Below are 125601 nucleotides of genomic sequence, written 5' to 3'. Positions count from 1 at the left end.
AATTGCTTACTACCTGAACACAAGCAGAAGGAATTTGGTAACACTTGAACAGCGGGGATGTCACTGGATGACTATTCAGCTCTTGGTCTTCCTGATGGTGTCTAAGCTTTCAGTGCAGAACCCCAATAAAAAAGTTCTAATGCCTGACTCCCTGATGTTTGCCCATCCTTACAGCTACTTACGGGCAGCCTGCAGCTTGTGTGCTGCCCCATGCTGTGTCCTGAGTCAAGTCCTCACAGCTGATAGCACTGGAGACGCTGCTCTTAGAGAAGAGCCTCCTTATCTGCTCAGGGCTGGCTACTAGCCTTTCAGTTGTTCAGTTCAACAAGCTTTTGAGACATTTTGAACTTAATATAGGTACAAAAATTTTAGCTGGTCGTCAAAACTGGCCTATGGCTTCTAGGAATTGTAGATGAAATGGAATTGTAGATGAAACACAACCGTATTTCTGGAATGAGAGGCTGGGCCAGAGAAAGAAGAAGAGATGGGACAGGGGAGAAGTTCAGACTTTTAGTTTCTACTGCCTTTAGCAATGCTGGAGAGGTACAATCAATGACCACTGGTTTTGGGTGGCAGCCTTCCTTCTTCAAAAATAAGCAATATTCTTTCCTTGTCTTCACCTCTGCCTTGATGGCAGCAGTGGCCCTCGAGAAACCTGATGTGTATGGAAGAGGCAGTCATGCTACAACCAGTTTATTGTACCCAGAACTCTGCTCCTACAGGAGATGCACTCACTGTGTCTAAGCCAAGGTTATCCTGCTTACGAAGGAAGAGGTGAAGGCTTTGATCCAAGTGAAGGTCTGCCGCAGTTATACCCAGGCATGACCAAAGAGTTACTAGGCTGCATTTGTGCAAACCTACATATTTTTTTTCATTTTAGACAAGGAGGGATGCCATGATATCAAAGTATTACTTGAAGGAGAGAGTGGGATTTGAAGATGTTGGGGTTGTGGCTTGTATATCACCATGGTTTATCTGAATCCGTGGCTGGGGGCTCAAATCAGAGCAGTCGTACAGTTTGGCCAGTTATAGACCAGAAAGACTCCACATTAATCCTGTCCCATTTACAGGTTGTGTCTTGAAGGTCCAACAGCTGTAGAAACTTTTTTTTAATCACTAGTTTAAGGAGACACATCTCTGGATACATCCAGGGAGCAGATCTGTTGAGGAAGCAGGTGCCAGTTTTCCATAGCTACTTTTAAGAGCCAAATTGTGCTTTAGTGCTGATTTTTAGTTTTAAGGCAATATTAAGAATTTAAAAACCCTTCTTTTTTATTTTTTTTTATTTATTTTTTATTTGATCCAGCTGGAGCTTGTACTTCCTCTTTAACTTTTTTCTTTTATTATTTAAAATCCTTAATTATCCGAGACAAAATTGGTAAGGAAATCTGCAGAATCTAGGGATTCCACAGAGCTCTCTTTATAAACACTCAGGCTATTCACTGTTGCCAATAGACATGTGCCAACTTTGAAACACCCACCCACTCCCTCCTTCTGCTGCAGCAAACTTATAAACACATTGATTACATTCATTTAAAGAAAAACACTGCTCTTTTAATCTTTACATTCCGCATGCTTTAGATTTCTGATTATGAAAGATATCCTGTTTCTCACACATCATGTGGTGAAAAAGCTACTTGACACACCTCAACACATTAGATATTTTAAAAGAATATTTTATAGGGTACCAGCAAGTGGTAGTTGGAGATAATTATAATTTCCTGCAAGCTGTTGTTGTACTATTTGCAAGACGAACGAGAGGTCTCTTAAATGTGATTTTTGTAAAGGTCCTTTAAATGCCTTCTATCCCCAAACAAAAATGTTCACATGCAGTTTCTCTCTTCCTTCCCTCTCCTTTCCCCCCTCGCCCCTCGAAAATCTGGAAGAACTTTCTTATAATAATATGAGACAACCACATGATGCCTACTTCATTGCTCTATAGAAATCAGTCATTAAGAATGACAATTATATAGTTATATGTGTTTACGTGTATGCATATATACAAAAGCAAATACAAAATCATATGCATATGTTGTACATGACTGATAAAATATATAGTACATATTTAAGACAAACTTCAACCCCACTGCTTTAAAGAAATGAACAACTTTTTTGATTTGAAGACTGACAGGAATGTCCCAAGTTAGTTGTGAAAGCCTTTCTAAATGTCCCATGCAGGTATGTATGGTAGGTACGCAGACAAGCTTGCTTTCCTCCAGCAGACTGTTGTGGAAGGTGCCCACCAAACCCCATGGCCACGTAACAGGCCACCAGTGCTTCCTGGGTTCTGCTCCCAGCCAGGTCTCGCAGAGGTACCAGTGCAGGGAGGGGAGGCAGGAAGGTCCCTGGTGGGGCAGCTAGTGCTGGGTGCCTCCTCCAAGCAGCTCAGAAATGAGCAACAAACTCATACCAAGACTGTAGAAAACCTTGCCGCAAATCTTCCTCTGGGCTCATTTGAGTTTACTGCATTGATTTTGGATTCTGGCATTCAGCACGCCTGAGCTATAGTGATGTATTGGTCATGGCACTGCCTGTATCCCTAAAGACAACCAGCAATGCCATTTATGGTATCTGAAGCTGCTGAGGTTCCAAACCATGCAGAAAGCATTCTACAGCCTCTTGAAAAACACCTCAAATCTAGTATCTTGGACCACATTCTTGAGGCATTTACTGTTCGGTGAGTTCAGTTATGCAAGCATGACCTCTGTTTGGGATATAACTTTTCACTTGCCCTTGCTTAGGTCCAACCTCCCACTCATGCTCAGTTGGAGCAGTGCCCCCCTCCATCAGCAGTCCCACCAGTGCCTGAGTGAGACCATACAAAGTAAAGGAAAGCGACAGAAGCTGATTCTTACCGTATGCTCAGATTTGCTGCTGATGAATACGCAGCCTGTGTGCTTTACTTCCAAAAAGGAAGGCTAGTCTTAACCTTCCAGCCCAGCTCTCTTGGTGTCTTCCAAATGTACTATTGTCCCACTGCAATGGTAATACGATTATAGCAGCAACATTTAAAGCATCTGTTGGTAATGATTGCCATAATCTAATGCCAGTTTTTAACAGGAATTTCAGACAGAAGCTGGACGTTCTGAACAGAGAGTCCCTGTGGAAATTCAGCTCAATGCTCAAACTGATTCTCAGGAACAACATGTAGCACAGTCCGCATGACAAGTACAGAGAAACAGTATTCAGCTGTGGATTGAGTCCAGCCCTGTTCAATGTCTTTATCAATGACCTGGATGAAGGCATTGAGTGTACCCTTAGTATCTTTGCGGTTGACACTAAGCTGGGTCGAAGTGTGGATCGGCCTGAGGGTAGGGAGGCTCTGCAAAGGGATCTGAACAGGCTGGACCACTGGGCTGAGACCAATGGCATGAGGTTCAACAGGGCCAAATGCTGGGTCCTGCACTTGGGGCACAAAAACCCTGTGCAGTGCTACAGACTGGGGGAAGAGTGGCTGGAGAGCTGCACAGAGGAGAAGGACCTGGGGGTAATGGTTGACAGCCAACTGAACATGAGCCAGCAGTCTGCCCAGGTGGTCAAGAAGGCCAATGGCATCTTGGCTTGTATCAGAAACAGCGTTCCCAGCAGGTCCAGGAAGGTTATTCTGCTCCTGTACTCGGCACTGGTGAGACCACACCTTGAGTCTGTGTTCAGTTCTGGGCCCCTCACCACAAGAAGGATGTTGAGGCTCTGGAGTGTGTCCAGAGAAGAACAACAAAGCTGGTGAAGGGGCTGGAGAACAAGTCTTATGAGGAGGTGCTGAGAGAGCTGGGGTTGTTTAGCCTGGACAAGAAGGGGCTGAGGGGAGACCTTATTACTCTCTACAACTACCTGAAAGGAAGTTGTGGAGAGGAGGGAGCTGGGCTCTTCTCCCAAGTGACGGGGGACAGGACAAGGGGAAATGGCCTGAAGCTCTGCCAGGGGAGGTTCAGGCTGGACATTAGGAAAACAATTTTCACAGAAAGGGTCATTGGGCACTGGAACAGGCTGCCCAGGGTTGAGACTGTACAGCTTTGCTTTTCTCTTTTTCAGAAAGGAGAATATATTTGCAGATAGCAGATAAATCTATTGAGATCTGAGTTGTCTTTTCTACTGAACTTCAATATTTGAGATTCTGAACTTCATGCTATGTGCTGCAGTGATGGAGTACGGAGACTTGTGCATCTGTAAAACCAGTCACCATAACCCAAATAGCTTGTGTGCATGAGGCAATGTAGGTTCTTAAAACCCATTCTGCTCGTTCCTTGTCTGGAGTGCAACCTATAGGATAAAAGTTTTTGAAGTCAGGAGTCCTGTTTCCACACCATGCAACTGCTACCGCTGTGGTGGGATTGATATTTCCACAGATTCATATTGATCAGGCTAGTACCTACTCATAATTCTCAGTATAAGTGTGTATCCTCAGACAAGGATTAATTTTGCCAGCTACCTTTAATTGCAACCACTTATTGTTAGCCCAAAACATGAACGCTTCTAAAAAAATGTATCTTTTCCCCCTTTTGCTCTGCTGGCTTATGCGTTACTAATGTAGACTGAATCTTTTTGTTAAATCCAGCTAAAGATAGAAATGAGAAAAAAACTGTTTGGTTTTTTTTATTCCATATATGTGTAATCTCTATAGCTATTTTAGTAGACTTTTAAAGGCAGCATTTACTAAGAATTCTTCCTAATATTTTGACTGCTAACCAGTTTTTTTCCCCCTTAGAATAGCTTTTCTAATGGAACAATTCAGAAGAAGCACTATCATCATATCATAATGTACTGTGACAAGAAATGTTCTGCTTTACGTTTTGGCATTTAATGTATTCTCAGCTCTGCACTGTGACTTTAAGCAGATGAGGTAGTAGGAATGTAGTTTTTTTTTTTTTTATTGTAGTAAGAGATCCAGGACAAATGGTTACAAATCTTTTCTTGCTGGTTTTCAATTGTTTTAAACATGCGTGTGTTTCTGTCTGGCATCTTCCATCAGAATAAGAAACCAGCTGAAGGCTCCTATAATTCACCTCTGCAAAGTTACCATAGACTGTCCAAGGTTTAGTAGAGATCATCCCTGTCCTTGGAAAGAAGGGAGAAACGGGCTCACATAGAAACCCAAAATATACAGAAATCATAGCTCTCAGTAGGGGGATTTTGTTGGCAAAACCTACTTTGCCTCCTGAAACTACTTTGTTATGTGCTTGGATATATGTCACAAATAAGGAACTTGTAAATCTAAACAATACTCTGAATTTCCAAGTGCTGATGAGAAGCCCTCTATAAGGCTTAGCAGAAGTTGCAAAGCATTTCTCTGAGTCTAAAGGACTTGAAAACAATTGAAAATATAAATTTATGCTGGAGAAGCTTGTTCCTCTTGACATATTTTTTTGTTGCTGTTCCCGTGTAGACTTTCTGCAGTAGTGATCCTTACAGGGAAGATTCCCAGAAGGCCTGAAACCTTTCAGATCTTATTGCTTATACATTTTCTTTTCATGACAGAACTATATGAAATAGCTGACCTTGCCCAGAGCAATAACATTAAAGCTAAACAAGATGACACCTGTACTGTGTCTGGTGCTGTCTAAAGCACTTTCTGAGTTCTTGCAGAACAAGAAGAAAAATTTCAGTCACTTGAAATAAACGTGATGCTAACCAAATAAAGCGTGTTGTTTCAACGTGAATTTACGGCAAGATTAATATGCCTGTTTAAAATGAAGAAATGGAGTAGTTTACAGCTCAGCAGCTAATCTTGAAATATTTGTTTATCATACAGTAAATGAAATCGATACTTAGATATTGTAAAGAACCTTTCTTTGAGGATCTACTAACATGCTCTGGGCTAATATCTGTACTTGTCAGGTGACCAGTGAGGATCTGTCAGGATATTTTATCCTTCATATCAAATGTTGGACAATAGGCAGAGCCCCATTGACATTAGCTACTGCCAGCTGCACTTCAGTTAAGGTGAATGGGGAGCCAGAGAGGGTTAATGAAGGCCAGTGGGGAAGGGAAGTACACAGTAATTTTCTGGACTGAACACACAAAGACAAAAATGAATTTTTGACAGACAGTATCACAGAATCACAAGGTTGGAAAAGACCTCCAGGATCATAGAGTCCAACCATTCCTATCAACCACTAAACCATATCCCTGAGCACCTTTCCTACCCATCTTTTAAATACCTCGATGGACGGTGACTCCACCACCTCCCCGGGCAGCCTCTGCCAGTGCCCGATGACCCTTTCTGTGAAAAATTTTTTTCAGATGTCCAGCCTGAACCTCCCCTGGCAGAGCTTCAGGCCATTCCCCCTTGTCCTATCACCTGTCACTTGGGAGAAGAGGCCAGCTCCCTCCTCTCCACAACCTCCTTTCAGGTAGTTGTAGAGAACAATGAAGTCTCCCCTCAGCCTCCTCAAGAAATCTAGTCTTCCTTTTTCCTCTTTACTCGGGAAGGAACTGAGCATGTTGTACATGTAAATCCCATTCATTCAGCTTTACTTTCCACATGCTTAATTGGGGAAATATTTTAAATTCTTGTTCTTTTCATCCCCTTCTCCCCAGTGCTGCTGAGTCAATGCTCCGGGGGCTTATGATGGCACTGCTTCTGTTGACCGCTTGTGCCATCCAGCCACCTAGGCGGCTGGCCAGGGGGTTGGAACTGTTGGTTCAAGGCATGAGATGCTGCAACCTGTTCATGAAACCATGCAGACAGCACGGGTGATACCCTGCTTTGGGTATTTTTGCTTTTTTCCTTTCCTGCCCACTACCTCAGCGGAGCTCTTTTCCTTATATTTTCCTCCGTGGTGGCACAGGATGCGTAGCACTGGGGAGGCTGAATAACGCCATAAAAAGGATTATTCTCCTTTCTGGACCACCCTTTCCCATGATGTCGTGTATTTTTCCCTGTACACCAGAATCTTACTAGGCTGGAGTGCCATTCACAGCACACTTCCCGTCCTGGAGATTGTAGTCAACACAGATGGCTCTTTGTTGCTAAGTATGTGTAAGTGCTAAATTGAATGTCTGCTCTTGTCTAATATTTAACAAAGCACATTGAGTTAATGACGAATGTTTCATTATTGCAGGAAGCTTTTAGTACCAAAAGGTTAAGTGGTTTATTTGAATATTGCCCGAGTATCTTTGCCCTGTCAGGTGGTTTTTTTTTTCCTAAAGTTAATTTGCTATTGTTGTGATCAAGTCTGACAAGTGGTGGGTAAAAGCAAAGGCAGGTTATGGGGGTTTGTTTCCATGACTTAATTTTACTGGTATTTAGCAAGTTGGATTTTATTCTTCTGAGCTTCTAATTTGCATGGACCCTTATTCGGGGATGAAAAGCCAGTTTTGGGCATTGACCATCTTCTGCTGGCAATTATTTGCATCAGAGGTAAAGAACTTCGGGGGAAATGATAGAAAAGTGGGCAAAGTTAATGGAGCCAGAATTGGTTACCAGACCTACCAGAAGAGACTTGCTATGCATTCGCACAGGTAGGCTTATAAGTTATTGTTAAACATAAAATTACAGTGGCTGCGTACTAGTAAAGCACTGTGGAAACAAAGTTTCCGCTACGATGCTAATCATATAAACTGTGATGTGGTGATAAAAATGAAGAAAATAAAAGGAGAAAAAAATAAATCTAAGAAAAAAAGCCTCCATGTTACTTTGGTTATGCTGAACTCAGTTTTTGAATGACTTTTTTTCCATGAAAAGCAGATTTCTAGGAAACTAGTTCACATCTTTTTCTGTTTACTTAGTTGAGAAGGGCAACATGTATCAAATCTACTCAGACCGCTTTGTGGCTTTCCTGCACAGGAGCAATTTGTGAAATTGGCTTCTGAACCTCTCAGGAAAAACTTGGCTGTTGCAATTAATCATCCTTTTTTTCCCCATAGTTACTGTAGTGACTTTGCCACCCTTTAGCAGAGTGTAATGCTGAATGTTCAACTGTGGCTTTGTAACATCGGCATTTTCAGGGTAACTGCATCTCAGGTCTGTGTGCTCCAGTTGTCCTTTGAATAGATTTGGATACTTTTTCTTTGGAATCTCCAATTCAAAATTTTTTTTGAAGCTTCTTATCAGTGACAACTGCCTAAAGCTTCACCTCTCTGGAAAAGAGATTTATCTTTGTACACCAACGCAAATAACTAGAAAAGAGCAATCAGAGAGGCTTTGCTTTTGAGATAGGGTGTGTGTTTGGTTTTTTGTAAACTAGTCCGTTATTACAGTTTCTATATCAACTCTTTAAATTGGGCAAGGTTATTTTTTTCTAAATCATTTTTCTAAAGGCATGTAAAATTCTTGGCTGTTTAAGTAAGACTTGCTTGCAACTGAACCTGAAATGTTGATAAATTCAGGTACCTCCTGGTTGCATATTATTGTTTAACGTGTAAGATAGAAATGAAACATCTTTGCAGCTTTGAATTTCAACAACCTGATCCAACTTAAGTATTGGTAGGGAGAATATCCAGGAGTTTGGCTGAGAACAACTATGTCTGTGCATTAGCATGTGGGATCTGCATTAATCATCATCAATTAATTTGACACGCTTGCAGATTTCTTCGTCCTAGAACTCAAAAGTTTAACGTTCTTTTAAGGATGTTTTTGTGGCTCTTCAGGTAGTCTCTTAGGAGTTCTGGTGGTGGAGTGATGCTTCTGTACAGTAAAGTGTCTCTGCAGTGTTAGGGTTAGGTGAGAATTGCCAAACTCCTCCTTCCCCCAGAAGCAAACCTGGTTTTCTCTTTGTTTACTTTGCAGTCTAAAATGGTTATCAATGGCTCCGTATGTGTCTCTCAAGAACAATAACTAGTTTGAAAATCAGCTTCACATTTTTCATTTTTGAGAGTCCATAGAATTTTGAGGTAAGATACGTTTTATCTTGCATTGCTCAAAGCACTTGATGAGACTACTTTCTGCAGGAAAAAACCCTGACTGCTTTCCAAACACCTTCCCTTCCCAAGCCTAGATCTTTGCCTCCCTTAGGGCAAAATCTCTGTGACTGTTATCAAAGCACTGAAATATCATACTGCTTTTCTGTGTAAGAGCGTGCTTTGCTAAATCGGAGTTCTCTGTGCATCTCGGCATTGAGAGCCGATAAAGGAATCAGCCCTCTTTTATGAGTTTAGACCAAAAGTAGGCACGAGGAAGTATTTTTGTATATGTGCTCTAATTCATCCAAAGACATTATTCTCTAAGACCCAGCAAACAAGATCTTAGATGCTTGACCTGATCTCACTCCTTGTTCAGTATCATCCTTTTCTTTGGTTACATATTTATTCCTGCTTTATTATGTAAGTAGATCCCTTCTTCTGGTGGTATCTTGTCACTTCTGACATCAAAAAGGAAAACACACGATTTAGCAAACCTCAGAAGAGAGGCTACTATGGGTTAGGCTGCCAGGCAAAGCACATGAGCACAAACCAAACTGAGCCTCATGTCAAGTGCACGCCTTGAGCCAAGACACTTAGTGCTATTATAAATGACAAGCGAACAAAGGTTCCTTCACACCCTCAGGACTGCTTCAGGAGAAACACTAAGGAAGGGGTGACCAAAGGTACACCCACAGTGGAGTATACGCCTCTCTGCTTCAGAGCAATTTAAATTAAAATGGTTCATTTCAACAGAGACCTCCCACTTCAACCGACTGCCTCCATAGACAGATGACCCCTACAGTTTATCGCTCAGGGATGCAGCAATGCCCACACCAGGGCGGTAGCTGTTCCCAGATGCAGCCAGCAAAATGAGAGAGAGCTTCTCTTGTCATATCCAGTGGCCCCGGTGCCATGTGGGGCCAGGCGAAGCTGCACTGAAACCTGAAGCAGTGCTGGAATCTGTTTACTCTACAGATCTGAAAATGTTTTGCCCATTGGCAATTTTCTGTACAAGCTGACAGCGGACAAGCTGCTAAATTTGTGTCAAAAGCCGGCACCTTCATGCCTCCGTAGGTTGTCTTCTGTGAAAGTAGATTCCCTCCTTGCAATGAGGTGATCCACTCCCTTATGCTCACCGGGAACAGGTTACTTTGCAGTGCTAAGTAACTACGTATAGTTACTTACCATAAGGTATTTCCATAAGTGGAAAGGCTGGCTCTAACACTCCTTTGTCTACAGTTTTCACCATTGCAGTTGTGCTTGATTTTCCACAGGCATACGTTGAGCAGTAGCCTGCTGAGTTTTTTCTCTTACCATATGCTTCTCTCCTTTAATCATAGCATTTCCTATAGGAACCGTGCCTGGTGCTTATTTCTAATTGCTCCATTTCCGTGGTCTTTTCTGATAGCGAGCAATGGACTAAGCTGCTGTAGGCAAAGGTGCCACCCGTCGCCCCTGGGGAAGGGCTGGCTGCATTGGCTGCTGCTGGGTAGCACCTCCACTGCTCTGCAGCCAGGCGAGGATCCTGCTCACTCAGTCGCTTCAGCAGATGTGCATGATTAATGGATTATTTACCTTTTGCTGCCTGATTATTATTTTTTCTGCCTCTAACCTTTTCACTTTTACAAATTTATTTTGACTTTGAAATTCTGGGAATTCCACTTATAACCTTTATATTTATTGGTGAAGTAGCTATTATTAGACTGTTCCCCCCCCCCCCCCTTCCTAATCCTGGAGGTTAATTATATTTTTCCTTCTGCCTTTTGGTACAGGTGCAGTAATTAAATGGCATTAAGTCTCTTCCATGATCATTAAGTAGGTTCGTTATTGTCCTTTTTGTATGTAAAGGAAGTGGTAAATAAGTCAACTTTCTAATGAATCCACCTAGTAAAACTTTGACATATCACTGCGATAGTGCTGCTGTGGTTGTGTGAAGAAATTTCTTGAGTAAGGTGTAGTTCCTGGCCCTCTCCAGCAACCACCACAAAGAGATCAGAGTGAAAAGAGAGCAACTGCATTTGTGAGTGCAGTGTGTGACTTGCAGGCGAGATAAGCCAAGGTTAGAGCAGGAGGCAAGGAGGAGAGCAGTGGGACAGAAATTTCATTTGACTCTTGAGGGCAACATTTTTAAAGGCCCAGGGCACGTATGGGTCTCTAGACAGAAAGGTAGCCCTAAGAGGTAAGTGGGTGCTGGAGAATACTTGCATAACCTTATTTTTCCTCTGCTTTTCCTTTGTTTTTTTTTTTTCCTTTTTTATTCCCTTCTCCATTCTGCCAGTCCTCTCCAGCCTTATCTGTGGATTTTTCACATCATTTCTATAATCTATCTGCTAAGGCACACTGTGCTGCTTCCTTTCTCAGTTTTCCTTTGGAATGTTTCCCTCTGTCCCCCTCTTTCTGATTACTTGTGCACACTGACCAACCAAAGACGCTCCTAAGACCCTCGCTCTGTTGTAGCTGTTCTCTTGCGTTCTTTCTGTAAAAGCCAATCTAACTTGTGGTGCTGAATCTTAAATAATAAACATGAATACTTAAAACACTGAAAATACTCAGAGATGAGTGTTCTTAAACTCGGCCTTGGGAGCTCAGACCACTTGGATGTGGCCCCTGATATCAGGTGTAGGGTTTTTTTTCCAGTGTTTCTAAAGTACTATTAAGGGAAGAATGTAATGTGACCTTTTTCAAAACACTATTTAAGAGATGATAGATATCATATCAATATAGTGTGCATAATTTTAGAAAGGGTGAACTATCAGCTTTAAGTGATGGGTGTGGGGGCAGAGCTTGCATGAATACAGAACACACGCTTCAAAATACTGTAGTGTAGCTTCAAAATACAAAATTTCTATTGCAAACAATAGAAATGTCCCAAAGGTGAAGTAGGACAAGGAGCAGAGAAGAGAGGATTCTTGGTAGCGAAGCTCCACCATGTTAGTGCCTTTTCCAGCACTAGCTAGGGTTGGAAATTTACTTTCCATGCTTACAGTAGAGGAAAAAAATGTTCCCATCTTTTAGAAGGCTCATAACACAAGTTTTAAGACTTTCTTGTAAGAAATCATAGAGTGAAAAACATGGGCCTGAATAAATTTTGCTTTTGTGAGGCATGCACCTCTTCATTCTTGCAACAGATAAAACTGTCAGTCTTCTTTGGATTGTGTGGTTTTGTTCAGTGACCTTTACTAGTGCCATCAGAACAAGCAGAAATGTGTTGCTCCAGAGGCCAGGCTGGGTAATTCAATGGAACAAACGGGTACAAGTGCAAGGGCAGCTGTCAGGGGGCATCACCAAATCAAGCTTTTTTTTTTCCAGTACTATTGTTATTGTATCGGGTGTACGGAAATCTAAAGTTTGTATTGGTCTTTGGTGCATCTCTGTCATTGTGCTTTAAGAAGAGCAGTGCATTTGTTGTATGGATCTCCCCTTAGGTGCTCTGCCTCCCACCTGCTCTTGGACTTGGCTGAAAGAAAACCTGGTGGAAAAAGCTGAGTGAAGCACAGCCTTGTAAACAGCACATTTTACTGCACAGCTGAGGATGTGGCACAGTTGCCTCCAACTTACATGCCCATAGCAGTGCCGGAACTGGTTCTCTCTCTCCATAACAATGCTGATGTGCAGCAGGCAGTTATATTGGTGAGGACTTACATTTTTACTGATACCACCTACTTTTGTTACAGCATGGTCATGTTTCCTACTGGAAAGTATAGTCAACACAGTTTTAGCACTGCCACGATCACCTCCCTGGTAGAGTATGCCAGTGTTCAAGGAGAAACAAGGTCCTCTTCTACCTCAGTTACAGTTTGCTTCCCCTCAAATGTTACAAAGAATAGGAAAAAATCTCTTTGCACGCCCAGCATTCCCAGCACTTCACCAGCAGGAGGACAGTTGTGTAAAGCAATGGCAGGTAATGATGCATAAAATGAGTGCATAAAAGTTGCTGGGATTTTTTTATTATTTCCATTGCTGAGACTGCCTGAACAGGACATTTCCTAAGTTTTCTGTAATGGATCTTACCCAACACTGCAGGGAGCACATAACACTTAGGCACCAAGTTATACCAGATCTACAAGCAGAAATACACTCTGGAGAACTTTAGTTTGCATTTCCTCAACCAGCTGCCCAGCTAGAGGAGGAAAGGGAACGCAGAAAGCATAAAAAGAAAAGGCAGTTATGTCTTTGGCACAATAGAATTTCAGCTAGTTTTGCCTCTAGTCAATGGTTAGAAAATAGTCAATGGTTAGAAAATAGTCAATGTTAATCACCCAGATGGCAACTCCTTCCAAGACAAATAATCAATAGAATATTGCTGAGTTTTGGCAGAAATTAGCCCCAAAGGTCCAGTTCATTGCAACAACCATGGCTGCAGGACAGCATAGGGTCAAAGAGACCAGGCTTCCCAACACAAAGCTGATGGCTTGAACACACAGCAGGTTTTCAGTAGGTAACGAGCCTGATAATAATAGCGCCTAAAAATCCAATAGCAGTCATGAACAACATTACCACTGCCTATAATTGCCAACAACCCCCTGAAGATACTGCTTTGTCAGTGTGGTAGTTACATTGAGTTGGTCCTGACCACCACAATATGTGTGAAAATCCTATCAAAATGTAGGCTCTCTGGGTTCTCCAGAGACTGTTGTCTTAAGCCCAACTTCAAATGAGGTCAACCCGTCTCAGGTGTTGTGTTGGTTTAGACCAGTGCTGACAAGCTTGAAACCAGACTGGGAAGGGTCCTAATGTCTTTTGGTCAGCTCTTTGCCAGAGGAATGTATTGCTGAAGCATCTGCAAGATGCTGTGTGATTAAATGGCTAAAAGGTGCATCTGTCACGGAGGAATTGTTTGGGGGGATGGTGTCAGGTAGTACAGAAGGACTGAATAAAGAGGCAATTTCCAGAAAAAAACAAGCTACTGATGACAGCTTCAAGAGCAATCACTTGGTGCTTCTCTAACCTAGAGAAGTATATTCAAATAAAATTCACATTCTTTATGTCTGTTTGAAAGTCACAGACCGCATGCAAAGATTATTCAATCTCTTTAGTCCCTGTAATGTACAAATCTAGTCTGCAGGATCATGGCAGAAAACTGCCAGGGTTTGAAAGAAGTATGAGTTCTTCTACTTGAACCACAAGCAGTTGAAGATGGGGAGGGAGGAGCACAGGATGGATTTATATCTGCTTTTTTTAAAAAATATTGTGCACTGGAGATATATATTTGCAAAGAGGAGCAGAGGTTTTCATTTCTGCCCTTGTTTGATCCTCTTTAAGTTTTAACTTGTCCTATCTTATTTCAAAGCATCTCTGTGGCCTATTGCGGCACACTAATCTGTCAAGCATGAAGGTTTAGTGTTCCTCCTTCAAAAACCTTCCTGAAAGCTGCTCTTCTGGATAGCAGCTGCTCCGTATCTACCCCCTAGATGCCCCAGTCATCATTCCAGTATTTCTGACAGCAGCCACCCATTCTATAATGCTAAATGGCCACAGAGATGTGATGATCAAAAAACTACAGACTAAATAAATCTCAATCCCAAAGGAGGGATTACTGCTCTCAACTACCAGCCTATGTTCCCAGATCAACACTTGTCCCTGTTTCGAGGTCTTTCCCTCTAAACTTTTCAGTACTACTGTTCTGATTGCTCCAGGATATCCACACACTCGTTACTGATCAGACCCACTAGCTTTAATCATGAATGGAATCACTTCGGTACACATAGGCAGATCAGTATCTTCCATATCTGTAACGGCAGTAGCTGCTTTCACCCAAATCTGTAAAAAAACCCACATACAGTCAAAAAAAAAAATTTTCCCCAAGTAAACTAGTTTTTAAGAACACTTGTCTATCTTAATTCAACCTTTTTATCTGACCCACCTCTGTCAGCCATCCAAATGAATCCTCTATTTACCACTGAGGATTTACCATCTTTCTCCTTCACTGGGCCATTCATATCTCAGGGTTTATTTATCCAGGAATGAATGACTGAAACATAATTAAAAGAGGGTTTTTTTATTAAAAATGAACATGTTTATACATTTGTACATTCCACATACTGCTGTGTATGTTCAACAACATAATCGTTAATGCCTTCTGACTTAACAGTACAAATCTCCATCTGAACAAATTTACTCCAGGGGAACTTTGGTTTTGTAATCAATCAGACACTACAGAACATCATTAACTTCATTTCTTCTTTTCTCCTTAACAATAGCAGCATATTTAAGTATCAGCGTTCACAAGGCATAAACCTTGGAGTGTTTTACAGCAAGAGAAAAATTAATTAGTAAATATAGGCAACAGGAGCTCAACAATGAAAATGCATTAGTTGCTGCCTAATATAAACAGCAGGATGTTGATCAAACACTTAGGAGTTACGGTGAATAGAAACTGCAACAAATTGGGGAGAATAATAAAATAAAAAGTTACTTCTTAATACAACTGATTAAAATAAATTTTTTTTATGACACTCAGGATAGGAGTCCTGCGAAGAACAGATACAGTTATAAAGATTCAGCAGAGTCAGGATAATGCTTGTGTTTAAACATGTAATAAGGGTCTCGGAAAACATATCCGCACAACGTTCCTCCCACCACCTTTCCTCAGCTGACATTGTTAGAGATTCATGTGGTTGACATAATAAAGTGACATTTCATTGAACAAAGACAGATGGGCTCAGGACTCCGCCTGGAACTCTTAAGGCTTACGCTTATGTCAATTAAGTGCTAGAAGAATGACAATAATCAGGGAAGAAATGTTGGAAGTATTTTGGAGGTAGGGAGTAGGGGGACCAAACAGAGAAGTTCCTATTGTAACCCAGACTCCTGTGCGCATCTGACCCACCACAGCATGGGCTGCCTGAAGTCACAGGTACCTGTGTTATGCTCTATGTAACAAAACCCAACTACTTATTTTCTCCAGGCTTCGAGATCAGTATTCTTGTAATATTATCAAAGTAATAACTTATGCCTTTAAATCACAGAATTTCAGTTAGATTTTAATTTCTTTCTCATAAATATACAGCTATTACTCTTATTTTTAGAAGAGTGCCAGATTCTGGGCAATTTTTTTCCTCATTAGTGTTTCTCCTCTCTTTTTGACTTAGGGGAAAAATTGCATGTGATGACACGTAAAATTCATAGGTAAATTTTATGTGAGGAAGTGTGGAGATACGGAAAAGCAGGAAAAGGTTTAAGTGCTTTATGTATCAGCAATTGTAATGGAGGATGCTAAAAAAAGTCAGAGCTGCAATATTTCTGTAACCGGAAGCTACATGTTAAGTAAACGTGCCTCAATATCTGCAAAAGCATCTGTGTGAGAGACTAATCTCATTTTTTACGTCCTGAATCACAGACACACAGTCACATTTTTAAAAAATAAAACAAAAAAATTGCCCTACAGCTTCTGCCTCCACACAGACAAAGTTGGAGGAGACTCATTTGAAAAAGAAAAGTGAAACAAATTAATTACAAACTATTTAGCAAAATTAAGAGGAAATATCCTGACTGAACCTCTTCTCAACAAGGGCAGGTCTGAGACACCACATCACCTAAGCCAAAATAAAATGATTGCATCAAACGTATAGTCCCAGAACACATTTAATTTCCAAATGAGGACAGTCAAAGAAATACTTCTCTTTCCTGCCTCTCCTTCTTCATGTATCCCATCAGCAACTAATAACCAGATTACTATTCATTCCCTCCTTGCTGCTGCAGCCACACCAGAGGAACTTACCGCAGTAGCAAAGCTGTCCCAGGACTTCAGGTACATGAAATAAGAAGCAAACGCACAGTGCCACAACAAAAGGAGGAAGGAACTCGGGTTCTTCAATATGAACTTCTTACCCAAGGAGTGTTGTAATTGTCCCACCAAGTGGAATTTCAATGCAGGCAACTTCCATAAATTTCATAGCAATACAATACAGAATACCAAGCACCACTCTGACATAGGCTGTCATCAACTCCGGTTGAGCGCTACCCAACTGCACAAGCGCTGTATGCACACTTGAAGAGCATCCTCCACCTGCCACCTCTCTGCGAGCTCTTGGTCTACCTCAGCCTCAATTTCTTTTTTTTGCTTTTTCTTTTGGTAACTATAGGACTTCCATGTTAAATCATCCAAATAAGTTTTAGTATAAAATTAATCAAACAAACAGGTAACAAAGTATGAATCAAATGCCAACATTTTTCTAGTCCACATTTCTGGAGGCCTAAAAGAATTAGAACCCTCAACTTAAATATTAATCACTGTTTTGGTCATTATGATTGCAAATACGTTACCCTGCATTACTCCGATTTCCGTATGTACAATTATTACTGCTGCATTTTAGCACAGATCCAAAGTACAGATCTGAAAAAATATTGAATATTAATAAAGAATTGTTTAAATTTTTACAGCCACGCTTTTTCATGCAATATAAATTAAGAAATTTCTTATGGTTTGGAATAATACGATCTCTATTCCACTGCAACACTAGTTGAAAAGGCTGACGTTCATCACTACCTTGCAGCTAGAACTGATCTTAATCACGGACAGTGATTTTTGTTTAGGATCTCCTGATTAGATAGGAACAAAGAGCACACTGAGGATGATGCAGCGAAAGAAAGTATTTCTTATGACATGCATGCTACTACACGCAAAACGCTTATCAGATCTTTGTAAAAATCACTTCCTTTCTATCAACAACCGTTTTGAGGACAGGGAACTATAAATTTGCCTACGTCATCATTGCCAGCTGTATACACAATGTTTGCAAACCATGAATATATAATATACAGAACAACCTGCTCATGCCAGACTTGAGTCAAATGTTCATGTTTGTCTTATTTTTGAAGGTGTCTTTCACTAAATGTGGCTTGCATGTCTTAGCAGAAAGTGTTACAAAATTCCTTGCTTGGATTTTATTCGTTTTTTAAAACCCAAGATAACAGCTATACATTTTAAATTTCAAACTCGGGAAAGATCCAAAGGTCTTTTGCTTCAAAGTCAAAGAAATAGATTTTTTTTCTTTTTCCCCCTTCTGGATGTAGTCTGGTTACCCCATCCTGGAGGAAGCACTATGCCTACAAGGCTCTTTCATAAGTCAGTCTTTCCATACCAGGAGATCTCTGTCAAGACCGCATCTAAGAGATACCATGCAGACATCCCATTTTGCTGAAGGTTTCCGCTCTGACTTGGAACACCGAAACAGTGAGCAGCCATACTAACTCAATTCCATGCTGGTCAGTAAGCCTGGCATTTGTTAGAGCTTTACAGAATTAAAAGGAAATGCTTTAATTTTGAAATACTTAATTTTTATTTAAAAATCCTTCTTAAACCCTCTTGTAGGAAGCTGCTTCTTTTAAACAGATTACTTTAAAATGGTTAAATAGCGGTGTGAATACTTGTCAGGGCAGTTAAGTAAAGGGTTTTTCCTTTTTATTTGAAAAACTTAGCTTACAGAATGTTTTGTAGACAATAACAAATCCAGTACCTCTGTAGTGCACCTTTGTAGATTTCTTCCCAATTATACCTTCTTTCTATGATTTTGATTGAACAAAGTCATCTACGAGTACTAAATCCCATTCTAGTGCAGTTCCAATCTGTCTGTTACATTATAGCAAACATTTAGCACATAACCTGTACACTTACGTATCAGCTAAATCTTTATCCTCCAAGGAAACTTTAGAATTATATAAGATCAATTTATTCAACTGTATGTACAATATATTTGCATATTAATAAATAAATCAATATTAAAGTTAAGGTCTCTTCCCCCATATAAAAGTGACTACAGCCTGACCAGACAATCTGACTTTGTGTGTTTTTTTTCTTTCCAAGCACAGCTGTGACAGATGCTACCAGTTTCCACTCAGTTTATTAGAACCACTGTAGGAGTAGAAACGTAATGGTCCAGTGCTTACATTTAAATTCTGTACAGCAGAAGAGAGGGGGGAGAAAAGTACTAAAAAGTGCATCAAAAGCCCACAATTTGTAGAGCAAAAACTAAGTTCATAATGTGATCCTGCGGAAGAGAATGCAGCCCAAAAGAGGACATTCTGCAGCAAACATTGTAACCAATACACGTTTTCATCTTGATAGTAAGCTGCATGATGCCAGTCTGGTCACATAATGTTCCAAAAATTCCAACTCCAGTAGATGCCATCTCCACCTCTACAAATTTATCAACACCATATTCAGTGCAAAGTGACATTTCTTAACCGTTTGCCTTGTGTCCATAACATTCCATCTTTGCTCTGAAGAAAAGGCTCATTTTCTTTAACTGTTTATTACTATATACAGAAGATCCTATATTTGCACCTCTCCATTTCTGGTAGTGAATTCTTTTCTATCTACATTGATTAGAAATCAAAAAGATAAGTGGTGATATTTCATATTTACTGGAAGTCTTCCCATTAACCCAAAGAATAGCTGTTCTTCTTGATCTATACCTAAAGTAGCTGCACTTTGTTCTTTTTTCCAGCCCACATTCAACGGCGTATTAGTCATGTGAATCTGTGGGACCAGAACGTATTTCAAGTCTGATTGCTGGAGCTGGAAGAATGATGAGCCATGTTTGAATTCAAAGGTCTGTTTGCAGCACAGTGTTTGTGGACCATACCCCCATTTGGGTATCTTACAAATACAGGCTCGCGGAAAGGATTTTGGCACACCTGACAGACCTTTCTGTCCGAAAGAAGAATCGGGGTTCCTCTTTGTTTAACCTAAAGAGAGGGGGGAAAAAAAACCAAAGATGAATCTAGCAAAAAAGGAAAGGAAACAAGGCATATAATTTCAAATGTAACAAATGCACAAACCTGGTCAATGATAGAGGTAGTAGGAAAAAGACAGCTTGAACTATTTAACCTGAACTCACTTTCCACATTTTATTTAATGCAACTGAAGACTCAAGGTGGCTTCCTAAATGAGGTCACAGGACACCACCACAGCAAACAGAGCATTGATGCACTTTTATTCCAGACAGATTCTGCTGGATATACCATTGCCAGAACTAAACAGATTTAAGAATCTGCTGGAAACTTTAAGCAGCATAGCTCTAGTTAGGAACAGAAGAAAGCTTCATAAGTGAATTTACCACCACCGAAAGCTACTAACAAGCTTCAATTAATACTAAGTGCTGGGTAAACATTTTTGCAAATTCCGACAGGTCTCAATCCTAGTGGCAAAATGCTAACTCACATTTGTTAAAGTTTCTGCAGGAATCTGGTTAATCTGTAAATCCCAGATTCACTTTCTTTGAGTCCAGTTCACCAAAGTCATTCTTATTTTCAAGGCTGCCACCTTCCCTTTTGTTTCACAGAGAAAGCATAACATTTTGAATCTAGTAGTCACAGCAAAACCCCTAATAAATGCAGCAAGTAAAATTGCCAAGGACAGGAACACAACTTTGTCCTAATTTTTCGAACATCTTCTAATTATTACGTATCAAAAAGCTTAACTGTAAAGCTTCAAAGTGCCTCTATTTAAAAACAAACAAACAAACAAAAACCCAAACGAAACAACCCCACGTACCTTCTCGTATTTGTAGATTAAGTTTTCTGCTTGTGCTAAGCCAAGTGCGACCTGAGTCATTCTTTTTGTATGAATGCTCTGCCTCACTGCTCCAGACAGGAATGGGGAGAGAAGCTGCACTGACCAGCTGTCGGGCACCAGCTGCAAAACCAAAGCCGCATCAAATTCAGCAGCATGGTTATTCAAGAGATCCACAGCAGCCATGACTAGTTCACAATCCGAAGTGCCTGGATTTAGATACACTGTCAGCAGCATATGGAAAAGCCTCCGTCTGTACTGCACATCTTTGTTCTCAGAGTTCCATATACAGTATTCTTCAGCAGCATGGAAGTCCTTTAACTCATGCACAAGGATATGCAAAGCCTTCTCATGTTCTTCTAGTTTTCCATATAAAATTGCACTTTCCATATGGAGCTCTGTGCCCTGGATTTTGTCTGTTAAATGAGAAACAAGGCAATATTTGCTCAGTAGAGAACACTACTCCCTCTCCCAGAGTGGATGCAAACAAACCCATGGAATTCAACTCCTGCTATTTTTGCAGGGGTGCTGGCATCTCTAAACAAGAGCACCATAAAACGCAGGAAAAGGAAATCGCTAAATTAACAGGCACTAAAACCACTGTCGTTGACATCTTTTAAACTCCAGCATGTCAGTCTTGCACATTTATGCCCGCACTGCTCCCATGTATAATAAACGGTCAGATGCAGCTGCCGTATTTTTAACCTTTGCCTCTCCCAATATTAAATAAAAATCACAGAACAGTTTTAAGTCCATAAAAGACAATAAATGTCAAGTAGTGCTTCCCTTTAAGAAAACATTACAAACCCTTAATCCAGTCTGACAGTTTAAAGTGTCAGGGACAGGCAAGGAGTATGGCAGAGAGGAATGGCAAGTTCATTTGGCATTTCAAGATAAAGTAGAAAATCCCATAATTTAAATGTAAAGGTGACAAAGAACAGGCATACACTTCTGTAAAAGGTATGGAAAAATAATGTTTTCTTTTTCCCCAAAAAATATTTTGTTTATTATGGAGGCACTAGCAGGCAGTGATCTCTCCTTCGTATAAGATAAGAATTGTTGTGTAAGAAATTGTGTGTTCTGGAATACATGTATTTCAAGTGAATTAATCTTGTAACCCCTAAAAATTGGGTTAAAAATTCAGAGATAAAAAAGCAAGTTTCAATGTACAGATATAACATAGTCATTCTTTATCATATAACGTTTGGCTGACCAGAGAGGCAAGGGGGCATTAGATGGTAAATTATTTCAGTTGCTACGCAGCTGTTTTTATTTCCACATCCACTGGGTTTTCCCACTGAATTTCAGAAAAATATATCACACCTTTCAGTACAATAACAAGTCATTTCTCCTTTATTAATTTGAAGATACATTAAAAAATAGCCATCAAAAGCATCAGCCAAGGAAAAAAATTAACTCAACTGTTGCTTGCCTTTTACCAACACCCAGATGGATGTTGCACCTTTCATTCAAAAAGATGTGAACATTTTTGTTCAGCATGAACTCCAGCGTCTGGGGTGAGAGGGAGTTGCAGACAACAAACAAGTCCTTGATAACCAGACTCCTCAAAGCTTCAGTTCACTGAGGAACAGACTGTTTAACAAATAAACGTGTAACTTCCATGTGCAAAAGATGGTCACAAATTACATGCCCAACATGAAAAATAAACTGACTATAAATTAAGATAATTGTATGAAGATATGGTATGTATGATGATACCATAGATAGTTATGGTATTGTCTTTGGTGCAGTGGCAAACATACCATTCTAACTTGAGCTGGGGTTGTTCAGCCTGGAGAAGAGAAGGCTCTGGGGAGGTCTCATAGCAGCCTTTCAGTACCTGAAGGGGGCCTACAAGAAAGCTGCAGAGGGACTTTTCACAAGGGCATGGAGTGAAAGGACGAGGGGGAATGGCTTTAAATTGGAAGAGGGAAGATTTAGATTAGACATTGGGAAGAAATTCTTCACAATGTGCTTGTTGAGACATTGGAACGGGGAAGTTGTGGATGCCTCCTTCCCTGGTTCAAGGCCAGGTTAGATGGAATCATGAGCAGCCTGATCTAAACATCCTATGATTCTATGAGCTACAGATCAAAGACAACACTAACAGATATGCTTTCTAAATTGACTTGTGTCTTAGAAATACCTATTGATAGGTAGGCCTATCAATCAAATACACCTAGAAACCTCAGAACTTTTAGCTCTGTCCTCATGAAGACTTTGTTTCCTGCTGGAACTGACAGATAGCGTTTATAATAGACAATGTGCATCTTACCCAAAACAAAGTGAATTCTATAAAGATCAGATTTCTGAAGAAGACTGCGTAGTTTAAATAGCAGTTCAGTGGTTTCTGTACAGTTATCTGTGGTCACAGATTTCAGCTGAAGTATTGCCTCCAAATACAAGACAACTAGATGTGTATGGTACTTTTCTTTCTGCAAAAGAAAGAACAATGTTATCTCAATTTACAAAGACAACCCCTTCTCTCTACCAATAACAGTGATGAAGATTTACATATAGAAATGTGTTTTAATTAATGTATTTAATTTTAACAAATCTGTTCATGCAGACAACTTATGCAGACCAGCTCCATAAGATGTACTCTTTCCATAGTATGGGATTGTCTATTTCATTAATACAAATATTTTAAAAACATATATTTGAAATGCCCTATTCCTAAATCCTTCTTCATCTTCAATAAGCAAGCTCTATAAGTAGCTTTTCTTGCGCAAAAATTATTTTCTTTCAAAAGTTCATCTAATGACAGTCAATGTAGGAAAGCAGATCTCCTTTTGAGTACAAGTATGATCTCCACTGTGTCTTCTCCTTTTGCTTCCCTTGTAAAATAATTTTGATCTAATTAATTCTTCTTTATATTCAGGCCTGTTCTTTGACCTTTTCTGATTCTGCAATAAAATCTGAGAAAGCCACCAGAGGTAAACAAGCACTCTGTAGGCACAGTGCTTTTCACGTTATCCACTACTCGATATTCAGCAAAACAAGGTGATTATTTGACTGTCTGAAACATTCTCACTGAAGCACTCACAATAATCTAGTACTTTCTGAAGAGCGAATCAATTTATAACCCAGCTTTTACTAGCAGGTAGAGTAGATTTAATTATAATTTTTTTGTTAAAAATATTCCATGAGGCACTATGTTTAAGTCAAACTTTGCTTGAAAATATTCATGCCACCAGAAACCAGTACATTCATCCATCAAAGTGTCACATGCCATGTGCAACAGCAACAGAGGGAAATCACTGATCTAGCAAGTGTATCTGACAAACGTAAATTGGTGAAATGGCCATCGGATTCACTAAGTCGTTTCTTGCAGGTTAAAGTAACTCCTCCTCTGCTTAAATTATTTCATATCCAAGTACCATAATGACTGGCTGCTTCAGTATCGTGCTTAAAAACCCAAGGGTAGAACACATTCTACATTGTGAACATTTTTTGGGCATTCAACTTCTAAAGGCATTTGGAAATCTATAGCGAGAGGTGCAAGGTTTAGTTCTATCATTAATTGCTCATATCTCTCCAGAACAGAATAAAACATACCTAATTATAAAAAACTGAACTAGCAATTTTAGTATACTGCTGCCCATACTGCAATAGGATTAGCAGTCACTCAACCACTTTTCTGTGATCTTACCAGAAAGAGGTTTGATCCTCATTGGTGAGATGGAAAAGTAAGCAACAATCAGATGTAAAAAAAACCCATAACCAAACCCCAAACCTCTGAGGGCAGATAAACAACTCTCTCACCACTGCAAGACTTGAAAAGTCAAAACCAATGCAGTTATGCACTCCTTATCTTCTACTTCAATCTTAGAATAAGTCCTTGCCCACTATTAGTACATCTAAAAGCCTTCAAATTATGCTTATTTCTTCTAGACTTCACCTGTTTTCAGAATTGTTCACCATAGCCTACATTCTGCATCCTATGCCAATTTTTGGTATTCTTGTGGGACTCACCTCTATTTTTCTTTCCAATACAAGATGTTCTAGATATTTAACACGTCCTTTAGGGTATTTATTAAGGCAACGGATAACATCATCTGGATTAATGTTGGTTTTCTCCTGTTCTTCCAAAGGCCTTTTAGTGAAAATCTGCACACCAACCTAGAAAGAATTAATTGCATTTAGAAGCTAAATGGCAACCATTTTATTACCTTTTTATTTTAAATATTTAGTAGCACCATCAGATTAATTAGTACATTATTCAGGAAGTAAACACCACAAACCCCTGCTCAATAGCACCAAGATTAGACCATTGAGTGCATACTGTGTTATCATTCGCTCCTATCTCTGCCTCAGTTTGTAGCTTATCCATTGTTCTGCCTATAAACCTTGTGTTGGGCACAGCCTCCACCAGCCACAAAAAGTACTGAACAGATCTGCGTAAGAGCAGAACAAGGGCCTTGATCCCTTTGCAGCATGAAAGCTTAAGTTAGAGGCCAGAATGTTTACAGCTCATCACTCTTGAGCACATCATCATGTGTAAGAGACTTCTATAATGACCACAACAAAATTTTGGAAATCCGTCATTGTATGTAACAACTGAATTTTAAATCAACACAAGTGGTAAGTGGCAACAGCATTATCTGATATAGCATGAAGCATCCTGTTTAACAGCACACCATGCTAATGGATGTGACAAAAGTTTCTTTTTTTTTTTTTTTTATTTTGGATGATTAAGTTAAAAATTCATTGCTACAAGAATTGTCTTGAATAAAGGGTATTTACTCTACATCCTAGTGTACACAGATATCACCCATTTCTGGAATCTTTTTGAAGAGAAACAGCAGAAACAGTTTGTTTGGCAAAAATTTTTTAAGATCCAAAAATTATTTTTCTCAGTATGAAGAAAAAGAGAAGACATGCTGTATCTTCCACTGTACACAATGACCTAAACTTAATGTTTTTAGAAGAAAGAGGCAATTGTCACTAGCACTTGTTAACAAAGGGACTTAGAAGAATTGAGAAACCTGGAAGTTTTCTTCTGTTTATCACTATATAACTGGCATTAAATATTCTGCAAAAACACTCAAATTAGCTGTCAAGATGAAACAAGGTTAATGAATACAAACATCATTGCAGGGAAATACTTTATGATATTCTCTGAAAAGTACATCGACCACAAACCTCTTCGTTTTTTTGTAAAACCCACTCAGAGTATTTCCACACCAGATCTTGGTCTGAGCAGAATGTAAGGAAGTCTACTATATATTCATAGAGATCTGAACGCGTAGAATCTTGAATGTCTCCATCAACTATTTTCACCCATAACTGCAATAAAAACAGAGAAAAATTAAAGGGCTTCGAACATATGTCTTCCAACTCAAAATTTATGTGAGTTACTATAATACTGAGTTATTAGCCATCAGTACTTGGGACCTCACTAGTTGCTAAATTCATGCCTCTTCTTCATCACACACTTTTCTTGCACCTGTATATTCAACCACTTCAGACCACGTAACAGGTGGATTCTCAAATTCTTAAAGTGATTGGCCAAATACTTCAGAAGGAGGTACAATAATAAAGAAATATTTTGATAAAAGTCCTTTCCTCCAATGCATGGTATACTTTTCATGTTTTCTGCATGTGCAAGATTAAAAGCAAACTATACAAACAATTTAGAAAAAAAGTCTGCGTGCTCTCATTTAATTTCGACTGAAGAACTTTAAGCACTGTGCAAGAATGATTTTATATAAGTAACAACAGGAATTAAAAGGTGCACCACAGAATCATAGAATAATTAAGGTTGGAAGGGACCTTAAAGGTCATCTAGTTCCAACTCCCATGGGCAGGGACATCCCACTAGATCAGGCTACCCAAGGCCCCATCCAACCTGGCCTTGAACACCTCCAGGAATGTGGCAGCCACAACTTCCCTGGGCAACCTGTGCCAGTGCCTCACCACTCCCATGGTGATGAAATTCTTCCTAATGTCTAGTTTAAATCTGCCCCTCTCCAGTTTATACCCGTACACATCTACCAGACCAGTTCAGCAGTAAATTTTGTTCCTTGAAACAAAGAGAAATATTTTGCACCTGACAAAGGTACATACTGATTTTTTTGTCCTTACTGGTTTTCTTCCCAGGAAATTACTATTTACATAGCTGACTGGAATGCATTTGACAGTGTTACTGTGATTAACCTTTTCTGAAAGAGATACAGTAAGTCTACTTAAGGTACTGGATATGGTCTGAGACATACATGTTATTTTGTCTCAGTGAGGTCAGAACAAATCTTGGAGAAAGTGTTTACTTCCATCACTACATAAGGAAATAAACTCCCAGTTGCTGTCAGCATTTGACATGAGATTACAATACTGCTTTGCTGTGTGTACAAAGAGTAATCAGCACAGGATATGTTCCTGAAGTCCCTCAAACACCTCTAGTGTCAATTTTTTTAGTGCATTTGTGCATCTTCCAAGTGTATAAGCATATGTTCTGGTACGCACAGTTTTGCTTAAGAAATGACGTAAAAGCATCTAAATAGCTGTGATCGTCAGTAAGCTCTTCAGGTTTTTCATATTCATTTATTGAAGGAAGTCAGTGTAAATTTCTTATATATACATATCACTGCTTCTCAAACAGATTTCAATCTCAGAGGTAAACTGATATTTTGGAATTGTTTATAGATTACTCTAAAAGCTTTATTCTAACCTGAAGTGCTGCAGCATCCTGACCATTGTAGTGATACAGGAGACCAAGGGCAAAATACCTGAATAAAAAGAGAAAATAATATTAAAATTGCTAGATCTTTCCTACCAGTTTCATTATGATTTGATTAGCACATAATATAGCAAATAATTCCTTACTGTGAGTTTTAGGTGACATGCCTACACTCAAACAAATGTCTTTTTCAGAATTCAAGCAGAGAATTTCTGCCCTAGCAGTGTGTCCAAGCCTCTCCTGTCTCTAAGGCAGATTCTAGTTACTAACTTGAATTTGGAAAGTTATAAAGTATGTATCAAATTAGATATTCCAATGCTTTTCTTTGAATTTTACGTACAGACTTAACACATAGCTCCAAATAATAAATATTCCTCCAATAGTTTATCATGAGTCATTAAATCGATTTTTTATGGGGCTTTTATTTAAAACTCTTATTATCAGAAACATTTTTTTCTTTTCTGCAGCATTAAATCAATTCAAGCAAGGAAGATCTTTGTGCAGCGCCATACAGAGGTTTTTTGTGTAGTGTAATAAAAATAAGCTAAAGTTCTGTAATCGCTGTTCTTATCTTGGAACAATATTCTAGCATTCACATTTACAAAAGTTTGCGATATAAACCATACTTAGCAAGAGGATTTAACAAAATGCCTGAAATAAATGAAACTGTACTAGATCTAACCACATTTACAGACTCCTCTGCACCAGTTGCTACTACTGCACCACACAGTTTAAAGATTTAAGAAATTAAACCTGAGACAGAGGTACTACCTACAACCGGAATTTGTATTTTACACATCTACTATCTAGTGTTTCCTACTTAACGACTAATAGCCAACTCTCCACCTGCTGGCATTTCAAATTTGAAGTCATTCGCAGCCATCTTAAGCAGCCTCCTTTTGGTGAATCAGTGGGAATGCAGAAAGTATGCAATTCAAAAGTACGATTTCTTTCCTTGAATAAGCAACTACAATTTTAAAGCCATCAGCTGGGTAATAGCTTCTACCTAAGGTAGTACATGCTTTAAAGCATTTTCTCTTTCTACGCAACTCACTACTGTGTCCATTCAACTCTCATATTATCACAAGGGTAAACAAAACTCTCTGCCCAAATATGTACCCATCCCTTATTTTTCTGTTGGACACAGAAATGTTCAGGGAGAACTTCATTTACCAGAATGAGACAGAATGCATTTCCTTTACCTCAGACTAAGTTAATAGCTTTTCACTAACATTTCTAAACGCTGACTAGTCAGGCCGAGGTGTCTCTTGGTCCTGAAGTCAGAAAAACTAGGAGGATTTGAACACACTACTGTAGAAGTCAAATGCATTTAAAAGAAATATTTTCTCTCTGGTCTCAAAGGTGCAATGTTCAAAAAAGCACACTCACTTTTTGTGTTTTTCCAGCCAGGCAGCACTATCTGTTAAAAGGCAAAAGTTCTCTGAAACTAGTAGATCCAGCAGGCTTTCATGATTTGCCTCCGCATATAACTTGAGTAAAGCTGTGTCGATATCTTCTTTGTAACCATTTGCAACCTCTGTGCTGCGGACTTCATTCAAGTAACTCATGAGAAATCGTTTGCATTTTGTCATCTTCTCCTGGTCCCCTTGGGTCAGCTGATTTAGGTCCGCGTACTCATGTAGAGGGGGATGAGACCGTATAAACGAAGAGGAAGTAGGCAACAGGAAGGGGTAGAGAGAGATCAGCTCCCGGACATCAAGCTGGCCGCTTCTGCAATTACAGTGTCAAACTAGATGAAGCAAAAAGAAAGAAAAAGTATACATAGGCACAAAAAAAAACCATACTGGGAATGCGTGCACACATATGCTTAGAGTCAGGACACTAATATGTTGTCAGTTTCTGAAAATCATTGCCATCTATGCTGCAGAAAATATATGTAGAACAAATTCTGAAGTTTTTTTTTTCCCGCTATTTCTATCCAAACCTATAATTCTTTCTCCTGTTCTAGACATTGAGAGCTCCAAGAATTTGGAGACTGGCCAGTCTTTTGCTTTTGGCATCACACAGCTGTTCTGTGGCATCTACAAAATTCATCTGAATAGCCCTAGTACAGTTCCTAGGACTGTCCTAGTCTTCATCCATACATTACAGGAGCTAGTCATCCAATGGAAGCAATAAAAACAGAGAGTGAACCTGTTCAGGCAAGCCACAAAGACTACGCAAGGGCAATTAGGCAGAAAACAAGCTTCCTGTAGAAAACTAAAGCTTTTGAAACACTTGTTTAAACTATGAAAATGTTTTTCCTAAGCCTGAAATGCACCAGATTCTTCCTTCAGCTCACTTCTTAAGGCGGTTCTGAAAACGAACCATGGATACCGATTATGCATCTGTCTAACCAACTAGTAGTTTGTTGCATAGGCACAGGTCTCAGGCGCACATCAGTGTCAGATACTATGGGGTGGCTTTTCTACTTTGCATGTGAAGTGCATCTATACTTTATACAGGAACAACTTGTAACATAGCTCTGCTACATAAAACATTTTTCAGCCCAGACTGAAGAAATTCCTCAAGTATTTGGAGAGTGCATGTTGTGACAGAAGAATAAAACGAAATGTTTTTTCACACATGGCAAATATCTCCCTCATTTTTAAGCTATAATGACTCTTCCTCGCTGGCCTCGGCTTAGAAGAACAGCAAGAAATGAGGACTTATATTTTATTTCACTGTGAAATCCACTATTCAGAATTCATCTTTAAAGATGAGCATTCCTGAAATACAGAAGATATTGTTGCTGAAAAAAAAAAAAAAATCTAAGTGAACTGACAGTTTTGTAGAAGTTTTATCTATCAGGTGATCAGCAACCTCAAAAATACTTCACTTTACAACCTTGACTGGAAAGAATTCCAAAAGGAAACTAGTTATAATGACGGAAGTAGATGAAGCAGCAGATTTCTGCAGGCAATAATGTAGGAAGGATCCTCACAAACAGACTCTCCCTTCCCTACTACTATAAAGTAGCTAAAAGCACTGAGGTATGCCCCAACTTGTTCACTTCTTGCGAGAGACACAATTCCAAAACCATCCAGCAAATACAAACTAGTAGGAAGCATTGCCAAAGCAACACCTATTCAGAACTTCTAAAAAATTTATGACAGTAATTACTGAACTTTGGCTATAAAATCTGTATTAGAAGAACGAAATTCTGGGAGACAGCAGCAATAGTAAATTTAAAAGCAGCAAGTATCCTGTTCCAGGACCTAGTAACTGTGAAGTACGGGAACAGGAACAGAAACTAATAGAGGACCACAACAGAGAAAAATCTCACAGGAAGGTTTTTCAAGTTCAGAAGAGGTTTGAATAGCAAATTTTTCTGATTCATACGCAGAGCTCCTACTGCCTAAAAGCTCTACAGGTGAAAGGCCTAAAATCTCTACAGTAGAAAGGCTAGCCTCTAACCAAGAGCATTCATGTCTACTTTGCAGATTTCTGCAGCCGAAACTTCCTTTCAATCCCTCTTTTCACACTTAATATTTGATTTTGAGATTCCTAGACCTACATTATGATGCAACTCACAAGTAGATGAGGAGTTTTCTTTTAAGAGGCAGAATAACTAAGAAGTAGCAAGTCCTCAGTGGAATAGTCTGATGGTTCAAAGAGTGTTTGGGCTTTCAGTATGAACTAGTATAACTGCAGCTTGGGCTAGTCCCACTATTCATGAAAGTTTAAGACCTGAGAACCACCAGAGAAAATATTACATGAGATGTATTGCACTAGAAAATTAAGCCTATTTAAAGAAAGAAGAGATTCCTCCCCCAGCCACTCGCCACGGTTATTCACCGATCTGTTTTAGAACAAAAGCTCACCCATAACTCATATAACATTGACAGTCTACTCAAATTTAGTGCAGAAGCACTAATAGAATAAGTCTTGATAAATCCACAGAAATTCAAGTGTAAACAATGGTTCCCTTGCTGGCTAAGCTGTAAGGTATATCTAAGTATTTGGAGACAGCCTAAGCTCAGATGGAGACTATGACCATGAAGACAGATGAAGAAGTTAGAATTTAACATACCACTTTTTATAAGTTTTAAAATATTTCCCAACTTCCACAATAGCTTCTGCATCCTTTCATCTTACTATCCATTTTTTCCTGGATCAGGAGGTAGTCAGCTACTGTACCTCTAAACTTCATGGATTCTGGCCTTAATTACCATCTATTTCCAAAAGAAGAATCAACCCCAACTTCCAAGTCAGGCTGGCCCAAATCCTGGGCTGAGAACCAACAGTAGTTCTCCCAGCCTGCCTGACTCAACCTCACGTTGTACAGTTTTTCTTTCCCTACAGCAACAGTAATCAGCAACCAAGCAGCCTCCTTAAAAGCTTAGTATCTTCCACACCAAACTTCCTCAGAAAAATGTCAAATACTAAACAATGACCCCATCTGCATGAATGGTTAACATTCATCTCACGGCTTATGACTCCTGGGATCTGTGGCTGCCTTTTGGCTTTGTCTCTTTCTAACACATCTGGAGGAAACAGTTTAGAAGCATCGATATCAAAGAAGCCTACATGATTTTGCTGTTTTGCCTAGATCCCATTGGCTACAATAGAAGCTTATATTCTTGAGTCACATAAGATTCAAATCTCAGACTGAGTCCTACTTCTTATGTCTGCAGGTATAAATACCAGCAATTTTTTATCCTTTTCAGTGTAGGAGAGACTTCATCTCTGAGTCTCTCGATAGCCCTTCCCAGATGAGACAAGACTGTGAAAAGAGTTAACATTTTTATCTGTTAAAAAGAACAAAAAAGTTCAGTATCTGGCATGCCAGATTGTAAGCAACACCCAGCCAGTGAAAGGACACAATCTAACAGGATGGAAAGAAATGATTTCACTGTGATGGCTACCAATATCTCAGCACTTAGACACCTAGAATTCAGTGAACAGCCTGCTAAACATAGTTGCTTATTCTGCATGCAAGCCTTCAACGATACAAACAGCAAAAATAAGTCACAATCACAAGTATATCACACAATCACAATTCAGGATTTGTCAGAATCCCACTGTGACAGCTCACTCAGTTTAAGGTTAACAGATCTAGCTGAATAAAGTTCTCTTCCCTTGGTTGAACTATTTGAGTTTCAATAAAACTAGCACTTTCCTCCTTTCTGTCATTCCTTTCCAGTATTCAGAAGTATCAGCATAACCAAAAGGAACTTAGCAAGCAAGTATCTCTCAGCTTCAGTATTTAAGAACTATGAAGTTAAGTATCAGATAACTGTAGCTTGACAGGGTTGTCCAAGAAGGATTACTGATGCAAGAGAGAGATCTTTAGTACAATATAATAATTTCCCCTGCCAGCCTGTAACAGACATTTTCTGAGGAGTAGAGACAATCCCATTTCATATTCGGCCAAAACGAGCCCCATGACATATCAAGTTCTTGCAGGCACTGCTGCTACTCTATTTCACTGCTAAATCTTCCTTTTCTCAAGCTGGTACCAAATTTCCCTTTGGCATTTTAAGACCGAAGTTATTTCTAACACTAGCTTGACACTTGTAGTCTTAAAATATGGAGATGTGAGGAAGCGGTTGCATATACTGCCATTGTTTTTCCAATGAGTATCATTAAGTCTAAAATTAACAAGATTGAGTGCATTATTGGGGCATAACCAAACAGTACTCGAACTTTGAACCATCAAAATACTCCAAATAGCTTATACATGGCAGGCCAGAAGAAAAGCACAGAATAGTCTTTCTTTTCTCCTCCTCTCAGCAGATTTCAGCAGTTCATGAACAGTTGACCTGCTTTGGGGTTGCAGCTTTTAGAGGAAGGGAACACCCTGGGAGGCTGACTCAGCTCCAAAACTCACGCCTGGACAATTAGTTTTCTTGTGAAGCATGTTTCTTTCTATAGAGGAACTCCCACAATCCTGTTCATTACAGCTTATCTGTCAGATGGATGGAAGCTGCAAAACTGATCTTGGCTCCCTCCACAAGGTGCTGGAGCTCCCCACGGAAGACATTTCTCCCGTACCACTGTTCTTCAAAGATCCTCAGGCCACTATCAGCACTGGCGGGGTGGGGGAAGGGGAGCAGATTAGACCCCACAGAGAATTACGGCCAGGCAAGGTGTAATAAAGTGACAAGAAAAAACAGTTGAGGTTGAAGTGTCAGCCCTAGTCAAAGCAGCTGCAGAGCTACACAGTTCTGGCCACCTAAGCACACTGAGGTTATGAAGACGCTTTATAGCCAGTACAACTTCTGCAAACTATTGTACCAAAGCTGGCCACATCCAAAAAAACCTGAAAAAAGTCTATTGGAAACCCACACGGAAGGGCTTCATAGGAATTTCGTGAAGGATTCCTAACTATGTACAGCTTGTACTTCTAGTTCAGATACAGAACACAGCAGGGATTCAGCCTAGTGTGCTTGGAAGATCATAGGGAGGAGGAAGAAGACTGCAAGTTGCTCACTAATACTAAAAACAAGGTGATACAGAAAGCGGTTGTGGCCGAAACACTTTGCCTCTTAATGCCGTCCAGGTCTTTCCTGTCATTCCCTAATCTTTACTCAGTGTATGCTACCCACTCAAGTGCAGTGTCTCCTGTCATCTTGGTGAGCAGAGGGCAAAATGGTGAAGGCCCTCATCAGTAGTAACACTCTCCAAACCTTTATTTTCCTTGATTTCCATAAACTGAAGGACAAATATTTTTCCTGTGCTGCAGACACCTACATCATACAGTAAATTGCCAAACTTTAAACCTACTCCATAGGTTTTAACCTGATTTAAAGTGAGTTTCAGCAGATAACAAGGACAGTTATTTTATGCAGTCAGTATGGACGACACTAACTCTGGACCACAGAATGAGGCAGGGCTAGCAGAAATGCAATTATCCAGGTAAAATAAAGATAACGAGCAGATTTTTTTTGAATGGAAATGGAAGACTGAGGTCAAACAGTAAACAAGTGACTGCTGAAACAGCTAAATTGGGAAGGTTAGTACAGACTTCAAGAACTAATAATCCATACTCTAAGGAAGGTGGAACAGAAAAGTCTTTAAACAAATCAGGAATCAGCATCTTTAAAAATCTTAGTGCAATTGTGTCAATAACATTTAAATTGTAACTAATATTTAAATTGTACCCTTTTGTTAAAAGTTTTTATTGTTTTAAAAAAAAACCAAGAAACCTGACAACATTCATGCTGTAAATCACAGCACAAGCTCAATAATTAAAGCCTTGACCTTCACGGGCACAAGGTGAAAAAACTCTCTACACATACAACACTCAAATTAGTGTTAAGAATTATAGCCTTAATACTACTGTGTGTTAGCACACCAAAAAATCAGTTGCATTAACTCTTCAGTTAAAGTCATTTCAACGTTACTCTGTTTTTACCCCAACAAAACCATTCTAAAGTGAACTTAAATCTACATAAAAAAACAGTCAAGCAACTAAGTGTTTAAAACCAAGAAAATTAACTCCTTATTTAAACAAGATAAACTAATAAATTTCTTGTCACACAATTACCTGAAGAGTTCTTTTGCTTCAAGGAACTGAAGCTGTGCAAACTGTATAAAACCTGCTTGCTGCAGGATTCGTTTGTACATTACCTGTGAAAGAGAAGGGGGAGGAAAGGTTTATTATATTTGTAAGGAGTTATTTACATAGGGCTGGTCACTACTATAATTACTACCTGCCAAAACCACTGAGCACACAATCTTCAACCACACCTATCAAGTTACATGCAAAATAAAGCCTTGATCCTTGTATGTACCTGAATTTACTCAATCTGCTACCCAGACTCAGTTTCTTCAACAAATACGTTAACATAACACTGTTCATGAGTACTTACTAAAAGCAAAGTCAACAAATAGTAAGTTTAAGTTTTCTTATTCAAATGATGACTTATCTGACATCAATCTGACTTGCTTCAATTTTTTGCTCATGGTACTTGCAGACATAAAGGCCAGTGGTCACTTTGAAGTTCCCAGTAGTTCATCAGGTACAAAAAACGATTTAAACTTGAGGGTCTCTCCCTCCCACACACAGCCAACTTTCTCCCCATCTCACCTCACTTCTGCAGCAACCTTGCTGTCAAATTCTAATATTCTCATTCCCAGCTGATGACCACATTTCTAAGTTTCTGCCAGTGTTTTTTTATAAAAATAAAGCTACTCCCAGAGCAGTTAAATTTATACAGTATGCATTACATTACGTGATGTACATAAAAACATGGTTAAAAAGAGAAGCACAAGTAAACAATATTGAAAAGCTGTGTGTTACAATGTTTTACTGTTAAGATCATGCCTAGACAGACAAAGGTTCACAAGAGGTACACTAGAAGAACACAAAACTACTTTAAATGCTAGGCATTTAACGTGAATGGTCAATTAGTTACCACCATATTAAATGAATCCCTTGCACCCAGAGTGTTTCCCATAGCAAAAGAGAATTAGTCAAGCAAATAACTAAACTGTGCTCTGCAAAACATCCACTGTTTGTGACGACACTGGTATTTTGCAAACGCATCCAAGATACATCCATATGGCCTCAGTTTTTCCCTTCAACTTTCTCATGAACATACAGCTCACGTTTAACAGGATCCATGAACGCTGCTGCTAATAACAGACTCCTATTTTCAATGAAAATACCCAGAGAAACTCCCAATATATTCAGCAATGTATTTCCAAGCAGGAATTGCTAAGAGTGTGAGGCCTCGAGTAGAACATACTGATCATCTAATCAGTGATTTTTCACCTTGATTAAGGATTGTGGATTTACCAAGAGAAAAGCTTGCCTTAAGTCCATTTAGTCTGTGCATGCATGTGGATTATTTTAAGGCAAAACTTAAACTTGCCCATTAGCAAGCCATTAAAATCTATAGATTTGTAAGGCTGTGGGGCTTTCTTTGTCTTCCCAGTGTGGAGAAGGGAAAACAGAGGAAAGTGTTACCTGGCACACCTTTTCATAAACAACATAAAAATAAAAGAACAATACTTTACAACACCTATCACTTAGTTTTACTATGCTTTACATCCAAGTGCACTAATTCAAAATACAGTTAACTAAAGCTAAAAGGGAATTTAATTACTACAATAAAGTAAAACTACATCCGGTGATGAATTCACTGGATATCCAAAACATTTTGGATTTATGACTGTGTTTTTACATCAATAAATGCTAATCTGTGAACTGATGAATACCAATCTGGTTACATTCTTAAGGATGCTGGTAAAAGACTTCAATCTGCAACCATCTGCATCTTGTGGCACCAGAAAAATCTGACCTCAGACTTTCCAGGGAAGGTTGAAGCACAAGCATTTCTCACCCTGCTAGATAAACTACTATCAGAAGTATAGTGGTTTGTTTTTTTAGTCTGTTTTCATCTTTGCAATGGACTGACCACTAATAGTTACATATTTAGTGTTCTAGGATATTGGAATTAAGTTTGAATTTTCCAAAACACTGAAAACACTACTTTAATTGTACAACTTAGCCTGTACAACAAACTTTTTAACTAGAAGTTGAATAGAGCTCATTGATAGTGTAATTATATGTCCAAAGACTCAATCTTAAATTTGAGCTGATAAAGTGGTATTCACTTTCATTTAAGTGCTGACATATCTTCATTTGACCCTTAAAGCCACATAATAAACAAAGCAGTAGAATGTCCACAGACAGATGCTTTCCCAACTTTTTAAAGATGCAGTGATGGGATAGGGAGTATTCAGGTTGATTTTTAGCCTACAAGATAAATACTACACATTAAGATGTCCTGCGGTAAAGATTATGGAAGTAAAAGACCAGAGTTTGTGGAAAAGTCAATATTCTCTCCTTCTCAAAGGGTTTTAAAAACAGGTTAGATCTACAGGCAAACTTTTTTTATGATAGAAAAAAAAAAATCAGGAGTTCTCCCCAACCCATTTGCCAGAACACCACAATAAATTTATTTTAGAAAGGTACTAAGTTAGCTCCCAGTCAAAATTCAACATGTTGGTTATTCCTCTATCTTTTTTTGGAGTGCCATCATAGAGCTTGAAGTACTCTGTATTGTTGACTGAATTCACATTAAAAAAGTAACTACAAAAATAAGACTTCTATTAACTTGTATTTGAAAAACTGCTAGAAAACAAAGATGACTTCTGAAGGTGTGAGAGCTACAGTGAGTGAAGCCTTGATTTTCACCACTGCTAGAAAAAAAACTTTCTAAAATGGTGCAAAATATCAACTAGACTGCTAAGAAGATTTTTTTCTAGGAAGTCATTTGGCTTTTGGTCAGGTTTGGGTGCAGTTAAAAGTATTTTGAAACTAAAAAGAAATGTGAAGGAAAATAAAAGAGATACCTATGCAAGATGTGTGTCAATCTAATCAAGGTCTTCACTACCATCAACCATGATTTCTGCAAACTTCAGCTGTCCTGAAAAATTAATAAGTAGTATTCAGTCATTTCATGGTAGCATGGTAGAAAAGCCTTTGTATTCTTCTACTAAAACTATATCCGAAGCCATATCCTTGCAACACTGTTGCTTAGCGATTTTTACCTATCAGTGATTCTTGAGCTCATAGGAATTTTCATCTAATATGCCAAAGATAAATTTACAGTCTGCAGTGACCATGGGTTAAATAACACGATAGAGCTACTAATGCGCAACCTGATTCTTTCCAATAACTAAATACTGGCTGTACAAATAATTCTGAGAGTGCAGTACTTTACTGTTACAATTCCACTACCAATCTGCATTACCGGCATATCTATATTTTCATGCTGTTATACTGCTGATATAATGAGAGCACGCACCTGTGTATGCATGCAATGACAACAGTGTATTCAACTGTAGAAAAACACACCCTGTTGTCAAGAACTATCCTACAATGCCACAACTGAGTTCAAGTCTCACACAAGACAGCAACAGCCATTGCAAACTACAGAAATTAAAGCCATGTGTGGAAAACGGGGTGCTACACTACATGTATTGGGCAATTACCATCACTCTTCTGTATGGATAAATTATAGTAGCTGGATCGAATGCCTTAATGCCAAACCTATGCTCATACGAAATGGCAGAATAAGGCCTGGAAAGCGTCAGCTACCTGGCAACCAGCAAAGCTTGCAATACAGATCACAGAATCATACAATCATAGAATCACAGAATGGCTTGGGTTGGAAGGGAACTTAAAGACCACAACCCCCTGCCATGGGTAGGAACACCTTCCATTAGAACCGGTTTGCTCAAAGCCTCATCCAACCTGGCTGTGAACACCTCCAGGGACGGGGCATCCACAACTTCCCTGGGCAACCTGTACCAGTGCCCCACCACCCTCACAGTAACAAATTTTTTCCTAATCCTCTTTCAGCTTAAAACCATTACCTTTTGTCCTATTGCTGTGCTCCCTGATAAAAAGTGCGTCCTCAGCTTCCTTTTAGCCCTCCTTAAGTACTGGAAGGCTGCTATGAGGTGTCCAGCCCTCTGATCGTCTTCGTGGCCTCCTCTGGACTAGCTTTAACAGATCCAGGTTCTACCTGCGCTGAGGACTCCAGAACTGAATACAGTATTCTAGGTGTGGTCTCACCAGAGAAAAGGGGCAGAATCGCCTCCCTCAACCTGCTGATCACACTTCTTTAGATGCAGTCCAGGATACGGATGGATTTCTTGGCTGCAAGCACACCTTGCTGATATCTGAAGCTATCTAATAGAAGATACCTATTACATATCTACGCAATATCTATTATCAGAAGATATCTCTTAAGCAGGAGTTAGAATGGAATGACTATGTGATAAGTTAGAGCATGTCAAAGAAGTGTTGCAAAAGTCGTAAGTAAGGCATGTAACTTGGTTGAACTCCATTAGATTTATACTATGGCAAGACTACAGCAAAATAAAGTCTGATGTCCTTGTAACAAAACTGTAGTGACAGCATTAAGTATCAGAGGCACATTAAAAAACGAGCTCAACATGTTACAATTTCAGCTACAGATAAGCTCTGAAAAACTGGACCAATGTCTCAATTATACCAAGCTGAGTCATTTTAATATGAGTCAGTGGGAAACTCCATCAACTTAAGCTGGTTAATATCAGTTTGCAAATACAGCCCAGAACTAGAACAGGTTATTTTGCTTGCAAGCAATAAGTTTTCTGTTTTTCAGTTGCAGCATTGACTCAAAGTAACTGAAGACCCTTAAAGACACACTAAGTTAGAAAGAACTTATAATATTCTTGGAAACAGTAATTTCAGGAAGATGGACATCCAGTGCACATAAGATGTGTGAACAGGAAATATCTTGTTCTAAAGATAGAAAAATCCTAAATGCAAGAAAACCTAGGAGGAATGAGATTCTACATCACATATTTTAGATAATGAATTGCAGTTCATCCTGTGGTAAAACACAGAAAGACATCCCCCACACTAAAACTACATAAATTAGAAAGTAATAATTTTAGAATGATTGTCATGATATATGGGAGACATTGATTAACACGTATCCTGTCCTCGTAGCAGGATCTTAGTTTGCTTTTTTAAATGGATTGCAAAAGAAAAGTTGAAAAGATGCAAAACAAAACGTGGGAAACTGAATTCTGTATTTGCCCAAACACTTTTCAGCTTCAAGTACTTCCAGATGAGTTGTACCTTAACAAAAAGATGTAAACAGTTTTCTGGCCAAGTCTTTCACTTCCAGCAGCCTTGCAGCTATTCATATAATGGAGGAATCAAGGGTCAAAATGAAAGCCGATACAAATTTAATTTAATGTAATGACTGCTTTTCACAGGCCTTGAGCAAAATTGATACGACAAGGAATTAGAAACTTCTTGAAATTCAAAAATAATAATCATGACAGACTGAGTCATTTTGGACCACTGCAATTTTGTTATTTCCACAGGGACATTCCAAACTTTGCACCTTCCTAAACAAACCAAAAGTAATGCAATAGATACTTTTTTAAAGGCAATAAAATGCTCCAAAGTATCTTAAAAACAAAACAAACCAGATTTTCTGCAGGTTACAGGTCAAATTTGCTTTTACAAAAGTAAAGAAATCAAGTTAAATATTCATTCACCTACTAGGTAAGTAGAGATTTCATGCTATTTTTTTCCAAGTATCAGTCTCTAAATGACAAATTGGAATGAATACAGTACAATAAGTATTGTAATACAAACCAGAGACAGAAGGAAATGAATACAAATCCCTAATCAACACTAATAGAGGAGTTACTAAGATACTTTGCCACACAAAACTTTTTAAATATTTAGTTACACACCAGTACAGGGACTGCTTGCATGAGTTTGGAAGTAGAACATATTTTCTTCAGATCTCTCATCACTTAACTTTCAACTTGCACTACAGTAGACTTTAGAATAACGCAAGAATCTCAGATAAAAAAATAGTAAAGCCTAAGAATTCTGTTCTCAAAAAAAGTATTCTTTTTTTAAACAGCAATAGCAAATAACTATACTGATGAAGCTTCACAGTGGAATTTCTATCATCATTTTTTAGTGTTTGTTTTATTTTCAATATTTTCAAGTCACACACTTGAAAAAAAACTAAACCAAACAACTCCCTCAAAACAGCAGAATAATACTATTCAACCCTGCCAACATTCCCAGCCTTTACAAGCACAAGTTAATTCAGCAGCACATCTATTTCCTCAGGCTGAAACCATAAATAGTATTAGATTTCTCTTCAATGTAAATTCCTCCTCGAACCTCCCTCGTCACTTCACCATTGGTATGCACAGCTCCACTATCTTCATGAAAATTAAAGGAAGGACAGACCTGAAATTTCTCTTTTGGAATATTCCTTCGAGATCCTTTTGCTAGAACAAGGGCTTCTTCCACTCTGTGGCTAGCTAGAAGATCCTGAATCTGCTTTTCCAAAGGTAGTGGCACCAAGATATACACACCCTTATTAGTAGCAACAATCACCTTTCCTGGACAGAGCAAACAAACATTCAGTTTACATTCTTTACAGAAAAAAGACATTTCAAAAATAAGCTTTAAGACTTACTATTTATGATTCAAGAATGTAAGCAGTGTTAAAAGTTCTAAAACTCATCTTTGTTGTTACCATATTCAGCAGATGGCATAGTTTACCTGTAAATTGCACCTCAGAAATACAGAAGTAATAGTAAATTTATTTGTTTACAGCAGATTTTGTCCCACACCAAGTGGAACTGGCTATAATTGCTCTATGCTGTACGGGCCACCACTGAAACTACTGCCCAGATTCCAGAAAACAGAGGCTTTTAATTGCCAGATATTTTCACATTAGACAATTGTAAGCTGTAAAAGCATAGCATTAGCATACAGTTCACAGTGCCAGAGTTTGTAGCTCTCCTGGAAAAAAATAGTAATACAACATATTCCAGACTTAAAGAGTTCTTAATTGAAGAACAGATCAAAAGAAGTTCTTGTATTTTTTGTTAAAACATTCTTTATGAAATATCCCCATTTAAACATCTTACACAGATATTTTAGAGAGGGATACAAAAGACTGGTTTTCAACATGCTAGAATTTTGTCAGGACAGCCAATGGAGAAACACTTGTAGCTTACAATTATTGACTGTTAGCATTAAACTAACATTGCTCCTTTGAAAGAAATAATTAAGTTACATGAAAAATCTCTAACACCACAGACTCCTTCCCCACAATTACCTTGACAATCACAGCACATCTAATGAACATACATTTTGTTAGAAGCTCAGAGTTTTGGATGACTAAAGCTTCCCTATCATAGTCTGCACAGATCTGATCAGGAAAGCATTTACAATAAAAGCTTAAAAAGTTTGTGCTTGCTAGTTTTGTTTAAAAAAAAAACTGAAGTGCCTGTGACAACAGTAGCACTTGTTCCAGAATTACCGATGCAAAAAACCCGTCCTTTACAATACCTTCAAAGTCCTGTAGAATATGACCTTCTTTAAATGGCAGGGTTTGCTTTTGCTGCTGGTCAAGCATGCTGTGCACTGTGATGAACTCATCATCGAGAGCAACCACGTAAGGAAAGCACAAAGCTGCTCCAATCACGTTCTCCGACCAGTGCACAGGGGCACGCTGTGAAATCCCATCTACAGTTGCAAACATGCCTACATAAAGGGGAGAAAAAAAAAAAAGCCTCAGGCTCATGTGGGTTGAAGACTGTTGTTATTTTCCCAACATTAAGCACAGGTACCAAGGTACAGAAATAAAAAATCTCTGAAGAGCAGATGCAGTATCAGGTGGCATGAAGACAACGAGCGCATCACCCCTCCCTGGACCTTACAGACCTGTTAGTTAGTTCAGTTCTTTTTTTTTTTTTTCTCCTTCAACAGAGAAACAGAAAACATCAAAACTAAAAAGAGAGCAATACTGAAAGAAACGAGCAAGAATTATTCAAGTTTACCAAGTTTCAGATTCTTAAAACAACTATTATGCCATGCAGTTGGAATTAATTTCAAAACACTAATATTTAGTGAGACCTAGCATTCAAACAATACTGCCTTAGCAGGAAACACAGACCGGCACTGCCTGACCTATTTGGCAGTAGAGGTGTATTTGTTCTTTGTAGTGTCAAATATGTAAATCAATACATTTGTATGTATTGTATGTCAAATATGTAAATCAATACAATCATTTACTTATACTGCAGCAAAGTTTTCACAGAACCAGGGTCCAGCTCCTTAGCATGAGTCACTTCCTATGAGGCACCTGTGTTTCCAATCATTTGAAAAAAAAAAAATGCACAGGCTGCATATAAATCATACTTCTCCAAAAGCCCAGCATAAAGACTTCTTTAGTATCCTAATGATAACTCCGATGTCGTCTCAGAATAACCATATTAAGTCTTCAGTTAATTTGTGTTTTTCCTTTGCCACTACCTTTCCTCCTGTCTATTCTCTTCTCCTTCCTTTTCCTGGCTTAATAGAACTTTGACTTGGTTTTGGACCGCATGCCACTGGTTCTATTTATGCTACTTGGTATTCTCCAGTTCTTTCTGAGATATTAATTAATAGAAAAATTCCAGTCAAAGTTTTACTAGTTCAGTAATCCTTTGCCAGCTGAGCCACACTGAAACATGATGTACGCTTCTGTTCTAAACATGAATGTAGTCCCCTTAAGACCAGCATTCTCATGCTGTTAAAAAGATGTGTCCACGAAAATTGTTCTTTGGCAGGAATGAGCCACTTCACAGCTGCCAGAATAAGTCTGAGCTCTAAAGGATAGAGGAGATTAAAAGATTACATTATTAAACATACAAAATCTCTTCCAAACAGAGGATAATGAGGCAAGGGTAGTCGTGTAGGAGGGCCATCTTGAGGGAGGAGGGGAATAAAACAGAAGGTTGGGGATTTTTTTACACAACTATGGTAAAGAGACTAAGCTTCTGGATCCTTTATAGCAGCCTTAAAGTTATAAGCCTTTTCCTTTGACTAAGGGTAAAATAAAATTAAAATCTCACATCAGACTACTAGCAAGTAATGCTATTTGCTTTTTCTCTATAATGATCAATTGGAACATCTTACAGAAAATACTTTTGCCATAATATAATTATGATTTCCTCTACAGTTCTTCATATTCTTGCAGACCAGAAGTGGAATTTTATGCCAGGCAGACCGCACTATCCATTTTAATGCCATCCAGTTGTTACTCTCCTATAATCCCATTTCAAATAGTGGGAGAACACTTGAGTTAAATACACACTAATCAGTAGTAAACTCAGAGCTATTGGAAATAATCATTCTTAGAACTTTCTATTTCTCCAGCATTCTCAAAAAACATCATAAAACCTCAATTTTAAAACCTTTTTTTTTTTTTTTTAAGTGACAGAGCTATTTTTTAGGTAATTAAAGAAATCTTTCATGGAACTGAAAGGTTATGCACAGAAATTCACAGTACTTTTCCAAGTCAATGTCTTTTCATATCTCTCTGCCCTTAAAAGCTAGGGCTTCTGTGGTAGAAAAATGCATTTGCTGTCTTCATCCTCCTCTCATCTAAGTATAACAATAAACATGACAACTACAATCAGAAACCATGGCCTTTTTATAGTGCAGGAATGCATTCAATGAAACTGAGATGAAGCCAACAGTCAATTCCGTATTAAAAATGCATACGCTATCCAAAGGTTACAAGAGTTACCCAAAACACAGCTACACTGTTTTTGGCACCAAGAGATCTAGAAATATGCAGAACCATAGAATAATTGAAGTCAGAAGGGGTTTCTGAAGGACATCCAGTTCAGCCTCCCCACACTCAAAGCAGGATCAACCTAGATCTGGTTACTCAGGCCTTTGTGCAACAGACTGTAGATTTTGTTTATTTTAAAACAAAAGTCATCTTCATGAAAATAGCTGTAAAAACAGAAATAAAACTTATTATTATTCCTTGTTTAAAACTGAATATGAACACTTTCAGTTACCATAGAAGTGGACAGCATGAGGAACACTATGGCTGGGTGAAAACAAGAAGGGAAGATGATGGTTACTGCTGACTACCCTGCTTTGTGCAGTGTCATCAGCACTACATACTATGATTCATTCTGCTCAGTTCCTGTGTGCTTGTTGTAAGGCTCAGTTCTCCAACTCCATTTGTAGTCTATTCAATCACTATACAACTGTTCAAACCATGCACCACTGAGGAGTTTATTCAGTAAAAGCAAAAGGAATAAACTAAAACTAGGTATTTAAATTTATTTTTTTTTTCCTTTACTCCTTATAGAACACTGGAAGCAGGAAGTTTGACCGCAATCACAATAAGGAATTAGTTCTCTTATGTTTATGCAGAAATTCCTATATTTCAGTTTGTACCAACTGTACCAACAATATCACTAAAGAGCTCCTTCTTCTATACCTCCTGCCACATACATGTTGAGAAGATCTCTGCCAGTGTTTTCTTTTTCAGACTGAATAGTTCCATCTTTCTCAGCCTCTCCACACTGGAGGTGCTCCAGTATGTCCATGCCATTCCAAGGAGCCCAGACCTAGACCCAGCACTCCAAACGTGGTTTCACTAGGCCTGAGAGGAAAACACTGCCTCTCTAAACCTGTTGGCAGCACTTTCCCTAATGCATCATTTAGGTTGGAAAAGACCCTTAAGATAATAAGGGTCCAACTGTTAACCTAACACTACCAAGTCCCCCACTAAATGTGGTTCAGTAGGTTGTTGGACTTTCTTGCCATAAGGGTGCATTGTTGGTTTACGGTCACTTTCCCTATCACAGCCCTCTCTGCAACACTGCTTTCCAGCTGGTCAACCCCTAAACTGGACTTGTGTTGGGGCAGGGCTGTCTCTTCTCAGGCGCAGGATTAGACATTTCCCTTTGCTGAACTTCATGAGTTTCCTGTAAGCTCATTTCACCAGCCTGTCGAGGTCCCTCTGAATTGCAACACAAACCCCTAGTCTATCAGCCATTCCTCCAACTCTTGTATCATCTGCAAACTTGTTGAAGGTCCACTCTGTCTCACCATACAAGTTGTTAAAGAAGACAGTAGTGACCTCACTACTGCTTCTCTTGAGTACATAACTAGCGACTGGTCTCCAGCTGGACTTTCTGCTGCTGACTACAAATTTTTGAGCCAGGCTTTCAATCCATTTCACTATTTCGCTAGTTCATTCTTCATCTGCTTCTCTACAAAGATGTTACAAAAGACAGCATCAAAAACCTTGCTGAAGTTCACAATATTACTGCTCTCCCCTCGTCAACCAAGATAGGCTACATAAATCCATGCTGATCCAAAGAACATTCTTGTCCTTCATACATCTGGAAATATTTTCCAGGATTTTCTTTATCACCCTTCTGGGTATCAAGGTAAGGCAGGCCAGCCTGTAGTTCCGTGGATTTTTTCTCATGTTCATCTAAGACAGGAGTGACGACATGTGTTTTCTTCCAGTCCTGACCAATGTCCCCTGACCATAATGACCTTGTTCTGTTCTCTCAGGAACCTTAACTTCACCATGCCACAGGCACCCCAGCAAGGCTGCTCCCCTGTCATTCACATCCTTAACCATGCTCAACAGAGCACATTCCCTCAGTCACCTGCGTCAAGAAAATAACACAATGTACTCCAGAACACCCATGGACTGCTTGTGTTCTGCTGTCCCTCTAGCAGGGACTGGAGCGGTTCATGTGCTCCCGTGTGTCCTGTACACACTTCTTTGTGTGTATACGGCCAAAGCAAGGTCTCTTCAACCCTGTTTGTTGATCACAAAGTCTCTCATCCAAATCATCCTGCAGTCTTTGTTTGTCAACTCAACCATGATTCTTAGTTTAAATCCTTTTTACCAGGTTGGTGAGCCTAATGGCAAGAACAATTTTACCTCATTAGGCCTGGTGGATCCCATCTCTTCATTAAATACAGATCCTTAGTCATAAAAGACAAATCTCTCATCACCACAAGCTGTGCAAACAGTTGGCGACCTGAACGATCCATCCACTCCTCCTCAAACTGTTTCCCTCACCAGCAAGACTAAGGAAAAAAATCTCAAACTCCAATATAAGGGGGTCTCGCACTACTATTACTTGCCAATTCCTCCAGGCGCTACTGCACTGTACAGGCTCAGACAATTTGTTGGACGGAGCTTCCTGCTTCTCATCTGCTGCCAGAGTACTAAACATACTCTATATATGCAGATCTGCAGGCAGAAGAGGAGAGTTCTGCCTTTTATGAGAAGCCACAAGTTTCCAGTCTTTGCCATCACAGAACAAGCAGAGGCTCAGCCTGCCCAGTACAATTTGGGGTTCAGGCTCATATGCCTGGAAAAGATTCAATTTCCTCTTTGTCCTCTCTGATGCCGTGCACTCTGCTGACCTACTCCTGCACCTCCTTTCCTTGGCACACAATTCTTCTACCAAGAACAAGTCTCCTACAGGCAAGGACAAATATCCCCCTGCCCCAGTTTCAGCAGGAGGCACCAGGCACTCCCTTCAGGTCAAGGCCTGACAAGCTGCACCCTTCCCTCAGGAGCTCTCTTTGAGTCAAGGCCTCTGATATTCTGGGACAGTTGCTCTAGCTGGTGCTAGGTTGCATTCCCTGTGTGAAGATGCAAGAACTGTTTGCTGAATTAAAAAAATTAAAGCCAGTGTAAAGTAGGAAAACTGATTAGAAACATGCAGCAAGAGCTTAATGAAGTGAAAAACTGAATTTTGGTTAACAGTTTCATACATGATAAAAAATAATTGATTTTCAATTCTGAACGAAGCAATTACTGGACAGAACAAAGACGCATCAACAGTTAGGTTCCTTAACCCTTGGAAAGAATTAGCTATATACTAACTGCAAGTAGAGCCAACAAAGTGCCAAAAAGCTGAGACTACAGATCAACTATGAACAATTCTAACAATCAGGTTTAAATGCAGAGAGTACAAAGAAAAAGGTTATATACCCAAGAAACTCAAAGTTGTTTTACATTATGATTACCATTTTAAGTAGCTGCTTTCTGCCATTCTAAATTCCAGTCTTAACTTAAAAGCAAATTGATCTAGGTAAATGTCACTTCAAACACTATAAAGCCAAATATAATAATGCAGAATACATCCACCTCAGTAAAAGAGCCTGAATTTAGCATAGATGCTCTACCATGTGCCAAATGAACGTCTTAACCAGTAAGACATTCAAAAGCAAACCAAAATTAGAATTGAAAATTTACATCAAGCCTTTTCAAGTCCATTCATTTTACAGCAGAGCCCTACCTCAAATGCCAAGATATAAAATGCTTATAAAGATGCTCAACATCTTCTAAACTTCAAAGAGAAAAGTGTTAAAGATACTAAAAATCTTACCGAGGAAGAACAGCAAAATGATATTTTGATATTAATCAAAACAATAGTGGGGAGGGAATAGAGAACAGATGATTAAAAACGCCACAAGCTCAATTAGGCAAGGAAAAACTACCCAATCCATACCAAGCACTCTTTGTCTGCTCTAGTATAAGTAAGCTTTGCCCGTATTACAGGAAAGAGAGAAGTTTATAGTATGTTTAGGGCTGCAGAAGTGCATTTACTTAAGATGCATATCTGATATTTTAACTCTGGGGCAATCTACTTACAGAAGGATGTTGGATTTTATGAGTAAAGATCTTATTGCATAGCTTTCTTCCAGGACACCAGATAAAAACAAAAGTTGGACTAAATGAAATTCTGCTTTCTTACTAAACACAATTAAGCTTTTCAAAGTATATCTGTTCTTCTTAAATCAAAAAAGAAATGAACCACTTGAAGAGAATCTGGTTTGACATTATTAAAAAGATAAATAAAGATTAAAGTAAGAATAAGATCTCCTTAGATACATGTCAAAAGGGAATACCTTCAGACAGTCACTTCATAAATATTAACTGTTGTAGCATTATTAAAATAGTTAATGTCCACAAATACATGTAACTAACAGTTTTAATAGGAAGTGGGCAATCAAGATGACTTAGAAGATCCCTAGATCTGAAAAAAACCTCTACTCCTCTGAATTTTGTTCAAGAAAAACGTGATTTTATGTACATCTCACATTCTGATCAAGACAATACTTCAATTTAAACAAGCAATTGCATTCTTGCTTTTCTTCAGAATTTATATTAAAAAACCAACTCCCCTTAATTAAGGTACTTAAGTATTTGTCATCTTTGTGTCCTGCTATTTCTAATGCATCAGGGAAATTGCACCTCCTAAATGGAAAGTTATATGGCAAACAGCATGAAAGCATTCTGCCTGTGGTCTGCCAACCGTGGGATACTGCAGCTTTTCAAAAAAAAAAAAAAAGCTCAAGATTACTGACCTCACAGCACACCGTCCATTTATACAGATTACAGCAGCAGTAGTCCTTAAAATCATCTATTAGAGAAGTGCATTATTTCACATGATCTAACTTTGGTTTTGCAATACTTAAACTATCATTTTCTGCAATACGGAGCTGGAAAACAAAAACCCTATTAAAATCAAGCAAATGGGAACATAAAAACTGGGCAGTATCCGTCAATATCTACTGTTAGGACAGACTTTACGTCTACAGGAGTTAGGATATTAGAGTTTACTTTCACCAACATTTCTTACTCCACTGTAGTACAATATACCTACTGACAAATCTGTTAGAATCTATAAAATGAAGCTGGTATGAACTCCTCTGAATAGCAAGTAATTAACTCATCTACACTAATGTAACAAATTCATAGCAACATGGGTCTGTTCAAACCCAGATGGGATAGTCAGTAGAGAAAAACTATCACCCATTCACTTGGTACCAACCAACTTTTTTACTCTGGGCTGTAAGATACTACTACTGATAGCTGTCTATATGAAAACAGTGCTTTCTATAGACAATTGAAAGAAAAATAATCACATTTTTGTGCATTACAAAGAGTGTTATAGTAATACTTAGTACCAAAAATTTAGCATTCATCCTTTTATCTCAACATTCCAATATAGACCTGTGAAGAAAATGATCATTATTGTGCACAACACTCAGTTACTTAAACTAATTAGAGTTATTCCCCCAAATGGAGATAAAGTTAGAGACAGAAGTTCAAAAAATTACAATCCTTAGTCTCACCTAGGCCTCCAGGGCCAGCCAACAGAAACTCTTGTCTGCCTATCCTTTTCACAATTGGCCGTTTCTCATCACTGCAATAAGGAAATAGATCCTGGGAGAAACCAGTATTATAATTCAAAATGATATACTGTGTGGTAAGTGCAAGACATAAGTAGTAACCATCTACAGCCACAGCACAGGGTTGCTCTGGAGTAAACACTTCCTTCACTATCTGGACTCTGTCTTCAAACACCATGAACATTTGAATGGTCCGTCGCTTGACTGAGATAATGCAGACTTCGACACAGAAGGGATCCCCGCTCACAGGGTTTTCATTTAACGTGAACGTCACAGCTCCTTTGATTCTAGCACCAGTCGGGACAGGGTCCAAGTTCATCATGTTAACTAGTGTTATTGTGTTGTCGCAAAGCACAAGAAGCCTGGTGAGGGCAGAGGCTGCTTTCAACTCACTCACAGGCTTCTTCAAGCCCAGGTACTTGTGCAGTTGCTTGGTGGCAGCAAAAGTTATTTTTCCAGCTGTCGATACCTTTTCATCCAACAGAAAGTGATAGATAAAGCAGTCATTGGTTCCAATATAGAGGTTCTTTCCGCAACACTCGATGCATTCAATGTTGATGTAATTCTTGTCTCCCATTAACATCTCCCGCTCAACAGCAGAAACGAGCTTGAAAGCTTTAACACTCATTGTGTCTTCTGGGTGATCTGATTAAATAGGAAAAAAAACACTATTTACCTCCACACACAACCAAATATCAGAGGTAGCAATTTAACATTCACCAATACAAAAATATACCTGTTACATTTTTTAACAGTCTATTCTATTTCCACTCTGATTACAAAAGCCAGACTGAGTAGATCATTAACCACAGAAATTAGTTGAATGCATGCTTCCACTTCAAGTCTGTTCTGAAACAGATTCACAACAGCACTCAGATATTTTTAAGTGATGCTTTCTCCACAAGTAACCAGCATATTACTGGCTCTCTCAGACACTTTGGCACTACAAGTGGCTCCTGCCAGTACTTAGTGATTTATAAACCTGTCATGCACAGGCTTTTATCACCTGTGTATGAAAAGATACAAGTGTCAGCTCTCAGATTTCTAGAGAAGCCACATGGCGTTTATTGCTCCAAGTTCAAATCTCATATGGCTTTACACTCAATTTAGGTCTATTACTACATAGTCTCTTAGCAAAACATCACAGGCATATTCCATTTTAACACATACTTTACATTCCTTACTCTCCAGCAATGAGAAATACGTAACTTCCAAACCACTTAAATAATAAATTACACAAGGTATCATACTACCCATAATATAAGTTGGTAATTTGTGGTGCTTTTTGTAATAGCTGCAGAATGACTGTTCTATTCAGTGCTACTTACACATTCTCCATTATCAGACTATGTAGACCAGCGATTATAAAGCACATTCACACAACAAATTTGGAAGCATGGTCCATAACGCGTTAATTAAACTCAAGATGCAACATCACGGAAATCAAAAGAGTTTTTGTTTTCTACTATCACAGCCATTCCAAAAGTCTGCCTGTAAGCCTTAAGCAGCGCCTCTAATATGCATTCTACAAAGTATACCTATCCTTCTGCAATCAAGCACTGTCAAGGGACAGATGCAATTTATGAAGCAATTATTAATGTTTGAAAAACAGTGTGTAATTTTACTCTACTCCAGACTTGTGTTATTTTCATAAGAAACCAGCAGACAGCTGTGCTCCCCACTCCAAAGAAAAGCAGATGAGAAGTTGCTGACCATGTTTAATCACCTTTTCATTTGTCATGACTGATCTGTAACGACCACATAGCCAACAAAGGGGAAGACACACCGAACTTCTTGGATGGATTTAAGAAATAACATATACAATTACTTCTAGTTCACAAGTACAATGGAAATATAAAGCATTGAAATGTGGATGAACAGAGAGATCAACAAGATGTTCTTGTGGACAATTCTGAAACTAAACACAGTCAAAATGAATTTAATTTCAAATTATTACATCTAAAAAATGCCTTTGCTTTTACAAAAGAGTGTTGAAAACCATGGCAAAAAACGCCAAAATTGAGTGAGAAATGGTAAGCTACACAACTCATAACCACTAAATAAACTTAGATCAAACTAAGTATATAGCCACAAGCGTGTCATGTTACGAAGAGATAGTAACGATCCTTTCTTACCAAGAACTTTCTGATTTTTTTTTTCCAAAAGTTAAAAAGATTTCAGTTTGGCCTTCCATGACATTTTCAAATTGCATCCCCATCTGTGTTGCAATTTAGCATTCTTTCACTAAAAAACCCCAAACCCAGGAAATAACAGCCTAAGGGAAAATGATAAGGCAAGTGTCTAGCAACACAACCATGTTATCCTCCAAAGTTATCAAAAGATACATAGCACAAGAAATAAAAAGGATTTTAAATTAAAAGGTTGCCCAAAGGTTGACTGTCAAAAAACCCCTATCATCTGGAGAGGTTAGGCATCTTTGGTATCTGAAGCTGACAATAACTTAACTTCCTGAAGTGCAAGGTAAAAATGTTAATATACATCATTGAATGAATTCTGCTTGCAACAAAGATGTATTGAAAAAATCTCAAAAAAAATTATTAAATGAAAAGTAAAAGTACAAAAGAAATCAAAACAGCTACATAATCCCTGAGCAGAAGGACGAAAAAATAACATAGCTCTACGTAAGTCTGGCAGCAAAGCAAGTAAAATATTCATGCTAGAAAAAAGCTGTGAAAGAAAGCTTTTAAGAACAACCAATGCCAACACAGAATCTGCATCTGATTTTTTTTTTTTAACATTTATTTTGTTCTCATTTATCAGAGCTTAGGGGCCTCTGCAAAACAGACTTTTCCTTTAAAGATCAAGAGGCCACCCCAGAGTTACAAATGGAACTCAGTATGCTACTTTGTAGATGTTTAGAATTCCGGAAAACAAAATAATAGGCGTGTCTGCTGTCAAAAAAATAATCAACAGGCAAGCAAACTGTCAGTCTAAAAAAACTTTTTAAGTGCATTAATAACCCCAAATGCTCTTTATCAGGAAGTGTAGTGATAAGACAAGGGGAAATGGTTTTAGACTGAAAGAGGAGAGATTTAGATGAAATATTGTGGAGAAGTTCTGCACTGTGAGAGTGGTGAAGCACTGGAACAGGTTCCTCAGAGGTGTTCAAGGCCAGGCTGGAGGAGGCTTCAAGCAACCTGATCGAGCGGAAGGTGCCCCTCCCATGGCGGGGGATGGAACTCGATGATCTTTAAGTTCCCCTTCAACCCAAACCATGCTACGATTTTCTTGTAAAAACGTGGAAAGCAGTTCTCCTCCACCCTTGTTAAACAATACTTTGCGTTCACGTTATGTTTTGTGCTGCTCCGGAAACCAGCTCCTTACCTACCTACCTACCTACCTTCCCCTCCCTCCGCCCTGCTCCCTCACGTCCTCACACACCTACACCCTATGCAATTATAACTGCGTGCAAGCCCTAACTACGGGACTGGGCTCTAACGCACTCGACTTCACAGACCCACGGTGCCGGCCCGCTCCGGCAACCCCCTGGGAGGACAGGGATGAGCTTCTCCCCCCGCAGCCTTGCCCGGTCCAGGAGCGCCAGCGCCGCTTACTTCACCCCCGCAGACCCGACCGGCCCCTCGCCACTCCTCCCGCTCGCCTTTCCCCAGCACCTGCCAGCGCCGCCACACCGGGAGCCGGGCCCCGCCGCTTCCAGGCGGTGCGGGGCTGTACAAGGCGCTGCGGTGCCGGCGGCCGGGCCGGGCGCCGCCTCAGGCCGCGCTGTCAGCGCCCAGGCCTCGCGGCGCGGAGGAGGCACGCGCCGCTTCCGGTGTGCAACAAACCCCGCCCTGCACCGCGCCAGCGCTTCGCTAAAGGGAGGGGGGGAAAGAAAGAGAGAGGGGCTGCCTGGAAGAGAAAGGGTTCTTCCGGTCACGTGACAGAGGCGTACCCACAGGCCATGAGCCACAAGGGCGGGGCTTCAGTGAATACAGTCAGAGGCGGTGCTTCAATGACGTCACTGGGGGGCGTGTATTCAGTAAACACACCCGGGGGCGGGGCCTCAGTGACCCCAACCGGGGCGGGACTTCAATGAAACCAGCCAAGGGCGGGGCTTAAGCGGCCTCACCCATTGCGGGCGTGCCTTGGGCAGGGCGGGGGCGTGGCGGGGATTCCAGCGAGTCGGCTCCGGAGACTTCGTCGTGTCCCTGGAAGGGGGCGCACGGCTGGGTAACGGAGCCCTGGTGCTGCTGCTGCCACGGGCGGCCCCTTCCCCTGGCCGGTGGGTTCCTGGTTTTGGGGCAAGTCCTGTGTGACCAACCTAGTGGCTTTTTATGATGGGGTAACTGCAGCCATGGACACAGGTAAACTGATGGATATGATCTATCTGGACTTCTGTAAAGCCTTGGACTTGTTCTCCCACAACATCCTTCTCTCTAAATTGGAGAGATATGAATTTGATGGATAGACGGTTCAGTGGATAAGAAACTGGTTGGATGGTTGTATGCAGAGAGCGGTGGCTGCAGCTCAAAGTCCAGGTGGAGATCCGTGATAAGTAGTGTCCCTCAGGGGTCCATACTGGGACCAGTGCTGTTTAATATCTTAATCAGTGATATTTACAGTGAGATTGAGTGCACCCTCAGCAAGCTTGCGGATGACACCAAGCTGAGTAGTGCATTTGCCACACCAGAAGAATGGGGTGTAATCCAGAGAGACCTGGACAGACTGGAGAAGTGGGTCTGTGTGAACCTCATGAGGTTCAACAAGGCCAAGTGCAAGGTCCTACACCTGGGTCAGGCTGAAAAGGCTGAGAGAGTTTGGCTTGTCCAGCCTGGAGAAGAGAAGGCTCCAAGGAGATCTTATAGCAACCTTCCAGTACCTGAAGGGGCTACAAGAAAGCTGGGGAGGGGCTGTTCACAAAGGCGTGTGCGAGCACAAACATGAGGGCGTCCAGAGGATGGCCATGAAGGCAGTAGGAGGGCTGGAGCAATTCCCATACAGGGACAGGCTGAGTGAGTTGGGGTTGTTTAGCCTGGAAGAGAAGGCTCCAGGAGAGACCTTTAGCAGCCTTCCAAGAAGGCCTACAGGAAAGATGGGGAGGCGCTCTTTATCAGGGAGTGCAAAACCAGGATGAGTGGCAATGGTTTAAAGCTGAAAGATGGGAAATAAAGACATTAGGAAATTTTACACTATGAGGGTGGCGAAGCACTGGAACAGGTTGCCCAGAGAAGTTAAGGATGCCCCATCTCTGGAGGTGTTCAAGGATAGGTTGGATGAAGCTTTGAGCAACCTGATCTAGTGAGAGGTGTCCCTCCTCATAGCAGGGGCATTGGAACTGGGTAATCTTTAAAGTCTTTTCCAACCCAAAACATTCTGTGATTCTTCAGCTATCTGGCAGAATTACTATAAAATAGACTTGTTTTCCATACTCAACAGTGTGACATGGGGATGACTTCACCTTGTCGGCCATGCAAGCTTCCTGCCAGTGAGGCTGCCTGGAGGTGCCAAACTGACCCAGGAGTGTGCACTCAGAATCACAGAATGGGTGGGATTGGAAGGGACCTCTGGAGATGACCCAGTCCAACCTCTCTGCTGAAACAGGTTCTCTTACTGAAAGAAGGAATAAATCATTATGTTAAGAGAATGAATTAGCTTAAGCAATAATAAGAATAAGAAGAATCAAATCTTGGCCAGCTTGCAGTTGTGATTGTAACAGGAGTTTAGCTTGTTAACTAGTTGAAACAAGGAACAAATAAGTATTGAAAGGACATTCCCACAGCAGGAACAAAGGACAGACTTGAGCTCACCAAGAGGACACGATGAAGAGAGAGGTAACATAAAGACCATCAGAGGCTTCTGAAGAAGAAACTGTGATGTGCATACACACATACAAGAGTGGATGATAAACTATTGTATTAAGTTCCCAGTGAAAACAATGGACGTGTAATGTGTTTCTGGGAATTATATGGATATGTATGTTTAACCAGTACAAAGATCACGTAATCAGTCTCAATAGTTGTGTCAGAAACACTTATTCGCTGGTAACATATTGAAAAAGATAAAGTCTTCAAAGCAAAGGCAATAATATTTTTATTTTACAATTCAGCACTGTATTCAAGGTGCGGTCTCACCAGTGCTGAGTACAGGGGCAGAATAACCTCCCTGGACCTGCTGGTCACACCATTTCTGATACAAGCCAAGATGCCATTGGCCGCCGTGGCCACCTGGGCACACTGCTGGCTCATTTTCAGTTGGCTGTCAATCAACACCCCCAGATCCTTCTCCTCCAGGCAGCATTTTACCTACTCTTCCCCCAGTCCGTAGCACTGCACCGGGCTGTTGTACCCCAAGTGCAGGACCCGGCATTTGGCCTTGTTAAACCTCATGCCATTGGTCTCAGCCCAGCGGTCCAGCCTGTTCAAATCCCTTTGCAGAGCCTCCCTACTCTCAGACAGATCGACGCTTCCTCTCAGCTTAGTGTCATCCGCAAACTTGCTAAGGGTGCGCTCAATGCCTTCATCCAGGTCATTGATAAAGACACTGAACAGGGCTCGACCCAGCACCGAGCCCTGGGGGCACCACTTGTGCTGCCTCCAGCTGAGGTTTTCCCTCGTGTCTACGCTCACTGTCCCCACACGTCACACGTCACAATCCCCACACCGCGACGCCACCGCAGCCCGTTCCCTCGGGCACTCCCGCGGAAGGAAACCAACCCCTCAGCACCCGCAGGCAACGGGGAGGAAATCCCAGGAGACCAGCAGCGCGCGCGCGGGAATTGTGGGAGCCCGGAAGGGGCCGGAAGGGGCGGGAAGGGGCGGCGGTGGGAGGGGCCACGGGGGAAGGAGATGGCGGCGCAGGGAAGGAGCGGCTCGGGGGAGCAGTGGGGTTCGGCACGGGAGGAGCCGGAGTTGCTGCTGCATCCGGAGCTGCTCTCGGAGGAATTCCTGCTGCTCACCCTGGAGCAGGTGCGCCCGGCAGCGATGGAGCGGCGGCTCCAGGGCCGGGGAAGGGGCGGGAGGCCTGCAGCTCCTGTCCCCACCGTGTCGTGGTCGTGCCGCTGTCTCCCTGTCCCAGTTCGTGCCTGTAGTTCTGTGTGTCCCCTCACACCCCTCCTCGCTGCTCCCGTGGCCTCGTGTCGTGTCTTTCCTTATCCCCCCTGTGGTCCCGTGCGTCGTGTGTGTTTGTGTGTCCGTGTCCCGTGTGTCGTCTACTCCCCCCGTGGTCCTGAGCCCCCCCCCACCCTGTGTCCACGGTTCCGTCCCCCTCCGCGTTACACCCGCTCTGCTCGCTTCCCTGATTTACTCCACGGGAAAGTTCTTGCTTTTTTCTACTTGTCACCTGCACGGGAGGTGTTCTCCCACTTCTCCTGTGATTTCCAGGCTTCCTAATGCCCTTAGCAGGGGTGCAAGAAGCATTCAGGGAAACAGTTGGACTTTACGATCTCAGAGGTTTTTTCTAACTGTAACGGTGCTGTGGAAATAATACTCCAACCAAGCAGAAACCAAATCGATGCTCTGTAGGCTGAGTACGTGCTTGAAGGAGGTGTGCGGGGTGAGGGGTGTCTCAGCATTTGCAAAGGGGCTGTGTTTGAACACTTGTTGTAGCTTCTAAAGAATTATTTGCTTGGATCAGCTGTGTTTGTTACCATACAGGAAGATTATCTGCGATAATAAACAGAGATTGTCTTTAAGATGATCTATACTACATAAAAGTTGCCTTGTCTGTGACCAGTGAGTTAAGGAGGTGCATTCTATGAGATGATTCAAAGTGATATACAAGCATGCATAATTGAAAAAAAATCTGAGTTTGAAAGTGAGTTAGAAACACTCTTGAACCGTACAAAGCCTCATTTGATGGGATTTGATATAGGTGTTGCTGCCTTGCCTGAAAATTCTAGGTGCATGAAACAATAGCAAGCAAAGTTTTAGGTTTTTGTATAAGCTTCCTGAATTTTTATATGCTCTTGTACATGTAGTTTATATAGACAAAAATGTGCAGGTTTTAGGCATCAGAAGCCATATACTGTTGCCAAATGAGGTGATGGTAGAGGCTTGACCCACTTTCAGTGACCACTGGTTTGTAGGAAGTTACTGTTTTTTTGTATAAATAAATTTTTATTTTAATAAATTTGGCATGGGGTACTAAGAAGTGTTGTTTTCATAGCCCTATACGTGATTAGAAAGAAAACTGGTGTTCTGCCATAAAGGGCATATAAATGATGTGATTAGAAATCTCCCTTTGCAGCTTATTCTTTGGGAACTGGGGAAGGAAGCACGGTTCTATGTCTTTGAACTGTGTCATGTTCTAGGTGCCTTTTTTAAGAAGGGTGAAGAAGAGCTAAAGTATTGTACTTGGATTCAGGGACATGTGTTTAAGAGTGTATGAGAACATCAGTCGTCAACAGTACATCAGTCATAACTCTTTCCTTCTTTTTGCTACTATTTTTATTGGGGAAAATTGCAGGGTTTTGGTTAGGGAGAAGCTGTGTTGTTGACCTGTGTGTGCAAAGGTCCAGTATTGGTTGCAGCTGTATCCACCTGTCTCTGATACTGATGAAAACAATGCATCACAACCTAAAATTTCAAGCAGAGGAGCTTATGGCACTGAGAGCTGCAGCCACTGGGGCAGGAGATAGAACAGGACACACAGGAAAAGGCACATGAGGAGTTAAGTGATGTGCTTGCAGGTGGAAAAATAGAACACAATGCACTGACCCAAACGTTTTGGATTTCCCTTTGCCTCACTGAAGAGAGGGATCAAGTGAAATCCACACAGAATGCAAGGGTAGTTTACAGTAGGAACGCAGGAGACCAGGCTATCATTGGCACAGAGCTGTTTGTGGCCTCTCCATACCGCTAACCCCTGCAATTCTGAAATCCTGATGTTTATGCCCAGTATGCTACCTTAAAGTGGCTTTTGAAAAAGGTTATGCCACTAAGATGCTTGTGCTTTGTCATAATAATAGCTTTTTTCTGTTCCCCACAGAAAAATATACTTGTCGAAAATGATGTAAAGATGGACAAAGATGGTCTCACTGATCTCTATATTCAACATGCCATTCCTCTGCCTCGGCGTGACTTACCAAAAAGTAGATGGGGGAAAACGATGGAAAAGAAAAGGCAGCAAAATGACTTGAAAAGTGAAAATAAAAGGTAATTTAGTGTTTATTGGGCTAGGCTTGGAAAATTTAGGACAATACGTTTAGTTTAATCTTTGTTTGCTTGATCAGTGAAACTTATACAGCTTTTGGACATTGCAACAGTTCACAGAGAATGCTGTGTCAGGTCTCCTGTCTCAGAAGCATTAGACTCTGATGCCACAGTAATAGCGATAAGGGGAAGATAACATTTGGATGGCAAAAAAAGGGTTATTAATGGTAGCTAGCTTGCAATGCTTCTTTTCATGGAGTCATAGAATGGTTTGGGTTGGAAAGGACCTTTAAAGGCCATCCAGTCCATGCCCCATGCAATAAGCAAGGACATCTTCAGCTTGACCAGGTTGCTCAGAGCAACCTGACCTTGAATGTTTCCAGAGATAAGGCATCTTCCACCTCTCTGGGCAACGTATTCCAGTGTTTCACCACCTTCATCATAAAAAACCCGTTTTTTCTATTATCCTGTCTGAATCTGTCACCTTTTAGTTTAGAACCATTACCCCTCATACTATTGCAATAGGGCCTGCTAAAAAGTTTGTCACCATCTTTCTTACAGGCCCACTTTAGGTACTGGAAGGCTGCAATCAGGTCTCTCTGGAGACTTCTCCAGGCTAAACAACTCTTAACTGGCTCAACCTTTCTCCATAAGAGATACATTCCATCCCCCTGATCATTTTAGTGGCCCTGCTCTGAACTCGTTCCAACAGGTCCATGTCATTGCTATGCTGAAGTCTCCAGGGCTGGATGCAATACTGCTGGTTGGGTCCCATCAGAGCAGATTAGAGGGGCAGAATGGCCTCCCTTGACCTGCTGACCACGCTTCTTTTGATTCAGTTTAGGGTACAGTTTCCTTTCTGGGCTGTGAACGCACATTGCTGGCTCACGTTCAGCTTTTTATCTACTGGTACCCTCAAAATGTATATGTGGTTTCAAAATGTATATGTGGTTTCTGAAGTGCTGTCGAGTCTGAAGAATCTTACCCGATTTGGTTTTTTTTATTGTTAAATCCATGTTTTTCAAACACTCTTCCTAGTTCTTGTGCAGTGCTTTTTTAAAACTCTAAATTCATGTGGAGTGAGCCATGACAACTTTGTGCTTTTTTTTTTTTTTTCCCCCCTTTGGAATCTGGATGTATTCTGATACTATGGGTTTTATAGATACAGTTATTGATAGTATTCATTTTTGATAAATAAGTTTCTAGAAAATTGGCCAGCTCTGACTACACATAGGCTTAAAGGCACAAACTATTAAAATGTTACTCATTAAATCAGCTTGGTGTTCCTGTGCAAAGACAGCTTGTTTCAGAAACAGGTATGCTTTTTTGCCTTAATGTTTTCATTCCTTGTCTAACAGTCTTTTAGGCTCTCTTAATATTATGACTGAATAAGAGCGCGAATAGGGAGATTTAGAAGCATCAGAATAATAGATGCTGTTCTTGTAGGTACAAGGTGGCATGCATTTTCTCAGATATTAATCTTTGAAAATAATTAATGGTTATTAACTCTGTAGTTACTCTGGAATAGCTACAGTGGTATAAGCACGTGGTCTTTGGTCATACAACTGTAATTGTCTGCCTAGAAAGTTCCTCACGCAACCCTCTTTGCTGAGAAATTCTGTTCCTCGCATAACCCCTTGCCCCCCTCCCACTTTTATATTTTGGAAGCAATTTCTGTCGCCTAAGTTTGGTGCAGCTAAGTGCTTAAGGTATTTTGGGATATATTTTTACTTTAGGCAAGATTAAATTAATTTTCACTACTCATGTCTTGGTTATGCTGGTTTTTGACCATCTAGTTTGATTCTGAGAATTTTACAATTTGTATTTTCAGTGTTACAACAGTGGAAGGTTTGAGGAAACGGCCATTAATTGTATTTGATGGCAATTCAACAAGTACAAGCATAAAGGTGAAGAAGACAGAGAATGGAGCTGCTGATCGCTTAAAACCTCCTCCAGCTGGAAGCACCACCAACACTGTTAGAAGATTATCAGTTCCTTCCAATGCCTCAACATACATTTCAGCCTCCAGTTTATCAGAGGACGCTAAACTGGAAATGAGGAATAATGAGACTAAGCAGAACAATATTTCAAAGACTAACAGCAGTGTGTTGGCTAGTCTGAAGGTCTACCCTTTGTCTCCAGTAGCAGGAACTACTGTTGTGAAGTTAAAGAGAGCGGTTCCAAAAGAAGAATCTGATTTGCCGGTGTGTACATCCAGCATCTTGTTTTGCAGCTTTGTGGTTTTTTTTTTTTTTGTTTTGTTTTTGTTTTTTTTTGTTGTTGTTGTTGAAACTTGCAGAAGCCAAAGGTAGACTCACGTAGGAGTTTTCAGTATTAATTTATTTTGGAGTAATAGTGGAGTGTAACCGGCTTGGGAAAGATTAGAAGGAAAGAAATGAAGTACTTTGTACTTATCCATGGGAAACATCTGTGTGAGAGAGGCAGCTTTGTAGAAAACACACATGTTATTTTAAAATGAGTAAGTAGGTAACAACTCAGGTGCTGCTGGTGGTAGTGAAATGTAACATAAACAAAATAATCCTACTGGTAGTTTTGAGAGAGAGAAAGCAGGTATGATAGAACAACATGAACAGCCATAAAGGGAGGACAAGTGGTTTGTTTTGTGTAGTAGGGAAGAAAAAAAATGGAATGATAACGTTTGTAGCAATCACACGAGTGGTTGAGTAGGACAAGCTTTCATTTGTCAAAGTGAAGGAAGAGATGTTACAGGAACTGAAGTGAGATTCTGAGAGTTGTAGAATATGTCCTTAGAGGAAGAACACCATCTGTTTTAAATCTTACATAGAAATTGGCAAGCTAGAGGAAGGAACTGGATGTAATCTGGAGAGCTGCCTAGATTGCGTGTCTGAATGAGAAGCCATAACAACAACAAACTGTACCAGTTGAAGTGAGAGGCCAAAGGTCGAGTGCTCATTTTGGGTCCTGATGATCTTAATAAGGTACCTGGACTTCTATAAGGTGATGAGAAAGACATGCTGAGATCTTGAACAGAAGGGTGCTGTTCTCCAGTAGGAGACTAATTAGTGAGCTGTTAACCATAAAAGTAAATAGTTATCTTCTTTCTGCAAGTTAGACTCAGCTGCAAACAAATTTTCTGTAGAGAAGTGCACTACAGATGGGGCAGAATGAGGCTGCTGAGCTGAAGTGATGAGGAAAGAGCTAAAGCGGGGCATATGCATTTGCTTTTTATTAATATCTTTTGAAAAAAATCTTTTCATGACAGAATGCAGGTAATATCCTTGCTGCAGGGGTTAGTAGGTTCCATCAGACTTCTGTTAAACTCGAGGGCATACACATGTGGCTTTTCTGTAAGACTGTATTAGCAACTTTTACACAACATCATGGCTGAGGCCCTGAATCAAATTATGCTGGAGAGGTGCGTTTTCTGCTACCATTATCACTAACTTATTTTACTATTAGAACTCTCCTAAGCACTGGTCAGATCTGAACCTACCAGAGCTTTTGAAACTTGCTTAGTATACACCTCACAGCTTCTTTATATATAATTTAAATATTCTGTAGGCATGTTGGTGGACAGTTTTGAAGTGACACTGGGTAACTGAGACTCAGAAGCTGCAACCTCTGACACTTGACTTTCTGTCTTAGCCACAGTTTGCGTTGCTCAAGTTTAACTAAGGCATGACTGAACTTACCAGTATTGTGTTGGTCAAGCATATTTGAAGTTAGGCAAGTGTGTTGTATGGATGTTACTTTACTATCTGAGATTAAAGTGTGTGGTGTTGAATAATAAGTGATGCAGCCAGAAAGAATTAATATACTTGGTAGATGGCTGTAGAGTGCTAATCCTGATATGTTTTTAGTATACAGTAATGACAATTGCCTTTTTAAGCAAGGGATTGTTCTTTGACTTTCAAGATGAAGCTGAAGTCTTTGTGCTGAATAGCACAGTGCTGTTCTTCTTATCTTTGGATCTCATTCCTTTAAACTTTTCAGTAGTTGCAATCCACAGGATTGCTGTAAATAACTTAGCACTGAAACTACTAATGAGAAGAGACTAATGAGTCTCTAGATTGTGCTCCCCAAACTAGTGTGTTGCAGAATGTTCTTTAAAATTCGTATACCTGTCTTTACTCTGCTTGTGTGAACTATTAAAGCTCTAATTTATCAGATTTTTATTTTAGAAAGTGAAAGGTAATTATTTCACCCCTTCAATTTTTCATTGTTTTACTTTGGGCTTACTAGATTTTTTTTTCTAGTTCTTGGGGTGGGGCTTGAAAAATGAGTCCATCTGAGGCTTTGGCAATTATTTCAGTTTTTTTTATACAGGTCATTACAAAGGAATGCCAACTTTTCCTTCTGTCTTTCTGACGTTTTAACTGTTTGGCAAAAGTAAATTGGCTTCCTACTTGTATATTTGTTTGGGTTTTTTTTCTTATACAATCCCATTTCAATGAGTATTTTAAGAAGGTAGTCTGAAATAACTTTAGAAGTATGTTTTGAAACTCCAATATGTACCTGTTTCTAAGCTGCAGAATTGAAAGATATTTTTGTGTAACAAATTGTAGGATGAAGAAAAACCAAAAGACACAAGTGATTTGCAGGTAGTTAAGTTAATTTGCTTTATTTTTATCTTCGCTAGAGAAGTTCTGTGATATTTAACAGTCTCCACAAGATGGCAATAGAAAGCTGTTGTAGTAGCATATAGCTGAGGACAGCAATAGTACTTACTGGATTTGAATATGTCAGGTTAATTACTAACTTTTACTTGCACAGTATATCTCAGAATATTTACATATTTTCTTGTATTCCAGAATGACCTAAAGCCTGTGGAAGCAAAGAAGAAAATCCAGCATGTTACATGGCCATGAAGTAGCTAATGGTGCTTGAAAAATAAATGTTACTTCCCTATTTTCAAATAGATAAGTCATATTTAAACAGTTGAAGTACAGTGCTTTTTAAATCTTACAGGGATTCAGATTGCTCTGAAGTTTTAACAAGTTTCATAGTTCCCTATTGTAAAGCTGGAGTCATGTATCACCAGTCACCTTAAGAGCTTCTACTCTTATACACCAAGTAGTTCATTTTTCTTTAAAAGGTGGCAATATTACACTATACTAAGCCCCCCACTCTTAGTTTTCAAGATTATTATGGTTCATCTCCTGCATGTCACTATAATTCACACATATAAATATGTATTTTTTTTTTGTTTCGGTAAGATTCAGTTTTGTTCCACTTCAGGTAAAATAGTTAAAATAACTATTGAGATTCTGAGTGATCCCAAGAGCTTTCTTGGTTTCAAAGAGGTGATTTGTTTAGATGAGGAAACTGATGATTCTGCTGCTAAGATAGTCTGAGACAACTTTTTTCCCTTTTTGTTGCACAGAACAGGAGTGTAGAATATACAGGGCAAGTTAGGTTGGTAATAAGAGATGAACTTTTTAACAGCATTACTTCAAATTGAAGTTTCTCTTATTGACATGAAAAAAGAAATGCACGGATGGAAGTATGTTTCATTGAACTGTCTGATGTGAGTCTTTGAAAGAAAGTAGTGAATGGATTAATGCCACGTTCCCTTAAATGCACAGGCATATTCTATACATGCAAAGTGTAAAAATGTGCCGATGTAGCAAATTTGCTTGTTTTCCTGGTTACAAGCATGCTTATAAAATATGGGGAGAGCCTGTGGAATGCAGGTCAGTGCTTTCTTAACTTACTAACAGTTGGAGAGGGAAAGGAAGACACGAGAAGTACCTTGAGAGCATTAGCGTATGTAGTTACACTCTGAAAAAATAAAACAACTTATTTTCCCTCCCTTTGATAATTTAATTGGTTTTCTGTGAAACTTGGTGTTTCCTCTAGATTGGTAGTGCCTTATAAGGCAGAAATCCAGTTAAGCTGATGGAAACATTTTTATTAAATCTCAGTGGCTCAAGGTGAAGCAAATTTAGATCTTTTTTCAGTACTGGTGGTAAATAAATAATGCCCCTAGACTTAGTAAAAGAAAACCAAAAGAAGAGAATCAACTTCTGAATCCACTTACCTAACCCACTAAAAGAAGCTGTCAGTAGTGATCTGAAAGCCTATTTACATTTTTAACATTGGTTAATATTGAAATTAAAAACTGTAGTGACATTCATTACTGACAGAAGTTCTCCATTCACTGTTATGGCATAAAGGGCACTTCTTGAATGCTGTAAGATGGTAAGAATGTGTGTGTTTTGAAATTGTGTGATGTTTCCCTTTTATTAAACACTTGTGCATTTTTTGTACTTGAGTACAGCAAACTTTAACGTAACGTACATTTTGTATGTAAAGTTTCTTTTAAGTAGCCTTATCCTATTTAAATAAACTCAATTAAAAGCAAATAAAATAGTGCTGACTTGTTTTTGTGGTGTAATTAAGCTTGTTCTTTTTGTTATGGTTTTATTTCAGTGGAGTTGAAGCGGTTAGAACTTCAGACAAAGCTTACAGGGTAAAAGGCTCATAGCTGCTTTGGAGTTTTAGCAGCATTTAGTTCACGTGAAATGTTGGTCCTTCCGCTAGTGTAACAGTTTGGTAGGAGTTCTGTTTTGTGGGTGGCTTCTTGGCAGTGGTTTAGAATCCAGATTATGTTTTGTTGTAGTTTCAGTTGCTAGGAGCACGTGTGTGTTAAGGAGTGATGTGCAGAAATGTACAGAAATAATAGTGTGATGCTGCTATTGCGTGGTAACAGTCTTTGTTTTCAGGCTAGCGTGCTTACCAGCCTTGTCATGTTTCGTTTACCTTTCCTCAAAGATGAGACCATTTTGTTGTCTGTTGTAGTGCTTGGAGGTAAAGGGGGCAATGTGCAAGACATGCTCCTCTTCCTACTTTCTGCTACCCCCTTAGTTAATGGTAATCCTTCTTTACTCTGCAATGCACTAGAGCAGAGCTGCTTTATGCTGGCCGATGGCCAGGCTGCAGAAGAGAGTGAGGTGCTTGCCATCCTTTGGGAGGTGTTCGATATAAGAGGGATTTTTATGGTTTGTCTTTACTACGGTCTTCATCATAGAATGAAATCACCAAACAACAGAATCTAGTTGTTCAGTGAGATCAGATTAGTGTGGTGAGCACTTCAAAAATATCAGCTGCCAAGTTCTTCCCATGGTTTGCCGTTTACCCAATCTGATCTGATGCATCTATTTAGCTTGTTGAATTAATGAGAGAAGAATGATGTGTGAGCACTTTACACTTGGTACAAAAGAGACAAATTTAAGAGTGATGGCAAACTTTCCCTACCCAGTGACACACAGACTAAGTATGTTCCTAATTCTTTCCACATACAAAGATTCATGTTGGAAGAGTAACATATTACTTTCATCCTCCTGCTGGATACAAATGAATTCCGTCTGGAAGGCGTACCAGGGTTGTGCATTGCATAACATGGCCATATTTCTTGAAGTTTGATTTGTGAAGACAGTTACCTTCCTTTGGATTGTTTCCTCTTGATTGTATTGTCCTGCCAGTGTACTAGTGCTGACAGTGGCCTTTGCAGCAAACATGTAGCAGAAATGGTGCTAGAGCAAATGGTATTGTATATTTTAACACAGAACAAAATTAAAGCATGCCCTAGAATAGAAGTTAAATTTCTGACTTCTGTAAAGATAAATGTCTTTTGAGTTGTGTTGTCCTCCTTGCTTGCTGAGAACAATATTTTGGTTTTGAGTTTAGAGATGTGAACACATTTTTTTATCAGCTGCAGTCGATACAGTATTTTCACGTTTGTTAAGTTTTGCTGATAGCTTTCGCACTGATTTTGGTTAGGAGGAGACTGTTGTATCAGCAGGATCCATTGAAGGACTGTCTAAATGTCAAAGTTTCATAATGACTGGGTGCAAAAAGGAGTGTGTTTATATGGCTCTTATGCAGCATTTCTTCAGACTGAAAACATTTTGTTTGTAAATATCTAGTATGTAAACACAATTAAACCACCATCACAATTTTGGTTTAAATTATTTTATTTTGAAAAATACATTGTGCAATGTAATGTCGACTAACTGTAATGCTGACAGTGTTAATCAGAACTCTTGCTTCACACAATGATCAGCTAGTCATGCAATAAGATATGTACCTGTTATGCAGTGCTCCTACTCCAACTGTTTTACCATTATCTCTTTATGGCATGGCACAAATCCTTGTACATTGAAACAGTCTCTACGTTCGCAGTCTTTCTACACACTTGACAGCACACACTAGTCACATAGCTCACTGAGGCAAGACCACAACCTTACTGAAAGTGAATGTTGTTTTCCATTGATTTCAGTGGGCTGAGGATTTTGCCCTGAATATCCATCTAGGAATGTATTGTGCATGGCCATTATAATCCTTGAACTATATCACTTACTGGAATATTTAGTGGAAGGGGAGAAAAAAAAAACCAAAACAGAAGAGTGTGTTACGTCACTAACACTCAAATGGTTTTACATCTAAGGTTTTGCACTAGTTGTGGTTAGCTGTAAAAATCTCAGATGCCAGCACTGCTACTAGAGATTTTGAAGTTGTTTTCCCTCAGCATTTGGCGAGTTTGAAGAAAAATGCTAACTAGTGGTAATAGTACAGCGAAGAGAGTGGCAAAGCTAGTTCTGAACATCCTTGTATGTCAGACTATATATTGCAAGCACAGCTTTCCTCCCCTCTCCCCACCTGTTACTTTGAGCTTTAAATATCCTTCCCACATTCAGGGCAAAGGATGTCATCCCTTTCCGTGAGAAAGCCACGACCCACTAATGAGAGAGAGCACTTCTTACAGTTAAAGCAATCATTATGCCACTGTCTTTCTTCAAAGGAGATGTACTTCGTTCCTCCAAGTCCTGTTTGAAAACCAAAAGTAAGAAAAGAATGACATGCAAGCCACCAAGTGATGCTATTTCAGACTCTGCTCATGGTTTGCTATGGAGATCCAACATGACAAATCTATTTGTTGCTCTGCTAATTTTACACTCCTTATTCTGAAGCAAGTGATATCTTCATCCTCAAATAGTTCTGTTGCTTTCACCTGAGTTAGTGAACTTGACTGTTACCACTGGTGATAATTGCAGAAATGAAATTTCAAGGGATGGCGCTATGATACACAGTAGAAGAAAAGGAAAATGACTGCCCCTGAGCTGGCTGATGTTTTTTTAGAGAATATTTGATGGAGTCTGAGCAAGTTAATTTTGTTTTGCAAAAATGCATTTAGATCATTAAAAAAGAAGCTCTGCCAGGTTTTGCCATGACTTGATTCCTGGCTTTGAAAGAAGAGTGCCCCAAGAAAAGAAGCAGGTTAGCAAACTGCAAAAAAGCATTTGAGAGTTTGAGGCTGTGGAGGTTCTCATAACGGGTACTGAACTTGTACAGGAGAAAAAGAGAAAAGGAACAAATATCGCTTAGTGGTAATTATCTCTTGCTTAAACTCAGAAATTACAGGCAACTAGAATATGATGCATTTGAACGATCAGCTGGAAGTCAGTGAAAAGATGTAGTTGGGCGTATTTCCTACGTGATGAAAGGGGTTTTGGTTTAGTTTTGCCTTTAATAGCAACATGTTGAAAAAAATAACTGCATATGATAGGAAGGACAGCAATATTTAAAAAAAAAGCCTCTTTCACTCAAATAAAAAGCAATGCACGTGGTATTACGCACTTACTTTTCTAGGAGCTATGGAGTCAAGCATATGTTAGCGAAGGACAAGCAAAAGGGCAGAGCAAAACCAAGAGAAAATTGTCCAGGTATAACTCCCATTTGCAGTCTTGGACTGCATATATTATGCTGTTAAGTGCCGATTACTTCAGAGAGGAGGTTATGTTTTCATGCCAAGTGTGTCATAGTAAAGGTCTAAGCAGTTGCTTCTTTAAGTACTTTTGTACTGGAAAGCACTATCTAAAAGACTTAGAATTTCTTAATTGCTGTCCTGAAAAGTCAGGGAAAAAATGAGCTGTGCTACAGCATAAGGTATAGGCCAGTTAGACTCTTTATGCTGGCAGAGGGCCTCTTGCTGCTGATGTCAGTGGTCTCTCTAATAACGCAAATGAAATGACGTAGAGAACATGCATATCACACTACACCCATAGCTCTGTTACTCTGTGTCTACTGTGTTCCATGAAAATAAGGAAGAAACTTTGATTTAAAGACCTCTTCTATTTCTTTTTGGTAGGCACTTGAAAGACATCAGAAGTATTTAGTTTCAGATATCTTGAATTGTATAGTCTTGAGTCTCCCAAGTTATTCAGAATGAATTATTGAACCTTTTTTATTATTAGAAGCAGTTCATTGAAAAATAACCCAAAATTTAAAGGCACTGGCTCTGAGAGACCTACCACTGATTGGGTTGGTGCATCCAGCACACTTTTTGGCATAGAGGTTGCAGAAGCAGCTCAGGCAATATGCAAACTCATCCCTGGAGGTAAAGCGTTGTCCAGACAACTGCTTCTTGCATCCAGTACAAACGAAGCACTCCTTATGCCACGGCTGCTCCCGATAAGTAACGCCTCCTGTAGTGATAGCCTGTTTTATGGAAAGTAAGACAGGAAGTGTTTTCTTGAAGGTGGCAGGTTTGTATCTTTATGTGTTAGAGAGGAAGGATGATGAGAATTTTGTAAGTGGGAGGAGGGAAAGAAGGCTTGACAGCAGCAAAATCATTATTTTGGCTGGAGTTGACCTAGAGAAAAGCATGCAAGTGATTTATTATAATTTCCTAACATATACAGAGAAGCCCTATACTAAAAGTATTTTATTCTCTATATACTGTATAATCTCACTCCCAGCTGTCCTCTTTGTATTTAAAGTTAGTATTCATATGTTGCTTTTTGTATGTGTATACTGAGATTTGTCTCATCTCTGTTCCTTCACTTGTCCCATTCTTCGCAGTGAAGAAACTACCTTATGTGTTTCAACTTCCCTGTTACTTTCCTTGACAAAGACAGTTTTATTTCAAATGTTCTTGGAAGCCTTTGCTCTCAGCTTCTCTGGAATGTGTCTGGGATTTTTGTCTTCTAGCAAGTCATTGCCTACAAAACTAGATCCCCTAATGTCAGACAAAATTAACATTTTTAGTCCTTCGAGTGTTCCTAAGAACCGTGTAAAACTATCACTGCAATTTTTCTTCCTTTCTTCTCTAAAGGGAGATTCCCTGGGAATCAGGCTTGTGTGTGATCATTCTACCTAATATGCATGTTCAGCTGCGTCTATGCCTCTTTCCTAAGTATTTTTCAGCCTGTTCTTAAAAGTGGTTAAAATTGGACACTAGACAGAGTTTTTAAGATACAGAACTCCTAAAAGCTTCAGAAACTGATGGATGGATATGAGGTTGTAAAGGTGATTTGGTATACTAAGAAAAACTTAGTCTTTCATAGCATCATAGAATATCTGAAGTTGGAAGGAACTCATATGGATCATTGTGTCCAATTCCCTGCTCCTCGCAGAACTACCTAAAACTAAACTATGTGACTAAGAGGATCATCCAAACGCTCCTTGAACTTATCTCTCTATCTTGAACTTCCTTAAAATATTTAAGTATGATCAGTATTAGCTGCTCTTCCTTCCACTTGAAATGTTTGGAAGTATGATTATTCCACTGCAGAGTTTTTATTTTGTTTTTGTTTTTGTTTTCTTTTGGTGTGGTTTTGTTTGTTTGTTTGTTTATGTTTTTAAAAAAGATATTCTCTGTATGCTTTCAATACAAAGGGATCTTCAACCTTGAATAAGAGAGTTCTCAAGGTAATAAATGCTGTGTGTGGTGCAGGATAGGAATTGAAATTATACCGTTGTTAAAATCAGTTGATTCTGAATCTTTTAACACATATAAAAAGTAAGATATTCTGTCTACATGGACATGAAATGACATGGGCTTCAATCCTTTAGGTTTTAGGTAAGTAAAATAAGAGCAATACCTTCTTGCACTGGACGCACTGCATGGCAAACTGCTTTTCATAGCAGGGTACGCAGAAGTTTTGATTGTCCTTTGGGATGAAACTCTTTGTCCCAATAGGCTGTTGGCAGCGGTAGCAGATAAAGCAGGTCTCGTGCCAGCTGTTGCCCTTGTATTCCATCTTCCGAGTACCTGAAATGAGATGAGAAAATCAACTGAACAACTTCTGGATGAGACTGAAGCAATTTGTATCTCTTGTTTGCCTACTGGCCGGCTGTCAGTCAATAAGAAGCTGTAAGCTAGAAGCTGTTTCATGTTCCCACCAGCTTTGCATGGTACTGGGTACCATTTTAAGTTTCTGGGAAGTTAGTGGTTCTCCTCCTATAAAGAAGAGGAACATTTACTGCTAATAGTGAAGTCTTAGGACAACTTTTTGTGATATTATTAGAGTTAATAATGAATTTTAATACGCAGGAGGATCCCGGGGAATTGGCAAGACACCAATAAAAAGGTACTGTTAGTGTTGAGTGAAGGCCATTCCTCATCAAAGTTTGACTTCATTCATTCCAAGTAGCTTTTTCAGACAGCTGGAACATACACCTAGTTAATTCCTGGCAAGCTTCTTGCCTCCCTTTTCCTGTGAAATACAGTCTCTGTCTGAGAAAAAGGGTTATTTCACATCTGCTTTGTGGCCCTGTTCCTGTCCACTACAAATTTGCAACGTGTTCCAGCACTGTAGCACCCATCCTAAATGTTTTGCTGTCTCTTGAAACTTTCAGTGACAGAGAAACTTTCTTTCTGTCTTCAGTTGTATTTAAGCCGTAGTCACACTGGAAATCTTTACACAATCCTTTACTGAAAATCAGAAAATGGTATGCTAGTTTGGACCTAAATGTACTTGTCTAGAATGAAGTTTTAGGATACAGATACTGGACTAGCAGGACTGTAGATTCATTCTACTGTATGACAGATGGACTCCGTACCCTTCCAGGAAATAGGAGATGCCCTATTATATGGGCAAATTTATTTACACGCTGTATAGTTTCCTGTGTACCTGTTTAAGTCATAATATTTGATACTAGCCATAAGGGAAAAGAAACAAATGACGCTCCTACAATTCTGCGTTACTCTTGAGGCCCATAGCAACGAATATGATGTCAAGCGATTGGGAGACTGACAAGCTGATCACATGTTGGTTAAAGGATGAGGAACCATACTGACTCCTTTGGTACCAGCTCTCCCCCACCTCCATCTCTGCAGGGTGAAGTTTTACCATTTTTCCCTTTTTTTCCCTTCTCAAGTGTTAATTCCACTTTGTTTACTAGTTGCATATTTTACTTCTTTTTTAGGTCTCATTAAATTCTGCCTGGAGGCATACTTCAGGATTTTGGTAGGTTTTTTTTTTTTTTTTTTTTTTTAAGAGAATTGATTTGCAGGAATGTAGTAAGTGAACTGTTAATTATCTTTCTGCCTGATCCTTGCCTGCTTCAATATTTCTGATCTGTTTTATTAATGGATGCCTTGGAAGAATTATGCCCTCCCTGTGCTAGTGACTTCCTATATCATACCATGGGACAACTGAATCAGGCCTTGAAGGAACAACATTCTGGAAAAAAAAGGAAATTTGGTTATATTTTTTTGAATAATCCAGAATTTATTTTCACATTTCCAGCTCTTTTCTTTTTGCGCTGTCACTGAAACAGGAGGCAGGGGGAGCCCTGATCGTTAGCTGCTGAACTGAGATCAGTAAGTTTAGTTTGCACAAGGACTGAAGGATCAAGCTTGTAATTACTTTAGTATTTAATGGGCTTGTCATGATAATGCTCTATTAAATCTAAATTGTACATTTGGTGGAGCAAAGCAAAGGGCAAGTGTAGCATTAACAGTCTCCATAAAGGGTATCCAACCACTCGATGGTTCTTTCAAAATGAATTATGCTTCAGTTTGTGATCACATGTACTAACATTGTGTGCTGTGTAAGTAGAAAATACTGAGTACTGTTCTCCAAATGTGGTAACATCAAGGCTATCGTGAGGTAACAGCTAAAGACTAATTGTTGGATGTAAGCCTTCATTAAAAATGATTTCTTCCGTTTCATATTGTAAAAGAAGGGATTCTCTGAGTTGCTGAATGCAGCCTGCATTACTACTAATTAATGCATAGCTTGCATAACAGACAAAATCATATCAGTTTTGTAAATGAGCTTATTGAGCATGGGGGTGAATTAGATGAGTAATCTTAAAAATTTATACATACACATGTAGTTCTAGCTTTAAAACTAGTACTGGTTCTTCTCAAGCACGTGATTTGTTAGTGCTGTATCAGTAAAAGCAGGTGGACATGAAATAAAATGAGATACTTATATCAAATCACGAATGCATAGTGCCATCTACTTTTAAATATCTTTGTTGTTCCTATTTATATGTTCTATTTAATCATCAAGCCCTCATTTTTATCAAAACATCTTGGGTGCACAAAGAAAATTTTGTTTTTCAGCTTTTGTCAAAGATGACCATTGTGAGAATCAGCCAAAGAAAAATATTACTGGAAAAAGTAACTTGTTATTATTATGGAACTCCATAATAATATTTTAATATTTTATTTCTGGACCAATATTCCTTCCACTTTAAGTCCTCAAATCATCACAAAATTCTATAACTTTGTCACAAGCTAATGAGGTTTTAGCAATCCATTACTATGACCTCATGTTTCAGGCATCTATATTCTTGGAAAATTAACTTGAAAGAGAAGATAGTTCTTCATGTTTCTTCATATTTTTGTGCTCAATAAAAACCTTTCTTTGACCGACTTTTCATATTTATGGGAGAAGCTGACTTAATTACATAAAAAGTTAAATCATGAATTAAGTAAACTTAAATTTTCAAGCTTCCTCTGATATTCAAGCAGTGGAAGTCAATCAAGACAGAATATGAAGTTGGGATTGGAGAGAAAAGATTAATTTTATTTGTCTACCCATCGAAAGTCTTTTAATGAGTATTTCTGTAGAAAATGATAAATCCCATTAATAAAAATGACAAATTAAATTAATACTAATTTTCAAGAGTAATCCACCTCACACAAATTACAGTCCTATCACAATCCATTATGAAAATTGTGTATTCTTGTCACAGAAATTACTTAGAATGCGTAATCAACTGTAGTTTACAAAGTTCTGCTGGGTTTAAGGCTTGATATTTAGCCTAATTTTTAGTCAGTTCAAAAAGCAAGCATACCTGGCATAATAGTCTTCTTGCACTCATTACATTTGGAAGAATATTCGTTGGAGTAGCAATCAGTACAAAGTAGATGTTCCTCTTTTGCAGCAAAAGGTTTGTCCACCAGGGAATTCTTGCACTGGAAGCAGTGGAAGCAAGCTTCATGCCAGTGGCGGTCCTTGTAAGACAGATCCTGCAGAAATTCAAAACCAGTAAGCAAAATGAATAGTTTGCACAACTGGGAGCTTAGAGAATGTAAACACATCCAAATCTGAAACACAACCGGGAGCTGAGGTTAATTTGCACAGCTCAAGAAAACAAAGTGCTCTGATGGAGGTGAACTTACCTTGCTATGATTACCAAGAACAGCTTATGACAACTACTGACCCTGTTTCAGTTCAAGGTAAACTTCATTTTTTCTATGTGGCAGAGGAACAACTAGTTTAATTTAGGTATTTCCTTTGAGAATAAAGCCCATTTTTGGAGTCAGATTAAAACTTGTTAACCTTTTAGGTATAATAAAATTCCCCTATTTGTCTTAGCTATAGCTGAGTTCTAGGTCATTTCACAGCTGTTCATTCCTGGAGAGAAATTCTTTTCCCACTTACTTTCTGGTACTTATTCAGTTCAACAGTTTACACCAAGGGTGGAATTGGTCTGATCTCTGTTCCTTTTTTCTTCACCATGATTAATTTTTACTGACTCTTGCGTTTTGGTTTGCCTGTGTTTCAAATGTGGATCAGACTGAAAGATGAGATATCACGTTGTACCTGCAGGCAGTGATCCAGAACACTCTGGCCAAGGGATTAGCATGGACACCTAAATATTTAAAACACTCTCCATAGTCGTACTTTATTGTTTAAAAAAAAGATCCTTCAAAAAGTTATGCGCTAAGGGCATGATTGTGTCTTTTAAATTTAAGTTAGGATGGACTAATCACGTAACACTTGAACAGTATCTTTGGGCTTTGAATAAAATGGAGCTTAGATTGTTCCAAGACAGGGTGTCTACCCCAAAATAGTCTTTGTTTTGAGGTAGGAATGTGAAGGGCTGATATTGGCATGAATGAGGAGTACAAAAATTCAGCAGAAATAATTTGTTTGGTTCTAGCTTAAGATCCATTATGTATTAATTACAAGCACTGAATTAATCTTGTTGACTGAAAGAAAAGAATGAGTTGTAGAATATCAGATTTTTTAATTGTGTAAATGGAAGCATCACAAAGTATCTGAACACAATCTGGCCTAAGCTGCTCTATGTCAGTACAACCGCAGGTAACTCCAAATGTGCAGTTTTAGCCCAAAGCAAAAAACAGATACTGCATGTTTAGTATAATTACAGGTTTATGTATGCAGGAGATCTGCAGCTATCATCAATAGCTGATAAGAAACATTGAAATAGTTTTGCCCAGCTCAGCTGATATGTGGTAATTTCTTAAGCTATAGGAACTTCAGTCAGGATTTGACAATGCAATAAAGAATTTTTGTTAGAACATCTGTGCTAGTCACCTGAATTTCTTTAATCACTGAGTAATAATTGGTACCCAATATGTCTTTCATCTTGGAGACTGCAATCTGCCATAGGATACCTAAGCCTCCTTTGCAACTTTCAGACAGTTGCTTATTAACTTGTCTGTTTATTTCAGGTAACTCCTTTTGAAACGACCCAAACTTCTGACTGTGAAATTTTAATCTTTTCTGATAGCAAAATGAAAACAACCCCTGTTTGGAAGTTATTTACATTTTTTTTTCTTTAAATAAAGTTGACAAGCCCAAATTCTTCTCAGAGAAGAATAATATATTCAATGGAAACAGGCAACATACAGCCAAAAGAGTTTTCCAAAATGTGAAATTTGCTTGCTAGAAAACAGAATGATGACAGATCTGGTCTTCTCTTCTCTTCTCTTCTCTTCTCTTCTCTTCTCTTCTCTTCTCTTCTCTTCTCTTCTCTTCTCTTCTCTTCTCTTCTCTTCTCTTCTCTTCTCTTCTCTTCTCTTCTCTCTTTCCCACTTTCTGCCTTTTTTTTCTTTTTTGCAATATTCTGCAAGCTATTTTTATCTCCAAAAATCATTTGCTGTTATCTGCTTTTGTTCTGCCTTGTTTCATCAACAAAATTTTATCCTGGAGAAGGTGCATGTCTTTTAGAAGAGAAGTAATGAAGACAAGAATTAGATGTCAATGATGAAGGGTTTAAACCTTTACTCAGTTACGATGGCAGTTTGTGTAGACACTAGCTGGGGAGGTGAAAGTAGCAGATATTTCATCACGGCAAAGTGATGAAGTGCAACTACAAGCTGTACCCAAGATACAGACTGACTTGAATAATCTTTAGCTACCTTGGATGATCATAGCAGATCTTGTCATTAAATGTAGAGGGAGTCTAAGATGTCTGTCTTTGACATGCCTACAGCAGAACATGAGACTGATGAAATGGATATTGATTTCTCTCTCTCAATCTGTCACATCCAAAGCATGGAAGTTCAAGTACTGATGAAATAGTTTCTACATCATGATTGTTCTTAGGTCAGTGTAATAAAGTCACCAGAAATGAGGTTTGGTCTACTTCAGCCTGTGGTGTATCTAACTATAGCCTTTGGCTGGTATATAAGTTATGTCTATATTGATCTGGAATAGATTCTACACTGGAGAAGCTGAATGTGCAGAAGTGTCTTCAAGCTTGTCTGTCTGTTAGGCTGGCCCTCTGTTGATCTGAAAGAGTAATATGTTTACTGTAAGCATGCGAGCTCTAGGATTCACTAATTGATTGTAACCCAAATACATCTGTTCCAGCAGAAGATAAAAGATATACAACTAATTCCTGGTTTTTGTGTGGATTTCCAGGAAGAACTAATAAAGAAAATTACTACGGTAGATTCAGAACTGGAGTGTATCCTTAAAATATTGATGAACGTGAGTTTTCAGCTGCTTTATGCAACCTGAGACAAATGATTCCATGGTGCTACATATTTTAACTGTAGTGTTAAATCCAGCTTCCTATATTACCTAAAAGAATTCTGGAGAACGAATCTTTGTGCAATCAATTTTTGCATCTGTCTATGAAAACTGTCAGCCACGTGTTCTTGTTAGATTAAGCACAAATAAGAGACTAGTTAGATAAATGACAATTCTGTGATTCTATGTAAAGAACAGACAGGAGACTGAAAAATTACCATAGATTGACATTTGAGAAATCAAACCATGTTTACTAATACAGAGATGAATGCACATATGCTCATGGGCATGGTCCGCCCCGTATGCATGTTTTCAAGCTGAAGTGCAGAGACCTCCAGACCTGTTCCAGATGTGCTGCTAGTGAAAAGAGAAGGGGAGGAGAGCAATGCTTGTTTCTGCAGAGCTGTGATAAAATCTGTGGTAGAATTTGCTGGGACAAATATTTAATATTTCATTCAGTTGTGTTTTTTCTGACCATGGAAAATAGTTCTTTGTACACAGTCAGGTGACCGACTATAAGAAGAAGATGCACACAATAACTAACATGGATCATATTTGTTTCCAAAACTTCTTAGAGTCATCCCTTGGAAAATGAGTTTGAAAGTTATGGTTTTGAAAATCCATTATGTGTTTTTCAAGGAATTTTATTTTCACTTCTTTTCGTTATGTCATCCCCAAAGAAAACTTTGCCAAGACAACAGTTTTCAATACTGGGAAAATCACATTTGATAGTTCCTTCATAGTTCTGTGTAGTTTTGATCCAGTATGGTTTGTTTGGCCTCTAGGATAGGACTGCCAGTGAAGACTTTTGTTTCAAACTAGAAAAGCCCTAAGATTGGAGTTACCAGGTAACTGGGTTAAGCACAAACTCCTTGTATCCTGCAACTCTCTTTTAATCTGGCTTTATAAGTAATTTTGTATTACCTTTTCTCCTGAACTGGCTTTCAACAGTAGCACAACAGGAAGAAGGAGATTAGAGGAATTATTACCAGAAGAGTAATCCTATATGTTTGTTCCTGAATGAAGACTACTTTAGACTTCCTTGCTTACCTCAATGCTGTTTTCAGAAGGTTGAGCAAAGAAAAAGGATAAAATACTGTACAGATTTTATCCATGCACACCCTGTGGCAAAACATTTAAATTTGTTAGACTGGCACACACCACGTGCCAAAAGCATGTTTAGAAAGGGTAAAAATAAGAGAGATTGTGGTGAACACAGCAGCTTAGGGATATGAGAAGGGATGAAGGTGTCTGCCTCTTTTACCATTCTACATCATAATGATTAGTCTGATGATCAGTGACACACTGAAAAAGTGTTGCAACTCAGTACAGGATTTAAACATTAGAAATTAGAAAGACAAGTGTTTTCTTCCTTTTCTGATCCACACTACTGGAGGCTTTATTTTTTGTTTAGTTTGTTTGTAAAACTGACCCTTCTATTCATTTTTGCCTGCATGCTGACACAGTAGCTTTATCTCACAATCCACGTTTAATTTGATTCTCATAATTAGTAGGCAGAGTTTTTACCCCCTCCTACCTGCCAAGGCTAACTTGTGGACTGTATTAAACACTGGATTACTGTAAGTATTTCCTGTATTTGTGATGGTTTCTGTGCCACAGGACCTACAAGGAAGCTATTAAAAAAAGCCAAAAATCAGCCAAAAGTCACACTTCAGCAGTTAGCAAATGAGAACATAATGGATGGATTTCCAGAAAAAACACGTAACTGTAGGTGTGCTGAGCATTCACCAGGGACGTAGGCGATGAGATGCCAATTTGTTTTAGAAAAAGTGAATTTCTATTAGAATCTGTTGGCAAAATGGAAAACATGTAATAGCTGTGAGAGAAATGACATTGTGTTTTTCTGCTGCATGCCAGTGCCTCCTACCATTCAGCATATAAAGCTTTTAATCTGTCTGAGGAATTTTCACAAACATCAGATAGAATTGTTTACAATTAATGAAATGGCCTGAGCCCAAATGTGTCATTGAGGGCTTTTTAAAGGCAAAACAAAAAAAATTTAAAATGAAGAAGAAATTAGTTACTACTCAGTTGCATTTACAGTTACTTATACGTTACTGTAGGAAGGCTGACAAGATAATGAAGCAAATTCTCTCCTGATTTGAACTCGAAGAAAGCTCAGATTCAGGAGGGTTGTCTTATGGGCTCTGTGTGCCGCAGCTAAAACACAGAGTGAAAATTTGGCATCAGTTTGACCCGCTCTGGGCCCAGTGCTGTCAAGGTTTGAGTATTTCCAGTGTCTGAGCAGGCTTAAGTTCAGCTTAGGTGAGATGATGCTGTACACCAGTGCTGATACACTACAGTAGCATCAGAGATGGAGAGATGGCTGTCCTTTTGTCACCATCTGGTTTACTTTGGTATAAACCTTTCAGCTATAGGATGGTTACTTTTAATTGAGAGAATTAATTGAAATTGAGAGGGCTGTTAGGAGGGAAATTAAGAGCATCTCAGCTGCAGCTGGGTTCTTGGTTGAGATCTTCCCTGTGCAGAGAAACAGCAGTGGCAAAGAAGGGACTTGAAAGGCAGAATCTGAGGTGTGAGCTGCACGGAGATTTTCAGTTTTGTGATATTGATGTGAAGGTGGGCGCTCCTGCCAGGTGCAGAGTGCCTGTGCAGGTGTGACCCTTTGTGGTATCGCTCCCACTCCATTAGGTTTTAGTTCCAAATTTTACAGTTTTATAAAGGCTATGTCAGAACATACAAATAAATATGGAGTTAATCTTTTACATACAGTAAACATACTAGTTTTGTTCCCAAACAGTACATTTTATCTTTTTTGCTTGTGGAAAATGCAAATACAGTGTGTAAAAAGATATATATATGTAAACACATACACATATCTGTGTATGTATATATGCGTATGTTTATCGTGTACTTATATACCTATGAATATGTACAGTTTAATGAGGAGCAGAAGCATGATTTTTTGTGACTTTGTGTTTCATGGCTGAATTATGCTCAGAGAGAGTGCACAAAATCCAGCTGAAACTTCTCTTGTGGCTGAGGCACTTAAGTGCTCTCTCAAATGTATTCTCTAGCATCTATTACTGTCACTGAAATACTGCTCTAGTTTTCCTCTCAGTGGGAACATTAACAGGATCTCTTTCTACCCAACCACACACTTGTTTTCAGGAAATGTGTAGGAATTTAAGTTTGCAACTTTTATCCATCTGTCAGAATTTGGTTAAAATTGGTCAATGGGTTCAAAACTTGCAGATTAAAGAATGGACAGGCACAAATCACTGTCACGGAAACAAAAAAGAGAGACATTTGTTTCTGGTACACTTAATTCCTCTTTAAGAAGTCTTTATAGCTGTGTTTTCCACATATAGTTCTGGTTCCTTACATATATAAAATATTCTTAGATTTCAGAAAATTAGGAGCTTATTTTTCTATCTGCTATTAAGAGTGTCTTGCTTAAAAGTACAGAAGAGCAGTGTATCGAATAACACCCACACTCCCTAAATCCATAAATCTGGGTTGAAAAGTTCAGTTTGATTAATTTCTGAATACTTTGTCTGAGATTCGCTGAAGCTGGTCCAAGTTTTTAAATTCTTGAATATCAACACATGGAAATATCTTCTCAAGGGATTAGAAAGAGACCTTTAAACAAAAGCACATTCTAGAATGGGGCAGAAATATTTTGCTTTTTCAGGTCAGACCAGCTGTATCTCTTCTCTAATCTGAATATTTATGAGCTGTAGGAAACCTGGCAATTTTATACCCTATCACAGTCTACTGCCAGTTCCCTGTCATTATGGTGAAACATTCTCACCTTTTTAAGGCTTCTGAAAGGGGCTTTCCTACTGATTTGCCACTAGGGTAGGATAGATACATTTGGGAGATATGAGACATTTATTTTTCCGAGTCTGAGTAAGCATATATTTTTATATCTTTGAACTAGTCATACAGTGGTAGTATTAGCAATAGGGACTAATTGATGTTTCTAGAGGAATGTATCAGCAATACAGAAAATCAAACATCAGACCTCCCCATACTAGTCAATAATCCCAAGGCCATGTGGTGCAAATTGCTGTACTAGTACAAACTTGCTCTCTCAGTTAAACTCTTGGCCAACTTTGGACAGGTCAATTTTGTGCAAGAAGGTCATGTACTGGATGAAGTCTGTCTGCAGCAGTCCAACAGGCATTTCACTGGATGGCTCAAAATCTTTATTCAGTCAGAGCAGAACTGTCATGAACTCTGGTTGTTTTGGTTAATTTTAAAAGAAATCCAGATACATAACTGAAGTGGTGGGTTTTCTCCCACTGACCCAAAGGTAAGCAGTTCTGGGCTCTGCAGTTCAAGAACACAAGGAACTACTGGGGAGAATCCAGTGGACAGCCACAAAGTTGATCAGAGGACTGGAGCATCTCTCTTATGAAGAGACACTAAGAGACCAGAGTCTGTTTAGCCTGGAAAAGAGAAGACTGAGAGGGGACCTTATCAATACTTAGAAATACCTAAGGGGCAAATGTCGAAGGGGATGAGGCCAGACTCTTCTCAACACTGCCCAGCAACGGGATAAAGGACAATGGGTACAATCTGGAACACAGGAAGTTCCACCTTAACATGAAGTAAAACTTCTTTACTTTAAGGGTTACAGAACACTGAAATAGGCTGCCCAAGGACACTGGGAGTCTCCTTCTCTGGAGACATTCAGAGCCTGCCTGGTCTCATTCCTGTGCAATTTGTTCTAGGTGAAACTGCTTTAGCAGGAAGCTTGGACTAGATGATTTCCAGAGGTCCCTTCCAACCCCAACCATTCTGTCATTCTGTGAATTTGTGAAAATCAGCTTCTGACGCCTTTCCACATCCCAGCTGGCTCCAAGGACTGTTTAACTCTCCTAATGAGTTAGAGATACTTTCTAACACCAGATGATCTGATCATCCTATGTTTAACAGGAAGAAAGGAATGTTCTTCCATTTCTATTAATGTGCCTGGTAAAGAAAAGTTTGCCAAGTGAAGTGTTGAAAAGCATTTACAGGGGTCTGGGAAGAACGCTTTCCCACCAAAAGAAACCTGTAGGTATCTGTTAAACTGGATCCTCCCAGGTGATAGCACCATGTCTGAGAGCTGTGTATCTAGATTTCTGTAACAAGACACAAATCTGGCATACCTTGCAGTCAGCGCCAATAGGTTTTTTGCATTCTTCACAAGTATTGGAATAAAGATTTTCATAGCATTTCACGCAGTAGGGGCTGTCTTCCTTCAGGATGTACTTCTTACCAAACAGGGACTCATTGCAGTAGTGGCAGTCAAAGCGTTCAGTCATAGTGGTGTCTAGAGTCCAGCTATCCTGCCACGAAGACAGAAATAGGCACATGTCAAACTGAGCTACCCTTCACCCAGTCCCCCAAGAAAGATTTATCAGTTCTGGTTTATTACATTGTAATTTAATTTTAATTCAACTTTCGGTCAGATATATCAACAGAATAGGAAGAAATTGGACTATAAATTTCGCAATGCTGGGTTATGGCAGTAGCCAATCCACTGCTGCTGTCCACTTACCCATTTTTGACCAGAGCTAGTGTTAGAGTCCAGACAGCGAGTAATTCCTGAGTCTGAAGAATTCACATGGGATTTGTGAATGGGATTTGACCAATAGGTCCAAAACAACAAGCTGGCTCTGTAGGCAATGGAGGGAGCTAAATCCATTAAGAGGATGAGAAGGATAAATGCCTTCTTCTTAAGCCAAGATGAAGGTTTGTGTTGGTGGTAGACTTTACTCATGTGTAGGCTATTGGACATCACTGTTACATGCTTCTGTTCTTTCCCTCTCTGCTTCTTCAACGAGCCAATGTCTGGCAATCATTGCCCTGCAGCGAGACAATAACTCTCCATTTCTGCTCATGCATGAGACAATGGGCACTGTTGACAGCGGGAGATGTGGGGTTGGTGATTGTATACCTGATTCTCCTCAAATGCAGCTGAATGAGTTAACCAACAACTGTGGTGTACTGGGACACAAACAAGAGCTAGCTACACTGGTTCTGGCACATGTCAAACAATGATTATAGACAGGGAGAAACAAGCAGAAGGAACTGCAAATGATGTATCAGGTTGTATTGAGTTAGAGACAACTGCTGTTTGCTACTCAGGTCTTGTTACACCTCCAGCATTATCTGGATTCACACACAAGCAACAATGACACAAATGCCTTTGGTTATTTGCGTGGTTGTTTTGGGTTTCATTGGTTAGCTTCTTTCTAACCTGAGGCTTGCACTATGTGTTTCATCCGCAATCTCTTTGGAGGTTACAGCTGGAGCAGGGCACAGCTGCCTGCTTAGAAAGGGGAATTTCTCAGGCAGAAAACACATTCCACCTGGACTGCACGATCTTCACTGCCTGCCAGGCCTGATCTCCTCTTTAAGCCACGCTTGATCTATAAAGTCTTAAATGTTTTGGGTACTAATGGCTTAAGTGGCTAACTCTGTCTTTCACACATAAGTGACATTTACAGAAGCTGTAGTCCTTTTGCCAACTTCAGCTCTCAGTTTTAAAATAAACGTTGTTACTTGCATAATGTTCTTGGCACAGGTTGCTCAGTTTTGGAGTTTGTTCTCTCCTTCTGGCAGTGGGAGTCACCCTCAGGGCATTCTGAAATACTGAATTCTCCTCTAGGATTTCAGTTTTATCATTAGCTTGTATTTCCTGCTGCTGAGGTTTGATTAGAGTTTTAGGGAAGTCTGAATGGGGAAAGTTTGTTTAGATGACTAGAAAGATTCCTTTTTTTAAATAGTATTTTTAATGCTCTGTCAACTACAGAATTGTGTGGTGACTAGCACAGACTAAGGGGTAAAAGATGGCTCAGCAGCTGGGAAGTCTTTGGAACTCTAAGTGACTACTGAAGAAGAAACAGAGACAAACCACCAAACCCCAAAATGTGTTTGGAAGAAAAATACTGACAGTTGATTGTCTGTGCCATGGCCAACCCAAAAAGAGAAGCAGTCCAGCTCTTTTGACCCTTCAGGTTGTGTAGGGACAAACTAACTTTCTTACCCCAAATGGGAGCTAGGAGTATGCTCAGGATAAGGATCATAGGGACTGAGAATAAAAATATGAAAAGTAAGAATTATTATGCTGGACAGAGATGTGCAATGACTACCCAAAGTTCCCTTTTAGCTTGCCTCTAACAGCAGTGGCTAACAACGAAAGCATAAAGAAAGAGACCCAGAAACAGTGTTGGCACAACGTGACTTTTCCTTGATATCTGTTTTCATCAAGTTGATCTCCTCTTAATGTAGAGGCACAGTCTTTACTGCAGTTATTTAAAAGGCAGTGGTGGATCTATTCCCCTCCTGCCTTTTTTAGCCCATTTGCAACCCCAAATCTATGATGTAACTATGTACTTCCTACGAAAGGACTAGAGAGGGCTCAATTTACTTCAAAGAATAACTTCAGCAAAATGAATGGAGTCAGACCAGTATAAACCGATGTATTTATGTATGCCTGAGTCTGAGAGGAGTGCTGGCTTTGTCAGGATAGTCTGTGTTTAGGATGAAAATCTGTACTTTTTACTGGACTTTATTGGATATTAATTTTATATGATAGGCTTTAGTTGCACAGTTAATTTGCATTATTACTAAGTTAAAATATGAGCAGGAACAATTTATGAACTTGCATTTTTCACCTTTCTTCAGAATCAGCTTTTTCTAGCCCTGAATTAGAAGCAGACTTGTGATACTGAAGAGTGAAAATTTTTCTGCAGTCAAGAAGTTTAAAAGCAAAAAATCCATAGAATGATTCCTTTACAGGATTATACAATTTTTGTCCTTCATCCAAAACTGTTATATGAAAAATGTAGAAGTAGTTTGTGACTGAAAGAGGGACTGTTTCCTTAGAGGTGGATGTTCCTGTGTCTTGGTTAGAGAGGGTTTCTTCTTGAGTGCGCTATTGTTTTCTGAATGCTTTTCACAGAAGCAGAGGCAAACAGTATTTAGTAATTTATTAAATAACTTTAATTTATGTAATTATTTGTTTAGTAATTATTTGATAGTCACTGCCATTATTTTAGAAAATACCCAAGTACTTGCCTCCCTGTTCTGAAAGGGGTTTAGTTTTCTTAAATATACTCTAAGATTGCAGCAGTGGATTGCCCTCCTCACCCAGAGCAGGGACAGACAGACACGATTTCTATATCCCAAAAAGACTTATTTAGGGGTGAACTCTGCTCTATGAAGACAGTGAAGGGACAACTCTGGATGGGATTTGAGGTGAAACTCCAGAGATATGGGAAATCAAGAGACAAGAAAAGAAAGTTTCCAAAATCTACATTTTATTTTTATTTGCATGACTCTTCTCTTGGATCTGGGACCAATTTCAGATCTAGTATCTCTTGAAGTTAGGCATTCAGGTTCATGTGGTTTCATTCAGAAACCTGGAATTTAAGGTGAAGCATCCTAAATTCCAAGCTGCTAAGGTCTGGGCCTTGAACTGGATCTCATGATATGCTATGTGATATTTTGAGGATGCTTGACAGGTTTTTTTTCCCTTCTCTGAAGATAATTAAATGTTAAGTAATCATGGGGCCTATCTACTGAAAAATTAACAATGTCAAACAGCTCATTTCACTGTTGTCTTACAAACAAGAAAAGTGAAATCATACTGAACAATTTTTCGCCTGTCACTTTGTACACACTGTCCTTTACATCACCAGTTCCTTGGTTCGTGTCATATAAAAATCAAGCTTTGCTTAAGGCAGGCTTTATGCACTGCTTTGGGCTTTTAAGAGAAAAAAACCCCAACAACTTTCACAATTGTGAGTGGACACAAATTGCGATTCAACCTCCTTGCCATTGATCTATTTTTTCCTCTTGTGTTTGATATTTGTTGACTGTAAAGCTTTGTGGGCCAGAGGCTCATCTTTATTACACTTCATTGTGGTACAATAAGACCTTTAAATTTTATCACAGTACTAATTTTCTACTTATGCTTTTTCAGATTGTTCTCAATATCATCATGAAGAAGTTGTTCATTCTGCCATACAGTCTTCCTCCTACAACATTAGACATAACGCCTCCAAAAGGAAAAGGGCTTTCCGTTACGTGCCCAAAAGAGAAGTTAAAGCTTATGCCAAATGTTGGCACTACCCACACTACATCTTCAAGGAAGTAAGAATTGACATGAAAATTAGAAAAAAGTTGGTAGGCTGACTTAAAAGCTATGATTCTTTCTTATTCTTCCCGTTTGCTTAAAGAGTCTCATTGTACTAGCAGTAAGTGTTAAAGTTATCGTGTTATGTCATAAAAATTAAGGCTCATAACGTCATTTAGAAATCATCTGGTGTTCTCTCATCCCCTGACATTACTGGCAACTGGAAAAGGGAACTCTAGTTGGCCCAGACCTGCTTTTTCAACTGTATCTGCAAGCCTAATAAGAGATGTTCTGTGCATTTCTTTTATTTCTGCTCCTGTTAGGGTGTGTCCAACACTGACATGTAGACATGCGCACGCACAGAGAAAGAAGCCAAAGGAAATGGTCTAAAAAATTTAGAGTTATTTAGTTTATTCAGTGAAATGAAGCTCTGATCTCTTGTTGCAGCAGTATCTAGAGTGATAGCATTAAACCCCTCTGTATGTGAAAGGGGACTTGCCAATTGACCTCGGCTGGGCCAATATGCTAGGGCTCTACCTTTGCCCATCGAGCAGGGTGTTCTGTTAGCCATCTGCACAGGATATAGAAAGTCTTTGGAGACACTCATCTTCCTCCATGATGTACACACGCTTCTCCCACCTGGCTTTTTTTCCAGAAGAACTGGGCACATGGAGAATTTTCCGTTTATTTGCCTTCCCCTGAGAAAGGAAGATTTGTGTCTGGCAACTCCAGTGACATAAGCCATGCAGGTCTAGAGCATTTGGAAACAATTTACGTTAATGTTCCAAAGGCTAAAATGCAGAGATTTATGACATCCTTTGCAACTATGAACTAACAATTCAAGCTATGCTACTCTTCCTGGCAAAAGGTGATTATTTTCCTGTAACTTAGCAGCTATTGCCACATTCATTATCTATTATCTTGTTGCAGTAACTGCAAGCTACTCTTCTACAAGCTAATCAGTTTTCCAAACGAGGCCATAATGCCATGCCAGGGGAGAGAGGGGGAAAGATAATTTTATTTCTTTTTAGTTTATTTTAGGAAAAGAAGAAATACCCGTTTGCCAGTAGCACTGACAAGTCAGAATACACCTGAACTTTATTATGTGGACGTTGGCTGGTATAGAGGCACACTATGGACAGCCAAAGAGTCTTGTGTGTTTACACTTACTAAAACACACCAAGTGGTGGTAGCCTCTTTCTTTGGCTGATCCGATGTAGCTTATGCTTTACGGGAAGACTGCACCTAGATAGTGTTATGAGACAGCAGAGGGAAAGCAAAGGGAAACAGTGCTTGGAGTTCTAGCTGGACACAAGGCAGGTGCTGCCTCTTTGATTTACTTGGATCCTTTACCCTCCAGCAGTGGTGTCCTGGCCTTTGGGAGCTGAGCCAGCTGATGCAGAACAGACAAATCTCTCCATGGGCTACAGAGGGACATTTTCTTCCTAATGCTAAAGATGTCCAACGCAAAAGCTAAGCAGGTGCTGAATAATAAAAACCAATAAAAATAAAACCAAAGTAAAGAAACCTCTTCCTAAACATCCCACTCAGGCCTTTCTATATATGTGCTAAATATTGAAAGCTATTAAAAAAAATGTTTTAATAGACTTTTTTAAAGTTACCTTGAAATTTTCTCCAGAATCGTGGTTTTGATTTTCCAGCAGCTCACCTTCCTCGTACAAGGCTGACTTATTTTCCCTGTGGTATAACATTCTGATGTCTCTTTCTAAGTACTTTGGAGCAATTTTCCCAGCAGAGAGACTGCATTAACATGTGCAGGTAACCAAAATATAACTGGTCCCTGTCTAGATTGCACAGTCAGTCTATCAAGCATTGGAAAGTGGATAGTCTACTATTTAAGATTATATTCTTTGACATAATATTAATAGTAAAAAAACCCTAAAACCAGAAAATGTTTCTTGTGTGGTAAGTTTTCTCATGCACCTGGCTAAAGCAATCCCTGTTACACTAGTGGAGAACGAACACTCCAGTTGTGGTTTCTGTGTGGTTTGTTGTGTTTGGCAGTCAATAAATATCTGCTCCATTTAGAGCTGATCCAGCAGTAGCAGATTTAGCACCGGCGGTAGTAACTACAGAAGAACTGAGCACTGACACTTTAAAAGTGTACCCCACATAATTTACACTATGATTATCTGAGGTTGATTTTGAAATGGCTTATCTGAGGTTGATATTGAAATGGCTGGAGGATGTATGGATGTACATTCCTGCATAGATTTCAATTACAAAAGCAGCCTATTGAAATAATGTGGAACATGACTCTTAAACCCACCATAGCAAGGAAGAGCACAGTTCAAGCAGAAAGGCTTGCTCTTATTTTCTATTTTAAAGCCTTTTGAAACTGCTCTCTTCCTTTTTTCCCCTTGCAGAACAAGCAAAGGCTTACTCAAAGGGAGAGATCAAATACTTGATATTATTCAGGCCCAGAAATTTGTATTTCTAATAAGAACGTTTAAGCAGATAACAGAAAATGATAGAGAAGAAAAACAGTATAAGATTAATAAAACCGATTGTTATCTCTGGCTCTGCCCGACAGAAATAATGTGTGAGCTAAATGACTGTAGACGCTAAACACCAATGGAGGTTTGTTTTTCCAAAAAAACCATTGCTTTCTCTTATTTACAGGAACGCTGCTAATCCCAGAGAAATCAGACCCTGAGATAAAAATACCCAGAAAATCCCACATATTATGGTTTTGAAATCCTGCATACTACTATCTGGGGCACAAAACCAGAACAATGTGCCAAATATTCTGTTTCCTTCTTTCTAGAAATGAAAAAAACAAACCTGGGAGAAGACTACAGGGGAAGAATACTTTGTTATTTGTCATGGCCTCTAACACAACAGCTCTGTGTCTCTCTGTCTGGTTCTGTTCACAGAAGCAAGACCACAAAGCCCTTTTCTGTCTAAGATAATTGGCATGTGTGGTGATTTGGAGGATCAGTTAATGTATATCTTTCAGCTGTGTATAAAACTACTGTAGCAGTGAATGCCTCTGGGCTGTGAGGCATCCATACTTCTCTGCTCAGCTGCTGTGCTGTTGTCCTTCCAAAAACTTGGCAAAAGACGCTACGTAAACCTCAGAGGTGGCCATTCAGATGGGCACATCTTAGCAAAATTGATTGGTTACATCTGAGTGAAACCAGTTTGGTCAAACTTGTTTGCTGGGATTTGGGACTGGACATTGGACACAGAGAGCAAAGAAAGATATCAGGTGTTAATATTGAGCAAAAGCATCTGTGGTACATGAGAGACTTAGGAAGATGCACAGAAAAGCACAGGAATTCTGGAGGCTTGGAAAGAGGTAATATTTTTGTGGACAAGAACTTTTCTGACAGAAGAAGAAAGATGTTGGGTCTACTATGGAGAGATGCACAGAATAGTATGGAAGAGGAGGAATTAATCAGAGGTGGGATCCTGGCCCCTGAAGATACTTCTGATTTAAATCTCAAGAGTGCTTCAGAGCAATGACAAAACTGGGGTAGGGGAATGCTTACTGTTTTATGCAACTCATTACTTTTATTATGCAAGATGACATAAAGAAAGGTGGGTTTTGGAACCTTGTGCCTGTACTTGCCAAGAGTCTAGAACTGCCTCCTGCCACCAAAAGTGCAACCTTAGGGCTGGCTCTGCTGTGGTTGATAGCTTTGAAGTTTTAAAGTTGAAAGTTTGCTACGAAAGGGAAAGATGAATATTCTTATATCAGTGTTACACTTGCCTATATTCCTCCTAGAGTGAATTACCACATGCCATTTAGCACCCTAGTTAATCTTATCTAAATTAATACAGAAGAGTATGTGAAAAAGAACAAAACGAAGACTGTAACTTTTTCACCTGGCATGAACGTTATGATGTTCATCCTGAAAATAAGCCTCTAGTAGTTTTTAATCAAACTCTCTCTATATAGCTAATTAGTATTGTTGAAATATTAGCACTTTGTGGCTGTCAATGTATAGAAGATTTATTTCCATAAAACCTGTCATTACCCTGCCATTTCACACCCTTACTTGGGGCGAATCTGCATCACAAATAACTCTGCATACATAAATGAAATATTAAAATAACACATTTAGAATTAATCAGCCTAAGAATGCAAATTATGAGATCCCCAATCTCAAAAGCAGTACCCAAGAGAGGGTACTGTACAACACTGTACTATCCAGAGTTTCTCTGAAAAAAACATCTTCTCCAAAGATTCTCAGGACTGATTTACCCATCAGAGAAAAACGAATGAGCCTCATACCTTGTAACTAATCTGTGGGGACCTTTTTGCAACAGCAGCTGTGTGCTGGTCAGCAGCAAAAGGCATTACTTCAGTTTTCAGCCTCTTTTTCTTGGAGAAGAAGCCATTTCCTTGACTGACGGTGTTAACTTTTATCCAAATCTCCCTTAATTCTGAATGTCCTGACCCCTGTGAGGCAAGGCAAGGAGGAGAGGACAACAGCAGGTAAGACCTGGCTCCCTGGCTCTGAGCTGAACACCCTGGAGAACTGAGAGAGACGTCATTCACGTGTATATAGGTCTTTACAGCCCTCCTCACCCCTTTCTTGAATTTGCAGTGCAATGCAGCAGAAACTCTTGCCAACCTTTACAATTGCAGAAGCTGTACTTTCATCAACTCTTTTGTGGTTTTTTGGCCTCAAGTGTTTGAAACTTGATGGGATACAGGAGGACTGTGTTGTGTGTTATTGAAAGAGCTGTTTACTTTTTTTTTCCTAATGCAAAGCGTGCCAGTTGGGAGTGCTGTTGTCTGTCTGTATCAATAGGAAAGGGCTTCCCTAGCCTACCTTGAGAAGCTGTATAACTGTAGGTTGGAAACAGGCCCTAATCTGTATCCAAATATTTAAGTTGGGAATCACCATTATGTGCTCTTCTTGGGAGAACCTTTGCATATATGAACAATACCCGACACAGCATAGCTGCTGCTACGTGATAATGGTGGTCTCATAGAAATAAGTAATATTTTTATGTAAAACCCTATCACCTGGATGTAACTACATGGTGCTTGCACATGTAGCCCTTCTGATGCCCTTGGGAGCATGCTTGGCAGAATAGTGAGAACCAAAATAATTATTATGTACCCCAGAAATTCTGCCATCTAGGGATCTTCTAAGCTTTCTCAAAAACCCTCAAGAACTGTTCCAGCCCTCAGCCTCAGGCCTGAGTCAGATGGAGATGTCAGGTTGGAACCCATTTCAAAAATGTGATTTCTCAGCAACAGCAGATTGTGTCCTTTCAGCTTCCCTACTCAACTCAACCATGTGTTGGCTTGGAAGCCAAAGATCATTATCTACATTATGGCTTGTGTAAAAGATAGTTTTATTGGTGCTTTGGTCAGTTTTTGGACACAGTGAGCCACTGTGGCAGTGTTTGGAGCTGAGTTTTCAATAAATATAGTACCTCATACCTTTTTAATTTAATTTTCCCCAAATGTGGTCAAGAATATGCACAGGCTCTATTGACAGAGCATCCTTTAGAGTCCATTCTTTCCCAGTTATACAGGGGCAGAAAATAAACGGTAATTTTTATAAAATAATAGTAACACCTCACCCCCCCTGCCTTTTCTGCCTTCCACAGCCACATGCCTGCAGCAATCATTTTCAGACTTTGCCATCTGTCTTATAAAAGGCAGAGAAGATTTTAGACAGAAAGCAGGGAGTCCCATAAATGTATGAAGTAATGAAAATGGGGTTCACAACAGAAATGAAATGGCAACCTTAATTATAACTTCTTTTACATTTGGATGCATGTGAGAATCTAATAACGCACCCTGCTGTTGGTTTCTTCTAGGACAATGCCTATTTAAGACAGTGTATAGATAAGTGTAGCCAGCAATAAATGTTACAGGTGCTGATTGTGGCCATCTCAGTGTCAATCAGCAATCTTAGTTAATATACCTCTAGGCAGGAGTCAGGGGAGAAATACTAACAGACTGACAGCTGCTGATATATAGGTTTTATAAGATTTGCTTTCTTGTGACTATGTGCATATCTCTGGACAAAGCAGAGGTGAAATAAGCAGGTATCTGATGAACTAAATAAAAGCTGTATCTCTTTAGAAAAATGGAAAGTTCAGAACAGCCATTAATGAAGACAATGAAAGTTAGTATTTCCTTTATTATGTACACAAAGAAATTCATGATAGGCAGTGTACATTAGGGACCTGGCTAATCATCGTTACACACATATGCACGCAGAAAGAAGCATGGAAAGAACAAATTCAGAGCCATTAATTGAGATTTGTGTTCTAATTTACTCTCTCCATCTAAAATGAAGCAGGATGCTGACTGCTTTCCCTTTTCCCCATACACAATCTGTCCACTGTGTTTGTAAAGGCGAAAGGCTACCTTTGTTTCTTGTGCATCTGCTCATGCTACTGTGCAAAAATCCTCCTTTGTTGAGCTCAGCAGCAGGAGTACGCACAGAAGTGTAAGGAATCTAAGAACCCAGCTTCTACTTTTTATCACCTTCCCAGTGGATTACACATGCAACACGATACAGTCATTAAAAATAGTTACACACAAAATGACACAGGACCTCATCAGCTCACTGATGTGTCACTATACTGATGGACATGCGGTAGTAATTGCTCTGATAAGAAATTTGTCTTTTTCTCATCTTCACACCCCTCACTGTGCACTCTGGAGAAAGGAGGACTGGCAACCTCTTTCCTTGCCTCCTTACCCAAGAACCCACTGGAGCATTAAACAACCCTCTTCTCCTCTCTGCATCCTTTGTTTAAAGAGACACCTTCAATGATATAGACCATGGGTAGTAGGGAGGGAGGGGAAAAAAAGGGATATTTACTTACAGAGCCGTAGCAGGCAGTTAATATCACCTCCTGGACCAGGGACAGGGGGTCACATCCATTAACAAATGTGTAAAGAGCACACTGGCCTGCTTGCAGAGGACAGCTGTACAGCTAGCCGGGGCTTTCTACTGCCTGTGAAGAGCAGCTCTTCTGATTTCAGCTCTGCAGTCAGTCTTGTGTGGAAAGAGGCTGCTGCCTTCCCCAGCCTAGTGAAACCCCTCTCTATCATTTTACCATATAAGGAGACAAAAGCATCGGAGACACTCATTCTTTTAGGCTCTCTGCAGCTGGCATTCGACACTTTCTCTATTCCAAGGGTGTCGATACTTCCCCCCTCCTAAACATCTTGTCTTTCTTGGCCCTCTTCCTAAAACAAGGCTCCCCTCCTCCAGCCTTTGTTTCTCTAAACCCCTGATGCTTATTAAAAGCATAGCTTTGCTAGGTCTGAGGGGTGGTGCTTTACAGAAGGAAAGGTTTTACAGCTACTCAAACCCAAACATTTTTAAGGCTCTTCACCTGGCTGAGAGAATGAAGTATTTGGTTAAAACTGGTATGAGGTTTTATTTGCTTTGGCCGTTTTCCTGCTGCTACTTAGTGCCTTGCCCAGAGGAGTGAAACACGCTGCCTCTCTTCTCATTCGTAGAGAGGTGCACGTTTTTCTGAGCAGACATTTCTTTATGAGCGTTCAGAGTCCATTCTTGTTTCTCTCCACCCTTTTTTCTTTCCACATTCGTCCGTAGTAAGGAGGGAAAAAAAGAAAAACAGGGGAAATCAATGTAGCCCCCCCCGCCGCCTTGTGTAAGAGAGAAGTACAAGTAACAGATTGTCTGAGCACATGCTCAGAACCCAGTGGAGAGCCTTGCCAGTGGGCACACGTTAAGGAGAGGGGGAGCCATTAATCCTCCTATAACCAGAAACTAATTTTTCTGCTGCAAAATCCAATTTCTTATATCAAATGTTCTACCAGAAACACATTCTGTTAATCAAAATAGTGAGGGTCCTGGGAAACCTCCCAGAGGGAAGAATTTAGATCAGAAGCACGCAGGAGATGTCCGCTCTTTGCCATCTGAGGGTTAGGGTGGGGAGGCAATTTGGTGTAATACTTCAGCAATGACTGGTGCTTGCCAAAGGGAGGTGCTTTCAACCTTAAGGGAAACCAGTAGGATAAAAATGTAAAGCCTACTAACCCAAGAGAGCGCTGCTGTTGTTTTGCATCCTGATGATGTAAGGAAGTCCAATGTCCTTTTGCACTGGACACTGGGTGGGGGTGTTGGGACAGTGGTGCAGGTGTGCATATAGGTTGTTCTACTTATGCCAAAATCCTGACCTGTACTTACTGTCCTCTTGTGCGCTCGAATGGTAGTCACATTTAGAATGGCAATGAAATGTCAGTCTCAACTCTCCTCAAAATCAGCAAAAACACAGACAAAATAAAATGACGGGAAAGAGCCATTCCTAGTTCTTCTATAAGAAGCAAAACCTCCTTTAGAGATGTGAGTTATTTTGATGACGGGCAATGCCCAGGGGTTGATCTGTCTGTTGCTCCAGCCTTTGCAGCTGCATTTTCAAAACACAGTCCTGGAGAACTGACCATGGACATACACAATTAAGGAGATTGATTCTATAGCAATTGAAGATTGTTTAAATCAAAGCTGCACTTCTCAGCCGCATGTCCCTGGATCTTCCCTTGCATTTGCACAGGCATGTGAAGATGAGTTAAAATGGACAGTGAGCAATTTTCAGTGAGCCCTTGAGCTGCATGGAGCTGGACCTATGTCTTGGAAAAGCTGCTAGTTGGGTTTCCAGCCCCATCACTGGCTTACTAGGTGCTCTTGGACAAGACATTGCATCTTTCTGTTCCTTAGTTTCACTGTCTGTAAATACAGCGCTCAAGACAGGCAAAATCTTGTGTAACTTTTTAGCAAATTTACAGAGGACTTCTTAGTGCATAGTAGTAGTAGTAATAGTAATAATAAGAATGATGATGATAATGATGTTTTTTCTTTTAAACTATTGCACAATGACAACTATAATTGTAGATTTCCATCTTAGTTACAGTTCTCACTTCAGCTCTGATTTAGGACCACATGCAAAGGAAAAAGCTGGTCCATGAAGGTGATTAGATTTGGGCTATTTGAGTCAGTGTATTTCCAAATCTTTCTAAAACAAATTAAATATTCCAAACGTATTATGTGATTTTTTTTTCCATTTCCATGATATTTTCATTTCCCTATCTGCTCATCGACTGCCACTGCAGCAACTCTGCCAGAGATTTTGTGATGTGACCTGCTGGAATACAATGCAAGTGTTTTCTACAATTACAAGCTAAAATATATACTGGCTCCAGCTGAAACAGTTTAGTTTAACTGTTGCAGGTCATGGGTTGACTTTAGGAAGATACGATCACTCTTTGCTTGGTTTAATCTAACATCTCTGACTCCTTGAAGGCAGAAGAGCCTCTGACAGTTTAAAACCTGATGATATATGGGCTCACTATGGGACTTGACGCTCAGCAACCACAACAAGACTGCACGGAGCTGCGAAAAGGGACAGGGGAGATTTACCAGGCAGCTCCTTCCCTCATCCCATGGTGTGGTGTATGTAACCCATCAAACACTACTAGGGAAGGCAGGGGGAACTCTGACCTCCTGTGCTCCTTTGGTTGGTCTCCCCCTGCTCACTTCGCCTTTTTATCTCACATGATAGGCAAAACCTTCTTTCCCACCAGCATCAAACCTAGTAAGGGATGATGAGTGGGGGAAAATAAAACTTCCTTAATTTACAAAAAGATAGGAAGGAATGACCAGGGACTTTTTTTTTTATGGACAAATTTAAGTGACCCACTCTTCATTGTCGTATTCTTTATTTAATTCATTGGTTCTCTGATTAGTCCAGCATAGATCACCCATCTTCAAGGTTTCAGAGGAGACAATGTAATGAAATCAGGCAGCAATGTTTCTGAAAGGATGCATTAAACTCAAGGTTAAAAATGTAAGTACCATTGAGTAACATCCTGTGATTTAGAAATATACCCTATGGCTTACATGTTTCTCATATATGTAGCATTTATGTAGCATGTATGTCTGGTTCTTCAGCAGTCTGTGTGCTTTAACAGTTTCAATTTTGTGGAGAAGGCCACACCTCATATATGGGAAACAAGATAGAATATATATAATTTTCATAGCAGGACTTCTCAATGATTTTACTAATCCTTCAGAAATCACACTTCAGATTGATGCAGGCATAACTACCACTTCAGCATTTATCTCCCTTTTCTAGCTGAAAAGAGTGAACAATGAAAAATGGTGGAATAGCTGGAAGTGGAATATTTCTATTTCCCCCAGTCTGAGTCACAGAGAGATTTAATGTCTCTGGGAGGGCATGGGAGGTGGAAAGCTATGTTTTTAGGTTTAAAAATGGCTAAGCTACTGACTGATTCCTTCTGCCTCTATTTTATCCTGGAAACTAAGTTACTTCATCAGAATTCTACAAATCTGATGTTGGAACCTGTGTTACATAAACTTGCATTGAATACAAGGAGGTTAATGTAGAAGAACTGCTATTTTTGGCATTACTGGTTAGGAAGTCTTATAGGCTCATGCAGACGTTGCATTTTAGTTCACGAAACCAAAAATAACAGCCAATATAAAAACTTTCTAAAATTTCATTCTCATAAGGTATTCACAGATATATATTTCTCCTCAAGTATATGAGGAATATGAAAAAGGTAAATAGATTTTTTTCAGTGCATATTTTCTTTCCCCATTCAGTCTCCCAACCGTAAGGCTTTCCGCAATTGTCCTCTCCCAAAAAGACAATTCCAATGTCTTTTTGGGAGACAAAAGTCTCCCAACCATAAGGCTTTTGTTGTTTTCCCCAACAAAAATTCTGATCTTCCTTTCTTCCCCTTGGTGACTCAGACCTCAAGTAGAAATACTCAGCAAGTAAGAAGTAGCAAAGTTTCACAGACTCTGATGAAGAATTTGCAGATACGTTTGGACAACCCATTAAAACCCCTGCAGCCAAGGCAGATAAGGAACTCTACATGATATGAAAATCTGCCTGCTTTGGATTGATGCAAGACTTGTTTTGTTTTTGGGAGAGTGTTTAGCCTAAAACAATGTGAAAAGCTTAGTACTTTAGAAACTCCAGTATAATCTGGAAAAAAAGAATGTTTCTATGTTTGCTTTCTTAGTATGTTTGAATGATTTTCACATACAGTTTCTAGCAATTTTCTTCAGCAAATTTATAGAAAGGTGCCATGGCTCAGTAACAGTGAAGAACTTTTGATTTTCTATAGGAAATTTGTTTTCAAAAGGATAATATACTGCTATGTGATAAGATAGATGGTACTGACATAAATCCTAGGCTGGTTCTGTGATAGAATGGTCTGGGATGGAGCTGAAAGCACTTTAAATGATTATAGTCAGATTTTGTTCAATTACAAAAGTTAATCGGGACCAGTGAGCCGCGGTCTCATTCAGAGAAATCTATCTCCAGAGAAAGATGTCCCAAAGGGAACATGGCACTGGTCAAAATGTGGTCTTCCACTGTCCATGTAATTGCACCTATTCCCCTTCATCCATGGACAATTGAGATGTAGAGATGGTTTGCAACAGATGATGTAGGCAGAAGGACAGCTGTGTCCTATGCTTTCCTCTGTGTGAGCTGTGGTAATAGCTGCAGAGACAAGGAGTGGGGCATGAACTGAGGGGATCACAGGTGAGAAGCGTAATGCTGCTTGAGGCAAGAGGGGACAGAGCACATCAGAGGAAGCTTCAAGGAGCAAGCCATGGTTTAAAGAACTGATATCTGCTAAGGAAAAATCCTCTTGTAAAGGCTGAATTTTCAACAGCTTGGAAAGCTAAAGTACCACATTACAGAGCTGGCAGGTCTTCCGTTGAGCAAGCAGCATTGTCAGAAGAGACATCCCAGGTCTTCATGGATTAAAAGGAGCCATAAAGGCTATCACAGGGTAAAGGAAGACAGTAAAAAAATCCCCAAGCGGCAAATGTCTGTGTCATTTGGACCAGCCCTCTTGGAGAGCCCTCACCAGACTGCTAACCAAGTGAAGAAATAATCATGAAGAACTGTAATGAAGTAAGTAGAAAGCAACATTTCTTGTTGTTGAATATAGTCTTCTCCTTCCCTACCTTCCTAGACATTCTTTTTCTTTCCTTGTTCTCAATATACAACAGATAGTGCTTCTACTTTTAAGGACATCAAAGTGAAATACTTCAACCTGTGCCATCCTCACACCTATTTGTACTTTAAGCATTCCCTAAGCCCCTCAGCTCCATAGTTCATTGATCTATAAACAGGGATAGGGAGCCTGTTGGTATGTCTTTGGAAGTGCTTTGGGATTCAGAGCCAACCTCTAACAAGAAGTGAGTGGTCTTTAGAAACGATACCTCTAAATGATGATAATGTAGAGCACTGTGTGGAGGAGCTGTTGCTTCTTTCCATTCCTCTGGATTCAGCTTGATTGCCACGTGGGGCCCTGAGTATGACAGATGGGAATAGGCTTTTGGGTTTCCTACCCCTGTGGGTGGAACTGGGGATGTCGAATTACTGCAAAGTTTGCAGTAATTGCTGGTCTACTGAATTGGCAAGTAGTACCCCTTAATTTAGGATTTATTAATTTTAGTATAATCATGATTTATAGTTCCCTGTTTCAGAAGCATGAATCAAGCACACTGCATTTGTTCTATAAGAACAATTGCTCTGTATTTTTGATAGTGAAAGTGACATACAATTCTGTACAAAATAGCTCACCTACCTAGTATTTCCCAAAGTGTTACCAGCACGTTCTAGTACTTATAGGCAAAGTCGCCTTTCTAGAATCCTCCTTCTCCCATTGCTCCACTGCTCATGGCTTGTAGTACAAATCCTTACTTCTGGGTGAATAATTTCCTTCTGCTCCTCTTAATGCTTCTTTTCCTGTCTGTATCCGTGGCATCTTTTATGACCCTCTAGAAATAGTCATCAGCAATGTTTGTAACTGCCATTTCCCCTTAACAGCCATCCAGAGGCCCCAGGAGCTTCTGAGCAAAGAGAGGTTTGTAAAACTGAGCAGCTGGCAGATGCCTCAAGAACATATCTAATACATTCCCAAGGCAGGAGTGACAACATCTAACTCATTCCTGGCAGATCTTTGTCTAATCTGCCCTTAAGGATTAACGTTAGGACTCCACAACATCCAAAGTCAAGTGAGTGTAAGTTTTGTCAGTCCAACACAGATGGCAGAAAGAAAGAAAAAGTCATTCAGATCAGAGTTTTCAGTTTAATATGAGTGCTTGTAAATGATAACTAGTGTGAGGCGGAACCTGTAATTTGTAGGTATTCAGACCATGCCTTATTAATATGGAAATCGTTGGGCAGAAAGGCTCCTATGGCTCGTTATCCTGTTCTTAGGGTCTAGGAAATTACTTGGGAAGAAAGTGAGAATAGCCTGTAATTATAACCCCTCTTAATAATCTCACAGCCCCCAACAACTTTTGGGTCATGAATGTCTCAACCTGGAGGCAGTATCCTTACTGAATATCTCTTCCGTGAACTTGCACAGGTCCTTCCTTATTCCCTGGAAGGAAATTTACAGTCTCCCAGCTCTATTCTATGTTGTTGAAGAACCCTCTCCTAAACTATATACTAATACTAATGTGTATTAGTTTTGAACACATCACCCACTAGCTTTATCTGATGCCTCCCAGGTCTTACAATCAGAGGCATAATGAGCAACTGTTCTTCATTCACACACTACAGGTTGCTCATGGTTTTGTCAGTCTTTATATCTCCCCTCAGCTACCTTTCTCCTAGGCTTGAGTCCCAACCTACCTAGTCTTTCTGGGTGAAAACTACTCTCTCTGTTTTATCTCAATTTTTTTCCAGTATGACGACTTACTTTTTCAGATGAAGTGGCCAGAACTGTAACATTCAAGTTGCTCTTTGGCTGGTTTTGAGTACTAAGCAGTATTTTTGTAAATCTTTACAACCTCCAAATTGCACACTCAGGTGGTCAGCTCAGAACTATTACTTTATAGGTAAAGCTACAGTTTTCTCCATGTGCACTGCTTTATGCTTATCTACAGCCAGTTTAAGGTGCTGTTCAAGTGCTCACTCATCCTGTTGCCTAAGATCCTTCTGTTTCTCAGTCTTAGTAGAACACTGCTATTGATCTCCTGTTAATCTCCCTTTACTACAAAAACTTCCTGTTTATCTGTCAACTGATTTTATGCAACGCATGCAAAGATCTTCCCTTTTATCCTCTGGGTGCTTACATATTTTTAAGGGTATTTGATGAGGGCCCTTGTTGAATACATGGAAAAGTACGAGTAATCACGTGCTGCCAACCAAAGATCTCCTGTAGCTGCATGCTTCTTATCATCTTACAGGAACCTCATGGATTTGTAAAGCATGGTTGCCCTTTACAAAACTGTATTGAATTTCTCCCAATGTATCATATTTATCCATCTTCTCTATTCTGCAAAGTAATTTCTGTTACATTTATCAAACTTAGTAGGCTCTAATTCCCCCAGTTTCTCTTCAAGCAATTTAAAAAGGCTGGCACCACATTAGGTACTTTCAGGTGCTCGGTTCTAAGCCTGTTTTAAATAAGAGGCCATGCATTATTATTATTTCAGCTAGTTCATCCTTGAGTGCCTTTAGATCTCTTGGGTGAACACCATCTGGTTCTAACACTTTCGTCCTGTTCATTTTGTTTATTTGTTCCATATCTCTTCTACAGACACTTCAGCTTGAAATAGATCCTCTGATGATCCCCATAAGGAAATGTTCTCCTGTAGGAAGCTATCCAAGTTCCTCACAGTGAACAGAGGAGCAAAAAATGTAATTTATTTTTTTCTGTTACAGCCATCTCTTCACTGAGGACTGCTTTTGTATCCTGGTTATGTAGTGGACCTATAGTTCCCTAAACAATTCAGTTTGCCTTGAATTCAAAAGCAGCATACAATTGCAAATCGCTTCCCAGATTACTTCAGATTCCTAATATTCTGATGTACATAGAAGCAATTTCCCTCTCTGGTCTGGATGTGATTGGGGACATCCTGTTTTGCAGAAACATCATTCTGCATGCCAACAGTTATTTTTCTATTCAACCATTGTTTGTATATACTACATATAAACTGAGAGGGTCTGAGATGTAGGCTCAGACATGCATTATGATTGAAGATATGAGCTTAGATTGTGTGCTTTGAAGTGGGGTCCTTGCCATTGATCCTCTTAGGCGTGTGCTTGCTTTGAACTCCATAAGTGCTCAGGCCCTTTAAATAATTGGATTAAAGCAATCTTTTAGTTGCTGATTTGAATTTCATGTTTAACACTTCACATAGAGCTGAAAAAATACACCATCTATTGTCAGCCTGATAGACATATGGATTGTGTTTGTCCCTGCTAAGTTTATATTCACATGGCTGTCTAGCGGAATTGCTCTCTTAATGTGAATGAAATTCAGATGTTGTGAGTAAAATGAAATAAAGACTTGTAACAATGGCTTGTCTTGAAGATAATATGTCTCATGCTGGAAGATAAGTAATTTTTTTTAACCATTAGAGAGCAGTCAGGAATCCCATTATGAAGCAGCACTAGTCTTTTCGTTTATCCCTAATGGAGAACCATAAAGTCTAGTGATTCCTTACTGGGTTGCTACAATACAAATGCACCACAAAACTGAGCACTGCCTGCCTGGCTGACTGCTCTCCGAAGAGTCAGTCCACAGCGATGCTGACTCTTCTTTCCTATCCAGAAGGATTTGCAGTAATCTGGATTTCTCGTTTGCAAGGCACTGACACTTGGATGTCCAGAAGAAAATGTGGGGAAGGGTCTTGCTTGTCTGGCAGCAGATGCAGCACTGGCAAGCAGCAGAAACTTCACTTGCAGGAGAGGGCAGAGAAAGACCCTAGAGGAAAGCAGAATGCTGTGCTTGGATGTCCATAGGTCTTCTACAGCCATGCCCACTCCACTTCTTCTGCGTGCTTTCTATGTGAGCATGCCTCAGAGTGAGAGCTGTTTGCTGTTTCCTTTAGCAAGCTGAATACCCACCTTGCATTTGCATTTGTAAGCAAATTTGTAAGGGGGAAAAGGCAGATAACAGGCATGACTGTAGGTACTTGGGCAGGTATCCAGGCTGAGAGTCTAGTCACAAATCTACTCCCAGCAGCTAGCACAACTGCCAGCATAACTGAACCCTAAACCATTCCAGGCACTACGAGCTGGATGTGCTAGGTCATCTCAGCTGCTCTCATTCAACAAATGAGGAAACCAATACCAAAAACAGTCAACCAGGAGGTACAACAGGCTCCAGTATGAAGCATGATAACAGAGAGATAAATGGCTAGGACAAAGGGAAGATCATGTATGGATCCAAATGATCTTCAGCATGCAAGCTGAGCGCACCTGCTCATGGTGGTGGGAGAGAATGGCCTGGCCACGTCACTCCCGTGTGTGCATTTTGCCACTGGTAGGAAAGTGAAGGCTGCATAGAAGAAAAGCATGGGTGAACAAACTGCCCTTTCATACCGCAAGCTGCTTGCATCCTCCTTGTGCTAATGACAGGGTCGCCGTCTCAGGGTGACTGCATTGCCCATTCCTCTGGTCCTTCTTCCTTCCCTGCCTGCATCTGTACCAGCAGCTTGTGTTGGCCCAAACAGAGCAGAGCATGGTCCCTACTGATCAACTGCAAGGGGTCTCTGGCATGGCAAAAGAGCTGGCCTACTCAAAGGACTGCTCCTAACAGAAGGATGCTTGTGTCCATCTCATTTAGCCTGGTAAGACAATAATAACTGTATGGACATCAGCTGCACCAGCGCTACTTGGCCTCAGGTCCAATGTTCTGCTATAAAGCAAAACGTTTCTGAGACAAAACTAGATAACACAGAAACATGACAGTAAATCAGATCTACCTATTTTCCACAAGGATAACCTTAGAAAACCTGAGATTTCAGTGGCTGGGTTGATGTAGTCTGTTCCTCTGTCTCATGCGCCATTTGTTCCTCTGGGTGAGGAGAAGAATTTTTGGATAGCTCTTTCCTGAATCCTTTGCCCCTTGTAGTTCTGTGGTTCTTTGGTCTTCAGACCTGCTGGAGTATGGATGTAAGATCCTTGAAATAGATAATTTTACTGATAGTTTTTTAAGTGTGTGCTGAGGTGCTAACATCTGCAACCACTGTCTTCCTTTCTTCTGTCTGCCTAAAGACCTTCTTAAGCAGAACAATATGTCTTTAGACCGTGCACATCATAAACTATGTTCATATAATCAATCCATATTATTATACCTTCTGCTTAGTCGCCAGTATTACACAGCAACAAATAATTGTAAACTAAGACAATAATTGCACTAATAAATCTAGTTCCTCCTTAGGTTATGAATCTGCAGGTTATTGAACTGTAAGACTTTAGTAAGATGACACCACAAATAACACCGTGGCTTTATTCAAAGTTGCAGTCTACAAATAAAGGTGAATATTATTACCATGAAGTTCAGAAATGCTTTTGCAGCCAATAATGGAGGCCTCAGAGTAAAATTCTTCCTGAATTTTACAAGATGGAGGATGAAACAGTTTACAAATGAATGACCTTGGTTTCAGTCCTGAGAAGAGGTTCCAGTTGTTTATAACAGGTTATTTATAAAGATTGAATATTTTCCTGTTGGTTACATAACTAACAAACTTCATAACCACCTTCCAATAGTAGTGAAAGTTCTGAGTTTTTCTTATTTTAAACACTTAGTCTAAAATGATAGATACCAATGTTCTAGCTGAATGATTGTCATTGTTATCACAGTCACACTGATCTTTTTTAGAAGCAGTTAAGTAAAAATAATCAGGAATGCAAGTCTAATTCTTAGCATCGGATCAGGAAAGTAACAATCTCCTGCAAAACCTCTTCCTTCCATTCAAGATTTCTACAAAAGAGTGTTAATGTTTCCACTGCAATCTTCAATTTTTCAGATACCTTCTGCTTTGCACAAAAAGATATATTGCATTGAGATTTATTCAGGTAATGTTGGCTGAAAAGACTATTGCCATTACAAGTTTTCCAATAGATTTGAATTATTTTCTCCCTGCAGATGAGAACAGATGCTCAAGAGAACCATCATTTTTCAGCCCTTCCTCCTAGTTTTCTACACTCTTTCATAATCCTTCATTCCTGGATAAAATGTTTCACAGGCTTTTGTTTTGAGAGGAAAAGTAATTTCTGCAGACTGTTGTTCTCTGTTACAGCCCCATCAAGAGAGGAAATATTCCTAACAAAATATTTTTACTTCCTACACAGGTTCTTGTTTCCACCAGAAGCATTTCACATCCACCTGACATGTTCCTTCTGTGCTCTGGGTCCCACTTTGCACATGGAAGCAGACTTTCAAGAGTTCCTACAACATCAGGATAGACTTCATTCACCTCTTGAATCTCCAGAGAATGCTTTGAAACACATCAGCTTGCAGGAAAACCAATGCAAGAAGTAAAAATGACCAAAGAGAAAGATGAGAAGTAAGTTCTTATTACAAGCCAGTTCTTATTACAGAAAGCATACGTTACCAAAGCATTCTGGTTTGTGAAAGTGAAAAGGAGGGGAAAGTTAGCAGTTAGAAGTCAGGGACTTGTAGTAACACAGTGTGTTCCTCAAGCCAAAAAGTGCTTTTATGTAATCTGGGCAAATAACCTACAGTGGCATTCACCTCACCTCTTTTTTAACTGACCAAATGTTTGCTGATCTAAACAAGCCATCCACGATCCCGCTATAGCGGATGGAGAAAGACAGTAGCTGGTGAGGGTTGGTTCATTAGATACCTGTTGAGGATTAAACAAACTGCCCTGTAGATGTGTTTTTCTTTCCTCACTGAATCTAGAGGGAACCAGCTGTTTACTTCAGGCAGACACCTGACCTTGGTTAGCTAAAGTAGGGCAGATATATTTGGGCGGAATGCACGCACCTGAATTCAACCTTGTATTCCCCCCTTGCTAAACTGAGCAGAGCTGGATACAACAGTACATGTTGGCTAGACCATTTTTAAGGCGGATGAAATAAACAGAGGGGAGAGTTTCCAAGATTTATTTCTTGGAGTACTGGGTCACTGCAGCCCTGAGCTGGGTCTCACAGCCTGCCAGTCTTTCTGTGTTTCAGCACTTGAGTCTGCCCTCAGATTTGGCCCTTCACTCTCATTTCTGAATTAGGAAAAGGTGGAAATTACTTCCCCCTCCCCCCCAAAAAAAAGGATGTTGAGAGAGAAAATAATGACATAAAAAGTGGGCCACACAAATATATAACACTTGTACTCACGTGAATTCCTGAGCTGGGCTTTATACCCAGAAGCTGAAAACTACAACAGAGTTTATTCCGACAACTTCCCCTCTTTTATTGTTCTGAAGCAGAAGTGCCATGCTACACTGTGTAGGCAAGTATCTGTCTTTGTATAATAAGCAGTGTCCTAATTCCCTGACTGTCCTGCTGCCTTCTGCCCCAACACCAGAGGCTGTGGGGTGTGTTGCAGTCAATGGGGTTCACACATAGGAAATTAAGATGCTCAGCATTTAAAAAACAGGATCAATGATAAAATAATGGTCTTCTGTGTGGTGGTATCGGTGGATTGTAGGTATTCGTGTTTTCATATGGTAATCTCTAGGCATGCTGGGCCCTTCTCCCCTAGCTGCAGACTACCAAAAAGGAGCAACAGTCAATGTTCTCTCTTTTCCCCCAACAGAAAGTATGCAAATTTCTAGGGAGACTTCGGTGAAAATCTGTTAAGCTTGACAGGAAATATGCTGATCTGAAAGCCCACTGAACTTACGAAGCATGTGAAACAATTTCTGTCTCCACGTCTGTGCTCATTCTACACCCAAGACAATGAGGTTTGTAAGTGTACTTACTTTCCTTTTTTTAAGGAGAGTTTTTCTGTCATTCAATGTGATGTGGAAATTTCACAGAGACAGCAGGAAAAAGTGTTATAAAAGAGAATTTGTACAACTGACTTGACACAAAATGTTACCAAAAATATAAAGTGAAATTGGGGAAAATATTTTTTTCTTCTAGCTCTTTCAGTTTCACTACTTCTTGGTGGCATGTGTAATGATAACCAGTAAATCAGCCTGCAGCAGAAACATTTGGGGTTTTATGAAGTTGATGGATCCCTTTAAAATGTGTATAGTAGTGCACGTCCCGTGTTTGTGTCAGAGTGAGCTGAGCAAAACCAGGCAGAATTGCTCCGACTGCTTTCAGAAAAACTAGGTCTCTGTGTAATATGACCTATGCTTCTCAAAGCTAATCAGAGTTAGATGATGAACATTGTTGAAACAGCCTGAGATTTATCAGCATGAAACTGTACTCACTGTGATATAAAGCCAAAGATAAAATATTGCAGCCAGTTATAATTCATTTCACTGAAAAACAACCGTGTCAGAGTGCCTGTGCTCTGTTTAGACAATATACAGCTACAAAGAAAAGGAAAACTGGTAAGGCAAAATGCAAAAATGCCTTGCTGGTGTAAATCTACAGAAGTTTGGCACTATTAAAATTAGAAGGAACAGGAGGAGATCTGAGCTTTGCTAAAATCAGTGGATGTTTCTGAGAAAACTCCCATTGATTTCAGTGGGGCCAGGATTTCACCCCAAACTCAGTCTTCACATTCTTTTCCTTCTCTGGTTTTCTTTCTTGTAAAACGTCCTTTTACATTTTCTGTATTAAAGAAGTGCTTGAATGAGCCTGGCCCCTCCCAGCCTCTTGCCAGCTGCAATGAAAGGTCTGCCTTGTTCTGATGCCTTGCTGTTTAGAAGGGAAAAAGTAAAGTTATTCATCCATTAATCATATTTCAAATGCTAGGTACGAACAAAGTATTATTGTTGGAAAGACTGCCTTTAGAATGGGTTCACTTTGGGAACAGGCCTTGGATCTTTTTGTTTTGTTTCACTTTTAAAGTCAAATCCAATAAAAAAAAATTACTGCATTAGTATGTATGTTCCTGCATTTTCAAGCTAAAGATCTCCGGCCAACTTATTTTTTTAAAAAAGCCTTTAATGTTTTGCTGCACATGATTGGAATGCTGCTGTTGCTTCTGCTTCGTGTTTTTAAGAGGGAATAATGTCAATACACTCTTACTGATATTACACTTTAACACTAAGTGCCTGACCAGAACAGTTTTGTTATATTTATTGTTCAATCCTGAGGCTGGGATGATAGACAAAGAATTTGAAGACATGAAAAAAATTATAGTATGGGAGAACTGAGACTACTCTATTAAAAAAAATATTAGGTTTGTACATGATTTCTTATTGCACAATATACTGCGAGGCACTTCAGTTTAGCTTAATAGCAAGATCTTGGAAAAAACAAACCAAGCAAAGCAGCGGGTCCAGATAAGGTAGCTGCCAGCTCCCGCTGCTAGCCTGTTAAGAGTCAACGCTGTGCTTTCTGGTGAGACATGCTATCTTTGAGCTCTAGCCAACTCACAAAACTCATTTCATCAGTGCTTGAGATTGGACCTCTGTGCAGATCCGAACAGAGCAGACCATGATCTTGTGGCAAGATCATTAATGCTGCAGAAGAGAGGGACGTGCAGAGGAACTGCCTATGGTTAAGCCTTCCAAGGCATCTGAGCAGAGACAGTAAGCCTTGAGATAAGGTATGCGTGTGTTCAGACAATTTCATATTTTGCATTCCTTTTTTTCTTCTGTGCAACTTTATGTGCTGTTCTTCACATAAAAGGTGGAGCAAGCTTGTTCCTAAGCATGCTGTCTTGACACTATCTACAGTGACAGTCACTGGCCCCTGCCATGTTAAGCCTGGAGAGCTCACCTGGACGAGACATGTTAACTGAGGGCGTCCACTTCAACAGTGGGTCCTCATTCCAGGTGAGGCTGAACATGTGGGAGCACCCTCAGAGGCTATGTCTCTGCTCATAAATCAAACAGGCCCATAGGATGCTCCCAGGCACTGAGACTCATTCAACCATGCCAGTCAGTTGTATAGTTGCTGGCTAGGGTTCTTCCACCTGGGCATGGCTCGGAAGCAAACCCTGACCTTTAAACATGTTTTGGATGTAGCCACATGGTTTCAGAGGCCAGGAGCGTGTAACAGCCCAGGCACAGCCCCACGGTTGGATGTCCTTCAGGATTATTGCTGGATGTACAGTGTGCATTGCCATGACAGTGCACGTGAGACAGCCCTGAGACGGTACCCAACTTGTCTGTGTCCACTGGCCTGATCAGTAAACAACCACCTCTCAGCTAAAGTTTGTGGATCTCCAGCAAATCTGGACTGACTGAGAACCTGCTCTTTTCCCTTTGAAACCCCTGCTTAGGGATTGAGCCCAATACCAAACACTTCAAAGTAAGCTGACCACTCCTACAGGCCTTGGGTTTGGTAAAGTCTAAGGAGTCCTGCTCCCCAGAGGTGCCAGAGACCTGTGAGCCTGTCAAACATCATGGATCAATGCTCAGCATTTATAAAAATCTCTTCTTTCATTTAATTTCCTAAATAATGGAATAGTAAGCAACCTCTAGTGACAAATGTGACAGCTTCAGTTCTTGGGCTGAAAGAAAATTAATAATTCTTACCTTCACATCATACTTCGTGATCCTTGGATGAAAGACCCTTTCATTATAAGAATGTTTACATTAAAAGTTTATGTGTAAGTGCATCCAAACAAATGTACACACGTGCACAAACAATCTTATTTTTCTGAAGAAGTCTTCTTTTACTAGCTTCATTTGAAAATTAATGCTCTCATGAGATGAGGTTAAGAGTAATTTATTGTAACAATAGCTTGATAATTGGCATTTGGCTGTTATTGCTAATGCTGTTTTACAGGCTGACTTTGACAAATGCCTGCTTTGACACTCAGTTATGTTTCAGTGCTTCGCTTTCTTTTCCCTTTCTCCACAGCTGCTGTAATCCATAACAAGTAATTGTTTAAACGTGAAATCATCAAGCATCGCCTGTAATTTGCCTTTCTTTCTTTCATGGCCATTCCTTCTGTCCTCTTTTTTTTTTTCACTATCTATTCATTTTCCAAATATTCATCAGGAGGAAGAAAATGCTGATAGAGGGGAAAAAAACCCAACCCTAATCAAAATCTTTCTGCCTGAAGTCATTCCGTTTTGCTATTCAAACCAGGGAAGTGTCTATAGTTAGACATGGTTGTGTTTCTTGAGAACACAAAGACATGACAGCGTATTATTAGCACAGAAACTAAAGAGCAGCTGTTAGTTAGCACCTGGTTCCCAACAGCAGACTGGAAAGAGAGAGAGAATGTCTGTGTGCCCTGGCAGCAAGAAGGAAACAAAAGTCTTAAAATTCACTCTTCCCCTAAGAATGAAGTGTTCCCTTCATGATATCTACACAGAGCCCTGAGAACTGTTGCAAAGGGAAGCTGAAAAGGAGAAAAGGGCCCAAAGGACAGTGAAAAGCAAAATAAGCCACTGTCTTACCTTGCTGCACCTTGGTGCTGCCTCTGCTCGTGAGTCTGCAAATGAAAGAAGACAGGGACAGAATCGCTGTTTTATTGGATTGCCCAAACAATGTGTTTAGTAATTAGACAGTTAGGCATTAGTGCTTCGGATGAGCTATAAATATAATATCTCCGAAGCGCTAGCCATCCACAGGAGATAAGGACTGCAGCACCTCTCTGCTACCAGCCTTTTAAGGCATCATAGCTAGAGTGGCATGAAGCCTCCGATGAAAAGGGCTGCCACGCTCCTAAGCAGCCCTGGCTCTTTGCTCTGCTCCATTTGGGAATGCCTGATCTTAAAATATACTCACCTGCTGTGAGGAGGTCCTGTAAGGGTCCCCAAGGAGCTGGCAATATTTCAGGGCTTAATGTTTTGGCTTAGCAACTCTAGTTTCTCCATCAAATTATCTGTTAGGGCTCCAGGTTTGACAGAAATACCCTAGGAAATGCCAGCAGCTATGTGAATGTAACAAACTCCGACTTCCCTTCATCTGTCTGTCCATCCTGGGTAGGCAGGGCAGTCTGTGCCTTGTTTTCTGCCTTGTTTTACCTTGGCACCACCTTGTGTGGAGGGAGATGGTGCCAGTGCTAGCATTTCACAGCAAAAAAAGAGAGCAACTTTAGAGACTAGCCTGAGGTCACGAAATAAATCCATGTGGGCAGCAGAGCCGTACCTCAGGAGTGAACTTTCTGCTCAAGGCTCCCTTCCTGCTGCAACGCAGGTGTGATGAAGAGGACACTCGTACATGTACGGAGCGAGAGATTAGAGATGGGTAAAAGCTCTTCTGGCAGATCCTGTGGGCAGCGTTTTGCTGGCTCTACTGGAAAACCTGCCCAAGCAAGGCTTAGTGCAAAGGTGGGGTTACAGCCTGTCCATCTCCTTGCCAATGCTGGGCTCAGCTCTGCATTTCAATGTTCTGCAGAGAAACAGGGACACTGCCCTTGACACAAAGCTGAACTATTTCAGGGTGTCTTTTTAAGGGGAGGAAAAGGAAAAAACCTCTCTTTGAGGCAGGGAGTTGAAGAGATATCACTGAGCAGACTCCCAAGTACAGGCAAATTAGTCCCTCCGTTATGCAGCAGGGTGATTCTCTGCAGAAGTACTGTGCTTTTAAACTGAGATTGCCTTTTGTTCTTCCTCCTGATTGAAATGGGAGTATTTGCTGAGGGTTTCAAATTTCTTCGCTGGATTTATTACTTCCATGATCCTGAAGATCCTCCATCTCCCTCTTCTCTCTCTTCTCTTCAGAGTGCTGGTTGAGTAACAGTCTTTAGGAGATAGTGTCACCTCTCAGCTTTACTCCAAGATATTTATTTGGATAGCAAGCATGGGTCAAGCTGTGGAGACTGGATACTAACACAAATCTTGTGCCAGGTTTTCTGAGGTGACAAACTGATTTATGGCTTGACATGGTGCCTAGTCAGGTTTTATGGTTTTAACTCCAAACCAATGAGAAGCTGGCATCTGGAGGGATCATCCTAACATAATAAAGCTCATAACAGCATGTCCTTGGCCCTTGCCAAGCAACATAATTTGAAAGTCTGAGTCAAGTCTCCTGGAACAAATGCTTTTCACTCATCTTGTTTTGTCCATGCAGAAATGCCCAGCTTTCAGGCACCATGGGTAAAGACTGTGGCCCAGAGACGTAGGTTAGGGAGATAAAAGTAATCGATGAAAATATTGTTCATCTTTGAGCTAGCGGCCTTTTGCCACATGTTCCTTTAGCTACTGTGTAAACAGCCCCTTCACATTTCCCAGAACAATAAACAGTTATGAAAAGCTGTATAAGCAGCAAAAATGTGTTAGTTAGGACATATGTTTGGACAGCTCTGGAAAGGCTCAATCTTTCCATGTTAGCCAAATTTTTTGTTTGCATGATTCAAAGGTCAGGGTGATGAAGAAACAACCCGGATAAAAGATGGTTGTCCCCAGTCCCAGTCCAGGCTTTATTGGGCACGAATGATGTGTTTAATCTCCAGGTGTCAACCCCATTACAAAACATGTTTGGATCTGTTGTAAACATGGAGTAACTGGAGACCAGGTTGGGGTAAATGTGTCCTCCCAACATACTTCATCTAACTACTTGAGAATGTGGGTTACAGATCTTTTAACACAAATTTTACTGTGTTTGTCTCTGAAAAAAGTGAATGCCCTTTAAAGCTGGTTGCTCCACACCACCTCTCTAATTAAACTGTCCCAGTGTCATTTTGGTTATTGCTTTACTCTTTAAGACTCACCAAGGAAAGGATGGCTCCTTGAAAAACAATACTGTCAGAAGGCTAAAGTATAAGCAACAAGTCAGACTGCTGGTCCTGACCCTGTGCCCTCTGCAGCAACTGAGCCGCTCCCTTGAGACAGGCAGGAAAATGCCTTTGTGCTCAAGACATCACCACTTCTGAGATGCAGATGAGTGGCAAGCTAACAACGGAGGAGAGATATCCCTGTGGATGTTGTCTGGGTTGGAGGCAGAGACATCTGCAAGCTTCTCAGCTTTATAGTGGCATTGGAATATAGCTCTTTAAATAGAGGATCAGGGGCTGAGGCTCTGTGGCCCAAAGCATCAGTGGCATGGTAGGCCCCTTTGCCACTTCTATGGCTTGGGAGCACTGGAGCCAGTCCTGCTGCTCTCATGACTAAGGCATAGGCAGGAAGCAAACCAAGATTTTGAACTGATTCTCTACTATGAGGCAATGGGAGGTGCGTGCAGTAGAAGACTTGCTTTAGAATCATTGAATCATTTAGGCTGGAAAAGACCTTTATGATCATAGAGTCCAACTATGTTTTTGAAATGCAAAGGAAATGCTGCAAACTTTAAAGCACAACACCCTGTGGAAAATATAACAAGTTCCTGTTACCCATTCATTGCACTGAGTTTAGAAGTTTTACCACTGATGCCTCACAATCGGAATTTGCTCTATCATTCTCTGAAAGTCACAGAAGATGCCAGGCTGTGGGCATCTGAGAAGGATGTAAATCTTCAGGATAGCTTTAATAACCAAAATCTCACCAGCTTGCACTAGTACTGCCTTTTCTGAAGGAAGAGCTTAACTGACAGTTATTTGTAGGAATCTGACCTTGCTGTCCTGACATTTATGTTCATGGTAGGTAGTATAGGGATTAAAACTGTGTTATGATGTTGTTGAGCCTTTAATCTAATTTGAGGGATCTAGAAGTAGGTTCTGTACATATGATAGTGACTGCCAGAGACTTAGCAGCAGAGGCCGAGGGGAAGAAGGGGCCTGTGGAGATTTTGTTGGTAGTCAATGTTTTGCAAACACTTCACACTCAGGCCCTAATGGCGAGGAAGATGGGATTAGCATTTGCTGTTATGAAGTGGAGATTTGGCTGTGCTAACAAGCCATCAGCCTGCCTGCTTCGTCTTCTCAGCCACAGGTCACACCCGTGCATTCCAAATAAGATATTTGCATATGAAACCTCCAAACCAGCTTCACCCGGAGGAAGAGCCCCCACAAACCTACAGACACACAACCCTTTGCCAGGAACGACACGGGCTATCAGTAGCATGGCACAACTTCAGGCTTTCCCACACTTGTGAAAATTCTTGTAGCAGGGAATGTTTAGGCTCCAGCAGCAGTGGTCTCAGGGATGCCAGTGATGCACTGTCGCGTAGGGACAGAGAAGCACCTGAAGGACTCCAGCCTCAGCTGCTGCTGTGTTGTTCAGGTTCTGGGGTGCAGGCCAAGTGGAGGTACCTTCATATGAAGCAGCAGAGCATGTGTGATTTCTAAGGGCCTCATCTCTGCCTGTCTTTGCCTCCTGCCCTCTGTTTTAAGAAGTTGTCATCACTGCAAAGCTATGAGCAGGCTGAGCGCAGGTTGAAATGCTCAGAGCACTGTGACCTCTCTCTTCTCCATGGGCACTGTCATCAGCAGTTCACCTCACCTACTTTTGCCATCAAAAGCTGGCACGCAGTGTAAGCTGGTTATCTGCATGCTTTCTTTTGTGAGTGAAGGTACCCATCTCTTGCTGCTTGCTGCAGGGGGAGAGGAGATGACTCACACCAGACAGCTTATTTCTGGTGATTGAAGCTGTGTGCAATGTGCCTTGCTCAGCTGAGGTGACCTTGCTATGTGTAGTGCGCCATAGAAATGCCTGTCTTGGGCCAGATGTAGGTTAGCCTAGTCCATGTTCTTACTTCCAGTGATGGCCAGTTGTTCATGCTTGGAAATATATATTCCCCAGAACAATTTCTAGAACTCCCACGGGTGTCACTTTGGGGATTCTGAGACAGAAGCAAACTCTATCTTGATGGTGTGTTTTTGTTTGTTTGGTTTTGGGGTTTTTTTTTTGTGTTTTTGTGGGTTTTTTTTGTTGCTTTTGTTTTTTCCATTAATTTCTCCAGCTGTTTCTGAACCCAAGATCTGAGAGTGTTTGGTCCCTTCCATGCCTAGGCTTTGCAGCTTGCACTCCCCATGCCTGGGGACTGGCAGAGGTTTGGAGACCAGGCAGGAGCTCTCCCTTCAGCACAAAAAACAACGCGTTTGGTTAAATGGTGCAGATGAACCTTAGTTTGAAAATTCAGACACCCAAGTTTCCAGAACCTCTAAAACTAAGCTTTACATGGAAAACCTAGGGAGCTTCCCCCTTTCTCTCCCTCTCCTTGCCTGGCTCACACTGAGGGAGATGCATCCTACCCCTAGTCTGCCCCGCTGCCTTTCTGCCCCTACTTAATGGTCCCACATCACAGGGTTCACTCTGCAAATCTAGTGACACAGTACTGACAGATGCTCTGAGTGAAGAGAAGACTGAGTTGTGTCTCTTTAGCCAGCGGGAGCTCTGAATATATTTTCAGGGTGCAAAGAAGATTGGAAAAGTAGGAATAACTTTTTCTGCACTCCCCCATTTTTCTGCCTGTCAAATGTTGCAGCTCACAAAAGGCCACTGCTCGTAGCAGCTGTTTCACAGCCCTGCCTCTGCCCTTTCCCGTTTTGGCTGAAATACTCATGCACTCCACTGTAGCTGCTGTTTTTGGATCATATTAAAAACTTCTTCTGTCCAAAACAAAACCTACCCTCATAATCCAACTAACTAAGTCCTGATAAAGCTAAACAGGCTTCACTTAACAGCAAGCTTGCAGCGACAAAAGGATCCAGGTGGTTGGCTGAGTTCAAAGCCGATGGGACACGCAATCCAGTAAAGCTGAACTTCAGTGCCCCATTTGCACATTTACCTGCCTGTTAGAATTAATATCCTTACTAATTGCACCAGTGAAAACGATTACATGTGCAAAGAAGCTTTCAGGACTCCTTTTAGGAGAGAGCTAATTTCTCATGAGATGATAACCATTATCTGAGAGAAGTGCAGTGTTGTGAACCCAGCAATGAAAGTCAGGAATTGCCACCAGAAAAATTAGCAAGCAAGAGCCCAATCTGCCTTGCCTACTTCCAGGTACAAGTGTGCTTGGATGGGTAAGGAATTACAGCCTAAGCAGTTTTATTTTGGCGTATATGGAGGCTAAAGCAGACTTCTGTAATAGAAGCTGCAGATTGCCTTAAGCATAGGTTTGATAGCCAGCCTGCCCATGATAAGTAATAATAATCCCAGCTCTGGCATTAATTCATTGTGTGACCTTGGGCACGACACTCACATCCACATTATCAAACCTGGCAAGTGCATGCAAGTTCCACTGAAGGACAGAGGTGTTGCAAGTGCCAAGCACTTATAAAAAAATCAAATAAAGATCCCTGGGGCTCAGGTTTCTCGCTTATGGGGGAATCTACTAGAGAGATCATTGCTGAGAACAAAATCCGAAAAATACCGTGAGATCATAAGAAAACTTCCCAACCCTTAGAGGACTAAGAATTTTCCAGACCTCCACAGCCATTAGAATGATCCTTCTGGCAGACGTATGGTTCCCAGGAAAGAACCACAAGACACACTGTGATAGCACTTTCCCTGTGTCTTCTCCCTCGTGTTCATGCTGCATTGGGGGCATATAGCCCCAAACAAAGGTGCTCTGGCATCCCAAGATCATCCTGTCTACAGTATGCATGTACTACATCTCAATTAATAGGCTGTTTTTAGGACATTCTAAGTAGGACTTCAGTTGTAAAACCAGTATGACTTTATGCTACCTTCAAAGGCACTTCCCCAAACGGTGCCGAAATAGAAACTAGGATAACAAGCAGGCAGTGACAATAAATCTGAAATCTTCCACAAGATGTTCAAGCCTTGTAACGTCTCTCCACACTGTGGAATATTGCAGTGGTCCCCCTCTTTCGCATTGCCCTGGTGTGAGCCTGGTGGCTCAGGTTAGTCTGATGAAGGCAGTCGTGTGCAATTTTAAACTAGTCCAGCAATATTAAAAAGTTAGAAAGAGCAGCTGTTGGCGTTATGGTGTATATCCTTCCCCTAGAGACTGCATAACTGGTAACTCAATCTTTGCTAGCAGTTTGTTGTGTTGCTGATAAAAGTGCAGCCCAGGGCTACCGTGTACCTTCTAGACCTTTTAGCACAACGCAAAACATTTCACTGGAGAGCCTAGATTAGCTTGGATGAACGTGCCACAATTAATATAAAACCTGACACCCACTGTTTCCCCTCAGCCAGATCCTGTGCATGACTATGATGATCCTCAAATGCTTGTTTTTTCTCTTCCTGGAGTCACTGATTTGCCTCTTTTCTCATCCATAACATCAAAAGTCTTCAGTATTAATACTTTACCTGTTTCAGTAATGCCTTTTTTAAGAGATCACAGTGATTTTGCTGATGACTGAAAAAAGCTATGCTTAGTAAAACTGGCACACTAATTGTATGGCCAAGCTCGGCATGGAACATGACATTTACCAGGAGGACAGCTCTTTATAGTATCTCGATTAAAAAACAGAGCTGCTTCTATCATCATTGGAGCTCCTCAGATTTTTTGAAAATTATTCAAAGACAAAGAAACAGTTCTATGGCTGTGCATTAATTTAAAAGTCTTGACAGACATATTTAGCCATTAAGTTGTTGAAGCACAGAAAGCAAACCCTAAGCACGCTGAACAAGGGAGTGACACGTCTTTCCTATGTGCCTCTTGTCAGCTGAAACTAGCTAAATTCTTAGTTACACACTGATCTATGAAATCCACAAAGAGCTCTCTGATTTTCAAATTGTTGGGGAAAAGCTGCAGCACCTCTTTTAAGCTTTAAAAAGATACACTTACATAGAATAGAAAGAGATGATAGTGAGATAAGAGTCTTTATCATGAAAAATCTGCATTCTGTTTTGCACGTGCCCTGACTATGAATTTGCTGATCTTCAAATTGCCACCTGTACTCTTCATAATGCCATCATTCAATGTAATAGTAGACCATCATAGCATTACCATAATTTTTTTTGTTGGTTTTTTTTCTGTGTTTCACCATGTATTCTCCTCTCAGCTGTTACGGTTGGCATGCCCCATCTCTCCTGTGCTTCCTTTCTGCTCCAGGCACCTGTGGTGTCAGCAGTGTGATCTGCTAGCTTCCTCTCTCCACTCAAGCCATGAAACCTGCAAGCTAATACTCTCAACCTGCACATCTTTAGCACCCCTGCCACCACTTCTTTCTTCTCAAGGACCAACAGGTGTTTCCTCAAAACATCTGCAGTTCTCTCCCTTCTCCTCAATCCCCACATCTCCCCATTTAACTTTATCTTCCTATGGCACATTGTTTCTCTTCATTTGCAGTTGACAAATATTCTGATGGTATTCCTCATTCATCAAGCATGTGTGTCTGGCACTGTTTTGGCAGGGTGTGCCAAATCAAGACAAGAGCTGAAGCCATCTGTTGCAGCTGTTGTTTTACGGCTCCTCTGCCATGCTGGAGCACGCCCCTGTCTCGCAAGCAGGAGTCCTGCAGAAAGCAGTTCAAACCGATAAATCACCCAGACATGGAAGGTATGCCCAGCAGCAGCGATAAGGGCAGCTGCTGAGCATAGCCCAAGCATCTCTTGGAAAACACTTTGGTAAACAAATCTGCCATTTAATTTTTGGGCACAAGCATTACAAATTCTAGAGAGCACCCTGCCAAGATGGAGTTAAGAGGTTCACACCTCTCTTTGATCTGTTATTGCACTCAATTTGGCTCCTGCTCAGCAAGCAGCAGCGTTTCTTTCTATCTTTTAGGAAAAAATGTGCTCCTTTGCAAGAGCTTATCAAGAAGGAGCAGTTTTTCTGAGTTTTCATGGGCATTGCCCATGGTTTGCAATTGAGCTTGGGTCTGAAGAGGTTTGATAGCTGCCAAAACTAAAGGAGTATATAAAGAAAAGCCTCTTGGCATTAAAAAATCTAGAACAAAGGGAGATGAACAAGCAGAAAGAGAAGTTGTTATCTCTGCCTTGCACACTGGAATGCTTTTAGGGCATTCAACTCTATGCACCATCACAACAAATCCTAAAATTATACCAGATCCCAGACCTGTGGGTTCTCTGGCTCTGATCTGGCTTTGATCCTGCCCTAGCCTTGTGTACAGGAAGGGCTCTGAAGACAATTTTATCTTCTGGAGATCTAAATATTAGAAGAAAAAAATATTTAATTGTATCAAAGCCCAATAATTTAATTAACATAATCTAATATATTGGGGGATATTACATCCTAAAAAAACCCACAAAATCATCAGAGTGTTGCAGGAGAGGTGTGAACCTTCATTTACTCTACAGCTTGGTACCAAAGCAGCACAGAGGGTGCCTGCTCTTCTGTGAAGCTGCAGGATGTTTCTGGATGGCTTGTGCAGAGCCATGGAAGAGCATTGATATGACTTCACCTGGGCATTTAACCAGCTCATCTGCTATTTTAATTCTCCTGGTTTATGGTGTCCAGGCCTGATCCGAAATGTTTAAGGACCCAAACCTAAGCTCTGTGAAGGACCTTTCCCATGGGGCCTCCCACCGACCCAGCCTTGGCAGGAGAAACCCCTCACTCCCCAGACTCTGCAGCTTCTCTCCACGGCTGCCAGCCCAGCAGCATCTACTCTGGTGTCATAGCCATTTGCCACCAAATGTTACGTAAAGTCCTTTCCCTGTCTATCTGTCTATAAAAGAAGGTCACCCTTCTGCCATTACACCGTGGCTTGGGGGAGGAGGGAGGTGTGGTAGGGCAGGCTCAGGTGGTATCAGAAGCACAGATCCCAAAGTCCCCTTTCTGTCACAGTTGCATTAAAGGACTGAACAGAGAAGCCTTTCAAATGTGTTATCTATTGCTGCTATGATCAAAAATGATTTCCATACTCTCTCAATGTTACTATGAGCAATGGAGCGTTTCTGCTGGTCTTCAAACATGGTATCATGCTAGCATGGTATCATGCTTGGCTTTTTCTCGGTAACTTCGTAGATTTGAATGTCAGAATCTTACCAAGAACAACCCTCCTGCATAACACCAGCCAGCCAGCAGTGCTCATGCAAAGCAAAATAAACTGTAGGTTAAAGTCATTCTTCACAGGGGTAAGATCAGGTTAATGCCAAACAACTAAAGGTCATTTCTCCTGATGGTAATGTGACAGTGGCAGGTTTGTCTACAGTCCTTACAAAAGAAGTAAAAACTTTCATACACCTCCCATCAGTGTCACGTATTACATCTAAACACAGGGACTGCTAGATGCGAAGTGTTGGCTAACATGGATCCTGGATTTGGGAGAAGAGATGGAAAATAAAACTGTATTAATAGAATATAGAGTATGATAAATGAGTTTTAGTTTTAATGTTTTCCAAAAATCTCTCATCTAGTAGATCCATACCTTCAAAGGAAGAAAATGCCTTCATGGATGATTACAGAGGCATTGTTCATGCCAAGCGTGTTCATATCATTGTCATCCTGAAATAATTTGCTTACTATTAATTCTTGTCTCGATGTAACCAAGTTCTAAATAACTACATTCATTAACACTATTTGTATGTTTATATCTACTATGGTTGTCAGCTTATGCATATATACGAGCTGGTGTTTTGAGTGTATAAAGAATTAATGCAAGGAGGCTTGAATCCTGTTCTGCCTTTGAAAAGAAGCTGTCCTTCACAGTCAGGGTGCATTAAGGTAAGCACCAGGATCGTGATTTTTTTTTTCCCTGCTGGATAGGAGAATATCCCAGCTATCCAGCAGGCACCAACACTTCTCAGGTCAGGTGACCGTATGAATGGGAGAGGTGTGAGAGGGGTCTAAAACATCCCAGAGGAGAAAGAGATGTGCAAGGACATACATATCCCTGAATTAAGATCCCTCCAATGAAATACATGCTCTGGAATAGGTTTTGCTTAAAGACAAGCTTGCAACTGAAAGGTATGTAAGCATGCTGAGAGCTTTTAAACTGCATAAAACAAAAATCAGAGATAGAATAATCAGTCTGCAGCTGTAAGTTTTCTTTTATTTCTGCACTGCTGCCTCTAAATAAGGAGATAGTACTGCTGATCTTTAGATTCCTGGATAAATTCATTCCTTACTTTATCTTCAAGCCTGTCTGGTAGTAGAAGTAATTTAAGGATAACTGGCAAACCACTGCCATTCCATTCCCAAACAAGCGACAATTCAGCAGCCAGGGGTGTTGGACTCTTCTCCTAGAAAATATGCAAATCCAGAGGTAGCCAGATATTTCTCCCTAAGTTGCAAGGGACATTTTTAAAGTTGATAATGAGACTTGGAAAGGAAGTCTTGGGACAGAGTCTGTCTCTGGAAAGCTAGGAAAGTGCATCAACATGGACTATACAGCAAGTTCATGGCGTTAGGGGTGGCAAAATCTGGTGAGCTTCAGGACGTATGTGAGACTGTTGCAGCTCCATATTCGCGGGTCCAACCTGTAGCAAGGCTGAGTATGTATTCCTGACAGGCAAGTAGACCTACACGCACACACGCAGTATGAACATTGCCAGTCACATGGGGCAGCGCAAAGAGGAATTGGTGCCTTTATCAGTGCAGCCAGCATTCACAGAAACATGAACAGCCCAATCACACAAACAGACAGCCCAATCCTCTTCATCCTCTTCGAGGGGTCGGGATTGAAGTCCATTACAGGGATCCATACAAAATGTATGGGTCACTCCAGGAGTCTGTCATAGAAACCTGTTCTCTAATTGGCACACAACTCCTGGTCTCCTCCAGCTGCTGGTGCTTGGACCTCTGAGACCTAGAGGTTTGCAATCCACCTCTAGGTACCAGTACTTTCTAATCCTACTAGACTGCTCTGAAGCTTGGTAGCACTCACAGAAAATGACCCAGGACAGAGAGTGAAACCTCACAGAAGCCAGTTAAAATTAGGAGTTAGTGAGAATATGGTATAGATGGTAGTGATGAAGCACAGGACTCAGTCAAGAAAGTGTACACTCAACTGGGCACTGTTTTTCTCCTTTTCCCCTATATTTCCTCATATTTGCTAGTCCCCCAATTCACATCAATGCCTCCATTTTTCCATTCCTAGTCCTTCCCATAAGCATCCATTACTGAGATCCACACATTTCCATGGTCCCCTGAAAATCTTTCATAAAAGAAATCTATACAATCCTTACATTCTTCTTCCTGTGCATACAATGCTATGTCCTGCACCCTGCTAGGCAGTATCTCCCTTTCTCATGACCCAGTTGGCTGTCTTATCGTGGGGTGTTTCATACCAGTAGTTGTCTAATCCTTTTCTTTTGATGATTGTAGGGACTTGCTGATTCAGTGGGCCTTGGCTTCATGGCTCAGGTCACTGTTACCTCCATCTGTCATTGATCCTTGCTGATCTTACTGCTTGCTGTGGTTGTCCTTTAGTCACATAACACATAGAAACCTAACATTTTTCTTTGGGTGACTAGTGAAAGTAGAGGCCAAGCAGAGCTTCCCACAAGGAGCCATGCTGTTTTGGCATGCCTGACTGCGTGGAGATGGTCTAAACCACTTAAAAATTCTTCTTTAGCACAGAGGAATAGCTGGATCTCCAGCTGGTCTTAAATACCTAACTTTCCACAAATGAGCTTGATAGCTTCCATCTTGGACAGTCCAACTTGAAGCGTGTGAAAGGAGTATGATTTCTAGAGGATTCGGATGCTAATGAAATTTAATCCTCTGAAAGATTAAGCTTCACACAGAACAGAATCTATTCCCTTCCCTGAAAGCACAAGTGTCACATTTATCCTCAGCATCTCTGCCTCAGATACTCCTGGAACTGAAATAACCCCAGCTGCCATAATTTAAATCAACCATCAGTTTGAAATCTCCAAGTGCAGTATTGAAACTGTGTGGAAAATTAGAGCACAGATAATTGTGTTAGCTAGGAATAACAAGACAGCTTGCAGTGTAAGACTAGAAAGGACAATGTTCACTGCAATTCAAGCTGACAAATTGTGAAATTATGATATTAGGCTGGTCCTGTTGTGGACTGCTGAAGAACTGAGATCTAAATGTTTATTTTAAAATGGGCATCCAAGGACTTGTTCTGGATCGTTTGTTACTCCCTAGTGTGATTGTATCTATTCCCTTAATACCCACTATTGATATTAGCCCTGCCAGCACTTGATACAGCTTCAGCAAAGCTGTTGGTAAGAGAGAGAGCACAAAATATGGACTTACTGTTGGCAGCATCTAGATGATGCAGATGCTTAGAGACTAATCACAGCTAAGGAGGCTTTGGCCCCTTTTATTTATACTTAGATGTCTTTCTGCTTTATTGACATTATGTTTATTGACACGTCACCCAGATTGACGCGCTCTCCCATGAGAAAGAGGAGAATCACAGCAACTGCCCAATGCTCTCTGCCTTTGAAACATCCACTGGGTTTATCGGTTCCCTGTATCCTAGTTGGGGGGCTATTTCGCATGCTTTTCCCTGTGTTTTGCACTTTGCTTTAACAGCAGAGAAATGTGTGACAGGACTGTAGTGACAGTGTTCTTCTCCGTCATTCTGACCACTTCAGCCCTACTAAGGGGTATTCCTGCCCCCAGCCCCTCCTGGCAACTCCTGCCCAGTCAGGTGGGTGATGCAGCATATTCGATGCTTAGAGGAACACAGCTGGAGGTGGCCACTAGTAGGGAGAGAGTAAGGCTCTTATGCTTGATTATCTCTTGTTGAGATACTTTGACCAAAAGCCTATAATGCTTGGTGGTTTTATTGACGTACATTAAAAAGAGCTTCTACCAAGAGGCTGGAAGTTATGGTAGCTAATTAGTAGAAAGGCCATTAAGAGGCACTTTATCCTAAAAGTAACAAGGTGTGAAAACTGTTTTTTGTTTGTATAGCTGAATGGCTATACAATATCAGTTCATAAAGTAAGGCTGTTTAAGGTAATCATTAAAAAGTAAGAATCCTGATTTTCTGACTTTTCTGAAGATGTTATTTTTAGGGTGTGTGTTCCTGTTAAATGTGTCTATGGGCTTCTAAACCAAAAGGATGTGAAAGGAAAAAAATCTGAGACTTCTGTTTCATATCAGCAGCCCGGTTGACAGGACTTTCACACCAGGAGCCTGTTCTCTGGTATCTCTCAAAAACAGAAAAGCAAGGCTTAGTTCGGCCAGAACAAAAGCCAGAACATTAAGACTGACTTTGGACCAGGCCCAGACTAAACAAAAGCGTGGCTCACATTAGCCCAAATTAAACCTCTGTCTTTCCTGGAGCTTGCTCATGAACTCCTGGGATAGTGATAAGGACTGCAGTGGTTTTGTAAACTCTGCTGTTGAATCTATGGGATCAGGGATCACCCTGTTATCAGGTGCTGCTTGCACTGGCTGCTAGTCGCCTTCCGTCCCCCCACTACTCGGCAGCATCTGCCCAGCATAGCTCTGGGTAGAGGACATCCAAATGTGGCTCTATAACCTTGTCTTGTCCCAGTGCCTCCCCGTTTCCCCAGCCCTTCGGGAGTCCCATCTTCCATCTGGGTCATGGACCAGGTTTCTCTGCAGGAGCTCTTGCTGCTCCATTTCATCTGCCTGCTGGGCCCTGCAGCCAAAAGCCCTGAGGGCTGTTCTCCTTAGGAATCACAGCAAGAAGAAGAATGTAGCATTAAAAGTAATCCAGGCATTAGATTATGAGCTGCTGTGGAGAAGAAAAACCCAACCAAACAAAACAAAAATACCTCAAAGAAAACCAAACCCCCTCTCTATCCTACTTCTGTCTCCCGTAACTATTTTCCTGGATGTTTCCAGGGGATAAAGTCAGTTTATATTTTCCCCCTTCCAGGCTGCTGGGTAGCTTTAAGACATGATACAAACTGCACTGAAGTCAATGGAAAGTTTTCAAGGTGTCTGAATCAGGCCTTGAATGCAAAGTGGTAAAAAGTATGAGCATCCTAACTTACACTCAGGGTGAAATCACACATGTCCTACAACAGTTGCATACTAGTGCTCTGTAAGCGGTTGTCTTTCTTTCCCTGTTTCTCCAGTACAGGAACAGATCTCTTCTCAGAAAGGAAGGCAGGCCTGGCTCTCTTCTAGCAGTGAAGTCACCATTAGCAACGGTGTGGTCCTTCTGCTGGTCCTTGACGGCATTAATCTCACACAGGACCCTGTGGTGGTGACTCTGTAACTGCTTGACGTTTTACCTGGTAACACTGTAGGCCTCTGGATAACACACTGTCTGCTTCACATCAAGTTGAAGAACTCTACATGATTTCTGTTGATAGTCACCAAACTATATATTTGGCTCAAGCCATTTGTGTTTTAAATGGTCACCCTTTAAATTGTATTCTCTGATATGAAAACAACCTTTGCAAATTTTCAGAGTCAGCATAATAGATGAGACATCGGATGATGTGACAGATAAACTTCTATAGACTTGAGTGCTAACTAATGTGAGCTCTTGTACCAAGGTTATTAAAGAGGCCAGATGAGGACTTGGCCGTAAAAATAGTCCCTCGTGCAGACAGAAAGAGCAGTGGAGCTGATGAGAACTGTTTTAAACCCTCTGAATCATTTTGAACTACAGTGAGTTAGATCAGCCCTGCTTCCCAGAGCTTACTTTGCAAATAACTGAGGTGAAGGGTAAAGACTTAACAGTGATTTTATAAGCTCTGTTTGGCATAGTATATGCCAAGGCACAGCTCAGGACAAGGTTTGCCAAAGCCTTTCACTAGGCTCTTTCACAAAGGCACTGAATCTTGTATAGAACCCACATAGTCCCCTTCCCACTTAACACCATTTTCTAATGAAAATGAACATCACATAGCTGTAAGGAAATCCCCACATCAAGTCACTGCTTGTCATAGTAGCTTGATTCTTCCAGAAGTGACACCTCAGGCAAGTTTCAAATTTTAAATTTTTGATACTCTTTGCATTTCTTCAAAGCTTTTTTCGCTAACTTTTTTTTCTAAGTTGTGACAACTTCCTTAGAAATTCGAAGTCTCTGTGGCTTCCTCCAGCTTTCCTCCCCCTGGCCATGGGAGTCACTGAATGACACAGATTCACAGAAGAGGAGGGCTGGATCCTCTGTCCCAGGGCAACATCAGCTGCAGACACACAATTTATGGCAGATGTCCTGGCAAAATGTAAGCTTGTTCTTAAACACCCATAACGCCTGAGTAATACTCAGCAGCCTTCCTGAAGTGCTTCAGTCTTTTTTACTCATGTCTGACTCAAGCCTTTAGCCCAACCCATTAACAAGAACTTGTGAGTCGTGCTGTGGCTGGTGGAGGCCTTGGAGAGGTGCTGAGCAAAGGTGGCTCAGTTAGGGGTACATACAGAATCATAGAATGGTTTGGGTTAGAAGGGACCTTAAAGATCATTAAGTTCCACCCCCCACTGCCATGGATATGGACACCTTCCACTAGATCGGGCTGCTCAAAGCCTCATTCAGCCTGGACTTGAACAACTCAAGCGATGGGGCAGCCTGGGCAACCTGTGCCAGTGCCTCACCACTCTCGTAATAAAATATTTCATCGTCATATCTAATCTAAATCTACCCTCTTTCAGCTTAAAACCGTTACCTCTCATCCTATCATTACATTCCTTGATAAAGAGCCCCTCCGCATCTTTCCTGTAGGCCCCCTTTAAGTACTGGAAGGCTGCTATAACATCTCCCTGGACCTTTCTTTTCTGTAGGCTAAACAAGTCCATTCACTCAACCTGAGTTCCTAAGACAGGTGCTCCAGCCCTCTGATCATCTTCATGGCCCTCCTCTGGGCTCACTCTAACAGACCTGTGTCCTTCCTGTGCTGAGGACTCCAGAACTGAACACAGTACTCCAGGTGAGGTCTCACGAGAGCAGAGCACAAGGGGAATCACCTCTTTCAGCCTGCTGGTCACAATTCTGGTTATGCAGCCCAGGATACAGTTGGCTTTCTGGTCTACAAGCACACATTGCTGGCTCATGCTGAACTTCTCATCCACCAGCACCCCTAAGTCCTCCCCTTCAGGGCTACTCTCAATCCATTCTCCATGCCCTGGGCAGTTCAAGTTAGGCAGTTTAGTCTGGTACATTTCTACATTGTACCAAAATGATTTGGAATAAAACTCTTCTTAGGTCCTCCTTCAGACCCCCAAGTGTGGTAAAGGCAAAAGAGGTGAACGCACATCTGGCCAGCTGTGCTGTGGTCACTCAGAGAGGTTGACCAGTAGTGGCACTGCAGGTGGGGACATAAGCAAGAAA

The 125601-nt window shown here is 40.3% G+C and overlaps 3 protein-coding genes across 7 annotated transcripts; 1 reads left to right on the top strand and 2 right to left on the bottom strand.

Annotated features, from left to right (window-relative positions):
* Positions 1–14797: 14797 nt before the first annotated feature.
* Positions 14798–53385, bottom strand: TGFBRAP1 (transforming growth factor beta receptor associated protein 1). Of its 2 annotated transcripts, none has more exons than XM_054073492.1 (12): positions 53193–53385; positions 49501–50202; positions 41884–42078; positions 40771–40925; positions 34528–34610; positions 28425–28766; positions 27027–27084; positions 25502–25645; positions 24332–24478; positions 22632–22791; positions 20339–20772; positions 14798–19530 (listed from the first exon to the last, which is right to left on the bottom strand). In XM_054073492.1, the coding sequence occupies exons 2-12, from the start codon at positions 50183–50185 to the stop codon at positions 19342–19344; spliced, it is 2592 nt and encodes an 863-aa protein (XP_053929467.1). In that variant the 5' UTR covers positions 50186–50202; positions 53193–53385; the 3' UTR covers positions 14798–19341. The 2 variants fall into 2 exon arrangements, with proteins under 2 accessions (XP_053929467.1, XP_053929475.1); XM_054073500.1 differs by lacking the exon at positions 53193–53385 and adding an exon at positions 51284–53010.
* Positions 53386–56350: 2965 nt separating this feature from the next.
* Positions 56351–64513, top strand: C1H2orf49 (chromosome 1 C2orf49 homolog). Its single transcript, XM_054066207.1, has 4 exons — positions 56351–56483; positions 58504–58670; positions 60499–60871; positions 63461–64513. The coding sequence occupies exons 1-4, from the start codon at positions 56364–56366 to the stop codon at positions 63515–63517; spliced, it is 717 nt and encodes a 238-aa protein (XP_053922182.1). The 5' UTR covers positions 56351–56363; the 3' UTR covers positions 63518–64513.
* On the bottom strand, positions 63631–109212 carry FHL2 (four and a half LIM domains 2). Of its 4 annotated transcripts, none has more exons than XM_054066178.1 (6): positions 109061–109212; positions 81820–81999; positions 73746–73920; positions 70535–70704; positions 68963–69149; positions 63631–67477 (listed from the first exon to the last, which is right to left on the bottom strand). In XM_054066178.1, exons 2-6 carry the CDS (start codon positions 81973–81975, stop codon positions 67326–67328), a joined length of 840 nt encoding a protein of 279 aa, XP_053922153.1. In that variant the 5' UTR covers positions 81976–81999; positions 109061–109212; the 3' UTR covers positions 63631–67325. The 4 variants fall into 4 exon arrangements, with proteins under 4 accessions (XP_053922153.1, XP_053922161.1, XP_009556196.2 ...); XM_054066186.1 differs by having other exon boundaries at positions 81820–81994; positions 109061–109189; XM_009557901.2 differs by lacking the exon at positions 109061–109212 and adding an exon at positions 92625–92817.
* Between the last annotated feature and the right edge of the window lie 16389 nt (positions 109213–125601).

The sequence above is a fragment of the Cuculus canorus genome, chromosome 1 (genome assembly GCF_017976375.1).
Source record: "Cuculus canorus isolate bCucCan1 chromosome 1, bCucCan1.pri, whole genome shotgun sequence".
NCBI lineage: Eukaryota > Metazoa > Chordata > Aves > Cuculiformes > Cuculidae > Cuculus > Cuculus canorus.
Note: the sequence above shows the minus strand (reverse complement) of the source record. Positions and strands in the feature narration are given on the sequence as shown.

Bases quoted from the DNA above. Each gene is read 5' to 3' on its own strand.
- TGFBRAP1 (XM_054073492.1), bottom strand. From the start codon at position 50,185: ATGAGTGTTAAAGCTTTCAAGCTCGTTTCTGCTGTTGAGCGGGAGATG. The intron at 40,926-41,883 runs GTATTGTAAAGG...TGCTCTGTCCAG, and splicing joins TATTCTACAGGACTTTGAAG to GAAAGGTGATTGTTGCTACT. The intron at 22,792-24,331 runs GTGAGTCCCACA...TTTCTTTTGCAG, and splicing joins TATTGGAAAGAAAAATAGAG to AAAGAAAAGTACCATACACA.
- C1H2orf49 (XM_054066207.1), top strand. From the start codon at position 56,364: ATGGCGGCGCAGGGAAGGAGCGGCTCGGGGGAGCAGTGGGGTTCGGCA. The intron at 56,484-58,503 runs GTGCGCCCGGCA...TGTTCCCCACAG, and splicing joins TGCTGCTCACCCTGGAGCAG to AAAAATATACTTGTCGAAAA. The intron at 60,872-63,460 runs GTGTGTACATCC...CTTGTATTCCAG, and splicing joins AAGAAGAATCTGATTTGCCG to AATGACCTAAAGCCTGTGGA.
- FHL2 (XM_054066178.1), bottom strand. From the start codon at position 81,975: ATGACTGAACGCTTTGACTGCCACTACTGCAATGAGTCCCTGTTTGGT. The intron at 73,921-81,819 runs GTATGCCAGATT...GAATTTCTGCAG, and splicing joins CTATTGGCGCTGACTGCAAG to GATCTGTCTTACAAGGACCG. The intron at 67,478-68,962 runs GTAGGTCTCTCA...GTTTTCAAACAG, and splicing joins ATGCACCAACCCAATCAGTG to GACTTGGAGGAACGAAGTAC.